The sequence below is a fragment of the Mytilus galloprovincialis genome, chromosome 5 (genome assembly GCF_965363235.1).
Source record: "Mytilus galloprovincialis chromosome 5, xbMytGall1.hap1.1, whole genome shotgun sequence".
In the NCBI taxonomy this organism is placed as follows: domain Eukaryota; kingdom Metazoa; phylum Mollusca; class Bivalvia; order Mytilida; family Mytilidae; genus Mytilus; species Mytilus galloprovincialis.
The window spans coordinates 72,898,917-73,043,095 of NC_134842.1; the positions used below are offsets into that span (position 1 = coordinate 72,898,917).

A 144,179-nucleotide genomic window follows, 5' to 3' on the forward strand; every position below is an offset into this window, starting at 1 on the left:
GCAACATTTTTGCTAAGTTTGGAGGACGTGTTTTTCAACAGACTGTCAGCATTCCAATGGGAACCAATTGTGCCCTCTTCTTGCCGACTTCAAAATTTGGTGATTATGTTGAACACACCAATCCTATCGAACTAGAGACGAAGAATACAACAGATACAGCGAAATCGGCTTTATAGCTTGACTTACAACTAGAAATTGACAATGAGGGTCGGTTGAAAACAAAACTTTATGGCAATAGAGATAATTTCAGCTTCCCAATTGTGAACTTTCCATTTCTATATAGCAACATTCCAACAGCGTCTGCATATGGAGTATATATCTCCGAATTGATACGATATTCCTGGGCTTGTATGTTCTATCATAATTTTCTTGATAGAGGGTTGCTGCTTACAAGGAAGCTATCACGCCATCGTGACTTGATAGACCGTTATTGAATAATAGTTTCACAGATGATATTGGATAGGTTCCTTATGTCCTAATTACAATCTTCTTTCTTTTTCACAAATACGACCTATCGAATTATACTATTTACCAAGTTTGTAATAACAGGAGCAACATGATGGGTGTCACATGTGGAGCAGGACCTGCGAACCCTTCTGGAGCACCTGAGATCACCATATTTTTTTTTTGGGGGGGGGGGTGGTTAGGCTTTAGTTTTGTATGTTGTGTATTGTGTTCTATTATTTGTCTCTGTCTTTTTCTTTTTTAGCCATTGTATTGTCAGTTTATTTTTTGATATACGAGTTTGACTGTCCCTCTGGTATCTTTCAACCCTCTTTTACATGTTCATAGATATTTAATTTCGTGGTTTGGCAAAAGTCTGCATTCAACCCTATATAAATGAGTTTTGCACTGTACATTTAATTTCATGGTTCAACTATACCAACAAAATCGATGAAAATTGGTATCCAACGAATAATAATGAATCCACAGTATTCAAACATTGGTAAGCTGCTGTTGCTTCATATTCCAGCTCACCACATGCTTTGTATGTTTAAAGCCAGGCTTCAAGACCTTTTATAGCTGACTATGCAGTATGGACTTTGCTCATTGTTGAAAGCTGTACAATGAACTATAGTTGTAAATTTCTGTGTCATTTTGGTCTCTTGTGGACAGTTGTCTCATTGGCAATCATACCACATCTTTTTTATATTATATGGACCATGCATTTTTTGTTATTTTCGTTACTGTTCTTGTTTGTATGTAGAATTTGGGAGTAGTTTGTTGTTATTATAGTGTTTTAAGGTGTGTTACACCATTCGATATTGTTGGTTATCCAATTTTCGTTTTTATGCATTATCATTTTCTATATAAATATCAGTGCAGTAAAATTTTAACATCAAGAAATATATAATTTATTTTTTTGATCACAATTAAATTGTATATAACAATATATATCAGAGTACAAGGATTATACAGACCTTTATTTTTTGTAATAAACAAATAAAATGCATGTAAACTTAGAAAGAAAAGGACAGAGGGATTATTAACCCTGATATGAAAGGGAGATAAATATGGTTAATGATTTGCTGACAAAAACTACAAAATGATAATGAAAGTATATATTTCACATAAGAAGGTAAATCTAAGCAAAGGGGTAAAACATAAAAAATCACTGATGTGTTTGTATAAACCATTTACTAAAATATATTCTAAGCTTCTAAGTAACTCATATAATTGAATTGTTTCATAAGAATGCTAAGAGATTAGTTAGAAATGGAAAATCCACTACTAATGAATTTAAGGGTTATTCCCCTTGTAGCTTTTACAAAACAATTGGCCCCACAACATACTTAAGTGTGAAAAATATATATAAATAAAACATGGTGGTCAAGGGGAGATAACAAAAATATATACTGTAGAACAGAATAAAGTGGCTTTCATGGCATACCATATTCTTTTTATGTTTTAAAGCAAGGTTTATAAGACATCTGAAGTAGTTTTCACAAAAATACTTTCCATTTAGGTTTATCGTAAATTTACTGATTTGTTCATGACTTACGATCAATCTTAATCGTAAGTTTTTTTTGTGAAACCGACTCCTGCTTTTTTCAGTAGATATATATATAAAAATATAAGATATAATTTTAAAAAATCCAAGACATCTAGTAAAAAGGAAAGGAAATTTCTTTTTAAGTGGAATAAATAAAAATACATGCTATAGGCTTGTTTATCCTTCATAAGATATAATATCAGAAAAATAATCAATGCAAATGTTGATAAAATAGTATAATATTTCAAATTTAGAATTTTTATCAAAGGGAGACAACTTTGTAGTATGACAGACTGTTTTCACTCCATGCAAACCTTACTTATGCCCATGTGTCCATCAGTTAAGTTGTTTCCATTTTCAAAATATTCTTGGTTATATTCAGAATTATTCTGAGTGCATCCACACACATATCGTAACACAGGTGTTTACAACTATTTAACGATTAACATGCATTCACATGTGTTCATAAATTTCTCAATATACAATAATTAACACATATATAAACAAATATTCAATAATTTTTATTCCCTATAGATTTCATGTCATGGAAAAAATTACTCAGATACCAGCTGACTTAAATTCTTAACAGACTTAAAGCTTGTACAAAATACTAAACTAATAAAAAATGTTCCAAGGTACAGTGTAACCTGTGTTATCCGACACACTGGGGGACCAGTTTTCATTAAGCAGGGTGTCAGAATACTCAGGTTTTTTTCCCCAAGGATAGCAATATTTTAGGACCATGAAAATGTGTTGGAATGTTGGAATACTTAGGTGTTGGATGAGGCATGTTACACTGTACTTGTAAATCAGTTTATTACTACACATCTTATGTCATGCAAAGCTTATGACTACAATCTCGATAATAATTTTAAGGACTGTTGCTCTCAGGAACATTACAACAATATTGGACTACCATTTTGATACTTAATTTAAACAATCTAATGAACACAATACTGTAGTTAAAAAGTAAATAGAGCATGACTGAAGTTATAGGGATGATTTTAATCTCATGTACTGCATGCATTTCAATGAATAAGTCCTTAGCATACTAAATATCTAGTGAAGAGTTGTCTTATTGTCAATCACACCACATCTTATTTCTGTAAATTCAGAAATTATTGCAGTTTCGTCATTTTAGACTATTATGCAATTTTAATTTTGGCGATATTCAGAAAAATCTAGTTTGATTCATGTAAAAAAAATGTGAGATTTAACTTTTGCGATTATAACCCTGTCGCATTTTTCACAATAATAAATATTCATCAGAATCATTTCCAAGTTTACAGGACCTTAAAACTATCTCTTTATTTAAGGTTTATGACCCCTTCTGTAGCCATTTTTATACGAACTTTTAAACTTCAATAGTATCAAAACTACAGATATAATGAATAATAAAGATAGGCCATTTTGTACATATACCAAGGGAAAACTTGATGCAAAGCAATATCATTGCATTTTTAAAACTGAAAAAGACTGTTGCAAATAAACCAAGATTTTTATAGAAAATCCACAGCCTTTAATACAGAGATTTTTGTTATAAAATTTGAATCATAGATTACTCACTTGCTTTTCTATGATGTGCTAGCGTTTATTTTTTACAAAAAGTTCTAAGCAACCTGTAATTTCGAAACAACTTGTGATGAGTCACTTAAGTCGAGCACACCCTAAAAGATGTACTTGATTTGGTCCATATTTATATTTGCTTTAACCAATAACGACATTAATAAACTTGTTTTAAGGAAATTAATGCTAGCACTGCATGCAATAATCCTATATCTATCAGTCCTCAAATTGCCAAATTTGAGAGTACAAGGGGAAAGGCTGTTTTCTATAAAATTTCCATATGTTTAGCATTGAATCAACACAAGGATACATTATCCTTAACTTTGATTCCACATGAGACAAAATTTCTGACTAGATCTCTTTTTGGCACAAAGCTTGAAATATCTCAAGGAGGTAGACCTAGATTAAGGGAAATAACTCTTAAAATCCTCAGTACGTTTGTGTCAACCATTTTCATAAATATGTTCTAAGCTTCTTGGATACATAGATTATTTCCTATCTGTTTCAGGTAAATGCTTAAAATTCATTGACGAAATTGACTTTTACAAACGCATAACTGATTTAAAGAGTTATCTCCCTGAACCAAGGTCTACCCCTTAAAGCAATTTCTACACTACTCTGGATTCATAATAAGTATTTTTACTACCATCTTTTGGTATGTATAGTGCACATTTGTGTTCAGTGCGCACCCCCTTTGTGGTCCAAGAAACGAGAGAACAAAATTTTATATTCATGAGTAGTAATTTTCATGGATTTAGTGGGTTATATACCACTAACCTTGCCATTCCATGAAATATAAATTTTCTATAGAGTACATATAATTTGTCAAAAACATGTATCTAACAAAATAGAATTCTAACTCAATCCATTGGTTGGTACTAAATATATGAATACTCAGTATACTTTCATCCTATTACACTACAAATTATACAAAAATAAGAAACTTTGTCTTGAGCAAACCTAAGCTGTCATCCATTTCTCATAAAATTAAATACAACCATGACTATATCAGATCTTGTTTTATAAGAAAATGAAAAGATGAATGAAGGAAATTATCACGTCATCCATTTCTATTAAAGTGTAATACAATCATTACTTCACCAGATCTTGTTTCATAAGAAAATGAAACGATGAATCTATGAAATTGATGTTATAAAAAAATATTATCCACATTGGATTGAAAAACAAACTATGTTATGATATTTTTATATTCAAAAAATTGTTTTGGTCTTAAAAAAAAAAATAACCTGAGAGAAGAAATAATTCTCAAATACATATCTGTGTTTGTTGAATGTAATTAAACAATATTTCAATGGCGGGGGATATAATTTATGATTGAAAATTGACCATCAGATGAAATGACCTTAGCTACCAATCATACATAAAAACAATAATAAACTTGAACAAAAAACAGATGATGAAAAATGATGATGATCAAGATAAATCACATCTCATTTCCACAATTTGTAAACACGCTGCCCTCACCAATGACAATTTGATTCAATTTTATCTTGGAACATGCATCTTGTATGAGCTTTGGCCTAATCCATGTCTTATAGAAAATATTGATGAACCATTAGAAACGTTTGAGAAGTTTTGTAGAACAATTTAAAAAAGAATGTGTCCATAGTACACGGATGCCCAACCTGCATTGGGGTCATAACTCTAATTTGGGATTAAAATTAGAAAATTAGAAAGATCATATCATGAAAACATGTGTTCTAAGTTTCAAGTTGATTGGACTTCAACTTCATAAAAAACTACCTTGACCAAAAACTTAAACCTGAAACGGGACAGACGAACGAATAATCAGACGCACAGACCCAAAAACATAATGCCCCTAAATGGGACTGAAAAGGTTGTTAAGTAAGAATTGAAGTAAGTATTGTAAGGTAAGTAATGTAATAAACAAACACTAACAATGGCAGGACTGAGTACAACAAAACAAGAGATAATTTCAATACAACTGATAATTTAAATTTAACAAAACCATGAACATTAAAACAATGGATGTGAAGACATATAAGCACCATCCAATAGAAATTAACCTTAGATAAGTGCATTTATACATGTTAACATGTTTAAGACTTTGATTAATCTTGTCCTTTTAAATTTTATAAGGTTCTCATACGAACTAAATTTTCAAACAGTTAGACTTTCTTTAGAGATTTTAAACCTAAAATAGGTTAATAACTGATTGATATTCATTAGCATAAGGTCAATTTCTATCCAATACAACTTATATTATTTGTCATTGACCACATGTCCCAGAGTTTAATGATGATCTAATGATTAAAGTAAATAATTGAATATAACTAAGTAATTCATCAATTTTAACAATCGCACAACATGTATTACGAGCTTCCTCTGGGCCTTATTGCACCTTGGTATAATGCTGATATTTTTAAACTGTGATGCTATCTGAATAGATTTTATATTAAAATCATTATAAATGTGGTGCAATAGCTTCATGGAAAAAAATCCCACCATTGAATTCATTTATTCCAACATTTTAATTGTTTTTTCTTGTTTTCATGAAATATTTACTAAAATTGTAGAATTTTCCACAATTTATACAGCTGAACACAACAACATTAATGAATTTTAAAATCTACTAAAATTCAAATAAAAATGTTTATTTTCTTTCTTTTTTTAAATCTTAAAATAAATAACTTTTGCAGAAGCTATTAATAATTTTGTTTTCTGACAGGTTAAACCAAATTTGTATTTAACTTTTGAAACTACATGTATATGTTTTTATATGGACAAAACAGATAACCCCACATGTTGTTCAATTCAAAGGACAATAATTTATCATAATTAGATATCAATCAAAATTTAGCTTAATATCATCAGAAATTTAAAATTCTGGTAGCTGTTGGATTTAGTTGGACAGATGGAATGACTGATTGATAGACTTTATAACACCCACTAGATTTAAACAAGGAGGTTATATTAGAAGGAGAGGGAACACTCTGCTTGATACAAAATTAGCATCCCCAGGATAGCAGTTCGATCAGAGAAAAATTATAAAAATATAAAGAAACCGACATGTTTATCACCCACTTGACATGGCCCTCTGATGTACCGGGCTGTTACCGCGAGCAGTTCGGGCTATTAGATAAATCGCATATGTCATATGATTGTTATCAGTGACTGGGTCATTAAAGTTCAGGTGTATTTTTGCTAACAATGCAGTGTATAGGTGTTTATGATATGGAAAAAGATTGGCAGCGCAATTTCAAAATCAATCGTCTGTCTACCGTGAAAAAAGATAAAGAAATGACAAAGTTATGAGGGTTTAAATGAAAGTTAGTGTTCAATTTTTATTCAATACTACAGTGCTTTAAACAAAGATTTTCGCTTCACCTGTCAATTCCTGTTGATGAGAATTGGCAGGTAATAATCATAGAAAATATACGAATATGCAAAGTACTTTAGTTACGGTGACCGGTAACGATCGGAAAGAATATTTGCAATTGAAACATAGAGAAATTTATCGGGAACAGTGTAAAAGTGCCTTCTGTTGGTATTAACATTGACGGCAATGAGACCGATATTCGTTTCATTTCTATTGGTTAGTTAACTTTTAACATAAAATTTAAATTTTTAATTACTTTAATAATAAAAAATATCAAACAAAATCGTATTAATATGTCAATAACTATATTTCCAGTCAGTTTATGACACCTCGGGTGTTTCCGTTCTTACTCGGGTATGTAATTAGGACAAAATCTCCCTCTGTGACAGAGTCGATCTCAAGTAATTAACACCCACTTACAGAAAAGTCGGTAACATTTTATGTGTAATTATCGTCTTTTGTCCTCTCTCCTTCTAATATAACCTCCTTGATTTAAACAAGTTGAAGATATTAAGCGAATAAGCCACATGTAAATTACCCTCACATATCATAATATTAGTTAATAAGTTTTACAAATACAAACAATATTTATTTAATAGTGATACAAAAACAATATTTTGTTCTTCAGCTCATCCTTCATAGAAAAAAGCCAAATATTTATTTATCACTGATACCAAAAGTTTGTTGTTGAACTCAACCTTAGAAAAAGTCTTGTTTTTGTATATATTAACAGTCGATTGCATTGAGTGTGTAGGTAAAGGTAATATCTTTTGTTAGCTTGTTTGCTAGCTGAACCGTGAAGTCCGACAGCTAACCAATATATCTGTAGTATACCTTACCTAGTAATGACTTCACAGTTCAGCTAGCAAACAAGCTAACCAAAAATATTACCTTTACCTACACACTCAATGTGATCGGCTGTAGATCTTATGAAAAAATAAGTAGTCTCTTATAATACCAGGTTCCAGGTATATGTTTAATTTGTACAGGTACATGGCTACATTAAATGTGTAATTAGGACAACGACATGTACATGCATTTTCAAGGTCATGAAGGTTTACAAATGGCTACCTTGGGGAGAGACTGTGTTAGTTTTTCTAGTAAGGTCCCTTTTTGATTATATTGCTCCACTTAATTTTATAGATTTAAAGTTCCAAGTACATGAAGTATTCTTTTTGAAGTGTGATCCAGATTCCCCGATTTCTTAGTAGGAGTTATTTGTAAAATTTTCCTTAGCCTTGTAATAACATTTGTTCTGACATAAACTATATGTCTCAGATACACTTCCATTTGTGGGTTTGGATGGCAAAGTATTGCATGTCTCATTTAATTGTAAAATATAATATTATTTTTGGTGATACATAATTTCAACAACAAAAATACCATAAAAGATCACATCCCCCTCATGTTACCAAAACATTAATGTCAAGGCTATTTTCTCACCAAATCACTTACAATATCTTACAATCAGAAACACAATATAGGTTACAGATATGATTAACTTAAAATTGTACTAATTTTCATCAACTTTTTTCTGTATGTCTTTTTCTTTGTTTTTGTTCAGATTTTAATAATTCTTCTTCTTTTTTCCTCCAAAACCCCTCATTTTGATGCATGTGCATTGTATTGTCTGCCACTCTAGGGTCTGGGGCTCCATAGTTTGGTGGATTGGACTCCGGATCATAACCAAGAATTCTCAACATTGGAGCAATGGTAGCCATGTCCTTGATAACGTCTGCTGGTAGATGTCCAACCCACTTGGCCATCGCATCAATATTTACTGGACGTATAACCTGGTCAGATGACTTTTCTGTCCTGAAATTAAAACGATTTTGCAATAATTCTACCATTAATAAAGCTACAGTAAATAAACAGTATAAAAGAACATAGTTTTAATATCTACTGCGTTGCATATATTTTATCTTTACAATAGCAAAATATATTTTTTTATTAAACTATTTACAAATATATTAAAGAAATATAAGTTTCAGAGTGCTTTTACTATTTCCACAGTGCATAACTCTTCATTTTCTCTTATAAAAAAAATAATCTATGAACAGTCTTGCTGACCGAGATTGGTTAATTGTATCATTTATAAGCATGATAAGTGGCTTAATTAATTATGTTAATATCTATAAGCATGACGAAAAAATAGCGGAAAACTGATTATTTAAGTTCATTGTCTGAGTCAAGGGACCATAACTCTGTCCAATATCATCAGACTGGAACAAAATTCAAATTCGATCTATAAGTTATCATGATAAAACTACATACCAAATATCAAATCAATATCTTCAAGCATGAAGAAAAAAAGTGTGGAAAACTTCTTATTTGAGCGAGTTCAATAGTACCATAACTCTGGACAAAATCCTCAGATTGAAACAAAATTCTACCTTGATCTGTAACTGATCTGTAACTTGTCATGATATAACAATATCAAATCTATATATGTAAGCATAAAGGAACAAATTGTGTAAAACTGACAGATGGAAAGATGGACAGACAGATGGACAAAAGGAAATGAGCGCAAACCTAGAACCCCCTTTTAAAATATAATATGCATACTAAAACATGGAGATGTCTATTTCCAATATAATTATACATACTTAGACAGTGAGATCTCTTTTCCAATATAATCTTCATGATGAAGAACTGTATCATTCCATGGAATTTCTAAAAATTTAAGAATTCTTTTCATCCACAATTCAGGGTGCAATGTCAACTGTTCATAATACACAGGTAAACAGTGTCTAGCACCTACATGTAAACATTGAGCATACATGGACTCCATGGCACGATTCCACTTCGACAGACAATTTCTATAACTTGTTAAATCAAACCCTGTAATGGTTATCCTACGTGAGATGATAGAATGTACTGTTGCCCGCCCATCGCGTATCATAAACAAGAACTTTGAATTTGGGAATATTTTTTTTAAGTAGACACTGGATTTCAGAGTAAATGGATCTTTATTACACAGCCTTGGAGCTGCTTCACCATGCTTCGCTATCACTTCTAACACAAAAGCTGAAATAGCAGAGTCAATTACAAAATCTGAAATTCCTGCTTCTTGCAATCGTCTTTTTTCAGTTTCTGATTTATACCATTGAGCTCGCATTCCCAATATCCTTGGAACAATGCGTGTTTCCTCTCCACAGCGTACGTCTGGATGTGCGTCAATCATTGCTCTCATTAGAGTTGTTCCACTTCTAGGCATCCCGCCAATAAAGATTAACGGACTTTCTCTGCCGTATTCTATTGCCTTTCCTTGTTGGGTATAGACAAATTTCTCGTGTTCTGACGGGACCATGATCATATTTGGCTTTTTATCACATTGTAGAAAATTATAACAAATCAGAAGAACACTGATAAAACAAACAACAACATAACACATGGATTTCTTCAACTTCATCCCCATCATACAGTCACAACATGTTTGTTCATCGCTGTCTGTATTGTACCTACAAAATAAGTGTGGACACATAGTAATACCTTCAGTCACAACATGTTTGTTCATCTCTGTCTGTATTGTACCTACAAAATAAGTGTGGACACATAGTAATACCTTCAGTCACAACATGTTTGTTCATCTCTGTCTGTATTGTACCTACAAAATAAGTGTGGACACATAGTAATACCTTCAGTCACAACATGTTTGTTCATCTCTATCTGTATTGTACCTACAAAATAAGTGTGGACACATAGTAATACCTTCAGTCACAACATGTTTGTTCATCTCTATCTGTATTGTACCTACAATGAGTGTGGACACATACAAATACCATCTTACTTTAACATTAAAATAACAACCAATAATAAATTCTTACAAACAGGATTCTCTTAGATTATCTAATTTTTACTCAAAAATCCTCCTTTTTTATTATTACTGTATTTGGTTATGTTAAATCTGCACTTTCAAACCAGTCTATGTAGTTGAAACCAGGGGCTTGTTTAATTCACAACTGTAGATGGTATGGTTTTCAATTTTTTTTTTTTTTAATAATAGACATTTCTTACGTCATGTATGCCATGTATGTTTCTTTTTTATTTCATTCATTTATTTTAAATTCTTTTATTACTTTTTTCTGTGAGGTTGGACAAGCTTTGGACAAATGTTTATGACTTTGAATATATTATTATTGTACTTTGACCTAAAATGGTTTACTTTTACAAATTGTGACTTGAATGGGGAGTTGTCTCATTGGCACACATACCACATCTTCTTATATCTATGATTAAAATAAAAAAAATGTTTAAAAAAAAGATTTGATTGAGAAAACAATCTTAGGTATCAGTTTATCTTACAACAGACATAAGGTGGTACCCAACACTTTAACTAAAATTAATTTGGTTTGTTTAATGTTCTTAAAATTTTGACAAAGTATTTACTTTTACTCTTTGACAAAAATATAAAAATTTCAAAAAATTTGAACTAACAGTTTTATCAGAAAAATTACACTGGTTATATAGCAGTTTGATGAACACTTATTTTGATCATTGAGAAGCTTGATATTCTCTTAACACCACAACGTAATCAAAACGTTTAGCTGATTTTACAGAGTTATCTCCCTGTAGTGTTAGGTACCACCTTAAATAAAAATTAACATGATTAATTAGTACATTATAAAATTGAGAATGGTAATGGGGAATGTGTGAAAGAGACAACAACACGACCATCGAGCAGACAACAGCAGAAAGTCACCAACAGGTCTTCAATGCAGCGAGAAATTCCCACACCCGGAGGCGTCCTTTAGCTGGCCCCTAAACAAATATATATACTAGTTCAGTGATGATGAACACCATACTAAACTCCAAATTGTACACAAGAAACTAAAAGTTAAAATAACACAAGACTAACAAAGGCCAGAGGCTCCTGACTTGGGATAGGCACAAAAATGCGGCAGGGTTAAACATGTATGTGAGATATCAACATTCCCTTTACCTCTAGCCAATGCAGAAAAGTAAACACATAACAATACATACATTAAAATTCAGTTCAAGAGAAGTCTGAGTCTAATGTCAGTCTAATTGTTTATTAGTTCCCAATTACAGGCTTTCTACAGTCAAATTTTCTGTACCTTTCAAGGAAAAAAAAGAAATCCCTGCATTTTACCCTTTATTTTATCCACACTTTTTATAATCAGTGTATTGTAAACTTATGTGACACAAGGCAGGGGCGGATCCAGCCATTTTAAAAGGGAAGGGGGGGTTTCCAACTATATGCTCCCATTCAAATGCATTGATCTGCCAAAAAAAAGGGGGGGGGGGTTTAAACCCCTGGAACCACCCCTGGATCCTCCAATGCAAGGTTCAAATGTATAAAATGGGTGTCATTGTATAAAGTATTTATTTATTTTCTAGTGCTACTTTTAGAATGTATACATATTTTTTTACAAATATTAATTACATGAACTATGTCACAACAAATGTTACAATGTGAACTGCCCTGTCATAAATGTCTGCATAAACAAATTATACAATTAATAATGTGATTTTATTTACTTTATTTTACATTTCCTTTTGAGTGTTTTTTTTACTTTAATAAGTTGATGAATATCAACCTTTAAGTATTAAAAAAAAAAGTTTTATTAGTTAGGTTTATAAATAACAATGAGGTTTCAAAGGACAGGATGAATATTTGACTTCTTTTAAAAATAGGTTAACATGTTTGAAATCCATTTACATTCTAACATAAAAAAGTTAATATATAACCAGAATTGTACCGGTTTTCATACAAAAAATATTTTGTTAACTGAGCAAAAAAATAAAGCAACAAATGTTATTAAGTTGGAATTAAATAAAATGCTTCAATGCACAGCCTGATATGAGCCGCAGAGGTTGAACCCGGAACAGTTGGGGCAAATATTAACACAATATTCAAGCTTGATACTGTCTGAATTTGAATTGTGAACTAATTTATGACATAATATAGGTTTCTGACACAAAAAAATGTCAAGATCTTACAAATCTATTGTGCAATACTGTGCAATTAAAGATTTCTTCTTGAAACTTTTAAAAAATTTTAAATTTTAAAAAAATTAAAAAAATTTTAAACCCCTTAAAAATATTGGAACCCCCAAACTTTGTGAATCCCCCCTCATCCCTGGGAGCAATCACCCCAACACTCAATCCCAGTCTTTCCTTTGAATTATGGAACCTTGTAGTACAGTTTCAGAAAGATCCACACACTTACACAAGTTATTGTCAGAAACTAGAACCAGTTACTCCGCAGGGCGCAGCTTTATACGACGGTAGAGTTCCAACCCTGAACAGTTGGGGCAAGTATGGACACAACATTAAGCTTGATACAGCTCTGAATTTGGATTGTGATTAAATAGTTGACACAACATAGGTTTCTGACACAGAATGTATGTGGTCTAAGAACTTAAACTTAAAAATTTTTAATTTTAAATTGGACATTTACCTATTATGGTCCAATATCCAAAATCTAAATACATGGTTAGATTCAGCATATCAAAGAACCCCAAGAACTCAATGTTTGATGAAATCAAATAAAGTTCAACTTTGGACCCTTTAGACCTCAATGTGGACCAATTTGATAACCAGGCCCAAATATCAAAAATCTAAATACATGGTTATATTCAGCATATATCAAAGAACCCCATATATTCAATTTTTGTTGAAAGCAAACAAAGTTCAATTTCAGACCAACTTGAAAACTGGGCTTATAATCAAAAATCTAAAAACATGTTTAGATTCAGCATATCAAAGAATCCCAAGAATTCAATTTTTGTTAAAATCAAGCTAATTTAAATTTTGGACCCTTTGGACCAATTTGAAAATGGGACCAAAAATCAAGAATCTATATACACAGTTAGATTTGGCATATCAAAGAACCCCAATTATTCATTTTTTTATGAAATCAAACAAAATTTAATTTTGGACCTTTTGGACCCCTAAACTGTTTGGACTAAAACTTCCAAAATCAATCCCAACCTTCCTTTTACGGTCATAAACCTTGTGTTTAAATTTCATATTTACTTATACTAAAGTTATGGTGCGAAAACCAAGAACAATGCTTGTTTGGGCTCTTTTTGGGCCCCTAATTGCTAAACTGATGGGACCAAAACTATCAAAATCAATCCTAACTTTCCTTTTGTATTCATGAAACTTGTGTTTAAATTTCATAGATTTCTATTTACTTATACTAAAGTTATTGTGTGAAAACCAAGAAAAATGCTTATTTGGGCCCTTTTTTGGGCCCTAATCCCTATATTGTTTGGACCAAAACTCCCAAAATCAATCCCAACCATCCTTTTGTGGTCATAAACCATGCGTTTAAATTTCATACATATCTATTTACTTAAACTAAAGTTATAGTGCGAAAACCAATGTGTCTTTGGATGATGAAAACAACAACGATGATGACGCCAACGTCATACAAATAAGAAAATTTTAGGTCATATAAAAATGCTTGTTTTTGGCCCCTAATTCCGGTATGAATGGGCCAATAACCCCAAACCTAATCTTCCTTTTGTGATATGGAACCTTGTGGTACAATGTCAGAGAGATCCATACACTTGCACATAAGTTATAGTTCAGAAACTACAAAATGCTTGTTTTTGGCCTCTTTTTGGCAGTGTTATTCCTAAAATGTTGGCACCATAACTTCCAAAATGAATGCAATCTTCTACTTGTGGAATTAAACATTGTGGTACAATTTCAGGGCAATTGAAATACTTATACACAAGTTAATATCCTAAAAGTAGAAAAATGCTTGTTTTGGGCCCCTTTTTGGCCAATAACTCCCAAACGGTTGGGACCATCATCCTCATAATCAATACCAACTTTTCTTTTGTGGTATAGAACCTTATGAAGTTTCAAAGAGATCCATTCATGTTTTCTAAAGTTATTGCCCAGAAACCAAATGTGTCTTCGGACGACGACGCAGACGACATCATACCATTATACGATCCCCCTAAAAAACTATACTTGACTTCTTAACATAGGCAATACATTAATTATTGTAATAAAAAGATAATAAAGTAAGAGGTACACATTTTAATCCACAAAATAATTCAAAAATTCATAATTGAAAGTTTTAAAATTAAAACATATGTAGCTGAACTGTTTTCTTAGTACATTTTTTACATTTAACTAATAATAGGGTATACTTGTAAAAGTGTTTTTTACTAACTTATAGTTATATCATTTTGGAGGTAGAGTTATATCCCTTGGACATTTAGATTTATTTTTCTTCTTCCATAAATAGAAGTAAAAAAGTCATATCTACTCCCTCTTCAAATTTTTCTGTTCCCTGGATTGCTATAATAGAGTGTTTATTGCCTGGATTGGCCTTAAAGGGTCTTGAAATCAGGGGGGTAGCTGAGTTGAAATAAAGTGCAAGCATATATAAAAAATAAATAAAAATTTTTTTGAGCCGAGCGAAGCGAGGCGAAAATTTTTTTGGACCATTTTATGATGAAAATGATAAATACCCTATCTGTTTCTTACTATACCATATTTCAAGAAACGATAGTAACATCCTAGTGGGTTTCGTAATTTGGAAACCCGGGAACAGATAAGACACAAAATGACAAGCAAAAACTTTCAACATTGAAAACTAACTACAGATGAAAAACACGGACCCTGTGCTAAAATAAAAATCTAGCTTCTTCATTTTTATTTTTATTTCTACCGGGGTTAAACTTTGTGTCGTGATTGTAGTTGCAAGTACAGACACCGCCAGACACGATAATCCGGAAAGACTAAAGACTATCCGAAATTCAATTTCAGGATTTTTTTTTATTTTTTTTTTTGTGAAAAACATGTGCAAGCAAATGATTTTTTGCGTAAAAGCAGCTACGCGCCTGGAAATGTTTCTCTTTAATAGTTATCTTTACTAATCATAAAATCATAGTTTCATGGACAAGAAGCTTGGCTGTTATCTTCAAAATTCTCCCTGATTTACAAGTTATTGTATCCAGAAGTTTTAAATGTGTCCAACAATATACAAGGATGCAGTTTTCCATGTGTTCCTAATGACAATAACCTTAATATCTGAATTTGATTCAAATTAGTTTTCTATGTTCCAATCACAAGCTGTGTCCATCTGATTTAAAATTACTACTGAATCTTACCTGAATTTATATCGATGGAGTGTGCCATCAGTTCCCCACTGTATTCCACTTTTGGTTTTCATTCAATTCTAAAATGAATTAAACATTGTTAAAATGGTCATTTATTTTGTATAGTTGAAGCATGTATGATAAATAGGATGTATTTACCTTTATGACAAGAGGTGTCCCTGTTCATACTGATCATTAATTTCAGATGTGCTTATATACTTGATTTTATATTTTAATTAAACTTTCTGTTTTTACCTAAGGCTTAAATTAACCTGTATTTTACATCTGTCATATGTAAATTTATTCATGTTTCTCAAATATTTGGAGCAAAAAAAATTAACAATTACAATTTTTTTTCTTCCGATCTATATCATGCATGTTAATTGACCAAATCTTTTATGTAATTGTATATATACTGAAGATCTCCAGGTAGACACATCTTTATTCTGTACAGTATTGTCATAGTTGCATGATACGTAAAAATTTCCTTGTGAAAAATATACCGAGGATTTATTATCATATTGTGAAGTTTTGTGGGTACAGGTGAACTGCAAATTTAAATTTTCATAGAAATGAAAATATTTATTTAGGTTTGTATGCAGACTTTTGTAAAACCATGAAATTAAATATCTATGAAATTTTTTTTTTGGTAAATTTAACCTTTTCGTACCTATGAAAATAAATGAATCCTCTGTAAGCATGATAGGAAAAACATTGGCAGTTTAAGGCTTGCTAAAAATACGAATAAAAACCCAACACAAAACAGATTTGAAAAAAACCCTCTCCTTAGCTAAAAACTATATTATACGCATGAAAAAGGAACCTATTCTATCACTACTTATCTCCTGAAGCATGCTAAGTATCCTGTGTAAAAAAAATCAAAATAAAATGAAATCATTGACCGTTAAAATTATCCTTGTTCTCTGTCGACATTCTAATTTTTGTTTGGCCAAAGAATTTCCTATAAAATTGAGAATGGAAATGGGAATGTGTCAAAGAGACAACAACCCGGCCATAGAGCAGACAACAGCTGAAGGCCACCTATGGGTCTTCAATGCAGCGAGAAATTCCCGCACCCAGAGGCGTCCTTCAGCTGGCCCCTAAACAAACATATATACTAGTTCAGTGATTATTGATGTCATATTAAACTCTGAATTATACACAAGAAACTAAATTTAAAAATCATTCAAAACTAACAAAGGCCAGAGGCTCCTGAATTGGGACAGGCGCAAAAATGCATTGGGGTTAAACATGTTTTTTTGAGATCTCAACCTTCCCCCTATAATTCATGTAATTAACCTTGTTCTAGGTCAACATTCTGATTTTTGTTTGGCCTAAGAATGTTCTACGTATGTAATATAATTATCTTTGTTCTAGGTCTACATTTTGATTTTTGTGTGGCCTCAGAATGTTCTACGTATGTAATATAATTATCTTTGTTCTAGGTCTACATTCTGATTTTTGTTTGGCCTCAGAATGTTCTACATATGTAATATAATTATCTTTGTTCTAGGACAACCTTCTGATTTTTGTTTGGCCTAAGAATTTTCTACGTATGTAACATAACCATTCTATGATGACAATCTGACTTATAATTACTATCATAACTTTTAGAACCTTTAAACTCATATTTCTAAGATGTGTTAAAAAAATATGATATACTATATGATCTTGTTTATACCTTGATATCTATAACTTTGTTGTAGTGTTCATTTACAACTACATGTTTATAATATGTCACAATTAGCCAAACTTCATATGAATAATAATAGAGGTGGGGTAAATGACAGCAACCCGACTTAAAAAAAAGACATCTAGAGGTCAACGTCTTTAACAATAAATAGGTGTCTATATTCCAATGTGTCAAGGTCTAAAAAGTGTAGAACATTTGTCAACTAGGCAGCTACCAACACTATGGCAGCATAATTCTTAAACAGAAACTGTAAACCAAATCAAGTTTATTACTTTTATCCAGAAACCAACAAAAACAGTAAACGACAACTATTCTTTTAACGATATTTTAGGGGCATAACCATGATGGCACTGAATCAAGAATTGTCAAATCTGTAAAATCAGAACTCCCTCAAAGTTAGTAATTTGTGGTCCATGACATCATGCATCTGTCAATTATTATCCAGAAACATAAAAATAAACCTATGTTTGAGATAGTTAAATAAGGAACATAACTCTTGAATAATTAAAAATATCACACATTCAAAATTGAACTTGATTTGTATTTTATCCATCATAAAAATGTGCTCAAATCTGAAAGGGTTTCTGACAAGTGATACTTAAAGTCATATGAAACCTCAAATTAAAAAAAAATATGCATATGTTTTTATAACTAAATGGATAGTTTTCTTTATACAACTTATGTACATATACTTTTTTCTGAGGAAAATTCTTTAATTTGTCCACATTTAGAAGTTTACCAATTTTTAATTGCTTGCTTCCAGGAAGCAATTCGCCAACATATTTTCCGTATGAAATCTATCATTAAATTAAACTATCTGATTGTACATGTTAAACACGTGCTCATTACCCATGCTTTTTGTTGATTGTTTACTATATGGTGACAATCAGTAAACTTCGGCTTCAAAACACGGCATTTAATGAGCAGCCATATTTGTTAATTCATAACAGACAAAAAATTGACGATTATACGATCTATTTGCGTAAAAAATGATAAAATCGTGCACAGAGGACTAAGTTTATGATATATACATGCATTGGTTCAAGAATTGGATAAACATTATTTTTCACCAGTCAATTGTTTCATGTTCATCTGGAAACCAAAATAATCTTATAATTCTAAAGATCAACATGCAAGGGGCATAACTCTTGAAAGGAACAGAAAAAAGAAATAAGAAAAACAGCAGGCAATTAATGAGCATAATATATACTTACAAGAAAAATAAACAAATAAATATCCATTTTTGTTTAAACAGAAGTTTATCCCATCAGTAACCATTTGGATTATAGATCTATCATTAGCACAGATTATTACATAGTGTATGCATTGTGTATCATCTGCAGCCAATCAATATAACTGTTTAACACAGAGTTATATCAAATTTGAAACTGTCAAACAAATCAATATCTATAAACACAATGTCACACTGCTACTTCATAGTCCAGGTGCTGTCTTTACTGTACTTTTTACCTGAAAGTTTACATAATCTTATAAATGATTTCCTGAATCATGTTAATGGCACATTGAGAGATCAACTTTTTATCATTTACACTAAATTTTGAGACAAACAAGAATGTGTCCAAAGTACATGGATGCCCAACTCGCACTATCCTTTTCCATGTTCCATGGACTGTGTAATTGGGTAATACTCTAAGTTGGTATTAAAATTAGAAAGATTATACTATAGGGATCATATGTACTAAGTTTCAAGTTGATTGGACTTCAATTTTATCAAAAACTACCTTGACTAAAAACTTTAACCTGAAACTCCCACTTTCATTTTCTATGTTTAGTGGACCGTGAAATTGGGGTCAAAAGTCTAATTTGGCTTCAAAATTAAAAAGATTATATCATAAGCAACAAGTTTACTAAGTTTCAAGTTGATTGGACTTCAGCTTTACCAAAAACTACCTTGACCAAAAACTTTAACCTGAAACTCCCACTTTCATTTTCTATGTTCAGTGGACCGTGAAATTGGGGTCAAAAGTCTAATTTGGCTTTAAAATTAGAAAGATCATATCATAAGCAACAAGTCTACTAAGTTTCAAGTTGATTGGACTTCAGCTTCATCAAAAACTACCTTGACCAAAAACTTTAACCTGAACGGACGGACGTACAGACGGACGCACAGAAGAACGGAGCCACAGACCAGAAAACATAATGCCCCTCTACTATTGTAGGTGGGGCATAAAAATCCTAATTTGAAAGCTTCATTAGGAATGTTTGATATTGGTTTAGTCGATCAACACTATTCTCTGATTATTTATACTTATGTACCCCACTATTCTCTATTCTTTAAATTTAGCTAGGTACCCCTAGATTCATTTTTATGCCCCACCTACGATAGTAGAGGGGCATTATGTTTTCTGGTCTGTGCATCCGTCCGTCCGTCCGTTCGTTCGTTCGTCCGTTCGTCCGTTCGTCCGTCTGTCCCGCTTCAGGTTAAAGTTTTTGGTCGAGGTAGTTTTTGATGAAGTTGAAGTCCAATCGACTTCAAACTTGGTACACATGTTCCCTATGATATGATCTTTCTAATTTTAATGCCAAATTAGAGATTTTACCCCAATTTCACGGTCCACTGAACATAGAAAATGATAGTGCGAGTGGGGCATTCGTGTACTGAGGACACATTCATTTTTTGGCCTATTATTCTCTAATATTTTTTTTTCTTTTTTCTTTTTTTAATTTATTAAGTTTAAATACAGAATAGCAAAGTGGTGTTAATAAAAAGCTATCAAAAATTCCAAATGACTATTCAAACTTAATCATTTTCTATCTTGACAAACATTTGGATATAAACATAAACATTATAAAACACCAACCTTTCTATTCTTTTTTACCTTCATTGTTCATCGTGCTCATATATTACATGTACTTTAAAGTATGTAAACTTGTATCAATGGCAATAAGTCATGTTATCCTGTAATTAATATCACCTGAAGTTTAGAACTTTTTTACATGTATTATAACTGCTTTTGAATTATTCAATAGGGAAAGAAGACAATCTTAATTTCAGGCCACATTAATTAGACACAGATTAATTGCAATTAATTATAATATGTTTAACAATATATAATATTTTATGTACATGTAATATACATAATATATAGGGGTCAGATTTGTTTTGGAATACAGAATAGAGGTTAGAATGAAAGTACAATGACCTTAGGGACAGGGCCTCAAAATAGTTGTCAAACAGTGTTGAGGACCATACTTTTACCTATTATGGTTTACTTTTACAAATTGTGACTTGAATGGAGAGTTGTCTCATTGGCACTCAAACCACATCTTCTTATATCTATCTATCTACTAATAGCTATGAACCCACTCAAACCACATCTTCTTATATCTATCTATGTACTAATAGCTATGAACCCACTCAAACCACATCTTCTTATATCTATTTATGTACTGATAGCTATGAACCCACTCATACCTCATCTTTGTATATCTATCTATGTACTTATAGCTGACTAAGCTATGAACCTATAGAGAATATCATTGATCTTTCACAAGAAGTTTCTATTAAACTAAAACTTCACATTCAAAATTGCTAATTACTTCTAAGTTGCTGAACCATGACATCGGGGCAGAGCCTCCAAATAGTCATACATTTAACATAATCAATGTTCTATGAAAACTAAGCACTGTGGATTCATTTATTTTCGTGGGTACCAATTTTTGTTGATTATAAAAGTTTCTTGTGTATAATTCGGAGTTTAGTATGACGTCCATTATCACTGAACTAGTATACATATTTTTTAAGGGGTCAGCTGAAGGACGCTTCGGGTGCGGGAGTTTCTCGCTACATTGAAGACCCATTGGTGGGCTTCGGCTGTTGTCTTCTCTATGGTCGGGTTGTTGTCGCTTTGACACATTCCCCATTTCCTTTCTCAATTTTATTACATGTTCATGGAGCTTTAATTTTGTGGTTTAGCAGAAGTTTGCATACAATCCTATGAAAAATCTGTTATTCGTTTAACATTTAATTTTGTGGTTCACCTATACCCACGAAAATTCGTATCCCAAGAATAATATCCCATCTTCTTATTTTTACAAACAACAGTTGAACCAAAGGCATGTACACCTTACAATAATTTCATACAACAAATAAAAGAGGTCCTAGAACTAACATAAAAAGTCTTAACATTTTCGATGAACCATGAAAATGATTTTGTTCTTTATAATCTTTTTTCAGTTTCTACAAAAAATACATTAACTAGTTATTCAGGGGCAATAACTCCTATTAGGAATCAGTTGACAATTTTTGCAATGTTGACCTATTTGTATTTATTATTGTGCTGAATATATTTGTTATCTAAATGTTCTCTCTATTCATTATGGTTCTGCCAAAAAAAACACCTTTCAAGGGCAATAACTCCTATAAGGGGTAAAAGGAAAATTTCAGCATAGCTGATTTAAATTCGAAGATTCTCTCAAAAGATTGTCTCTTGTGCCGAACATTTTTTATATTTACAATTTCTTTCCATCTATTATGGGTTCTGTACAAATGGGTAAAAATCATCTTGAAGGGCAATAACTCCTTCTAAAGTTCAGGTTTCATTTCATATTTAATACATGTTTTATTTCTGAATATGGTTTAATATTTAATCAATCCATTGCATAAATTTCCACTTAAAATTTCAGGATTTCTAAAATCAAATCTCCAAGATATCACTGAATAACACATAGAAATTGTATTTTTTCATCTTTAGATTTAATCAAAGTATGTTTTCACAGCTGCAACAAATTGTTATTTTCCAATAGTTCAAAAAGAAGCGTTCACTGTTTAGTAATCATTAAATGTATGTTGCCTTTTGTAATCTGAATCTTTAATGTTTGCTTTTAAAATGGAAAAATCAATTGTTTGCTTATATGTCAAGTAAATAGAAAATCCACTACTGTTAACGAAATATAATTTTCTAAAATGACAATTAAAAAGGTATTCATAATTAAGGGTTTCCTCCTTAAAAAAAGAAGATTTTTTGGTTGCTTTTTTCCAACCTTTAGTCTGTGAGGAGACCTGAAATTTTGTTCAATTTCAATATGAATAGGGCCAATAAAACTAAAAGGTAGACATAGTGGGGTATACTTGTGGTATGGGTAGGCAAGTACTGAAAATCAAAGTGATGGAAATCACTCTTGGAAAGAATGGAATAGTAGTTTCAATAATTTCATATTAATATTATTTGAGTATAGTGTGGACAAAAAAGAACATTAGTATAGAAGACAATTACAAATACTACAGGTCTTTAGCAGGAATTTGAAAAGCACTTTATCAATGTATCAGTTGAGTTAAATATTAATTAATGAGAGTGGGTCAACAATTTGTTTAAATTGCAACTAAATCTTAACTAAATACATGAAATAATGTTCCCTGTACATAACATGCTTCACCTTTCACATAATTATATTTAGAAACAAAACTCACCAAATAAAGATTCTTCAAATAAAAGTATCATTTATCCTTGTAGGACATAGGATCAACAGAAACTCAGATCTTTATTGTCTCCAAAAATTAATTTTCAAAGGTTGTTTTGGGGACATTTTGTAAATTGAAACATATCTAAAAAGGTTTTTTTGGGGACATATTGTAAGTTAAAATATAGGTATAATATTTTTTCTCCTTTAAAAATTGCATTAAAAGGGTGAAAAAACCTGATACATTTTTCAGAAAAATACAGTCTGCATGCACCATTTACTTTCTAACTACTAGCAAGGACAACCAATATTTCAAAATTTTACTTATTGGTCCAAACAAAATTTTGCAATAATTTACTAGTCTGAATATAATTTCACTAGTCTGGGGCATCGGACTAGTGGCCACCCGTGCAGACTAATAATACGAAAAAAAATGAAATTAAAAACATTTTAAAATTTTTCCCTAGATACTGTCGTTTGGTCATAAACAATCTCTTCTGTTCAATGCATCTGTTTAAAGAATCTCACTATATATATTTATATATGTATTGCATCATTTTACAAAATCAAGATCTCAAACATGTAAATTTATGTTTAACATGTTTAACACAAAAACATTGTAATTTATTTATCTTTTGATTTAATCAGAAATAAATTTTCACAGCTGCAACATATTTTTGTTTTTAGATTTTTAAGATAATGTTGCACAGTTAAATATTCTACAAGTTATGAAGTATCATTTGTCTTTGAAAATGTAGGTCTTTGATGTTTGCTTTCAAAAAAGAAAAATCAATTGTTTGCTAATAAAAAGCCTATAGATGTTGTTTCATGTGTTTGAAAACTGAATGTCACTTTTCTAAGGCCAAATAAAATAATATGTGCGTTTCCTTTTTCATCTTTGAACCAGATGCTCCGCTGGGCACAGCTTTATACGACCGCAGATGTCAAACCCTGAACAGTTGGGGCAAGTATGGACACAACATTCAAGCTTGATACAGCTCTGAATTTGGATTGTGATTAAATATTTGACACAGCATAGGTTTCTGACACAGAATGAATGTTGTCAAATTTTCTTTTAAGCAATACACTGCTGTTGAATATTAATCCCCTAAAAAATTATTTTAATTCATGAAATCTGAAATGGGAAATATTGTATTGGATTACCTCCCTTACACTGCTTTTAACTTGTCTAAATTGTCCTTTAACCAGAAAAAAACTTGTTTTTCCACCTCTATTGCCCCTAATTGCTAAAGGATTTAAACCATTAAATTAACCCCTCAAAACCATCCCTTTGTAGTATGGAAGCTTGTTGTATAATTTCAGAGAGATTTATACACTTGACACAAGTCATTGACTGTAAATTACAACAAGTTATTGTCTGGAAATTAGAAAAATGCTTGTTTTTGGCCCTTTTGTGGCCCCTAATTCCTGCATGAATGGGACAATAACCCCAAAACTCATTCATAGCCTTCTTTTTGTGATATGGAACTTTGTGGTACAATGTCAGAGAGATCCATACACTAACACATAAGTACAAATGTAATTGTACATAAACTATAAATCAAAGAGCTGAATAGCTCTGAGGGGAAAGACAGCCCTTGTTTCTATTTCATTTTTTTGGGGTGGGGGTTGGGGGGGTTGGGGGGGGGGTTTTCTTTTGATAGTCTTCATATAAAGAATGAAAAAAAGAACAGCTAGAACATGTGGAAGGTTGACACTATTGGAATCAATTGTTGTATAATGTAATTTCGTTTCTTTAGTTTAGGATTCAATTTAGACCAATGGAAGAGATCTGCATCTTCTAAATCTAAACATTCAATTAAAGTTGAATTCTGTCATTTAACAACAACTACAATTATTTTTGAAATCTTAATAGTGTACGACTGAACTGTAGGCTAGGGCCATTTTCCACTTTTTGTGACAGTACTCTTAAAATTTTTTAATTTTTTTCTTAAGAAAGTTAGGACTGAAAAATCTATTCAGTTTTAAATTTCCATTGATAAAGTTCCCAGTTATATCTCTCATCACAGGGATACAGGTACTAATAAAAATAACAATATGATTGATGTAAACTGTGTGAAGCTTGTTTCCAAATCCTACATTTTGAAATATTTGTAAAATTTCATGAATAAATAGGTTTAAACTACAAAATGCAACATTTGTAATTTTTTTGTAACTATTACAATGATTATGTTGGTACACAAAATTTAGTTTTAATGAAAGACTACTTATCATATACTAAATGTCACATTTTAAGTGTTTATTTTAGTGGATAATTAGCTCATAAATTGAGGTGCTCCTGAATTGGAGGAAGATTCTCAAAACAGAGTTTTACAGAAAAAAATGGAAAAGATCGTTTCTCTCCCCGATCTCATGTAGCCCATCGGACTTCCTGTTTACTTTGAAAGTTGTTGACCTACAAATTAAAGTATTGCATGTTGATGTTTAAATCATCTACAGCAAACATCATTATGTTTAAATTCAACAAATACTATTTTTTAATTAGTGCACGATCTCTGAGAATGATTTAAATAACCAGTGAAGGATATCCCTGCTTATGTGTAGTGTGGCATTCCAATAATGATGTCACTATAAAATACAATGTAGGTTGGATATATTTAGAATATCTCGTCATACTGATTTTTCTGGATTGTAAAAGAAACGTAAATAGTGTAAAGGAGAACTCGATATACGATAATTTCGAGAGAAACAGAAGGGAAATGTGTAAAAAAGTGTTTAAAGTCAATTTATTCATTTGTGTCTCCCCATCTCATCATTCTTAGTAAGATTTGTTGGGGGGTTTTCCACACTATAAAAACAAAATGAATGATGTGAGGGAATGTCACTCTGGTCCATTGGGGATTGACGGCTAGAAAAATGCTTGTTTTGGGCCCCTTTTGGGCCCCTAATTCCAAAACGGTTTGAACCATCACCCCAAAAATCAATCCCAACCTTCCTTTTGAGGTATTGAACCTCCTTATTAAATTTCAAAGAGATCCATTTACGTAAACGAAAGCTATTGTCCGGACACCAAATGTGTCTTTGGACATGCAGACAATGACATCATCAGTCAGGGGACTTACTTAAATAAGTGATTTTTTAAATCACTGATTTAAGTAACATTATTTCCATAAAGGTTGGAAGTTAGAGTTGTCTTTCTTTAATAATCACCTATTTAAGTAGTACAAATTAATCACTAGAAGAAGTGATTTAATTTTATTGTAGCTTTTAACATAGAATACTAATGATCCAGGGACTAATTATGTTTCTAAACTTATCAGAACCAACATCTGTGTTGTCTAGGATGACCAGGTCATTTCAGGTGATGACCTTGTACTGAATCTAGGATAATGACATAAAAATCACTTGTTTAAGTATCAGACCTCAATTTCCTTCCCAAAAATCACTTCTTTAAGTATCATTCTTTTAATAATCCCTACTAATTTCAACACCCCCAAACAGTGAGATTTTTATCGCGAACAGTAGAATTTTATTACATAATCTGAAAGATGAAACCTTGAACTTCACAGGAAAAATACTCCCACTGCTGGGAAAAATCTTTGAAGAAAGTATCAGTTCATTATGTAAAGCCATTATTATAGCATTTTTTCAACTAAAATAGAATTTTTAGCTAAATGATAGCATCATAGGCAGAAACCTTTCTACTTAAAAGAAGCAAAAAGTTTATTTTTTTTTAAATTTTACTAATTAAAAGATATTATTTAATCCTATGTGTTTAAAATTTGGAAAAAAATACAAAATTCCAATTTGTGACAAAACCACGATTTTGCTACTCAAATAAGTGATTTAAAAATCACCTATTTCAGTAAGTCCCCTGACTGATCATACCATTATACGACAGAAACATTTTTATGTGGTCGTATAAAAAACAGGGTAGGTAGGGATTTTTTCATTTTACTATTTTTTTAACATTGAGTCTATGGGAGAGAAATTCTGACTCTAACAGTACTTATTGAAAAATAACAAAAAAAACTTGAGATAGGCTATTTCTAAGCTTAAAATATAGGGTAGGTACTAGGTGGGGAAATAGGAAAAACACATATTTTTTTTTATTTGCCCTAATAAGACCAATGATAGGACCACAGAAAACAAATATGCTATTTGAATTAAAACTGTTAAAGGTTTCCTCATGTACCTCCTTAAGAAAAAGGGTAGGATGGTTGGTATTTTTTCAAAATTATAATCCTGTTTCCGCATGATCATATGTGAAGACCTGCTATTTTGTCATGATTCCTTACCAAAAAAGTCAATAACAAGAATGTGTCCCAAGTTCATGAATGCCCCATCCGCACTATCATTTTCTATGTTCAGCGGACTGTGAAACTGGGATAAAATTTCTAATTTGGCATTAAAATTAGAAAGATCATATCATAGGGAACATGTGTATTAAGTTTCAAGTTGATTGGACTTCAAATTCATCAAAAATACATCGACCAAAAACTTTAACCTGAAGCGGGACAGACAAATGGACAAACAGATGAACAGAAGGACGAACAGATGCACAGACCAGAAAACATAATGCCCATAAATGGGGCATAAAAATATCAGGGAGGCATTTTTGAAGTTTATAGTAGACACTAAGTGGTATCTTTTCTATCTTAATTTTAGTGGTACTTCACACCTTTACCACTATCACAATGGATTGACATCTTTAATTGTGTTGATTCAAAACAGATACACTCAGACATTCACTCAAAAACAAACTTACTGACAGATCCACTCAAAACATATACACTTATGTCACTAAGACATTCACTCAAAAACAGACTTACTGACAGATTACTGACATATCCACTCAAATCATATACACTTAGACATTCACTCAAAAACAGACTTACTGACAGACCCATTCAAACCATATACACTAAGACATTCACTCAAAGACAGACTAACTGACAGATCCACTCAAAACAGATACACTAAGACATAAAATTAAAAACAGAGTTACTTACAGATCTACTCAAAACAGATACACTGAGACATTTACTCAAAACCAGACTTACTGACAGATCCACTCAAATCATATACACTAAGACATTCACTCAAAAACAGACTTACTGACAGATCCACTCAAATCATATACACTAAGACATTCACTCAAAAACAGACTTACTGACAGATCCACTCAAAACATATACACTAAGACATTCACTCAAAAACAGACTTACTGACAGATCCACTCAAAACATACATGACATATACACTAAGACATTCACTCAAAAACAGACTTACTGACAGATCCACTCAAAACATACATGACATATACACTAAGACATTCACTCAAAAATAGACTTACCGACAGATCCACTCAAAACATACATGACATATACACTAAGACATTCACTCAAAAACAGACTTACTGACAGATCCACTCAAAACATACATGACATATACACTAAGACATTCACTCAAAAACAGACTTACTGACAGATCCACTCAAATCATATACACTAAGACATTCACTCAAAAACAGACTTACTGACAGATCCACTCAAATCATATACACTAAGACATTCACTCAAAAACAGACTTACTTGCAGATCCATTCAAAACAGATACACTAAGACAGTCACTCAAAAACAGAGTTACTTACAGATACACTGAGACATTTACTCAAAACCAGACTTACTGACAGATCCACTCAAAACATATATACACTAAGACATTCACTCAAAAACAGACTTACTGACAGATTCACTCAAAACAGATACACTAACTCTAAGACAGTTACTCAAACACAGACTTACTGACAGATCCACTCAAAACATATATACACTAAGACATTAAATTAAAAACAGAGTTACTTACAGATCTACTCAAACCAGATACACTGAGATTTTCACTCATGACTTACTGACAGATCCACTCAAAACAGATACACTGAGACATCAATCAAATCCAGATTTACTGACCCATCCAATGAAAGACAGTTTTACTGACACATTCAATCAAGGATAGGAGTAGTCAGCACTTCGGTGTTGACATGAATATCAATAATCTGATCATTTTTATAAATTTCCTGATACAAAACTTTGAATTTTTCGAAAAACTAAGGATTTTCTTGTCCCAGGAATAGATTACCTTAGCTGTATTTGGCACAACTTTTTGGAATTTTGGATCCTCTATGCTCTTCAACTTTGTATTGTTTGGCTTTATAACTATTTTGATATGAGCGTCACTGATGAGTCTTATGTAGACGAAACGCGTGTCTGGCGTACTAAATTATAATCCTGGTACTTTTGATAACTATTTTCTGACACATCCAATCAAAGACAGATTTATTGACACATCCAATCAAGGATAGGTTTACTGGCATATCCAATCAAAGACAGATTTACTGACACATCAATCAAAGACAGGTTTACTGACATATTCAATCAAAGACAGGTTTAGTGGCACATTCAATCAAAGACAGGTTTACTGGCACATTCAATCAAAGACAGACTTCCTGACATTCAATCACAGGCAGACTGACTGACACATTCAATCAAAGACAGACTTCCTGACATATTCAATCAAAGACAGGTTTACTGACACATCCAATCAAGGATAGGTTTAATGGCACATCCAATCAAAGACAGATTTACTGAATATTCAATCAAAGACAGGTTTACTGACATATTCAATCAAAGGCAGGTTTACTGGCACATCAATCAAACAGGTTTACTGGCACATCCAATCAAAGACATTTTTTCTGACACATCAATCAAACAGGTTTACTGACATATTCAATCAAAGACAGGTTTACTGACACATCAGTCAAACAGGTTTACACACATATTCAATCAAAGACAGGTTTACTAACACATTCAATCAAGGACAGGTTTACTGGCACATTCAATCAAAGACAGGTTTACTAACACATTCAATCAAGGACAGGTTTACAGGCACATTCAATCAAAGACAGACTTACTGACATTCAATCACAGGCAGACTGATAGACACATTCAATCAAAGACAGACTTGCTGACATTCAATCACAGTCAGACTGACTGACAAATTCAATCAAAGACAGACTTACTGACACATGCAATCAAAGACAGATTTACTGACACATGCAATCAAGGACAGAATTACTGACACATTCAATCAAAGACAGATTTACTGACATATTTGATCATAGACAGATTTACTGACACACTCAATCAAATTCATGTTTACTGACACATTCAATCACAGACAGATTTACTGGCACATTCAATCAAAGGTACACTTAGTGACACATTCAATCAAAAGTACACTTAGTGACACATTCAATCAAAGGTACACTTAGTGACACATTCAATCAAAGACAGGTTTACTTACACATTCAATCAAAGGTACACATAGTGACACATTCAATCAAAGGTACACTTAGTGACACATTCAATCAAAGACAGGTTTACTGACACATTTAATCGAAGGTACACTTAGTGACACATTCAATCAAAGAAAACTTATTGACATGTATATTTGACGACTTACTGAAACTCATATTCAAGTTTATACAGACTAAATGAAACATTCAATATTCGACAAGGACTGGTTGTTTGATTGTTTCCCATAATCTTACCCATGATTCAAAAATGTTTTGCCTTCCTACATTCTATTAATATATAGTCGCCGTCACGTAAAATTGGCACAATGATGTTATGTTTATCTTTTTAATACTGGTTAATGAAATCATTACAGTGTGTTCTGGCTGGTCATTATCGCGTATGATACGATTTTGACACGCCTACATAGCTAATGAATATGCATGACTTGATAGATAAGATCAGCACGTGTAGCCATAAACTGAGAGGTGTAGATTTGTAATGAAAAGATATAGATGTAGTTTTGAGAATAGAAGATAGTTACAAAAATATAGTTATCATTTATTAGTATCCGAGCAAGTAAAACACGGATCTATCATAGTGGAGGACTCAAATTGTATATATTAATATTGTGACTTTAATTTCGTGGTAGTTGTTTGAACAGTTCACAATGGCTTGTTTTTCTCCTGGATATAATATCTTTTTCTTTGGATTTATATAGATTTTTCGCTTATTATATAACATTTATGTGGATATTGGAGGTGGTGCTATGACTAGATATAGACCGGTGATTTAAAAAGTGAAAACATATCAGATAACTTAACTTTTAGGAACTATATACAGCAACGGAATTTTCCGATAGTATTGTGTACATGCATCTTTATTACTAGTATTTCTGAACATTACATTTATTTTAAAACGATGGATTTTCATTTTCATATTAGAGGTAGGCCAGTTTACGAAATTCTCTGGGATTTTGCATTATATCTTATCGGTTCCAAAATAATTTCTGAATGTGAAGAAGAAGACAATAACCGCAAAGCTGTTTTTAAAATATATTTATTAGTATAAGATCAACTTTGCATGTAACCGCCTTTTGCTCCGATGATACTGTGATTATATTTTTGTGTGTGAAAATGGTTTCGCCACCACCAACATTGTTTAATACGTTCCTTACTGATCTGTGTGTGAGAATTGCCTCGCCACAGATAGTCGTGATGAAGTTTATAATTAGTGTGTGAGAATTGCCTCGCCACAAGGTTCTGGAATTGAGTGTGTGAAAATTGTCTCGCCACTCACTATCGATGTAACAAAATACCACACCACGGATACCATAGATGTAGATGGAAGAATATGTGTGAAAATCTTTGACATTTTGATGATATGTTTTAAAATTGATTTACATTGATTTGTTAGTGACTAACTTTATTTGTTTGTTATATTGATTTTTTTTTATTACTTTGCATGCTTGTATATAGGGCTACACGTGACTGCATTTAGAAGTAGTATATTTGTTGTTGTGGATACTTAAATCGTGCTGATAAGGTTATTTGTAAAAGTTACTTTTGCTATTTGAGTGTCTAATTGTATTAGGATTGTTTAAGTGAAATCAAATGATTCGTGAGATATAAAGTTAAAAGTGGCCAAAAATTGGTGGCTGGGTAGATTAGAATCAAATGATTCAAGAGTAAAAGTGGCCAAAAATTGGTGGCCAGGTGGAATCAAATGATTCAAGAGGTATTAAGTGTTATAGTGGCCAAAAATTGGTGGCCAGGTGGAATCAAATGATTCAAGAGATATGATGTGTATTAGAGGGGTCAAAAATTGGTGGCCGGGATTTTGTAAAATGTTTAAACGTTGAACAACAGATGTAGTAGCGCAAAAGATGTTATGCTAGAAATTACCTATGTTTTCCTATATTAATATCTATTTTGATTGAATGTTGTAAGAATCTTTAATCTCAGTCGACAGTGATTAATGAATAATTGTGTGAGTGTGTGAAATAGTCTAGTTATTATTATTTGAAATATATTAAGAGTCACGGGTCTCTGCTAGTGTCATCACTTTGAAACATGTATGTTTATTTTTAAAGCTACATTTTTATGCATCGCAAGTGTTCACTTGAGCAAGTTTGACAGTTGTAATCTGTCGTGCTCTTGGAAGTATCCGTAAAATAAACAAGTAAGAGTTTAGTGGTCAAGATTTTACGACCTATGGTATCGAACATCTGTGTCTGGGATTTCACAGAGAGATATTTATGATGTTGTGGTTTTTACATAATGAGTTCTAATGAGATTTAATGGATAGATTAGTTGATTTGTAACTATAAAATTTATGCACACTTGTCATTTTGACAGATCTGATAAACAGAATTTTCGTTTCAAGACTGCACATTAATTACACTGGGAACTAAGTTTAAACTATGATCATTGATTTAAATTTTTTATTGTTTTCTGTTTTCATATACATTTCGACATAATATTTTTTTTTACTGTATATTTCAACGAAGAAAAAGAAACCTTTTATTATAGATATTTTAAAACTTTCTGTTTTTATTTTTATAGACTACAAATTTTGCAGTTATTTAATTTAACACATAGAATTATTATTTTATGAGAACTTTTTTTCAAGTTTTAAATGTGTGTATAGTAAAGTACAATTAGTATTTTCTGAGAGATTGTTTCAATTTATTTTTTATTTTTTATTATTATTATTTTATATAAATAGATTTCATTGACCAGTAAGAAATTTTTAGAAATTTCTAATTTGTGGGCGGGGATGTTATGTTTATCTTTTTAATACTGGTTAATGAAATCATTACAGTGTGTTCTGGCTGGTCATTATCGCGTATGATACGATTTTGACACGCCTACATAGCTAATGAATATGCATGACTTGATAGATAAGATCAGCACGTGTAGCCATAAACTGAGAGGTGTAGATTTGTAATGAAAAGATATAGATGTAGTTTTGAGAATAGAAGATAGTTACAAAAATATAGTTATCATTTATTAGTATCCGAGCAAGTAAAACACGGATCTATCAATGATTTTTGTCGAATTTTGTTTAAATATCAGTCACATTTACTCAAGACGATGGTTTTCAAATAGCGGAATAAAAATCCATTCCAAATATCCACTACTGTCCTACCTTTTATTGTGTTTGCACTGTATAATCCTGACCTTCACATTATCTAAGATCATTTTCTACTTGCCCTATGTCTAAGGATATCACCAGACATGAAAGAACAACAGAATAATTATGTGTAAGAATATGTATGCCCTGTCATGACATGAGTCTGACAAGTGTATTTTGCCATCCTGTTTTAATCCCCCTAACATTATTTACCTGTTCAATATATGCCCTAGAGAATGTTACTGTATGACCACCACATGTAAACCATTTTCAATAATGACATGTCTTGAGATGTGTGTGAGCTCTGATTTCAACATATGATTAATTAATGCCTTTTGTGGCCAATTACATACAAAGGTACACAACTCCCCACTAAAAATTTTAAAGTCTAAAATAGGTAAAGTATGACCCGAACTTCATATTTTTTCTTTCTGAAATACAGTTTTTGCCTTATCTTTCAACCCTAAAAAATAATAATTTTAAATCAATGGCTTTAATCTTTATTTTCATGTAAAAAAATGCTTATATACTGCTTTAAATTAAAAGGAATGAACTTTTTCCATTTGGAACATCTCAAGCATTTTCTTTACCTTTATGTAAAAACACGTGACCGACGCAGTATTTACGAAATCCGCCATTTGCCGAACACAGCACGTTGAGGTACTTTTCATTACAAGCTTCAAGTTTAAATGTGTGCATTTAGTGTTAACGTTGCATTCATATAACAAATACTCTATGTACTCTTATAAAGTACTTTTATCATGTTGTCTGCATCAGTGTTTTGAGAACGAACTGCGAGCAAACTTTGAAAATAAGTTCAATTCCCCCCCCAAGCTTTATTTAAGTCGGCATGTCCCAGAACAATAACATAAGCTCTTTGAGCTTTTATAACCGACAAATACATGAATTTACACAATAAACATATACAATACTAATGTTAAAACATACAGTACATAGACATATATTTCATGCACATGTAGATTTATACATGTAGTTGATATAGATTTTTGTTTTACCACAGGAGGTTGAAATCCTATCAATGAGGGTCTATAAATATGTCAACTCGACTATCACAGTAGAGCTTCTCTCGTAGAGAGAAGCGACAGGAATGCAACGCGTTTTTCAATTTTTTTTAACTTTTTTGAATCTGGGACTTTTTGATCGGAATAAACGCTATGCGTCAACTAATAAACATATTGTTACTTCAATTAACCACTTAAACTACTTTGCAGGTCACTAATTATTAATTTACAGCTTCTTTTTACGTCCTGACAGAATCCTTGTCATTCGTTTTGGCCATGGCAGGAAGTCGAGGAAATTCCAATCAGCAGTGAATATATGTAAATGAGGTATAGTATTTAATTAAACAAACAGTCGAAATAAATCATACAAATTTATCAAGTACTTTCTCATAATTATTCCTAAAGTATTATGATGTCAAACTATTAAAAAATCCGTCCCTTCATTAAATTTAATTGTTCGCTTGGAAGTTCAAGGGAAACAACTCTTCTGTGTAAAAAGTTTACATGCGGGAAATTTAAATTTCACAATAATCTGAAGAATTCTTCTTTCTATTACTGTTTCAAGTGATCATGTCAAAGCAAATAGATACAGTTATATGGTAATACACGTTTTCATCAGTACCTTAAACCTGTAACCTGCCCAATTATATCCTTAATTAGAATTTCTAAGTGAAAACAAAAAAGGGGGAGCACAGACCAAAATAAGAAATTTGTAATTTTTTATTTATGTTCAGTATCAGTTCCAGCAGTGGATAGCTTGATTTGCACTTTTAAAAAAATGGTCCGGGCCGAACAGTCTTTGGGTCTATAAGAACAACATTCTTACTTTAACGGTGCTTAATGAAAAATGACAGAAAAATCTGTAGGGTAGGCAATTAGTAATTTTAAGACTAAAAAGTATAGGGTAACTGAAAACTCACCCCATATATTTTTATTTGTCCTAACCAAAATGAATGATTATTATTGCACCATCTGTAATATGTATTTAATTAATTATTAATTATTTTTCTAAAACCATAAATCATTAGTTGTTGAAATCTTTTCAATTTTTTTTGACACATCCATTGATAAAATTTCAAGAACCTGGGCATATTTTTTTCCAAAGTACTAATATATTTTTCCAAATAATCATTTAGTTTACATCCCCTTTCTACAAATATTTCTAACATAAGGACCCCTTCATTTTTTTAAAAGTGCAAATCAAGCTATCCACTGCTGGAACTGATACTGAACATAAATAAAAAATTACAAATTTCTTATTTTGGTCTGTGCTCCCCCTTTTTTGTTTTCACTTAGAAATTCTAATTAAGGATATAATTGGGCAGGTTACAGGTTTAAGGTACTGATGAAAACGTGTATTACCATATAACTGTATCTATTTGCTTTGACATGATCACTTGAAACAGTAATAGAAAGAAGAATTCTTCAGATTATTGTGAAATTTAAATTTCCCGCATGTAAACTTTTTACACAGAAGAGTTGTTTCCCTTGAACTTCCAAGCGAACAATTAAATTTAATGAAGGGACGGATTTTTTAATAGTTTGACATCATAATACTTTAGGAATAATTATGAGAAAGTACTTGATAAATTTGTATGATTTATTTCGACTGTTTGTTTAATTAAATACTATACCTCATTTACATATATTCACTGCTGATTGGAATTTCCTCGACTTCCTGCCATGGCCAAAACGAATGACAAGGATTCTGTCAGGACGTAAAAAGAAGCTGTAAATTAATAATTAGTGACCTGCAAAGTAGTTTAAGTGGTTAATTGAAGTAACAATATGTTTATTAGTTGACGCATAGCGTTTATTCCGATCAAAAAGTCCCAGATTCAAAAAAGTTAAAAAAAATTGAAAAACGCGTTGCATTCCTGTCGCTTCTCTCTACGAGAGAAGCTCTACTGTGATAGTCGAGTTGACATATTTATAGACCCTCATTGATAGGATTTCAACCTCCTGTGGTTTTACTTTATAAAAATTTAATGTTTATATTATATCTAATTTTGTTTGTTAGTCTGCACTAACCAGATTGATTACACTGACAGTTTAAAGAAAGGGTCATATTCTAAAGTGTTTTTATTGTTAGATATGGGACATGGAAGTGAATATGAAAAGACAAAATGAATTGTTTTTTATTAAAAAAAAATCCATAGTGATACTAGTATTACAGCACTCAGTTCTAGAAATCACCGAACTCTGTAAGGTTAACGAATTCGGTAACAGTTACGGATTTCATTAACTGAACCATTTACGAATTCGGTAACTTCTCTGTTGGCTTTGGCATTTTGAAATCACTTATTTGAGTAGCAAATTCAAAATTTTGTCACAAATTGTGATTTTGTAGTTTTACCAGAATTTTAAACACATAGGTCTAAATAATATCTTTTCATTAGTAAAATAGAAAAAAATGAACTTTTTGCATCTTTTAAGTAGCAAGGTAATGAAGGTTTATGCCTTTAATGCTATCATTTAGCTGTAAATTGGATTTTAGTTGTTAAAATGCTATAATAATGGCTCTACATATCCCAGCAGTGGGAGTATTTTTCCTGTAAAGTTCAAGGTTTCATCTTTCAGATTATGTAATAAAATTCTACTGTTAGCGATAAAAATTCCACTGTTCAGGGGTGTTGAAATTAGTGGGGTTATTAAAATAATAATACTTCAAAGAAGTGATTTTTGGGAAGGAAATTGATGTATGATACTTAAACAAGTGATTTTTATGTCATTATCCTAGATTCAGTACAAGGTGATCACCTGAAATGACCTGGTCATCCTATCAACACAGATGTTGGTTCTGGTAATTTTAGAAAATATATTTACAATCCCACATGTTATACCATGAAAATATTATATTTATTACAATTATTTCAGGTGCTGTAAATAAACGTTTGGCAAGATGGCTTTCCCCTATATGATAGGGCCTGGTGGGCAGCCATTTATAATACAACAAGTTCCGTTGATGCCACAACCATTGATACAGCAAGTCCCCATACAACAACAGCAGCAACAACAGCAACAGCAGCCTCCAGTGCCACAACTTCAGAAGCTACCTGATTATATGTCTGAAGAAAGATTACAGGATAAGGGTAACTATATTAAAACATACACATTGTTAATGCTACATCAATACATCATAAGGCCAAATAAAAAAGTATGTGTGGTTCCAGTTACATCTGAAAAAAAGGTAGGGTAGGTAGGTAGGGATTTTTTTTTATTTTATGTTTTTTTTTACATTGAGTCTATGGGAGCAACATTCTGACTTTAACAGTGCTTAATGGAAAATGACAATAAAATCTTTAGGGTAGGCTATTTTTAAGCCCAGGGGTTTCACTTCATTTTGTTTGAAGGGGCCAATTAGAGATTTAAGCAGGCCCAAACCTAAAAGGGGGGGTTTAGGGGGGGCTTGCCCCCCCCACGATTTTTTTAAAAATTAGACGCAAAATCCCGCATTCTGGGCATTAAATTATAGTTCTGAAAATGTCACTTTTACCACTAGCCCCCTTGTTTTTTTAAACAAAAAGGCTTAAAAACCTGCATTCCTGGCATAAAACTATAGTTCTGAAAATGTCATTTCTACCCCTCAATGATTTAAAAAAAAAATTAGACACAAAATCCTGAATTCTGGCCATGGCATAAAATTATTATTGTTCTTAAAATGTCACTTTTACAGTACTACTGTTAATGTAGGCAACCTAAAGTTTTTCTAAGTCAATGAATGAATTATTATCTAACATCACCAAGTCAGAAAGTATAATATTGAAATATTTTCATTTTTATCACTTTAATAAGGGATTAATTATTATAATGATTGATGGATACAATTCAATGACACTTATGTATAACAACTTGTTATCCATGCCAAAATAGAGTTCACCAGCAACAATCGTCCTCAAAATCTGATTCATCCTCAGAATAAAAAAATACTACATTGAGCATCATAATTTATTTCTGGCTTTATATTGTTGATAAAAGGTTACATGTACATGTAGTAGCAAAAACTCTGAACCTGACAAGAGGTTAATTTTATTTAGATAGGGACTTGGGACAATAAGAAAATTATGGTGCTATTTACATTTAAAACCAGATTCTTGTCCTACCTTTGAGGACCCCTAAAAAATTTGGACAGCACTTCCCCTGCACGCAGCAGTTTTAAATATCCCCCTTCCCATTATCCCGGTGGTATGAAAAGATGTGTAAAGAAAGAAGAAGAAGAAGTGCTGGCCAGGCTCATTTATAAGAAAACATGAGCTTCCACTTCTTCTTAATTTCATTTGATAGCTTTTAAAAGGGTTACATACCTCACAACTGAAAGTATTATGACCAGAAATATATCTATGATTTGGAACGGGACCTGTCAATGCAACTTTTCATCGATGTACCCTGCCCCCCTTTCGGATGCTCTGTAGTTGCCGGCAGATCGACGGGGCCAGTTGTAGACATCAATTAAACAGTAAAACTATAACGTCATTCAAACTGTTCCAAATCTTGTCAAACTACATAGTAATCCAAACCTTTTCTACTCTTTGACGTGGTAGTTGTTAAAGTGAAAAAAATCATGTAGTGTTCTGGGTGCTCCGTAAACGGAGGGATCTACGTACATACATTATTCATACATAATGAAGACTCGAGAGCTGCGAGGGTACATACTATTCATTCAATCATAACAACGATAAACACGTGTGTCAAACAGGAAGTCTGAAATAACAGCCAATGAAAATCGTCGTTGCAACCGCATGTCGGTTTAAAAAATAAACACAAATCTTCGAACTCCCTCGAACTCCGTTGTCATGATTTTAATATAAAAAGATCTCATAAAAAAAAATAGGACTTTTTTTTTTTTTTATTCAGGACAACTGAACCGGCCAGAAATTGAATTGAACAGGTCAAAATGGCCGGCGGCCGGTTCTTAATGAAAACACTGTAAGCCGAAAAAGTAGGGACGGTAGGGTTACTGGAACCACAAATATATTTTTATTTGGCCTAAGTAAAATCAAAATATGTATAAAAAACAGTTGCAGGAAATATAAAATACACATAGAAATGAAAGGGTATACTACTGTTGCCTTTGTTTTCAAACACACATGTTTGGACAGAAATTAGATTTTGTAACAATTTGCCAAGCTGGCAATTATTTTACAATCTACATTTTATTTACACATTTATATGGGAATTCTTCCTTCGTGGCAGTAGCATGGCAGGAGGTTTTTCTAATTTATACATCTTTTTTATATTTATTTAGCAAGAAAATGGCAGCAATTACAGTCAAAAAGATATAGTGAGAAGAGAAAGTTTGGATTCATTGATGCACAGAAAGAAGAAACACCCGCAAGTCATGTACGGAAAATTGTGCGTGACCATGGAGACATGACAAATAGAAAGTTTAGACATGACAAGAGAGTTTATCTGGGGTAGGTTTAGTGAAAAAGATGTCTAAAAGATAGAACGTCTAATAAAACCAGTAGATTCTTCTGAAATATTTACTTCATAGATCTGTTCAGAAAAACTATTTGCGTAGTGACTTGAATCTGACATCATATTTTTCAATTTTGAGCAATGTAAATGAAACCCAGTCTCTATCTAAAAGTCTTAGAAGCATGAGATCAACTTATTATTCCTTTCATCGATAGCTGCCCAGACAGAAGCTACTCTGAGACAATGGCTTCCCTGGCTACTATTACTCAAGTGGGAGATCTTCATAATAAATATCAATAAAAACTTTTCTTTAGTTATTTGGGTCTTTATTTCATCATGTTCATTCACTAACACCATGTTCACAGTTTTGTTCATGTTTTGATAATTTTTTCTTCATAAAATATTCAAATTTTCAAATTTTCTGCATTATCTAGGTGAAAATTTCAAAATTCTTCTCTTTGACCCAAAATCGTAATTTTTTAACTCAAAACGGCAAAATTTTGAAAAATTTAATGAGGCTGTACAAATTCCTTACACTGAACAATGTCCATTCCAAGTGTTTTGTACATAAAACAACATTTTATGTCAAAAAAGAATACTAGTGTGGCTTCAAATTTTCAATATTCTTTCAAAAAAAATTTCCTCCATTTCAAATTCTTGTAAATTCCGTAATTTTTTTCTGATTTTGACACGGTTTTCAACAAACAGAAGCGCAATGTTTACACTTTCATCCGGGTATTCAACAAAGAAAGATAACTTGTGTTTGCACTGTTTTTAGCAGGAAATAGAAAAGAGGTTTTCCGATCCCTGTAAAACTGTGAGGCGTGAATCCTGGTAAACCAGTACTCATTGGCTAAGGGGTTAATCTTTGGTAATATTGCTAAAATCCTGTATTTACCAAAGGACTTTGAAGTAATTAAGAATAAGGTGCACATTTTTATGCCCCACCTAGTAGAGGGGCATTATATTTTCTGGTCTGTCTGTTTGTTTGTCCCTCTGTCTGTCCGGCTCCAGTTTGAATACAATGGACACATTCTTGTTAATTTAAAGTATCTTGTTAAACGATTTATACCTAGTTTTTTATATTATGACAAGTTGTGACAATAAGTGTCAAATTTAATGAAATATTTCTAGTTTACTACAGTACATGTACTTGTAGCTATGATGTATTGCATTGCAGAAGTCTAATCCGGCTTGAAATTTATTGATAATCTCCAGCGCAGAGTTCATATCCGTTCCATACATGCTCCGCAATACTGCACTTAATATGAGTGTAGTGTTGCAAAGTATTTAACAGAACTGATATGATCTCTGCGACAGAGATTGTTTATTGGTGCCTTTCAATTATAAATGTAACATTTGTATTTTTCAGAGCTTTGAAGTACATGCCTCATGCTGTTCTTAAACTACTGGAGAACATGCCCATGCCATGGGAGCAGATCAGAGATGTCAAAGTCCTGTATCACATCACAGGAGCCATTACATTCATCAATGAAATACCATGGGTTGTAGAACCCATATATGTAGCACAATGGGGGTATGTAGTTTATCAATGAAATACCCTGGTTTGTAGAACCCATATATGTAGCACAATCAGGGGTTGACACTAAGTTTTGTAGGCACTAGCCCGCAGGGCTAGTAAAAATTATATTCAACTAGCCCTGTTCTGTTTCAGGTAGCCCGGTGAGCGGGCCATAGGCCTGCAAACTTGCTAGGGGGGTCTGGGGCATGCCCCCCAGAATTTTTTTGAAATGTAGATGCAAAATCCTGCATTCTGAGGCTTTTAAAGAAGATGTTTTCAGTCTGAAAAATAACTAATTCATACTTGTTTATATCTTCATAAAAAAAAACAAAAAACATTAACACCACAGAAATCTAACGGCAGGAATTTGTTTGTCAGATGAATTGTGAAATATATTTCAAGAAGGCACAATTTCATGGGACACTTTTTTTGCTTACAAAAAACTTATCAACTAAAATAATCAAATTAAAAAAAACCAATGTTTTTGTTTAATTTTATTTACATGTATAAATAAGTTGACTTGTCCCCTATTTTACTTTTGGTTTCTGATGCTGAGTCTTCATGTTCCAACTGATTTGTCTCATGACGAGTTTTAACCCTGTTCTCGTTAAAGCATTATGACATGCATACATCCCGGTACGTGCAATGGACGCTTTCTGATACCAATGGCTTAGTCTTGTTATCATCAACACCCGCTCTCAAAATGAAGCTAATCACATTTTAATATTATTACCGGTAATTTACTGTCGTTTCAGTCCATTGCAACTGTAATGATGAATCCCGAGCAATACGAAAAGAATTATGACGACATGACAAACGCTAATTCGATAAAGACAGAGAAGATCGAAAAGTTTTCATCACCACGTGTACCTTTGGAGTAAAGGAAAAATTCAACAACGCTCTATTTTAAGAACGAAAGGACATTTCCAATTTAAACTATTTACGCGACGACTATGTAATAGATAAGGCTAAACTATGCACATGATTTATCAGGATCTCTGATGTGATTAATAATAAAATATAATAAAACCAAAATGTATATGCAGTATAATTAATGTTTATTTCAAAACTGGTTATCTTCAAACGTGGTGCATTCTTACTTTATGGGTCGAGTGATCTTAGATAGAGTTGACTGTGTATAGCGACTGGTTTACGGTAGAAATTTTACCCTCCAGTATCTGTATCTGTATGTAAATAAAGAGGTCGTGGAACCAGTGCAGACAATATTCGACGAAGTTGTCTTATATGACCAGCGTTTGGACTGTACTTTGCTGAAAGTACAACAGATTGATGTTCAATGACAAATAAATTTACTAGTCCCTCGGGCTACCGCGCTACGGACATTTACTAGCCTGACACAAAAGTTACTTGTCTCTGGCTAGCGGGCTAGCGTTAGTGTCGAACCCTGGCAATGGGGGTATGTAGTTTATCAATGAAATACCCTTGGTTGTAGAACCCATCTATGTAGCACATAGGGATATGTAGTTTATCAATGAAATCCCCTGGGTTGTAGAACCTATATATATGTAGCACAGTGGGGGTATGTAGTTTATCAATCACTTTCACTTTGTTTTAAGTTTGAAATTTTATTTCACTTAATTATCATTCAGCTTTTTCTTTTGTTTTCTGGTTACATTTATAAATATACAAAATATGCCTAAAGTAGAATATATATAAAACAAGTAAAAGTGTAAGGTTTTAATGAAGCAAAAGATTATCAATATCATTTTTGATATGTTCCCTTTCAATTTTTAAGAACCATGTGGATCATGATGAGAAGAGAAAAGAGAGATCGACGTCACTTCAAAAGAATGAGATTCCCTCCCTTTGATGATGAGGAGCCTCCACTTGATTATGCTGACAATATCCTAGATGTTGAACCCCTGGAACCCATACAGATGGAAGTTGACATGGAAGAAGACAAAGCTGTTTATGGATGGCTGTATGATCATAAACCATTGGCTGACACAAAGTAAGTAGAAAAGGGGGAAGAGCCAATGACAAACTAACACTTGCTGACACAAAGTAAGTAGAAAAGGGGAGGAGCCAATGAAAAATTAACATTGGTTGACACAAAATTAGTAGAAAAAAGGGGAGGAACCAATGACAAATTAACACTTGCTGACACAAAGTAAGTAGAAAAGGGGAGGAGCCAATGACAAATTAACACTTGCTGACACAAAGTAAGTAGAAAAGGGAAGGAGCCAATGAAAAATTAACACTGGCTGACACAAAATATATAGAGAAAGAGGTTGATTCTCACAAACTACTGACTGACAGAAATAAGATTGAAATAAATAAGTTAATCTTAGGTTAGCACCAAATGTAATATAACAATTGAAAAACTGATAATCATACAACTGTTTGCATGGATGATTTTATTTTATTTGATGTTTATAAGCAGATTATATATATTGATCATATAATATTTAATTGCAACAATTTCTACATAATAGCTAGCTTTTTGAATTTGTCATTTCCTCAGCAAAAATAAAATTGGTATAGGATTACAAATTACCTTTCATGGATAAGAGAATAAAATTAAACTTTGCCAATTGTATTTCTTTTAATTACTGTCCTTGCTGATGATGCACAGATTAAATTAAAGATGTTTTATCATTGCAGATACGTTAATGGTCAAACATACAGAAAGTGGAACCTCTCCCTACCGATGATGTCAGTCCTGTACCGAATGGCTAATCAGCTGATTACAGATTTAGTAGATGAGAACTATTTTTATCTGTTTGATTTGAAATCTTTCTTCACAGCCAAAGCTCTGAACATGGCAATACCAGGTGGACCCAAGTTTGAACCACTTGTCAAAGATAAAGAATCACAGTAGGAATTAAATTATTACATACTGTGGAGTCATTTATTTTTTCGTGGGTACCAGTTTTCATGGATAAAGAAAAACTTACATGATCGTGGATATTTAATTTCGTGATTTTTCTGACTTATGCAATCAAGCCTATTGAAAATGTGTTATTAGTTGAACATTTGATTGCGTTATTTCGTCTGTACTTGCGAAATCTAAAAAAATTAGTATCCAAGGAATAATAATGAATCCACAGTATATCACAGAAAATTTTAGTTTTATGGGGTATTTATCTATGCATGATGAACAAATATGAATTTCTACCTCATGAATAATTGTTTTTACAATACAAACTTACAGTGGTTGTCGTTTGTTTATGTGTTACATATTTGTTTTTAGTTCATTTTTTGTTGAGCCTGCAACTTTTGTTGCAGAAAGCTCGACATAGGGATAGTGATCCGGCGGCGGCGGCGGCGTTAGCTAACTTCTTAAAAGCTTTATATTTTAGAAGGTGGAAGACCTGGATGCTTCATACTTTGTATATAGATGCCTCATGTTACGAAGTTTCTGTCAGTCACATGTCCAATGTCCTTGACCTCATTTTCATGGTTCAGTGACCACTTGAAAAAAAAGTTCAGAATTTTTGTAATGTTGAATCCTCTCTTATTATAAGTAATAGGATAACTATATTTGGTATGTGCGTACCTTGCAAGGTCCTCATGCCCGTCAGACAGTTTTCACTTGACCTCGACCTCATTTCATGGATCAGTGAACAAGGTTAAGTTTTGGTGGTCAAGTCCATATCTCAGATACTATAAGCAATAGGGCTAGTATATTCAGTGTATGGAAGGACTGTTAGGTGTACATGTCCAACTGGCAGGTGTCATCTGACCTTGACCTCATTTTCATGGTTCAGTGGTTATAGTTAGGTTTTTGTGTTTTGGTCTATTTTTCCCATACTTTGTGCAATAAGTCTACTATATTTGTTGTATGGAATGATTGTAAGGTGTACATGTCTAGCGGGCAGATGTCATCTGACCTTGACCTTATTTTCATGGTTCAGTGGTCAAAGTTAAAGTTTTGAGTTTTGGTCTTTTTATCTAATATTATATGCCAAAGGTCAACTATATTTGGTGTATGGAAATATTTTATGATCTATATGTAAGTCCCGCAGGTTTTATTTGACCATGACCTCAATTTCACGGTTCATTGCACAGTGTTAAGTTTTTGTGTTTTGGTCTGTTTTTCTTAAACTATAAGTAATAGGTCAACTATATTTATTGTATGGAAGCATTGTTAGCTGTACATGTCTGCCTGGCATGGTTCATCTGACCTTGACCTCATTTTCATGGTTCAGTGGTTATAGTTAAGTTTTTGTGTTTTGGTCTATTTTTCCCATATTTTGTGCAATAAGTATACTATATTTGTTGTATGGAATGATTGTAAGGTGTACATGTCTAGCGGGCAGATGTCATCTGACCTTGACCTTATTTTCATGGTTCAGTGGTCAAAGTTAAGTTTTTGAGTTTTGGTCTTTTTATCTAATATTATATGCCAAAGGTCAACTATATTTGGTGTATGGAAATATTTTATGATCTATATGTAAGTCCCGCAGGTTTTATTTGACCATGACTTCAATTTCACGGTTCATTGCACAGTGTTAAGTTTTTGTGTTTTGGTCTGTTTTTCGTAAACTATAAGTAATAGGACAACTATATTTATTGTATGGAAGCATTGTTAGCTGTACATTTCTGCCTGGCATGGTTCATCTGACCTTGACCTCATTTTCATGGTTCATTTGTCTTTATTTAGCTATCTTGGTTTATGTTAAGTTTATGTGGCAATTGTTAAAGCTTTATACTTAGGACTATCAACATAATATCAATGATTAGTAAAGAAGGCGAGACATTTCAGTGTGTGCACTCTTGTTTATACAAATAAGGCCGTTAGTTTTCCTCGTTTGAATTGTTTTACATTGTCATTTCGGGGCCTTTTATAGCTGAATATGCGGTATGGGCTTTGCTCATTGTTGAAGGCCGTACGGTGACCTATAGTTGTTAATGTCTATGACATTTTGGTCTCTTGTGGACAGCTGTCTCATTGGCAATCATACCACATCTTTTTTATATTTACAATTTACTTTTTGTCATAAATTTCCAAAAAAAAGTTGGTCTTAGTTTCTTCAAAAAATTTCAGTTAGTAGCAACACTACTGATTGTTGAAGAGTAAAAATGTAAATTGCATGAATCCAAATAGATCAACTACAGCTTGCAATGATGAAAGTGTGATGCTATTTTCTTTGCTATCATACTACTGTAAATTCAGAAATTATTGCGTGCATTTATTATTGCGATTTTGTCAATTTAGACTTAAATGCGATTTAAGGAAGCACAATACAAAGATTTTTCATCCCCAATCAAACATCTTTAAACTGATGTAATTCCACTCATCTTTCATTAAATTTTATAAATGAGGTACCAAAAGAAAGAAGAAGGATTAATCTTTCAAATTGTGATAATTTCATTATGACATAATTATTACATACTTAGCATAATTGTTATGTAATTAGTTGCCATTCTGTGATGTCCATACTTGAATGAATTTAGCTTCTTTGTTCTTCATAGCATTCTAAAAAAAATTATAGATTCTTGCACAACACAGTTTGACCTCCAAAACTGTGTCTCAGATTTTTCCTATTGTATTCTCTCATAAATCTTCAATGAAGTTTGTAACATCAATTCATTAGAGACCACTAAATTCAATTGGGTATAAAATTTGTTCTATTGATGTTTTTGGAAATCTGAGACACAGTTTTGGAGGTCAAGCTGTGTTGTACAAGAATCTAAAATATTTTGGGATGCTATGAAGAACAAAGACGCTAAATTCATTCAAGTGTGGACATCACAATATAGCGACTAATTACATAATAATTAATTATGTAATAATTATGTCATAATGAAATTATCAGAATTTGAAAGATTAATCTTTCTTCTTTCTTTTGGTACCTCATTTATAAAATATAAAGAAGGATGAAATGAATTACATCAGTTTAAAGTTTTCTGATTGGGAGTGAAAAATCTTTGTATTGTGCTACCTTAATTATTACAATTTTGAGATGTTGTAATTCATATAAAACATTTCAAAATGCGAGTTTAATTTATTGCGTTTACAAGTGTCGCATTTTTCGCAATAATAAAAACCTTGCAATAATTTCTGAATTTACAGTAATTAAGGTTGCAAAATACAGAGCTACAGTAAGAATTAAATTGTAACATATGTCACAGAATAAATAGTGGGGTATTAATCTTCACCTATTTTCTTAAAATTGAGAATGAAAAGGGGAATGTGTCAAAGAGAAAACAACTTGACCAAAGAGCAGAAAACAGCCCTAAACTTTATACAAAGTTGCACAACATAAGTAAATAACCATGACTTGAAGAATTTCCATCCTTTATACAACCAATGTGTATTGTAAGACTATGACAACCATCTGATTTTTTGTGTGACTTTTTTGTAATGCACAAAAATCAGATGAACTATACATGCTATACACACTTCTAGGTGCAGTAGATCTTATTCACTTTTATTGTGTATTCAACATCTGTACAAAATCCTTGCTAACTATTTTGGTTTTATAAGTATGTAACAGGAGCCATTTCTATTTGCCAGGGACGAAGACTGGAACGAGTTTAATGACATCAATAAGATCATAATACGTCAGCCAATCAGAACAGAGTATAGGATTGCCTTCCCGTACTTGTATAACAGTATGCCTTTTAAAGTTCAGTTATCATGGTATGTATACTTTTTGTTAGTCTTTTGACACTGAACACTTATATGATATATTTCTGTTGTCTTGTAGTAGCATGCTCAACTTTAATGTACGATCTAAAAACTGGGTCAAGATGCATATTTTATTTCCCCGAGGCGGTAATGGTATCATTTCCCTCTCTCTGGTGTATAAATGTTTAAATGACAATCATACCACATCTTATATTTATATTGTTTTTTTTTAACTTCTAGGTATCACACACCAAACGTGGTTTACATTAAGACAGAAGATCCTGATCTACCGGCCTTCTACTTTGATCCTTTGATTAATCCAATCTCACACAGACACACAAACAAGGTAAGACAGTAACACACCTGATCATTCAAACAAAATACAGACACACAAACAAGGAGAGGTCAATAATGATGCTCAAACAAGACATCAACACTGATGAATTTAAATCCATTTTACAGACAAAGATACCTGATCCATAAACTCACTGACATGCTTATTGACATACAAACACATTAGGTGGTGTTACATCTTACAAAGTCTCCAAATTATTTATGCAAAGAAATCTGCTCAAGACAGTGCTATGGGCTGTTGTAAACTTGCATTGAGGTGAGAGTTTGGTTTTTTTTTTTGCTCCGTGTTAAAGGCCTCACTGTGACTTTGAGATGAAGAACAGCAATAAAAGCTCTGTTCCTTTGCTTTTTGTGTGTTTTTTTTGTTGTTGTGCATGTACTTATTACGTATCATGGATAGATACCCCATATACAATGTTTACACACAATTTTATAGTCTCATTATCACAAAAAGGGAAAGATACAGTTTTATCCAGGTAAAAACCTGACAATCAGTATGGATGATGCTTACGCATTTCTAAAAATGATGTTTTCAGTATTCTATTATTTTTTATTGGAAAAAAAATGAATGCTATCAGAATGTCACATTAACTTAAACATCTTATTTAAACATTTTATCTATACAGGGAGGAGAGATATTACCAGAAGATGATGAGGAATTTGAGCTACCAGAATTCGTTCAGCCATTTATGAAGGACACACCTCTTTATACAGATAATACAGCTAACGGTATAGCACTGCTGTGGGCCCCTCGTCCATTCAACATGAGATCAGGACGCACTCGCAGAGCAATAGATATTCCACTAGTCAAAACATGGTCAGTTTTTAAAAAAAATCTTCTGGTCAAGAGGGGGAGAATAATTAAAAAAAATTGTTTTAAGTTTGACAATGCTTCTTATTATTAAATATTGTATGTTGTATTGATTAGATTAAGATAGAAGTTAAATTTGATATTACCATGTGATGAAAAAATTTGTACAGTTTGAATCAATAGGGAGTATAAGAACATAAAGTTCAAATTGAGCATACTGTGTTCAGCAGCGGCAGGATCATAAGCTACTGTTGAAGTTTGTATATATCTGTAACAGAAACAGGACATATTCTTTTAGATCAGTCCAAATTGCTGCTAGTTCAATATTGTACCGTGTATTGAGAAGTCTTGTATGTGGCTAATTTTCTCTTTGTTCATGACTTCGCTGTCCATTTTTTAAGAATTTTACAAGATCATAATTTCGCAAATCATAAACTTGCCAAAAGATTTCCAAACACAAAACAAACCCTATGCAAAAACAACAATATGAAAGTTTTTTGTTCCAATTGTAATACCGGTACAGAGAGCACTGTCAAGCCAACATGCCAGTCAAGGTCACAATATTAATTTTTTTTCCCAATTGTAATTCAGGTACAGAGAGCACTGTCCAGCCAACATGCCAGTCAAGGTCACAATATTAAAGTTTTTTTTCCAATTGTAATACAGGTACAGAGAGCACTGTCCAGCTAACATGCCGGTCAAGGTTAGAGTGTCCTATCAGAAGCTTCTCAAGTATTATGTACTGAATGCCCTCAAAAGTAGACCACCAAAGGCTCAGAAGAAAAGGTAGGTCCTAAGTCTAAAAATGTTTCTGGAGATTAAAGTCTTATGTATGTAGACAGGATATAAAGTTTGATATGTTTATGGCAAAACTGCATAATGAAAAATTGGACATTTAAAAAATTTCTTTAGTTACTGTGGATTCATTTGATTTCGTGGGTACCAATTTTAGTGGTTTGAAGAAAAGTTGCAGTTCCGTGGATATTTTCATTGTTTTGGCAAAGACAGCATACAAATTTTAGAATATTTGTAATTCGTTGAACATTTGATTTAGTGGTTCCACTGTACCCAAAGAATCCACTAAAATGGTATCCAACTAATATTAATGAATTTATTAATACAGAAAGCATCCAGAATTACAGACAAATCTTTCTATAGCCAGAAAATAATTGTAATTCAAAACATTTCTGCTTTGTTATGAAATGCTGTATAAACCAAATGTTGAATGAGACACCTATCAGCTGTTGAAATTTCAAGTTGTTTATTATTTCATTATTATTTTCCAGATACCTGTTTAGATCTTTTAAAGCAACCAAGTTTTTCCAGTTGACACAGTTAGATTGGGTTGAGGTTGGATTACAAGTCTGTCGTCAAGGTTACAACATGTTAAATCTGTTGATTCACAGAAAAAACTTGAACTACCTTCATTTGGATTACAACTTTAACTTGAAACCAGTCAAAACACTAACAACAAAGGTAATTTATTTAATTGAAAAATTGTAGATAAAATTGGGAATATATCAGAGATAACTCCCTGACTAAAGAGCAGAAAACAGCCACCCTGGGTCACGATAAAGTCCAGCACCCCCAGACGGGCCTAAGCTGGCCCCTAAATAAAATGTGTACTAGTTCAGTGAAAATGGACATCATACTAAACTCCAAAAGATAAATGAACAAGAAATTAAAAAACATACAAGACTAACAAAGGTCAGAGGCTCCTCTCTTGTGACAGGTGCTAAAATGTGGCTGGGTTGAAAATGTTTTGTGAGATCTCAACCCTCTCCCTATACCTCATAGCCAATGTAGAATAAAGAAACACACCAATATATTTCTATATTGAACAATCAAAATTATCCATGTAAATTTCATGATCTTGTATTTATTCATCTCTATTGATTTTATTTTTTCAGGAAAGAAAAAAATCCAGATTTGGTAATGCTTTCCATTTGTGTCGTGAAATCTTGAGATTATCCAAGTTAGTGATAGACAGTCATGTACAGTATAGACTGGGAAATGTCGATGCTTTTCAGGTTTGTTTAAAATCTAAAGATAGATGCCAAGTGATTGAGGACAAAACGTTTGGGAGATGGGAGAATGTAACCCTCATTTAAATAGGACATGTACAATATAGACAGGAATGTGTTCATGACTTCCAAGATTGATACAAATATGTAACAAGAGAGAAAAGTCGAGCAAATTGGGTACAAACCATATTTAAAGAAGGGAAAATAACTTCTTTATGTTAAATATTCTGTGTAAGAAATTTTGATACTTTCCATGGTTTGTATAAAAACATTTAGCATGGTGTCAAAGTTATTTTACTACCAATTGATAAATTTAAGCAGTCTCTACCATTCAGTGATTACAAGCACTTTGATTACCATTCTAGGGTTATGCCCCTTTACAAATGGAAAAATTGAAAAGGGGGGGGGGGTCAATTTTTCTCATTTCAGATTTCAGAAATTAAAAAGAAAATTTCTTCAAATAATTTTTTATGCAGAGGATTAATATTCAATAGCATCGTGAATTGCTCAAAAGCAAAAAATTTTTAAGTTCATTAGACCACATTCATTCTGTGTCATAAACCTATGCTGTGTCAACTATTTAATCACAATCCAAATTCAGAGCTGTATCCAGCTTGAATGTTGTGTCCATACTAGCCCCAACCGTTCAGGGTTCGACCTCTGAGGTCCTATAAAGCTGCACCCTGCGGAGCATCTGGTTACTGTTTGTTTTTAATATGTTTTACATTTATCTGATTTTTACTTTACAGTTTGTGTTTTTATGTTTTACAGTTATCTGATGGTATACAGTATATCTTTGCCCACGTAGGACAGTTAACAGGAATGTACAGATATAAATATAAGTTGATGAGACAGATCAGGATGTGTAAAGACATCAAACATTTAATCTACTACAGATTTAACACAGTATGTATCATTAACTATCAAACATTTGATTTGCTACAGATTTAACACAGTATGTATTATTAACTACTGGCCATTCTTTTATTTTCATGGGAACCAATTTTTATGCCCCATTTATTATGCCTCATTTATGGGCATTATGTTTTCTGGTCTGTGCGTCCGTCTGTTCATCCATTCATCTTTCCGTTCGACCCGCTTCAGGTTAAAGTTTTTGGTCAAGGTAGTTTTTGATGAAATTGAAGTCCAATCAACTTAAAACTTAGTAAACATGTTCCCTATGATATGATCCTTCTAATTTTAATGCCAAATTAGAGATTTTATCCCATTTTCACGGTCCACTGAACATAGAAAATGATAGTGCAAAGTTCAGGTTAAAGTTTTTGGTCAAGGTAGTTTTTGATGAAGTTGAAGTCCAATCAACTTGAAACTTAGTAAACATGTTCCCTATGATATGATTGTTCTAATTTTAATGCCAAATTAGAGGTTTTCCCCATTTTTATGGTCCATTGAACATAGAAAATGATAGTGCTGATGGGGCATCTGTGTACTTGGGACACATTCTTGTGGAATAAAAAAAATATTGTATTTTTAGGATATACTACTTCATGCCAATCATGGTTTGACCAAATTCTGCAAACAACCCTATAAAAAAGATTGTGCTTTGTCCAACATTGAATTTTGTGAAAATGAATACTCGGAATATAGATTTGTAGCAATTTAAAGGGAAACTTCGCAAAAAAATCAAAAATTGATATTATGTCCATTCTGTATAGAAATGCTCAAATTTATAGATATTAAAGTTTTATTCCGCTAGATAAGAGATCACCATCGATTTTAAATTTAGAGTATCAATTCTCTGCGTTCCGCCATTTTGTCGTCTTCCCCGATTAAAAATCACGATATGTCTCTAAACCACAAAGGACCAAAACTACAGTAACCGATGTAGTAGTAATTGCGTGTCGATATCTTGTCAATCGTACGGTTGTTTTTATCTGACAACATAACTTGATACGGAAAATGTTCTTATTTTTTTTAAATAACCATAGTCTGTTATTTTTGAACTGTTAATATTGGAATTAGTTAAAAAGTCAAAGTTTAAATCATAAATAAGTGTTCCGTGAAAACTGTTTTCGTAAATCTAATTCGTTTATAATTCTTTAAAGTAATAAATTTTATTCAAATAAATTCGGATCTTCCCTCATCTGATCACCAGCATGACTAAAGGTATTACTCCCAAAGGTATTGTGAGGGGTGTGAGGTGACACATCCAGGTATTCAAGCGATTTCCTGTCGGGCTTGCAAGTTCATGCATCGTTTCACTTCTGTAGGTATTGATCAGTGTACACGGCCGATAACTTATAACTCTCCATTTTGAACTAGCAGGTGTATAATATACATCTCTGTCTTGCGTGTCCGAAAGTGATATACATGTAATATACCAGTCATTACTAAACTCATACGCTTGTTTATAAATAACATTACTGGTGTAAAGAATATTATTTATAAAAATATAAATAATACAAAAAAAAAAAGATTTGATGAAATAAAAATCTATTTACATTTTTTTTCCAAGGTTTAATTTTGGAAAATGTAATATATACTCGTTGTCAATAGTAAAGGACAGATTGGAAAATTACCAGAAATATTGATTTAAAAAAATGTACGCACTTGTCGACGATTCATTTCTACGCCTGGATAGAAAGTTACGGAGCTATATCGCAATTTAAAATCTATACATGTATACATTGAACATAAGAAAGAAACATACATTTTGTGTAAATTGGGGTAACAGTTTTGTAAATAGACTAGTCCACGTATGCCAACAGTATGTAATCATCGAATTCGATAGACTATTGTATACCAAAAGAAGAAGAAGAGGACCAATTTGATTTAAATACAGGTCGATATAATAACTTGCTTCAGTTCATCGAAGTTATGAACATAGTAAAATCACAAATGTATATATCAATTAGATCGTTCTCCAATAAAGGAAAAATTCGACATCATCACAATTGTTCCGACATTCATGTAAAACATATGCAACTGGACGTACACTAATAAACCCCAAGGGATGTGAATATTTTCTAGGAAAACTATTGAGTATTAAAGTTTCAAATTGATTTCGGGATTTATTTTCTCTCTTGATATTCAATGACAGCAATTTAAAGAATAAACTGCTTGTCCGCTTTAGGGGTATTCTTGCCAGTTGAACAGACTTATAATTACATTCAAAAATAGGGAAATTAAGATGACATTAAATTCGTTGTCTTTTTTTTTTTAAACATCGTTGGTCAAATAGCTAAAGTATTATTCGTTGTGAGAAGAAGACTATTTTAATAAGGACGCTCCCAATTATGAATAAATTTGGTTGACGTTTTTCACACTTGAAAAGAATATCTATTCGTAATTTTTCGATTCCATTCCAAGAGGATCCTTAAATTTCCTGTCAATTTTTTAAAACATCTTTTTTTTCAAATAGCTGAAGTATTCATGCGTTTTGAGATTTAAAATATTTTGATGAGAACATTACTTCCTAAATAGGTAAATAAAGATCGCTTTGGATGGACTAAATTATATAATTGCAATCTGTTTGAAATATTAAAGGTTGCCGATTCTAATTTAAAAAAGTACAATTTTTAGTTCATACACTCGTGTTTAGAAGGCTATTTTTATTTATAAATTTATTCAATTAAAATAATTCAGTATTTTATCGTTACAAAAGTAATCAGAAGTCATAATTCATTTAAAAGTGAGCTTATGCAAAATATATAAAAAATATACAACAGCTATCCAGTTATTGTGCGACCTTATTTCTCCCGTAAATTCATTTTAATTCTTTTTCTTACATTTCTGTGTCTAAAAGTATAAGTGACTCCCGTATATTATTCATACGAAATGTTGTTCACACCTGAAATGGTGAACCGTGACGCCTAGGTGTCACTGAATGAAGATCAAAAGATTAGAATTACATAATGCTAATCTTTTAATTACCTTGAGTTTAACTACGCATTCAACATTCACTAAGTGTCACAAATAAATACACATTTAATTTCCACAGTACAAGTGAAACTGTTTTCTGGAATGAAGCAAAAAGTTCAGAATACAAACATGTATTTTTTAATACACTATCGATCGTGTCAGTTTCATATGTTTGTTTAAAGTATTTAAAGAAAAAAAATCATAAAAATGTTCTATTGTATTATGTACTTTAATTACTAGAATTCGTATAGAAAATCCACACATGAATCCTACAATCTAATTTTAAAAGTTGCATGGCTATCACTTACTTTTCGTTGGTTAATAGCTACATCAAAAGTCGTCGATGCGCTTAAATAGGGTTATTAGATGGTTAACGAACAAGACTTAAATGAGATTAATTTCACTCCCGGCATGCTCAAAGACTTAAACTACGTCACATAAGTCAGGAAGTTTGATAAAATAAAATTAATAATTCCCAATTTTCTTCTTTATTACTTTTCATATCGAAATAAAACTTGGTGAATATGTTTTTTATGGTATTATGAACATAATTAGATGAAAAGTGAAAAATCGCGAATTATCCCTTTAACAAAGAAAAAAATGTTTTAAAGCTAGCTGTTGTCAGGTTGTTATACTGTACATATTCTGACCAACCTAGATTTATCATCACATGTATCATTATTATGTCCCATTTATTATGTCCCATTTATGGGCATTATGTTTTCTGGTCTGCTCGTTCATTTGTCTGTTAGTCTGTCCCGCTTCAGGTTAAAGTTTTTGGTCAGGGTAGTTTTTGATGAAGTTGAAGTCCAATCAACTTGAAACTTGGTACACATGTTCCTTATGATATGATCTTTCTAATTTTAATGCCATATTAGATTTTTTAACCCATTTTCACGGTCCATTGAACATAGGAAATGATTGTGTGGGTGCGGCATTCGTGTACTATGGACACATTCTTCTTGTATTAAAGTTAAGTGAATAAATATAGGCCAGACAATATTGATTAACTTAATGTCTCCCCTTGTATAATGGCTTAGTCAGTAACCTGATATTATATTTCAGGGTGCTGTTGGTAAAGGACCAGGTTGTGGGTTCTGGGCTGCTGGTTGGAGGGTTTGGCTGTTCTTTATGAGAGGGATTACCCCTCTCCTAGAGAGATGGTTAGGAAACTTGTTATCCAGACAGTTTGAGGGACGTCACTCCAAGGGTGTTGCCAAGACCGTTACAAAACAGAGAGTTGAGAGTCACTTTGATCTGGAGTTAAGAGCAGCTGTGAGTATGATTTAAGGATATTTATAGAAGATGTCATAAAATTGAAAACAATTTACGATAAAAAGTTTAATGTAGCTTGACAGACATATGAATTGTATGAGCTTTTATATAAAGAGGAAGGGGGTTGCCATGCTTTTCTCTTTTTTGGTAGCAAGAACAAATAGATTGTATATTACCCGAGAACGACATTTTTTTTTAATTCTTCAATGCAATCTTGACACTGGAATATTTCACCCTACCATGCATAAAAATTAAATTGATTAATTCCTATAATTGTTAATATTATCTTTCTTTAAAACTCATAAAATTAAACAGAATTGCTATCCTATATAACTTTGTCCTATAATGGTTTACTTTTACAAATTATGACTTGGATGGAGAGTTGTATCATTGGCTCTCATACCACATCTTCTTATATTTATTGTAGCTGTATCGTAAATGCAATGTATAGCCTTTTCCTGTATATTAAATTGTATAATTGCAGAATATTGTAAAGTAAATGTTATATTTTAAATTATAAATATAATATTTTAGGTAATGCATGACATCCTAGACATGATGCCAGAAGGTATTAAACAGAACAAGGCAAGAACTATCTTACAACATTTGAGTGAGGCTTGGAGATGTTGGAAAGCTAATATCCCATGGAAGGTAGGTTAACATAACGTAACAATTTTTAGCTGAGTTGGACCAAGTATGGTGCTTTAGCTTGTGCATTTTTCATTATGGATTTAAAGATTTTAACAAATTTTTATTTTATATTACCCAAACTATTCACAAATGTAAATTATAGACTATGGTCAATTGTTTATGCAACCTGGCCATTTTTATGCTAATAATTATTTCAAATATGAATAAATGAAAAAAGGCTATCTGGTGAGGCCATAAAAAAGAATAGGTTTGTTTGCCCAAACGCTACCTACCCAGAAAAAAGCTGCCTACTCAAATTCTTTTATTGTTCTGATTTGAAGAAGTTTTTTTTTAATCAGATAGGCATGAAGACTAATAAACACCCGATACTTCAATTTCTCTTTTTGAAAAAAGAAAAAAGAAAATGCCTACAAAAAAAATGTACCTACCTACCCACTGTCTCAACCTTTGGGTAGGGTTTGGGCAAACCAAAATATTTTTAATTGTGGCCTGATTAGATATAGATGTTGATAGTGGCATTCAATGGTAGAAAACCATCTGATAACTATTCTATAAAAAGTCGTAGATTATAATGTTAAAACTTTGTGAAATCTTTATGCCTTGTTTGTAATTATCTTTATGCCTTGTTTGTAATTATCTTTATGCCTTGTTTGTAATTATCTTTATGGGTTATGTATTATTTTAAGGTTCCTGGTTTACCTATTCCTATAGAGAACATGATATTGAGATATGTCAAAGCCAAAGCTGACTGGTGGACAAACACAGCTCATTATAACAGAGAGAGAATTAGAAGAGGAGCCACTGTATGTTATATAAACACAAACTTCCTTTAACGTTTCTTTAGTAGTGATATACATTTTTTTGTAATATTTACAATGTATAAGGATCAAATCAGTGTGTTTTAATCTTTAAGAACAGGTCAGAAATCAATAGAATTCATAGTTATGAACAAATTATGTAAACCAACTTAAAAACAAAGTGTTTAAGCCATATTCTAGACATGAAAAACAAAGTGTTTAAGCCATATTGCAGACAAGAAAAACAAAGTGTTTAAGCCATATTGCAGACAAGAAAAACAAAGTGTTTAAGCCATATTGCAGACAAGAAAAACAAAGTGTTTAAGGTAACAGGTACGTAAATGGCTTGTCCTGCGATTTTTAAAAGAAATTGTATGCACGTAGAAAAATCGAAAATTTAAGTTGGTCACCGATCTAATTTCCGAGTTCCAGGCATTTGAAAATGGTAATGAAACTACATAAAGTACATAGACATAACGTCAAATTTGAACCAAAAATAAAAAAGAATCAAGCTTTATTCATTCTGCAATTTAAACCAATCCTACGATTTTTCTATAAAAATCAAATGTTTTTAAGGTATTATTTTCCTTTCTTTTGATATATAATTTTCATGGGGTTACCGAACTCCTCTTTCATATAACAGCGTTGAAAGGGTGTTGTTGACGGGAAAAGAGAGAAAAATCATGACGTCGCCGAAAGGATTACGCAACGTCAAGGCTATTTCAGCAGAATTGTAAAGACAACGACTGCCTCATTATAATTTGTTTGGTTATTCAAAAGCGCTATAGAGAATATTATCCTGCCTGGAAAAAGGATTGTTTAGGCCACACCAATTTGATTCCTTGTTCGACGGACCCGCCCGCACCTATTTTTTTCAAAACAGAATTTTTTTATATTTTTTATATTCCCGCTTCCCGCATCCGGAAATGTAATCATGTCCATTTCCCGCACCGTTTTTTTTGTAAATATTATAAAAAGAACAAAAAATTGGTTACTTTCCCCCTTACTTATATTTCCTATTAAAAAATGTTCGTTTTTAGAATAAAGTACAAAGAACTTCTGAAGGATTTGCCTTCAACTGCAGTTATATTGTATGCTGGCGAAACAAAACTATCCATAGCCGCTGCATGTTTATGCACCTGTCCTGATTGATTCAGGGGCCTGTCGTTCAGCAGAAATATCGTTTGTTGATGTTGTTCATTGGTATTTTCCCGTTTGGATATACATGATATATAAATTAGATCGTTGGTTTTCCTCTTCGAATTGTGTACGCTAATAATTTTGGGGTCCTTTATAGCCTGCTGTTTGGTCTGTATCAAAGCCCTGTGTAAAAGGCCGTACTTTGACCTGTGTTTGTTATTATCAGGTTGAGAACAACCCTCCCTCAGACAAGGGGTCATTTTACTGATGTAGAAAAGAAAATAGAAATACCAAGGATTTGCATAGTTCTTCTATACAAAACCTTTTAAACTTAGAATTTTGTACTCATAAAGAGGAGAGTTACATCATATTTTAAACAACTTTTCTAAAAGAGGTCCACTTATTTTGAATAATATTAAACTGTTAAAGTAAATGTGTTAACATGGTTAAAGTCCAGGAATATTACAAAATTCTTAGACATGTTTTGACCATTTAATACCAGATAGATATATAGTTCTTTGAGAAAATATGAGCCTTTTGTACAAACAAATATATTATAACTTATATTGATCCCTCATAAAACATGTAAAAGGGATATTTATAACATTAAGGGGTTGTCCCCAAACTGATTATGACTTGGAAGGAGAATTGTCTCATTGTCAGTCACACATACATAACCCAGATTTAATTATTTCTTGGTGAACAGGGAAAAAATACTTCAGAAATTAAAGAAATGTCAAAGTACAAGTGATAAATCAAGCTTTAATATTGTCAAAACCTACTATTTTATGTTTACAAAAAAAATTATAATCGCTCGCCTTTACTTTTCAAGCTTCGCCTCAAAAATTTGCAAATTAAATTTTTTTTTATTAAAATTTTCAAATCGCTCGCTCGCCCCAAATTTTGGAGTCCAAAAATCCGTAGAACAAGAAATTAAATTGGTGTGGCCTTACCTATTATTGTTTTTTCAGTGATTATACAAGGTCCTAATTATTTATAACGTATTTCTTGGAATGATTAAAAACACAATGTTTAAGGACATATATTTATAAACTTATTGAACAGAAACAATAAAAGATCTATCATTAAAATGGATTCTCCGAATGATGAGATACATTCAATGTTCACATATTCGCGCTGCTTCACAATTTTGGAGGTGAAATATACCGCGCAACGGGAAATAGAAACTTATAAGCTGAAAACATCATGACAATGTCATGTTAAAAAACGAAAAACGGCCAAAAGACAAACAATGGTAAATAAATGGGGAAATGTGTTAATGGTACACAGATAATGGGTCCGCTTGCATATGATGTTATTAAGTGATATTACTAAAGAACTTTAAAAGTGACGCCACCAAAATTTTAACTAGATCTGTGATTTGTGCTGGTAATCAGCATTGTGTATAAGTCTTCTAACATTTGTTTGAGGCAAACTAAAGTTAGAGAACAAAAACCAATTTTGGACGGTACGATGGACGGACAGACGGACAAGTGTTAAAAGTAATGCCCCCTCCGCTACGGCCTGTGCATAAAACATCACTACATTTATCTTTTAATCCTCCTATAGTCATGATAGTTGCAGGAGGTCATGCATATAAAATATATAAAGTTATGGTTCAATGACATGAGAACATAACATAAACATGAACTCATACTTCGATCAATAGTACTGGTCATTTGCAAACTTAAGTAGTGTGTTTAATATGACACGAAAGGAGATGTGGGATCAATGTAGATTATAGGCAAAAAACCAACAAAAAGAATATTTCTAAGTTTGTTGCATATTATCCTTAATTTTTTCTCCATCGTTGGTTTTGTTTCGTTATTATAGTGCGGACAGTGCATAGATGTGAATATCTAAAAACAAATGTATATAAATTCCAACTTATTTATCTTTTTTTTTGTTTTTTTGTTATTCGGCTTCGCCGCGGTTGACAATGTTTTCTCGGGATACCAATCTGCTCTATCCCCGACTCAGCTATGTGTTGTTATAAATTGTTCAACATAGACTTTGAACACACTTTATATGACGTTCAGATAAATGTATCCAGTCTAGATTTTGTGAACTGTAATGATCAGGCTAACAATATACTGCGTTTGATTTTGAAGAACTATCTTCGAGGGATTTTAACGTATGTATTAGATGTTGCAGAGATTGGAAATCGCCAACAGCATTATGGACCTCGTAATTTATGCCAACAATATTCCTGTTTGTACTTAAAAATTTTTGCAAGTTTTGCGAAAATTGAGAAGAAATACGTAAAGCAAAAATAAAAACTATAATTCTAAATTTTTATAGCAGCATTTGCACATATATAAACAGTATCAACTGAAATCGAAATAACTGTTATTCCGAAATTTTGCGCAATTAAAAATGAATTGATTGATACAAGCAGAAATTTCTATATCTTCAGTGTAATATATATACTTTGCTAATTGTTTTATTTTTGAAGTGGCGGTAAAGCCGTAATTTTCAATCAGCGGATCTATATTTTCCTTTGCCGCTTTTTCATACTGGAAGCTTGTGTTCCATTCAATTCAAATTGACTGAAAAGCAACGTGTAATTATTTCTTTTAAATTTTCGTTCATTTTGAAAGATAGTTTTACTTCGGAGTTCCCGTTTGTTCATGCGGAAGGTCCCATCACTATATAGTCATTACGATTCTCGTTCAAGTTTATTGTCACTTTCTCTTGCTTACCCGTCTGAAGTTATTTCCGACATTACATTTTACAAATTAATGTCACACAGAAAGCAATTAAACTCTTTTGCTTTTCAATATTTATTTTTACTAAATATAAATTATTTGTCACTAGTACTTTTATTTTCAAATTCTATTTATAGACCATATCGCGGACGTGAAAGAAAGCACTGTAAAGAAAGATTTATGTTCATATTTATATGAGAAATATAAGATCATATAACAGTTACAACAGGAATATCAAATTAAAAAATATAAGTATTAACCTCTTTTTTGTGTCAAGGATTGAATATATCCTAGCCGTTTTCACTCACGTTGACATTTGTTTTGGCAAAATTTATTTCTGTGAATGCAAATGACTGAATGTAAGTCCGTGACAAAGTTTGCTTTGGAATTTCAATAAATAAAATGACAATATAGTGTAAGCTTTAATTTGTTATTGTGGGAGTTTACATGTGTAATGCATGTACGTGTTTATGATATTCTTATCAATATACTACATTTCGTTTACTTTTTACGTCACATATCAACATTCCCGATTTTTTACGTGAGTCTCTGATCTTTGCCGATTACCGGCGTATAGTAAGTTCATGTATGGACAGTTACCCCAAGGTATAAACAAAATAGTTCCGAGACCCATTCTTTGTACTTTAAACAGTTTTGTAGAAACATAATTTATATGCAAGCTTTAAGTTGGTCAGCTAGTATTAGTAAACCCAACTCAGTCGCTCTTCGGTCATCACGACATGCCAAGTTTCTTTCATTTTCATGGGAGGAAAGCACTGTTTAACTGTTACAAGATATTTCATTTTACATTCTTCAATTGTAGCTATATTTTTGATGAGATGCATTCAATACTCTTCCACCAAATTGACCATTATTCCGACGAAGCGAAATATATTCCGACATCTTGAAAATATTTTTTATGGTGTATGGGAGATAACTCCCATAGCAACAAACGACTATTTTCCCGTTTTCCGCTAGAGGCGTTCATTTACGTACCTCTCACCTTAAGCCATATTGCAGACAAGAAAAACAAGCTTAATTTTAAACAGTACAGTCAATAACAAGTTGTTAAAAAGGATAGAATTAACAATTGCCATTAGTGTAATGTCTGGTAGCTGTCTCATTAACATAAATCCAATTTCCACTAATTACAAAATATTTGTTATTTTAGGTTATTAAGACAGTTTGTCAGATTAACATCAATACCATTTCCCCTATTGTCAACAATATTTGTTATTTTAGGTTGATAAAACTGTTTGTAAGAAGAATCTTGGTCGACTGACACGTCTGTATCTAAAGGCTGAGCAAGAGAGACAACATAACTATCTAAAGGATGGACCCTACATTACAGCCGAGGAAGCTGTGGCTATCTACACTACCACTGTCCATTGGCTGGAGTCCAGGAGATTCTCACCCATTCCATTCCCTCCATTGTCCTACAAACATGACACTAAACTGCTCATTTTGGCTTTGGAGAGATTAAAAGAGGCTTACAGGTAAGGTCTATATACTCGGTAGTCCATTGGCTGGAGTCCAGTAGATTCTCACCCATTCCATTACCTCCATTGTCCTACAAACATGACACTAAACTGCTCATTTTGGCTTTGGAGAGATTAAAAGAGGCTTACAGGTAAGGTCTATATACCCGGTAGTCCATTGGCTGGAGTCCAGTAGATTCTCACCCATTCCATTCTCTCCATTGTCCTACAAACATGACACTAAACTGCTCATTCTGGCTTTAGAGATTAAAAGAGGCTTACCACAATTTTCGTGGTTTTCATGGATATCAAATTCAAATGTTCAACAATTATAAATTTACTATCAGGTTGTATGCAGAATTTGGCAAAACAACTAAATCTCATATCCACAAAAATTCAAGTTTTCCTCAATCCACAAAAATTGGTACCCACGAAAATAATTGAATCCACAGTATACATCCAGCATATTCATTTTTTTCCCGTGGGATAAGTGATGATCAATGTATTTGAATGGGGACATATAGTTGGAACCCCCTCTTTGTCCTGGGTTTGGAACCCCTCCCTTTTAAAATGACTGGATCCGCCCCTGTGCATATTCATTGCATTTTGCCCATCCAATTGATTTTGAACAGAAGAACTATTCTTATAAATACACATTATTTGTACTGTATTGTGAACATGTGAACAAATATCTTTTACAAAGAAGCAACATTACTGATTCTTTTGTCCAATATTTTGCAGTGTTAAAAGTCGACTGAATCAGTCCCAGAGAGAAGAATTAGGACTTATAGAACAGGCCTATGACAATCCTCACGAAGCTCTGTCACGTATCAAACGTCATCTTCTCACACAGAGAGCATTCAAGGAAGTGGGTATAGAGTTTATGGACTTGTATAGTCATTTGATCCCTGTTTACGATGTGGAACCACTGGAGAAAATCACTGATGCATATCTCGATCAGTATCTGTGGTACGAGGCTGACAAAAGACGTTTGTTCCCACCGTGGATAAAACCAGCTGATTCTGAACCTCCACCATTACTTGTATACAAATGGTGTCAAGGTAAGTGATTAAACAGCTATAGTTGTTTACTTATGTCTTACAAGGGGATGCATTGGATAGAATAGAAGTTGTTGACATCCCCATATTTCAAGACAATGTTGAAAAATTCAGGGTAGGATTTCTACCATACCAAGTGCATAAGTGTTCGATTCTTACTAAATGGTGTAAAAAAAATGATTTAAAACAGTATTTTACATTATTAGATATACCAGTTTGAAGGAGGGAGGGAAAGAATCACCTATTTGATCTGACAGTATTAATAAGTAATTAACATTTATCCCAAATTAATAACCTTTTTAAAAGACATTAATGATAACCTCTCCAAAGCAGGGAGAATTTTGGGTTAACTGTCTGTAGATCCATCCATCTGTTTTACAAATATCAATAATCTTCATATTGCATTTAAAGAAAATATAAACTACAGTATTAGTATGTAATGACCAGAAATGAAGATTCTTTGTTTATTTAACAGGTATTAACAATCTACAAGATGTGTGGGACACAGGTGAAGGGGAATGTAATGTCATGATGGAATCGTCGTTTGAAAAGATGTACGAAAAGATAGATTTGACTTTACTCAACAGATTGTTACGTTTAATTGTGGATCATAACATCGCTGATTACATGACAGCTAAGAACAACGTCGTCATTAATTATAAGGTAATTATTGTTTACAGTTGAAATTGATCGATTCCTTTATTTCTTTAATTTCCACCACCACAAAGGAAAGCTTACTTCAGCAATATTTTAGAGTAAGCCATGATAGTTTATGCTTTGAGAAGTTTTGGCCCTTAGAAATGTAAATTACTGGTAATCTGCTTTGTAAGTACTCTATTATCAATATTTTTCATTAGATTTTAATTACTGTTAAATTCAGAAATTATTGTGGTTTCGAGAAAATCTGCATGTAAATGTAGATATAAATCTATCATTGTCAGTTCTTATTGTTGCAGTATTCACCAAGTCTCATTATCACATTAGTAAAAACCAATAATTTCTGAATTAACAGTATGTCAGACATATACAGCAGCAAAATCTTCTAAAAATCAGGGCAGAGATTTTTTGGGAGCTTAAATCCTTGGAAAGTTTAGTGATATGAAATATTCCATTATAGTGGAGGGGCAAATTGACTTGATCATTGACAGATTGTCTTTCTGAAGAAATTATCTGGCTTCAAAATTATCTATCTTAATAAATTATCTAGCTAAACAAGTTATCTTGCTAAGCCAATTGTTTCTAGGTAAACAACATGAACCATTTATGAATTGTTTTACAGGATATGAACCACACCAATTCCTATGGTATCATCCGAGGTCTACAGTTTGCTTCCTTCATAGTCCAGTATTATGGGTTGGTTTTAGATCTGTTGGTCCTTGGTCTTCACAGGGCCAGTGAGATGGCTGGTCCACCTCAGATGCCCAATGACTTTCTAACATTTCAGGTAAAATTACACATTTATACAAGTTTAGAAGTTTGTTGTCAATCATTGTGACCTAAATAATTTTGGGTTGCCGCAGAATGCATTGAGTGTGTAGGTAAAAGTAATATCTTTAGTTAGTTTGCTTGCTAGCTGAACTTAGATGTCATTATTAGGTTAGGTATACTACCCTCCTTTAAAAGTAGACAAGTCCAACAAAAAAAACAATCTATCTGTCTGTAGGACTAGACTACTCGAAAGGAGGGTACCTTACCTAATAATGACTTCATAGTTCTGCTAACAAGCAAGCTAACCAAAGATTCTACCTTAACCTACACACTCTAAGCATTTTGCTGTAAAAAATAATTCTGGCTAACATTGAGTTACAGATATTTTATCTTCATAATGATTTTCTATGACTGTATTTCAACATCTAAGAAAATGAGAAAAAAATCTGGTGTTTATGGTCACTTTCCTGACACCTTTACCAAAACAGGATATTTTTCAAAGTAGAAAAATAGGATCTTTCTTGGTGTGATGTAGATAAACAAAGATTTCAATTACAACAAATGTTACAAATATTCTAGATATATTGCAACCAGAATCGATGGAAATCAGAGATCATTATAAATTTATAACACATTTGCCCTGTTGCTTATTACTATTTCTTATGGTACACAGTAATTGGCTTCTGGTACAACCATCCCTCTTTTATTTTTGTAAAATCACCTCTGAGAAAGGCATTTATATACATTTTTCTCTTCTTTGCTTTACACATAGGAATATGAAAATTATATTAATGGTATTAAAACAAAATGCAAGGCGGAATAAGAAATGATATCAATCAGTGAATTTCCTTGACAAAAGAATGGCCTGAAATTGAGAGATTTTATACAAATATATCATGCTTACAAGGGGTATTTGCCAAAAATACCGGTTGAGAGGTACAAATTTCCAGAGCCATTAGGCGAGGGAAATTTGATTACCTCGAAACCGGTATTTTTGGCAAATACCCCTTGTAAGCATGATATAATTGTTTAATTCCACCGAATGTTGCACCTCAGAAAGTTTATTATAATCAGGTATCATATGAAATTTCGACTTGAATGTACAATTTTTGTATACACTGTAGCTGTGCTCTTTGCGCAGTCAAATTGTATTGACCCTATAATCATTTCTTATCATTTTTTTTATGTACAGTCACTGACTGTATATATATCTCCCTTTTTATGATAATAAGCTGGTTCTCGGCTGACTACTACACTTTGTTCATCAGTTTCAGTGAAGCGTAATACAAGTGGATTCCAGTTTTATGTGACTGGTTGACAATTCGTTTCAGTTCAGTTTTATTTATGACGTCATTCCCGGAATTTTTACGTCATTCGGTTGAAATTCAATAATGATGCTTTTTATCTTAAATATTTCATCTGGAACCATATATTTAGAATGACCATGAATTTGTCATATTAGATTAGAAATAAGTCATTAGTTAATTTTAGACAAGGTATTCCCCATCTGCCATGGTATTTGCTAGCAAATACCCCGGCACATGGAATTCCCTAATGGCAAATACCCCGGCAGAGAAAAGAAAATCTCAATATATAGAAATTGGTTAAAAATACCATGTTTCTCATCCAATCAAAATACAGCATTATTACATAAGGTGGAATTAATATTAAAACCAAACAACTCCAGGCAAGTGAAAATATTATTAAAACAAATTAAGAACTTAATTTATTTATGTAGTAATATTTACTTTTGTAATTCTAGGATGTTGGAACAGAAAGCAGCCATCCAATTAGATTATATTCAAGATATGTAGATAAGATTCATCTCTTCTTCAGGTAAATACTAATCTTAATGCAACATCGTTTGTAATGTTCTGTTTGATTGGATAACGTCACCAATTCTCAAGGCATCAATTCACAATTGATGACAAGAAAACTGACAATGTATGACAGATTTTAAATGTATGATTTGAAGTTATTTTCCTTTTGTTTCATTAGAATGGAGATAACAATATTGTATTTTAAAGGCATACGATACAGTTACAGGGAAGGTAATGACGTTGCTAACGTAAAATGTTATTTTCGCGACGTCAAACTCGGACATATCGGGAAAAGATGCATTTTTCGACTGATTTTTACCATTCAAACTGATTTAATTTGAAAACGAGTGCATGGACCCCTATTTTTTAAAACAGCAATTTGTTTCATTTTGCAAGGAGATTATGTGACTCAAATTTTATAAAACTGTAAATAGTGCATTTTTTTTAATTTTGATAAACATGCCGCAAAAATTGATGTTTTTCCTCTATTCATAAACATTTGATAAATATAGAGTTATTTCGGAATAAAAATTGCATAATTTTTAATGATACTTATAAAATACAGAAATTGCCGATTATTTAACAAAAACCATTTTGTGTTTATCTTTTAAAACAAAAAAGTTATGTCTTTCTTTCGAAAAAGAAAATACGGACACAAATCTGAATTTTGAGCAAATATACAAAATTTGGACCTTATTTTACTCAAAAAGTAGCACATGAAGGTATATTTTTTATTACATATTTGATTTGATCACGTAGCCTATATGCAAATTTTCATCAACTTGTAAATACAAGTTCAAAACTGTATCGTATGCCCTTAACATGTTGCCAGTAAACTCAATTTTGCGACCATTAAATCACCAATTGATGCTGTCGGAGCTTAAAATACATTAGTTATCTCCTGAATGAATAAAAGGGGAAAGGCAGTATCTATGATCTGTGTATTATTCTTATTTTAAATGAATCTGTTCTTCATGTGAATATTTAATTGTAAAATGAAAGGGGGTATCTGATTTAATTAGAACCTTTTTCTGCAGGTGAATATACGATGTATAAAGAAATGGGAGAGAAATACAGTATTTTTGTCGAGCCTGCAACTTTTGTTGCAGAAAGCTCGACATAGGGATAGTGTCAGATCTGGCGGCGGCGGCGGTGTTAGCTCACTTCTTAAAAGCTATATATTTTAGAAGGTGGAAGACCTGGATGCTTCATATTTTGTATATAGATGCCTCATGTTACGAAGTTTCCGTCAGTCACATGTCCATTGTCCTTGACCTCATTTTCATGGTTCAGTGACCACTTGAAAAAAAAGTTCAGATTTTTTGCAATGTTAAATTCTCTCTTACTGAAAGTAATAGGATAACTATATTTAGTATGTGCGTACCTTGCAAGGTCCTCATGCCCGTCAGACAGTTTTCACTTGACCTCAACCTCATTTCATGGATCAGTGAACAAGGTTAAGTTTTGGTGGTCAAGTCCATATCTCAGATACTATAAGCAATAGGTCTAGTATATTCGGTGTATGGAAGGACTGTAAGGTGTACATGTCCAACTGGCAGGTGTCATCTGACCTTGACCTCATTTTCATGGTTCAGTGGTTATAGTTAAGTTTTTGTGTTTTGGTCTGTTTCTCTCATACTTTATGCAATAGGTCTACTATATTTGTTGTATGGAATGATTGTAAGATGTACATGTCTAGCGTGCAGATGTCATCTGACCTTGACCTCATTTTCATGGTTCAGTTGTTATAGTTAAGTTTTTGTGTTTTGGTCTGTTTTTCTCATACTTTATGCAATAGGTTTACTATGTTTGTTGCATGGAATGATTGTAAGGTGTACATGTTTAGCGGAAAGATGTCATCTGACCTTGACCTCATTTTCATGGTTCAGTGGTCAAAGTTAAGTTTTTGAGTTTTGGTCTTTTTATCTAATACTATATGTCATAGGTCAACTATATTTTGTGTATGGAAATATTTTATGATCTATATGTCAGTTGTGCAGGTTTTATTTGACCTTGACCTGGTTTTCAAGGTTCATTGCTCAGTGTTAAGTTTTTGTGTTTTGGTCTATTTTTTAAACTATAAGCAATAGGTCAACTATATTTGTTGTATGGAAGCATTGTTAGCTGTACATGTCTGCCTGGCATATGGTTCAACTGACCTTGACCTCATTTTCATGATTCATGTTAAGTCTATGTGACAGTCGTAATAAAGCTTTAGATTTAGGAGTATCAACATAATATCAATGATTAGTAAAGAAGGCGAGACATTTCTGTGTGTGCACTCTTGTTTAGATGCATGTAACTAGTTAGTCACATGGTTAAAAGGAGTTCAATAATCTGCAAGGTTGTAATACAGAATTTTCTAAGAGTATGTTGACCTTGTGATCATGAGATGTTTTGACATTTTTTGTTGTGGGCTTGCTGTCTTATATGTACCAAAATTCTCTTTAAGGACTTTATTTACAAGATTCTCAATGAAAAAAAAGGTTCTCCAACATGATTTATATTTAAATAAACGTCTCATTTCAGATTTTCAGCTGATGACGCTAGAGACTTGATCCAGAGATATCTAACAGAACATCCTGATCCTAACAATGAGAATATAGTGGGCTATAACAACAAAAAATGTTGGCCCAGAGATTCCAGAATGAGGCTAATGAAACACGATGTCAATTTGTAAGTATACCTGGTAACACTCAGTGATATGTTCGAGTGGCAATTAGTTGACATATATAGACAACTTTCTATAATTTTGTATCCTAAATTAATCCCTTCTGTTTCACTGTCACAATTTTGTTAACAACTTTGAATTCACTATATGGAATTAAACCAAAACTGTCAAACCCTTTAGCTTAAGTTTGTGTTGCCTGAAAATATGAAAAAAGAAGATGTGGTATGTTTGCCAATGAGACAACTCTCCACAAGAGACCAAAAATGACACAAAAATTAACAACTATAAGTCACCATACGGCAGCCTTCAACAATGAGCAAAGCCCATACCGCAAAGTATACTATGTTTAAACATCTTGACTGATTTGAACAAAATTTAACAGCTTCTTTATCAGGACATGAAGTTGTGTATCTGTTATGTTATGATTAGAGTGAATTTTTATTTCCTATATAAACAAAATACAGATTCAGTGCTTATTTTATTTGGAGATGACAGTCAACACATGTCCTTTGAATATTCAAATACTTTCATTTTTGATTACCAGAAATTTTATCATCACATTTCATGGAACATTCTGTTATTTTTTTTAAATTAACTGTATATTCATATCAACTCTCTTTTATTTCAGGGGTCGTGCTGTGTTTTGGGACATTAAGAACAGGTTACCGAGATCAGTGACAACCATCCAATGGGATGGAAGCTTTGTGTCTGTGTACAGTAAAGACAATCCTAATTTATTATTTAACATGAGTGGCTTTGAATGTCGTATCTTACCCAAATGTCGTACAACAGCTGGTGAAAATAAACAAAAAGACGGTATCTGGAATCTCCAGAATGAGGTCACAAAAGAAAGAACTGCTCAGTGTTTCCTACGAGTGGATGATGAGTCCATGTCACGATTCCATAACCGAGTCCGTCAGATTCTCATGGCTTCAGGATCTACTACGTTCACAAAGGTGAGACAAATGTTTATTATTCGGAAAACATTTCAGAATTTTTAGAAAACACTTTAGAGAAAAACACATGATTTTAGAACCAGTTTTTCTGGAAAGGGTTTTAGAGGTTTGCATGCAGAATATGTCAAAATCACAAAATCAAGAATTTTATCCATAAAAATTTGTACTACTGAAATAAAAATTAGAACACACATTGAAACCTCATAATTCAATTTGAAACACACAAATTCCAACAATTAACAGAATCTGAAAGAAATTGTAACGAAAAACAAGCAATGAAATTGTATACCACATCTTATTTATATATAAAAAAAGAAATACATGTAACAGATAAATTAACATCTAGTTGACATTTTGGTGTTGGGTTTCATCTAGTTAAACTTAACCCAGTACTGGGGGTACAAAATTTGTGATTGAAACACCAAATCCAGTATTTTGATTGGGTGATTTCTGAATCTTGAGTAGGTACCAGTCTTGTATTACAACTCCAGTTTCCGGTGCATGTCAAAACATGGAGGGTAACAAAATAGTGCATTTTTTTCTGAATTTTTTTCTGAACTCAATTTTTTCTGTTTGATTATATGTTTATGCTAAATTGAAACATATATATAGACTTTTAAAAAATCTTGCATCTTTTGGAGCATATCAATTCAGGAAAGTGAAAGGATATCATGTTTACTGGAAGTGGTGCGGCCTAGTAAAAACAGCAAACAGAAAGTAGAAAAAAAATGTTTTGTCTTCAGGATTACGTAACTTTTTATTCTTCGTGGCATAACCCACTTTTTTTTCTCGATTAAATCACAATTTCACAGTAGTACATACATGATATGAACATGTAGCATTTTTAATTTTTTTATTTTCAAAGACCAGCTGTTTTGCATGTAAACCTACGAAGCAGTCAATTACAAGACTGCAACCAGTACAATAATCTCTTCAAACTTTTATATCTGCATCTGTTAATGACTATTATTAATTATTACGTTTATCATTACAGATTGTTAACAAATGGAACACAGCATTGATTGGATTAATGACATATTTCCGTGAAGCTGTTGTCAATACACAAGAGTTATTGGACTTGCTAGTCAAATGTGAAAACAAAATCCAAACTCGTATTAAAATTGGACTGAATTCCAAAATGCCTAGCCGATTTCCTCCTGTTGTGTTTTACACACCTAAAGAGTTGGGAGGATTGGGAATGTTGTCTATGGGCCATGTATTGATACCACAGTCAGATTTACGATGGTCTAAACAGACAGATGTGGGGATCACACATTTCAGATCAGGGATGAGTCATGACGAAGATCAGCTCATTCCTAACTTATACAGGTATGGCTTGGAAAAACATTAGTAATGGCCTAGGAGTCAGTTTCCCCAAAAATAGTGAATAAGATTGATTGATTATAATGAATTGTATATTACTAACGATCAATCTAATTCATAATTTTTTTGTAAAACAAACTCTACTTAATTGTATGGTATGGCTTGGAAAAAAATATAGGCAAATGAATAGTTGTCCAGGAAACTAAACTGGGTCATTGAACTTAAACTGAAAATGTCCATAGTGCTTATGTTAATCATTCATGTTGTGGCAGGTAAATCTGTTTCTATTGGATGGAAGATTTTCAAAAGTTTTGGTACAACAGCCTGCATTTATCTATCTAACCTTTAATTTACAGGTTTGGATTGGAAAAACATTAGCAAAGGCCTAGAAGTCAGGGCTACTTTTAAAATAGTAGGCTGTGTCTTTGAATTTAAGCTGAAATGTCCATTGTGCTCACGTTAATATTTAATATTGTGTCCTAGTTGGAAAACGTTAGTCCTTTTCGTCTGAATGGGAGATTCATAAAAGTTTCAGTACAACAGCCTGCATATATCTAACCTGTAATTTAAAGAGAATTTCTTTAATGTTTGTATTTATTAACCAGCTTATTTCCATCGTAAGTTATTGTTTAGAATAACATATTTACTGTGTTTTAATGAATGAATCAAGTACAATGCATAATTTTATATTAATTCATTGAAGAAAAAAACAGTTCCTTTGAAAGAAAGAAGTATTAAAGCAAACTTTTAATTAGTAAGAATCCCCTCCTTCCCAAAGAATGAACATAGCAAACTTACTTGTATTTATTGATAGGTATTTAAGTTAAATCTTTATATATTGTAGATACATAATGCCATGGGAAAGTGAATTTATAGACTCACAGAGAGTATGGGCTGAGTATGCATTGAAGAGACAAGAAGCTAATGCACAGAACAGGTTAGTGTCTTACCACATTCCAGTTTTGTGTTCAAATTGATCTTAGATCCTGTTCAGAAATAAATGTCGAGGACATTGTATGCAAAATGCATGCTAATTAGTCAAGGAAAAAACATTGTTGACTCAAAATAATCTGTAGTCACTTGTGTGATTTGATTGTTTTCTGATTGATGTATACCCTACATACCCTTTTATCCATAATGGATGAAATTAATTGCAATATCTGGTCTGATTGTAATTTATCAATCCTTCGACTATTCATTTTAGAACCCCATTAATGATATAACTGTTTACCATGGTGCTGTCTCAAGATTTTGTAATATAATATATTACAGTGCTATAACTTAATGGAAAGACAGCTATTTAAAATCCCATTTGAAAATAATAGAGAGAACATTGTGCAAACAGACATTTTTTTCACAGAAACATTTTTTTGTTATCTTTTTTAAATTTGTAAAGATTATTGTTGAATGATAGATATTTGACTACCCTTATTTAAGACATATCTAATTGGTGTCATTCAAATCAAATTCAAAAAGGGAATTCTTCCCTAGAACATGTAAAAGTGATTGTCAGTTGGATAGTGAGTGGTATTATTTCATGTGGGGTTTTCATTGCAATTTTATTTTTAAAAGTGTGAACAATATATTTTCATTAATTTTGTAGACGTCTGACTTTAGAAGATTTAGAGGACAGTTGGGATAGAGGTATTCCGAGAATCAACACACTCTTCCAGAAGGACAGACATACACTGGCCTATGATAAAGGATGGAGAGTCCGAACAGAATTTAAAGCATTCCAGGTAATTTAATATAAGGTGTAAATTTGTGTGAGAAAAGTGAACTGTGTTTGGTATAGTAATGTCCTGAAGCAGGTATTTCTGGGAGCATGTAAAGTAATTATTAAAATACATTACTGGTAAACACTTCTTAGAGTTTCATTTTAATCAAGGCCCTCTGAATGATAACAGAATTTAGATTTTTTTTTTAAATAAGTTTTTTTTTGGATCATTCTTGATTGGTGATCTTTCTGAACACAGAATTTGAGTAAGCACTATTGAATTTCCCTTTATTTGGAAACAATACAAAATTCTAAAGTCCTCCGATTACCACGATTACACAGTGAGTCCAAAAGATATGTTGTTACCCGAATTACCCAATATTGCCCAGTAGAAATACATTTTCATCAATTTATGAAAATGATATCAGATTCAGATAATTATCTGATAATGTTTTATACAGCTTGCTTTCATCATATGTTATATTAAATTATCATTTTTTTTGTGCTGCAGGTATTGAAACAGAATCCATTCTGGTGGACTCATCAGCGACACGACGGGAAATTATGGAACTTAAACAACTATAGGACTGATATGATCCAAGCATTAGGAGGTGTCGAGGGAATCCTGGAACACACACTGTTTAAAGGCACATACTTTCCTACATGGGAAGGTCTGTTCTGGGAGAAAGCCAGTGGATTTGAGGAGTCTATGAAATACAAAAAATTGACAAATGCACAGAGATCTGGTCTGAATCAAATTCCAAACCGACGATTTACTTTGTGGTGGTCACCAACCATAAACAGAGCTAATGTAAGATTTTACACAAAGTACAACTGCTCTTGTTTTGTTTTTTTGGGGGGAAGGGGGGGGGGGGGGGCGGGGGAATTAGAATAAGTGTTTTTATTGTCAATTATGATGCCAAAAATGAGCTACATAACTCATTAAATTTCAAACCACTACAAAATGTGTGTATATGTATATATAAATGGACAAAATATGGGTGACTTCACTCTTTTACTTATTCTACTGAGTAGGAAGATTCTAAAAGAAAATATGACAACCAACCCATAATTAATCTAATATGAGGGTGTTTTATTATTTGTATTCATCAACATTCAAATAAAATTCAGAATGGAAATGGGGAATGTGTAAAAAAGACAACAACCAACCCAACCAAAGAACAGAAAATATGAGTTTTTGAAAAATATTCCTTAAGTAATGAACATTGATAATTTCTGGCTCGAACACACACTCCATAATCTAGTATATTATAAAAACATAAACCTGAATCACATGGAGGCACTCTACTGTCTCCACACAGCACTAAAGACAAACTCTGTTTTCAAATAGTGAGGCAATAAATGATTATTTTCTCTAGGATTGCTCTCTGTATAGTTTCTGTCTGAGAAATATATATATATAAACAAAAAGGCATAGTTCTTTTGGGCATTGTATTTGAGATAATTGACAGATGTATAACATTATGATTTCAGGTGTACGTAGGTTTCCAGTTGCAGCTGGACTTGACTGGTATTTTTATGCACAGTAAAATCCCTACACTAAAGATTTCACTAACATGTATGACATTATGATTTCAGGTATACGTAGGTTTCCAGGTGCAGCTGGACTTGACTGGTATTTTTATGCACGGTAAAATCCCTACACTGAAGATTTCACTGATCCAGATATTCAGAGCTCATTTGTGGCAGAAAATTCATGAAAGTGTTGTCATGGATTTGTGTCAGGTTTGTTACTGTTTTACAACATTTTAATTATTTACAGCTGATTTCCTAATGCATGTAGAACAAAACTTTGGTTGGCTTGCTTGCTTTGTTTGTATAACTGTTTATTCAAGCTTTGTAAATTAGATTGACATCTTTTAAACAATTTATATAGGAATAGTTTAACCTGTATATATCTTATTTGAATTTAATTGGGTGTTATTCTAATGATTGTACAATATACAAACAAAGCAAGCAAGCTAGCTAACCAAAGTTTTGTTTTACATGCAGTAGGAAATTAGCTGTAAATATTTGTATGTAATGCCCTCTGTATGAACTAAAGGTAGATTTTAAACAACCACAACCGCAAACGTTGTAAGATTAGATTGATTGTTGTTTGTTTAATATCAAGTTACACAAAATAAACAACCTAGTGAATGAGTTTGGCCCAAGAATTCTCTTATATTAGAGCTCCACAAAAATAAACAACTTCACAGTTCAGACATTTAGCTGAATTAAGTTTAGAGTCAAATATTTACATCATGAACTTATTCCAGTCCTGGCTTGTTGCTTTATATTTTTATACGACCGCAAAAATTTAAATTTTTTGGTCGTATATTGCTATCACGTTGGCGTCGTCGTCGTCCGAATACTTTTAGTTTTCGCACTCTAACTTTAGTGAAAGTGAATAGAAATCAATGAAATTTTAACACAAGGTTTATGACCACAAAAGGAAGGTTGGGATTGATTTTGGGAGTTTTGGTCCCAACATTTTTGGAAGTAGGGGCCAAAAAGGGCCCAAATAAGCATTTTCTTGGTTTTCACACTATAACTTTAGTTTAAGTGAATAGAAATCTATGAAATTTTGACACAAGGTTGATGACCACAAAAGGAAGGTTGGGATTGATTTTGGGAGTTTGAATAATTGGGGTTCTTTGATATGCCGAATCTAACTATGTATGTAGATTCTTAATTTTTGGTCCCGTTTTCAAATTGGTCTACATTAAGGTCCAAAGGGTCCAAAATTAAACTTAGTTTGATTGTAACAAAAATTGAATCCTTGGTGTTCTTTGATATGCTGAATTTAAAAATGTACTTAGATTTTTAATTATTGGCCTAGTTTTCAAGTTGGTCCAAATGGGGGTCCAAAATTAAACTTTGTTTGATTTCATCAAAAATTGAATAAATGGGTTCTTTGATATGCCAAATCTAACTGTGTATGTAGATTCTTAATTTTTGGTCCAGTTTTCAAATTGGTCTACATTAAGGTCCAAAGGGTCCAAAATTAAACTAAGTTTGATTTTAACAAAAATTAAATTCTTGGGCTTATTTGATATGCTTTATCTAAATATGTACTTTGATTTTTGATTATGGGCCCAGTTTTCAAGTTGGTCCAAATAAGGATTCCATATCAAGTATTGTGCAATAGTAAGAAATTTTCAATTGCACAGTATTGCACAATAGCAAGAAATATCTAATTGCACAATATTGTGCAATAGCAATTAATTTTCAATTGGAGTTATCTTTCTTTGTATAGAATAGTAGTTGATAATATATGTTGGACATTTGCCAGACATGACTATGATGTCATTTTCTATTTTTATTTGCCAATAACTTTATGTACATGTAAGTAACTTCATTGGAAATTTGCCAATATAAAATGTTGCTGATGAAGTTTTTTTTATTGTTTTATACAATAAACAATGTATATTCACTTTTACTACCAACCAATCTTTACCATTCAGTGATAACAAGCAATTTATTTTACATTTTAATATTTTATGATGTATTTAAAAGAGTAGTTATTGTTGCAAACTCCATAAGAAATTTGACTTGATATCAGTTTTGGAAAAAGGGAAACGGGGATGTGAAAAAAAAGGGGGGGGGGGTTTAAATTTTTCTCATTTCAGATTTCATAAATAAAAAGAAAATTTCTTCAAACATTTTTTTGAGAGGATTAATATTCAACAGCATAGTGAATTGCTCAAAGGCAAAAAAAAACTTTTAAGGTCATTAGACTACATTCATTCTGTGTCAGAAACCTATGCTGTGTCAACTATTTAATTTTAGATTTAAAAAGTTTGAAGAAGAAATCTTTAATTGATTTGTAAAATCTTGACATTTGTTTTGTGTAAAAAAAACACCATGTAATGTCAAAAATTTGATCACAATCCAAATTCATTCGTATAAAGCTGCGCCCTGCGGAGCACCTGGTTGTCTATTGAGGTGGTTGTTTTTATGAATGACTATTTTTGTTTTATAAGAACTCTCTTTATGACAGGTATTTAATTTTGTTTTTATAAATGACTATTTTTGTTTCATTAGATCTCTTTATGACAGATTTTTATGAATGACTATTTTTGTTTCACTAGAACTCTCTTTATTACAGGTTTTTGATCAAGAATTGGATGCTTTAGAGATAGAAACTGTTCAGAAAGAAACAATCCATCCCAGGAAGTCATACAAAATGAACAGTTCATGTGCTGATATACTCCTGTTTGCTGCTTATAAGTGGAACGTCTCAAAACCATCACTGTTGGCAGATTCTAAGTAAGTGTAAAAGGGGAACAGCTCAAGACCATCACTGTTAGCAGATTTTAAGTTTAAGTTAAAATGTAAATACATAAATGGGGTTTCCAAAGGGCTAGAGGGGAATGGATGAGAAAAATTAGATGTAGTGTTAATATTATTTGAAATTTAGTGTAATATGAGTATCTGTTTTCACCATCATTTTTATAGGGGAGGGCTGTAAATATAGGAACATAACTTCTTTTTAAACTAACTTGATATATTTTGTCTTTTATAGAGATGTAATGGATAACACAACTACCCAGAAATACTGGATTGATATACAGCTAAGATGGGGTGATTACGATTCTCATGATGTGGAACGTTACGCACGTGCCAAGTTCCTCGACTATACCACAGACAATATGAGTATTTATCCTTCACCTACGGGAGCTCTGGTTGCCATTGACTTAGCCTACAATCTACACAGTGCCTACGGTAACTGGTTCCCAGGGGCCAAACCACTGATCCAGCAGGCTATGGCTAAGATCATGAAGGCTAATCCAGCTCTGTATGTACTGAGGGAGAGAATACGTAAAGGTCTACAATTGTACTCCTCTGAGCCGACTGAACCTTACCTGTCATCACAGAATTATGGAGAACTGTTCTCCAACCAGATCATCTGGTTTGTGGATGATACTAATGTATACAGAGTTACAATACACAAGGTATGTCATGTATATGACTGTAAGCCCTTGGCTTTGTATTGTTCCAGCTTGCTAAGTCTCATACTGAATAGTGAGATATTTATTTACAGATTTTCAAGATTGCGTTCTGCCAAGTCTCATTCTATATATAATACATGTTTCTTTTTTAAGTTATTAAAGATTAACTGAGTCTCATTCTGAAAAACATTCTAATTGGGGTCATTTGAGATGAGCTTAAGTTCAGATTGCTATACATCTTAAATTTATAGTTGGTATTGTTACAAGTTAGATGAATTGTTCATTTTCTATTGATATTGAAAAAGTGGCTTATAAAAAAAATATTGTTATTTTGAGTATCAGCAAAGAAAATTTTAAAGTTTCAAGTAATGTTGTTGAAAAATCTGGCTTATAGAAAATATTTACTTTAAGAATTTATTGCAATTAAAGCAATATTGCATCCACTTTTTATGTTCATATTTTTGTTTCCTTTTCAGACATTTGAAGGCAATTTAACAACCAAGCCAATTAATGGAGCTATTTTTATATTCAATCCACGAACTGGACAGTTGTTCTTAAAGATCATTCATACATCTGTATGGGCTGGACAGAAACGTCTTGGACAGGTAATTGGATAAAAAAAAAATAACATTAAGAGGTCCACATACTAACTTCACAGTTCTATAAATAGTCCTCAGTCTAGGAAAAAAGGCTCATACATAGAATTATATGTCGACTATATTAATGTGCTGTATATCCAGAAATTTTTGTGGTATTTTATTAAAGCAAAAATTGTGACAACATAGGATTTGCAAAAAATAAGAATTCACAGCTGAAATTTTAATAGCATTTATTGTATGTTGCATTTTATGAAATTCCATAATAAATCTGACATTTGTATCCTTTGTTCAACCATGCTTGCAAAAATTACTAGCTCTATATTACTGTCCAAAACTATCTACACTGATTGATATCTCTGACATTTTCCTGTTGTAGTTGGCCAAATGGAAGACTGCAGAAGAAGTAGCTGCCTTGATTAGATCCCTTCCTGTGGAGGAACAACCTAAACAGATCATTGTCACTAGGAAAGGCATGTTGGATCCGTTAGAAGTACATTTGTTAGATTTCCCTAATATTGTCATCAAGGGGAGTGAACTCCAGCTTCCTTTCCAGGCCTGTCTCAAGGTATGTTATATAGTACCAGTCTGGTGATACAACATTTTATTGCTCTCAGGTCAATTCTTGTTTTCATGAATGTTAAAGACCTGATGATAACCATGCAGTCAATAATATATGTAAAAGTAGATATAGGGTATACATTATTGTTACAAAAGCACATCTAGGTTTATTGATTGATGTTTTAACGCCACTTTTAAGGACCTATTATGGGCTATTTCTTGGTATCTAATAGGTGGATGAATCTGAGGCCCAAGAGAAAACCTCTGACCTTCGGTAGGAAAACTACTGAAGGCCAGTGGTTTTCTCAGGGGACTCCTTTTCATTAAGATTAAGATTGGAGTCAAGTGCTCCCTTACAAACGGCGTATAAACTCACTACCACAATGTTGACTGGCTAGTGATTACAGTAGAACTACTTAGACCACTTTGCCGCTGAGACCCCAGCACAACAAAGGAGAAGACATACTGTTTGAAGGAATAGACAAGTGTTTACATTGTGCCTATCTCCAAATTGCTCTGAGGTTAAAATTGTGAAGAAAAAACAAAACAATAAATAAAGAGGAATATTATTATTAAAATAACAAAAAAACATTTTTTTTTTACATTACACTCGAGAACCGATAATGAGTATTTGAATGGGCTAACAAAATATAGCCAGAATGACAGAAAAGGAAAAAAAAAACTTTCTAGTCTCTAATGTTTGTATTTTTATGTTTTTACAGGTAGAAAAGTTTGGTGATCTGATTCTTGAAGCTAAAGAACCACAGATGGTACTATTTAATCTGTATGATGATTGGTTGAAAACTATTTCATCTTATACAGTAAGTACTGGTTAATTTGTAGCATGATTTGTAAAAATAAACAGTCACAGCTCCAAGTCCAAAGTTTTGACTTAAAATTGATAGGTAAACTAAATCAAAATCAACCATGATCTGCTTTGAATGAAAATTTCAATACTTACTAAAGATAATAAAATTAGAACTAAGCTGTTTAATATTTTGTAATTTCTGATATAATTATTTTTTTTCTCAACTACTAAGCATCACACTCTAGACTAAGAATCCATTGGCTATTTCCTTAATCTGACCTAATAAATTTACTCTTTTTGTAGGCATTCTCCCGATTAATTTTGATTCTGCGAGCCTTACACGTCAACAATGATCGTACTAAGATCGTATTGAAGCCAGACAAGACGACGATTACTGAACAACATCACATCTGGCCTACTCTGTCTGACGAGGAATGGATGAAGATTGAAATGCAGCTTAAAGATCTCATTCTTGCTGATTACGGAAAGAAAAACAAGTAAGGACTGTGCAATTAAGATATGAAAATTACACTTTATTAGTTTATTGGGTCCAGCAGAAACTTTTCTGAATACAGTTTCTCACTGCTAAAATATGCCTATTATAATAACAGTCATGGAAATACTTTTAAACAGCAAACATTAGACCAAGTGGAAATTTATCTTACCTTTTATTGAGCAAAATGCAAACAAAAGTTTACATGAAAACTTTCCAATACACAGTTTCTGCATATATTCAAATATAAACAGGTTGTAAAAAAAAAAATTCTATTTCAGAATCAGAAGAATTTAAGAGTTTTTTTATGAAAGAAAACAATCGATTGGTTACCATTCTTCGAAACATTAAATTTTTTGTTAATATAACATATAGTCATTTAGATTCTAAATTGGAGAATTGACATAAATTCATTCTTTTTTCAGTGTGAACGTAGTTTCTTTGACCCAATCAGAAATAAGGGACATAATCCTTGGTATGGAGATTTCAGCGCCCTCAGCTCAGCGTGTACAAATTGCTGAAATTGAAAAACAGACGAAAGAACAATCACAACTTACAGCAACAACAACACGAACTGTTAACAAACATGGAGATGAAATTATTACGTCCACAACCAGTAACTATGAGACCTCCACATTCTCGTCTAAAACTGAATGGCGTGTTAGAGCAATCTCTGCCACCAACCTCCATCTGAGAACTAATCATATTTATGTCTCCTCTGACGATATCAAAGAGACAGGATATACTTATATATTACCAAAGAATGTTCTGAAGAAGTTTATTATTATCTCTGATCTAAGAGCACAGGTGAGACATCAAACTTAAAATTTATTATCAGTGCATTGGTGGGAGCTAAGTCTCTGTGTTGAAGGCAGCATTTTACTTATAATGATTTACTTTTACAAATTGTGACATGAGTGGAGAGTTGTCTCATTTGCACTCATACCACATATTTTTATATCTATGTATATTCAAAAGGGGTAAAATTTCTTCCACCCATTGATTGGGCTTAATAAATTACTTGCATGAATGTTTTAGGAATTTGCCAGATTTTAGAATTTTTACCTGTTTTGTCTTGTATGTTCCTTCATATGATATGTATAATTGGTACATTTTGTACATTCACCCATAATAGCGTTCATATTGATCCATGGATTCTGGTTTTTGTACTATCTTTTCAATATCTTGGTATAATACGCTGTTCATGACAAAACAGCAAAAATAAACCAGCTATAAATATTACAGTAGTGATTCTATTTAGATTCACACATTTACCACTATTGTTAAAATGGACTCTCATCTGTTAAACTACTCAGTACTCAGGCTCAATACACCAAATCCAGCATTTTGATTGGTTGAACTCTGAGACTGAGTACTATAATTGTACTCCAAATTAAATAACCACAAGGTCTGGAGTTTAAAATGAGGATTTCTTTATTACATTTTATTTTGGCCTTCTGGTTTGATATTTAATGAGTTAAATCATCTTTAAAATATTAAATTCTGTATATATTAAAATATAAATTATATCTGAGTATATTAAGAATGTCTCTTCTGCTTTTTAGATTGCTGGATTTTTATACGGAGTTAGTCCCCCTGATAATCCCCAGGTCAAGGAGATTAGGTGTATAGTGTTACCACCACAATGGGGAACTCATCAGACCGTTCATCTACCAAACATTCTACCTGAACATGAATGTCTTAAAGTAAGTATGGATATAATAGTTATCAAAGGTGCCAGGATCATAATTTAGTACGCCAGACGCGCGTTTCGTCTACATAAGACTCATCAGTGAGGCTCATATCAAAATATTTATAAAGCCAAACAAGTACAAAGTTGAAGAGCATTGAGGATCCAAAAATAAATAAATAATCCATCAAAAAGAATTGATTGTATGACAGGGTTAGACTTCAGTGCTATTAACAAAAATAAAAAATTCAACTGGAGCTTGAAAATCCTACTAAAATGATGAATGAAGTTTTCCCCTTGCTTAAACTTTCAGATGGGAAATCCTCTTGTTTTGTAGAGAACAAACACTTTTTTTTATGGAATATTTGGTTTAGAAAACACACTTTTACATTAATAGTTTAGATGTGTACCTTTTTTCAATTAGAGCAATACAAAATCTTTTCAAAACATGATTTAAAAAAAGAATAAATTAGCTGATCATCTTATTTACCTCAGATTGTTTGGTTTTGTTTTTTTCATGAAAAATTAAACACTAAGCAGCCTACTGTATTTAATCTGGACTAATGATGTGATTAAATCTTCTTGAATTGTATAGTAATGTGATTTGTGATGGATTTTTTGTAGGAGATGGAGCCATTAGGATGGATTCATACACAACCTAATGAATTACCACAGCTGTCTCCGCAGGACATCACCACTCATGCTAAAGTCATGGCTGACAATCCGTCCTGGGATGGAGAAAAGACTGTCGTAATTACATGCAGGTAAAATATACGTCCTGACAATGTGTCTCTCCAGAATTTCAATCCCCAAACAATCTATATGTTTTTGAGATCAACCTGAACCAAGCAAATCAACCTTATACTGTTGCAGGAGCTTACTTGCATTTAATGCCCTCACCGTAGCGGAGGGGCAATAAAGTTTTACCCATGTCTGTTTATGTCTGTAAGTCTGGAAATTGGTTTCTGCTCTCTGTTTGCATGAACTGCATGTTTTAAAACTAATACACAATGCTTATTACCACAAAAAAAAGATCAGCTTTGAATTTTACCTTTCTAGAGTTTTGCCCCTTTACAAATGGAAAAATTGGTGAATTTTTCATTTCTGTTCTATAACTTATGTTTGCCTGAACTAAATTTTATGAACAATATACACATACACAATGTTTAATTACCACAAAACTCAGATCAGGTAGGAATATGTGAAGCGTCGCTTTACTGTGTTTGAGTTATGTCTTTTTATAACATTATATGCAAGCGGGGAGTATCATCTGTGTCCCATGGACACATTCGACTTTTAAAAGTAAACATTAATTTGGCAGCTTATGTCCCTTTAACAGTTTTAACCACTGGAGAGTTGCAACAAAAGTATATATTAATGTGATTTTCCTATCCGTATTCCAGCTTCACACCAGGATCTTGTTCACTGACAGCCTACAAGTTGACCCCCACAGGATATGAGTGGGGCAGACAGAACACGGACACTGGTAACAATCCTAAGGGTTATCTCCCCTCACATTATGAACGTGTACAGATGTTATTGTCAGATCGTTTCCTTGGATTCTTCATGACTCCTGCTCAGTGGTCGTGGAATTACAACTTTATGGGTATGTATTACTGATAACGCAGTTGATCACAGGTTATGATAATAATGAGGAGAATCGGTATTAATTACTTTTCATTCTATTTTCACATTTCTCGATCTGTGTGAGAAAATGTGAGAAAAATATTTTTATCTCTTAAAAAAATTTTGTTCGCAGGAAATGATTGGTCAAAATTAAAATAGGACGACACATTTTCCTGATTTCTGCTGACTTTCCTATTGTGATGTCATAAAAAAAATGCTACGATGCCTGATGACATCACATTTAAAGAACATAACTTTCTGCAAATCTTTGTTGAGGAATGACAAACTTTGTTTCGATATCATCTTAAATGCATAAGACAAACAGATTTCTGTAACTCGTGTATTATTTCTCCACTTTCAAAAGTTAAAATTTTAAATATTCAAAGCTCAGCAATCCTTAGACTTTAAATTATAAAATTTAACGTGAGTGTAGAAATACCAAAACACATAATGCAGTGCTGAAATTGCCTTTTAACAGTGTTGATAACGGGTTGTGATATGCTGAAGTAATTTATTTGAGTATACTTTGCCTTTCATATCAATTTATTTGTTATACAAAATGTAATTATATTTTTACACACATTTTATGTCATCATCCTGAAAAAGGGAAAAATAGAAAAACCTATTACTGACATTTTACACATATAATTTTATTTTATTCAGGTGTTCGTCATGATGCTAACATGAAGTATGAATTACAGCTGGCAAACCCCAAGGAATTCTACCATGAAATACATCGACCATCTCATTTTCTTAACTTTAGTTCAATGGAGGAGTCAGAATTGATCGGGGCTGATAGAGAAGACATGTTTAATTAGATGTTCATTTGTAAAAAACATGAGTCTAAACAGACTTGCTGACTTATTTTAGTAGGAAATCTGGACTGCGGAATGTAGAAAGTAATGTGAAAAAAATAACTTGATTATTTTTAGTGCTTTTGAAAAAATAAGATATCAGTTGTAAAGTATGATAAAGAAGAAACAAGTGTGAATAGTAATGATTTATTTTTAAATGTATTTAATGATATTTGATGATGAATATTGATAGAAATACACAATGTAAATATTTAATTTAAATGTATTAACTGTGTTTAATTGTAATCTTTCAAATGTTTTTTTTTTTTTTTTGAATGAAAATATTTTCTTAAGCTATTGAAAAGGCTATCCCCAACAAAATAATAACTGTTATGGTACATTGTACATCTAGGTCTATCAGATTTTCATTGCAGATTTTCTGCTCCCATACATATTTTTATTTCACTTTATAAACAGAACCTTTTTTTTTAAAAGTCTTTATTTGTGTATGTTGTTATCTCTATATTAAAGGTGTTTGCTAAAAACAATAAAACAATTTAAAAAAAATATATATTTTTTAGATACATAACAGATAATAAATTTAAATGATAGTAAAGAAAAATAGGTTCATCAGCTTTATTTTATGGAAAATTTGAAGAAGAAAAAAGTTTGGCAGGAAAACATTGCCTCTATTGGAAATGTATGAAAATGTGTAAAGATTATTTGAAAGTATTTTGTTGAACAGGTTTTGTATTAAATACATAAATAGCTGGAGAAATTCTCTGCGCAAAAGGTGTAAAAGTCATTAAGTTTGAAATGGCAAAATGTCCTCTAATTTTTTTACAATAATATGAAATGTATGGGGACATTTTTTATTTTTATTATTATTTGCATAATTTCATTTAAATGTTTGCATCACATACAAATAAATTTAAAATCTATCAAACTTTTCTAGACTGTTCGATGACATTACATTTCCTGATTTAAATCATTTACGACTGCTGTCTTTTTCACCCTTAACCTTTAAAATCATTCTTTCATAAGTCACTCAATCTGTTGAAATGAAGGCATTTTTCAAAATGATTGTAAATTGATGAATTTCATGAAGAACATATATTTATACTTTTGAAAGGAATACAGGCGATTGCATTGGGTGTGTAGGTAAGGTAATATCTTTGGTAATCTAGAGTCAGGCAAACTACCCTTCTTTAAGTGTAGACTAGTTTGCCAGATAACCAACTTATATGTCTGAAGGACTAGACTACTTCGAGAGGAGGGTAGTATACCTTATCTAATAATGACTTCACTGTTCCGCTAGCAAGCAAGGTTACCAAAGATATTACCTTTACCTACACATTCAATGGAATCACCTGTAATAATATCAATGAGATCAGTTTTATCATGTTAAATATTGAACACTGGTCTAATGATGATTTTTATATGTTTCATTAACATTTTGTCATTCATATAGATTATCATATTTGGATTCCTAAGTCCTTATCGCATCATGTTTTTGAAATGGATATTTTCTGTATGTTCAATGTATATAGAATAAAATTCTGTTTCACTTATTTGTTAAGTTTCATTAATAAATTAAAAAGAAATGTGGGATTTATGAAGGGGGTATGCATTAGTGAAACAGCAAACAAACACAAAAAATAGTCTGAAGATATTTAGAGGTAAACAACTTGTGGGTATTTGTTATTATTTTGTTTGACACTAATATGTGGGTAAATCATAGTGTGTAGTGTATACTACTTTTTGAACCTAGGATAGTCACAGTAGCCCCTAACTTTGACTTGGAGATTAATACATTTATCTCTCTCTATTCCCATGGAAGAACTCAGTGGTCCTCTTTGATTACTACAGCTTCCTCCACCATAATAACACTTCCTTGATGTTGTGTAAATTAGGCTATATAAAAAAAATGTTTATAAATTGTATGTAAGTTAGTGACAAGTCACCATTAATCCTTATAGGGATCATATGAACCCTACTTTACAAACATGTACACCTTAAAATCTTTCCATGTATCAAATATAGTTGACCTATTGCACACAGTATTAGAAAAACAGACCAAAGCACACAAACTTAACATTGAGTAATGAACCACAAAAATGAGTTCAAGGTCAAATAAAAGCTGCCAGAAGACATATACATCGTAAAATATTTCAATACACCAAATAAAGGTGACATACTGCATACAGTATAAGAAAAACAGACAAAAACTTTTATCACTGAAACATGAAAATGAGGTCAAGGTCAGATGACATTAGTTAGTTTGAAATGTACACCTTACAATCATCACACCTAATATAGTTACCCTTTAACTTATAGTATCTGAGAAATGGATGGACTTGACCACAAAAACTTCTTCACTAATCCATGAAATGAGGTTGAGGTCAAGTGAAAACTGTCTAACAGGTATCATCGTTATCATCGTCATCATCCTCATCATCATTATCGTCATTGTCATCATCATGTCTTTACCCTAAATCCATTGAATGTTGGATGTGCACTGATGGATAATTTAGTCTTAGATGCATGATGTCGCCTGCATCATCATCTGAAGACACATTTGGTGTCCGGACAATAACTTTAGTTTGATCGAATGGATCTCTATGAAATTTTATAAAAAGATACCTGAAGAGGAAGGGAACAAGCTATTTTCTACTTTCAGGATATCAACTTGTGTATAAGCATTTCAATTGCTCTAAAATTGCACCATCAATGTTGAATACCACAGGTAAAAGATTAGGATTGATTTTGGGGGTTATGGTACCAAATGTGTAGGAATTTGGGGCCGAAATAAGATTTATTTTAGTTTTCAGTCAATAACTTGTGTTTAAGTGTATAAATCTCTCTAAATCATACCACAAGTTTCCATACTTAAAAGGGATGGTTATGGTTTGGAGGGGGGTATGGTTCAAATATCAAGCTATTAAGTACAAAAAAAGGGGGAAAACAAGGGTTTTTCTGTTTAAGGGGAAATAATCCAATTGAAATTTAAAGAACACTGTTTTATATATATATATATATATATATATATATATAGCTTGTTGTTCGGTGTGAGCTAAGGCTCCGTGTTGAAGGCCGTACTTTAACCTATAATGGTTTACTTTTTAAATTGTTATTTGTATGGAGAGTTGTCTCATTGGCACTCACACCACATCTTCCTATATCTATGTTTGATTACTTGATTACCTCCCTTACACTGATTGAAATTTATGTATTAAGAAATGGTGATTGTCTTGAGATGTGTAGCTGTAAATTTATTTTTAGAAGTTACTGTTTGTTAATATTAATTTTTATCATGACTGTTTGTCATTTCATATTTGAACAGATTATGATGTATTTTAATGAGCGGTATTTGTTGCGACCTCCATCAGAAATTTGAATTGAGGAAACGGGGGTGGTAAGAAAAATGTAGGAGAGGGTGGAGGCAAGGTGTAAAAATTTTCGTATTTCAGATTTCAGAAATTAAAAAGAATTTTTCTACAAATATTTTTTTTTTACTAAGGGGATTAATATTCAACAGCAAAGTGTATTGCTCAACAGCAAAAATAATAATTTTTAAGTTCATTAGACCACATTCATTCTGTGTCAGAAACCTATGATGTGTCAACTACTTAATCACAATCCAAATTCAGAGCTGACCGTATCAAGCTTGAATGTTGTGTCCATACTTGCCCCAACTGTTCAAGTTCGAACACTGCGGTCGTATGAAGCTGCACCCTGCGGAGCATCTGGTTTTCTTAGTTGTTAGTGGCTTTGAACTAGCTGTCAGTAACTGCGAGTACTCTTAGATCTGTACTTTTGCTGTTGGGATGTACAAGTACCCGGCCACATCCACATGTACAGTATTTGTAGTATTTTTATCCATCGGATGAGCTAAGTCTTTTTCAACTGATTTTTAAAGTTAGTTCTTATGTTGTACTGTTTCACCACTATCACAGGTTAGGGAAGGGTTGGGATCCCGCTAACATGTTTAACCCAGCCACATTCTGTATGATTGTGCCTGTTCCAAGTCAGGAGTCTGTAATAGAAGCCTGTTATTCAGTGGTTGTCGTTTGTTTATATGTTACACATCTGTTTTTCGTTCATTTTTTTGTACATAAATTAGGTCGTTAGTTTTCTCGTTTGAATTGTTTTACATTGTCAATTCGGGGCCTTGTGTAGCTGACTATACGGTATGGGGTTTAGTTTAAACAGTCTTTATTAATGAAAAATTACAAGATAAAATATTACAATGTTACATAAAGTTCAAATATGGGATTTAGAAACAAGTTTCGAAAAACTTGTATAAATCCGTCTCCCTATTTGCTTTGGTAATTGTTGAAGGCCGTACAGTGATCTATAGTTGTTAATTCCTGTGTCACTTTGGTCTCTTGTGGATAGTTGTCTCATTGGCAATCATACGGCCACATCTTCTTTTTTTTTATATAAACTACAATAGTCTTATATGGTAGAATATATGCATTATAGAAAAGTTGTCTTGTGTATATTGGCAAATATACTTTAAATTTATATAAAAGTGATATTTTAGATGAGATAATTAATATACATATACGATCAACATGATCTCTCCAGCTTAAATTTTCATTGCTATGGTTTTTTTTTTGAAAAAAAAGTTTGTTTCCAGTTTGTGATGAAAAAAATAATTTGTTTTGGACCTTGAGAAAAAAATGTGTTGTTTTCGCCATCAGCTGCCACTATATGTAATGCTAAAATTGAAAGAAAAAAATTGTTTTTGGTTTGTCGCTAAATAGATTGTTCTTCGCCGAAGGCGAAAAAAAAAGTTTGCACCAAAAAACCCAACATAGCCCCCCCGCCCCCCCCCCCGAAAATCAAATGGTTGCTGCCTTAATGTATATATGAATATATAAAAGGGAAAAAAACTGAGACAAGTGCCTGTGTTTTGAGGTGTAAAAACTTCAAAGGATGGGTGAAATGGAAGAGATATGTCGGTAAATTATATCATTTTAACAAAAAATATTATTTTTTAAACTTAGACAAAATTTCGGCACTTACCGCAAAGGACCGAAAAAACAGACAACGTTTTTCAGCCAATTTTCTGAACGAAAAAATGATTTTAAAGAAGTATTTCTTTGTAATTCTTTGAGTGATTGCCCTTAGTTTCAGTCCTTTACACCTTCGAAATGTGTGGTATTCATCTATAATGAAATTGATTTAATAAAATCTGCAGTTATTTAAATAGATTTGTCAAAACGGTGAATATGTGTCCCCATTTTCAGATGATAATTTTTTTTCCAAAGAAACATATTTTCAAGCTACGAATATTATGTTTTTGATGTTATCTTCACATAGAAATATCAGTATACTTAAAAAAAATAAAGACCTGAAAATAATCTGCAAAAAACATGGAAATTTATGGCGAAAATAAGCACATCTCTCCGTAGCATTTAAATCATTTTGCAATATGCTGGTTATTTTTTCAATGATTTTATTATAAAAATGCCATGTTGAATCAATCATCAGGATGTAACTCCATGTCGGATTGTTTAACATGATTGAAGGGGTAAATCATTTTTATAAATTAAAAATAACAGAGGACCTGAAATAGAACCTTAAGGCACTCCAAATTTTACAATCCATTTGTCAAATTTTAATGTAACGTTTGTAGCCTATATATATTAACTAAGAGACAAGCCATGTGTACTGATTAACATACTTTAATATAATGCTAGAGCTAAGTAATCAACACAAATACATAAAGCAATACGACGCGACCTTATCTGCTATGTCCATCAACACAACACGTGGGTGAACTCTGAACTGTATAGATATTTATGAATGAATGAAAGTTACAATATTACATCTCTTCTTTTCTCAGATTAAACTTCTACTTTAATTAATTATATTACTGTCTGTGTAGTCATAAAATCTTTAACTGTCTGTGTAAACAAATTAAGTGATAAGATGCATAAAATTGTATCAATAGAAAATTAGAACTTTATAGTCTGTGATAAATGTAAATTATCTGGTACGCGTACTGTAATGTCAATATAATTAGTGGATCGTCTGATCAATCTGATAAGGCTATCATTACGAGTGTGAATAGTAAATTCCACAAAATTGATTTGTATCATAAATTCACAAACATATAAATCAACATCAAACCTAACTGATACATCAGAAAGAGCACAGGATTATTATGCCTGTAACACAGCCCTTTAACGCACATAATCATCGAGATGTTTCGGTGTTTGTTTTTCTCGTGATGATCTTCTTAATGGTGTGTTTGGTATAATGTCATCATCAATGATTTCTCCTATTTCCTCATCAGTCATTATCTTAGATTTCCCAACCTTTTTGAAGTGTGACGAATTTCGAGTTATATCTTTTTGTTGTTCATTCGTTGCCGTAATCATACTACCCTTTTTATTCTTGATTGTTAATGGTTGAGGATTGTACGGGGTAGATAGTTTATCTTTCTTTTCCTGTTTAACTAGTACGGTATCTCCTACTGTAAAATCAGGTACTTTTACTGAATGTTTTTTCTCGAAGTATAATTTCATTTTACTTTTGTTCTTGTGGTCTTCATTTCGAACTTCACTGTCGGCTTGGTCATTTGTTGAAATGTTCGGCATTTTGGTATTAATTTTTCTTCCAAATAAAAGTTCTGCCGGGGACACGTTAGTTGTTGAGTGCGGTGTTGCTCTATAATTGCGAAGAAATGTGTGTATTTCTTGTCTCCAACTACGATGTTCCGTTTGAGCTGCACGAATTGCTTTTCCTATAGTTCTCATGAATCTTTCACTTTCCGCGTTAGCGCGAGGCCATAACGGAGTTATTTTGCGGTGCTTAAAACCCATGTTATCTGCAAAATTTCGGAACTCTCCTGAATTAAACGGCGGTCCGTTGTCTGTTTTCAGTTCTTTCGGTATTCCAAAAATTGAGAAAGTTTTGTCTAATAGCGGTATGACGGATTCTGCGGTTAAACTGGTTAAGGTTTCTATTACAGGATACCTTGAGTATTCATCAATTATAACCATATAACGTAATATCCATTCGGAAATGGTCCACAAAAGTCCATGCTGAGATTCTCCCATACATTATTCGGTATCTCAGACATTTGTAACGGTTCGAAAACATTTTTCGGGGTTGACGCTAAACATGGTATACATGATTTACACGTTTGTTCTACAAGTTTGTCTATTCCAGGGAAGTATACCTTTTCACGTAACAACTGCTTTGTACGTACTATGCCCTGGTGCCCTTCATGTGCAAGGTCAATTACACGCATCTGTAAATCTTTCGGAATGACAATTCTATTATCATGAAGTATGATCTCCATATCATTAACGGGAACGATTGTTAATTCGTATCGTAATCTTGAGAATGTATCTAGCGTATTACTCTCATACTTGTCCCACCTGTTTGATTTTAATGCAGTAATAACAGTTTGTAGATCTTTATCTTTTTGTGTACTGTCAGCTATTTCATTTAGGGTCATTGCCTTCGGCACAGCGTTGTCAGTTAAGTATCGGACATATTCTTCAGCTAATTGAGAATGTTTACATGCGATTGATGTATTCGGGGTCGGATGTCTTGATAAATAATCAGCTGCGTTCACCTTTCCTGGCTTGTACTGTACTTTGAAATTATATCCCTGTAATCTTAATCTCCATCTTTCAATGCGTGCTGGTGTTTTTGCCTTTGGACTGTTGAATATAGTTTCAAGCGGTTGGTGATCGGATACCAATGTAAATGATTGTCCGTACAAGTAAAGGTGAAAATGTTCAATTGCCCATACAATTGCTAATGCTTCCTTTTCTGTTTGCGAATAGCGTGTTTCAACGTCTGTCAATGATCGGCTTGCGTATGCGATTATTTTTCCGTTTTGTGTTAATAATCCAGCTAATCCAACGGGACTTGCATCTACTATCAACATTGTTTCTTTGTTAGGGTCAAAGTATGACATCACACGGTCAGCAACAAGTTCATTCTTTAGCTTGTCAAATGATTCCTGTTGTTCAGATGTCCATTCCCACTTGGAATCCTGCTTTGTTAATCTGCGGAGCGGTTCAGTTATAGTTGAGTAATTTGGAATAAAACGTCCAACATAATTAGTCATTGCTAAGAAACTACGAATTTCACCTACGTCTTTCGGTATTGTCGTGTTCCTGATAGCGCTTATTTTTCTTGGATCGGCTGATATGCCATCTTCACTAAAAATATGACCATAGAATTCAAGTTTGTTCTTATTAAATTCACATTTTGCCTTATTTAATGTCAAGTTCTTTTCTTTAAGACGTGAAAATAGTTTTTCCAATCGTTTATCATGTTCGTCCTGGTTCCTTCCAAATACGATTATATCGTCGGATATATTTCGGACTCCATCTAATCCTTCCAGTGCATTACTCAGTGTGTTTTGGAATAACTCTGCGGCTGATGAAACACCAAAACTGAGTCGTTTGTATCTACGTAATCCTACGTGTGTCGTGAAGGTTGTGATGTTCCGGGATTCTTCGTTTAACTCCAATTGATGATATCCACTTCGAAGGTCCATTTTCGAGAATACTTTAGATCCGTTTAAATCCAAGATCATGTCATCAAGTGTTGGTGTAATATGACGTGAACGCAAAATAGCTTTGTTCGGTTCCCTCATATCCACGCATAATCGAATTTCGTTCTTGTTTTTCGGTTTAGGGGCCACAACTATCGGGGACACCCAAGGTGTTGGTCCATCCACCTTTTCAATTATATCCTGTTTTTCGAGTTTCTCGAGTTCTGCTTCTACTTGCTTGCGAATGTGAAACGGAATACGCCTATGTGGTTGTATTACTGGTTTTACATTTCCATCAATATGAATTTTCACTTTTTCATCTTTTAATTTTCCAATTCCATTGAACACATCGCTATATTTATTGCATAATATTTCATGTTTATCTGCTACTGAAGAAATGACTGGCACTATGTTTAAGTCAACAGATGTATCGTAGCACAATAAATTCCCGTATCTTCCTTTCATCACATACACCGGTGCGGTTGTTATTTTATGGTCAGTCTCTATTGTAGCGTGAAATTTTCCCATTAATTTCAAGTTTTTATCTGAACCATATGCGAAGACTTTAGTGTCGGCGTGAGAAAGTTTGGGTTTACACTTGATGTTCTCGAATGTGCTTTCATCAATAACATTAATACTTGATCCTGTGTCAATTAAAATATCCACATTAGAATTATTGATTTTCACGTTGATTTTCGGTTGTCCTTTCTGTACTTTATTCACAGTATTTTCTCGTAATCCAAAAACGTAACCATCGTCAGAACTGCTATCACGATCATCATCATGTTCGTATTTGTCAACTTTGTTTACTTTTCTTTTGAAAGTGCTAGTTCCATCTATACGTTTGGATCTACATACAGAAGCGAAATGATTCAACTTTTTACATGAGTTGCAACTTTTTCCAAATGCCGGACACTTGTTTGCATGTGGAAAATCACCTCCACAGTTTCTGCAAGTATTCTTTTTCTTTACGTTGTGGTCAGTTTGTGTCTTTAGAAATTGTGGTCCGTTTCGACGTTTTCCAACTCCTTTTCTCACAGCATTTGCGGATTGTTTGTCTGATTGTTCAATTTCCGTTGCCTGTTTTTCGGAAAGTTCTAACGCTCTAGCTGATGAAATTAATCCTTCAAGGGTCGTGTCTTCCCGAAGAGCCTTTCGTCTTAGTCTAGTTGAATGACAACCTTGGATTATTTGCGATTTTACTTCTTTAGATGTTTCCGTAAATTCACAGTTTACAGCTAGCTGGCGTAATCTCGTGTGAAAACTGTCGATAGTTTCATCAGATGTTTGTTTGGCTTGCCTAAATTTGTAGATTTCATATTCCGTATTCTTTTTCGGAGCAAAGTAAGCAGTTAACTTGTGTTTAGCGGCAGCAAAGTCTTCTCCTGTATTGTCAAGGGTATCAAAGACTTCGTTGACATCTTCTCCAGCGTAATGCAACAAGAGTGCTCTTTGTCTTTTGCTGTCCTTTATGTTTAAACCGATGAATAAATTTTCAAGTCTACTTATCCATTTACGCCACCTTATTTCAGCATTATTCTCATGTACCGGAAAACTCGGAAAAATTGGTAAAGATGCAGCCATGGTTTGATTATCAGTGTCACTAATTATTAAATCCATTGAAATACATTTTTAACATTTCCAACTTTTGTTTTTATCCTCGTCGCCAATGTAACGTTTGTAGCCTATATATATTAACTAAGAGACAAGCCATGTGTACTGATTAACATACTTTAATATAATGCTAGAGCTAAGTAATCAACACAAATACATAAAGTAATACGACGCGACCTTATCTGCTATGTCCATCAACACAACACGTGCGTGAACTCTGAACTGTATAGATATTTATGAATGAATGAAAGTTACAATATTACAGTTAGCGTATTGGAAATTCTTCTTGTCTTTCAGACAAATATAATTTTATCCAATCTATCATATGTTCTCCGATAGTATATTTTTTTTTACCTTTCTAAAAGCATGGCATAGGTAATAAGGTCAAAAGCCTTATTGAAATCTTAAAACGAGCTTAAACAAACACAGTACAAACTATTTCTCCATTTTCTAAATATTTTAACCATTCAACAATCATCATCGACATCATTATTTTTATGGTTGTGATTATTATGATTATGATTATGATGGGGGTCTCTATGATTATTATTATTATTTATTATTTACGGAGATTTATACGTGTCCATCAGAATAGTTACCGTTAACAAAATAGTCAAGGACAAGTCGTTTCATTCCCCAACCGTAATGCTATCTTTGACCTTGCCGGTGGCTAATAAAACATAAATAAGGACACATCACAGCGGACGCTAACCCCAAAACCGTGCAATATGGACTCGTTACACTCTGCATATTTATCAGCCAAACCAATTTTGGTGCCACATTATATCACGAACATAATATTAAGCATTTCTTACATATTACTGAAGACTCTTCCTCCTGTATGCGAATTGTTATTTGAAGATTGCAGTTTAGATTTGGTAAGTTTATAACCGATTCAATATGGATTTGTTTCAATTTAAAGAACGAATAATTATACTACAATGCCTGCCTCTTAACTGTTTTTAAAATGAGTAAAGAGCTTTAGGAAACAACATGATCATGATGATTAGTCAAGCCCAAGGAAAAAAAGATTTGACAAAGCAGATGCAATTTCAGTTCTACAGTCTTGAGGGGGTAGGACCTTTATTGGGAATGTGAGATCGTTTTTTTTTTAAGCTCTTGATTTTTGGATTGATCCTTCAGGATCTGGGCATTTTTTTCTTTGAATTTTGGGATGTACATGATGTAAGGATTTAATTTTTGTAAAATTCATGACCTCAGAATTCCATGTTTTAAGACTAGAATTTCGTCATTTTAAACTAAAATGCGATTTTTATCTTCGCGATATCGAGATAAATGTGTTTAATTCATATAAAAAATTTCAAACTGCGAGTTTAAACTATTGCGATTATAACTCTGTCACATTTTTCACAATAATAAAAGCATCACATTGAATAATTTCTGAGTTTACATAAAAAAAGAAGATATGGTATGATTGCCAATGAGACAACTCTCCACAAGAGACCAAAATGACACAGAAATCAACAACTATAGTTAACTGTACGGCCTTCAACAATGAGCAAGGCCATACCACATAGTCAGCTATTAACCCCTTCCCATTCACACCGGTACAGTTTACCGGTGAAGCCAATTTCAAGATTTTTTGGGGGCATTTAGACTTGTTCCATAGCCATTTGCTGACGTACAGATGTGGTTAAGGGCTCAAATTAATCCTCAGATAACCAGCAATGCGATTTAATGTGCAGCAAACCTCTATCATTATTAGTTGATAAATAAGTCGCCTCTTACTGATGTGTAATTCTTCTGTAAAAACCATTTATTTTTCTTCTAATTTTGAGAAAAAATCTCAAAAAGAAGGGCAAAGGAAACTGCTCTTTTAAGAGGATTTAAGACTTTTCTCAATAACTGTGCAGTGAGTTTTTGAAGAATAGTATTAAACTTATAGTTCTAACTTGTACACTAGTTGCAAATGTAATTTTTCGAGTAGAAGCGCACTCACAAACTTGAAATGCGCTAAAATCTGAGGTAATTTCTTAGAGATATTATGAGAAAAGAGACAAAAACCACTTAAATATTCTATTTTTTTTTTGAAAAGTTGAAATAGATGTAACAAAACATGGTTTCGTAAGTGTTGCGGTATGACAAAGTTGAAAACACTTTTGTTTGAATAAAGGAACATGTATATTTCAATGAAAAAATGACATTGTAAAGAGTGGATTCCTTCTAGATTTGCGTAAAAATCATGCATTTGGCAACAAAAAATCATCATCTGAACACAATTCCAAAAGGGAAACAAACTGGGTGAAGATCTTTATATTATTTTTTTTTTTTTTAAATTTCTTCCGTAGTAGTAGACTTAAGTACTTAAATTTCAATAAATTCAATACAATGCCAGTGGCGCAGGGGTACGATGATCTTTCCCAAGGCGCTAAGATTGAGGGTTCGAATCTCACTGCTGGAGTTGGAAAAATAATTTCCTATATCAAATGTAACTTAACTTAACTTTACTTTCAATTTCAAAAAGAAAACCTACGAATTTTTTTTCAAAGAATGTGTGTTCCAAATTGCCCCCCCCCCTTTTTTACCCCCTTGGCTCCATCGGGCTCGGTCAAGGGTGTCCCACATCAAGCTAGCATTGGTAATTCAATGAATTTTCACTTGTAAAAACAAAGTTTAAGTTGCTGATTGATTGAAAACGAATTAGACCAATAACTAGGGTCCAAGTTTGAAATCGGACAAAAATGGTGTCTAAAATCAGTTATTTTGAATGTTACGGACATCTATATTTCAAGGTCTATAGCACATTATGCGTCTATTTATTCCACTATGATATATTTTATGGCTTCAACAGACTCGAGGCATTGTGTTTCCACCAAAACCTGACCCTATTAGCCGACCAATATGTCTCTGCATGACTTTTTGTCCAAGGATTTCGTATTTTTTCACTTTTTCGCCAACAGTCACATGACTTTTGGAAATAAACCATGTGACCAAAAAATGATGAATTATCTCCAAACTTAAATTTCTGAAATATTTTACAAATTATCTTTCATTTGAGCCTAACATGACATGTGTATGACCATTGATGTGAATGCAGTATTCATTTAAACTTCGATAGTGTCTTTTCGATAAGTAAAGGTCTAAAATGCCTGAATGGGAAGGTGTTAAAGGCCTGGAATTGACAATGCAAAACAATTCAAACAAGAAAACTAACTGCCTTATATATAAAAAAATTAATGAAAAACAAATATGTAACACATAAACATGATGAATAATTACAGTATATTAATAAACTTCTCTTGTTCAAAAGTTCCATTTTGAAGGCAGCCTGTTGACTTATAATCATTGACTTTTACAAATTATGACTAAGAAGGAGAGTTGTCTCATTTGCACTCATACCACATCTTCTTATTTCTATTGAAAGAAGTTTTGTGTTTTTCAGAAAGAATGGGAAATGTTAACATTCCTTGGTTGTATAATTGTAATGAAGAACAGAAAACAAGGTAAATACATGTAACCCAACAACAACAGTAGACTAGGGTCTTTTCGATGTGTTGCAGCTAATTTCCTAATGCATGTAAAACAAAACTTTGGTTAGCTTGCTTGCTTTGTTTGTATATTGTACAATCATTAGAATAACAGCCAATTAAATTCAAATATGATATATACAGGTAAAACCATGCCTATATAAATTTTTTAAAGATGTCAATCTTATTTACAAAGCTTGAATAAACAGTTATACAAACAAAGCAAGCAAGCCAACCAAAGTTTTGTTCTACATGCATTAGGAAATAAGCTGTAATGAATAACTCCAATTTGGGAGTAAATTTAAGAGACACATTCTTGATTCAAAATTTGTAATAGTGTTTAGAAAGTTACAATGTACATGTACATTAGGTAGGGGTAAAACAATAAGCCAAATTAAAGAAGCTTAGATAATAAAATTGAATGAAATACAATGCTAATTTGTTGATTTGTTAATACTATGATACCTTGTACATTCAAACCTCGTCATTTTAAATAATTATCCTATGTCATTATGTGGCATGATTTGCTTGAATGTATATCATCTTTGTTTTGGACGTCAATAAAGAAGTAATTTTTCTCCCTTGAATTTTCTAACATTTTTCATGTCAAGGCCTTTTATAGGTGGCTATGCTGTTTAGGTTCTGCTCATTGTTGAAGGCCATGCAATGAACTATATTTTCTAACATGTACTTCATTTGGTCTCTTGTACATAGTTGTCTCTTTGGCAATCATACTGCATCAATTGATATATACCAAAATATATGTAGTTTGCATCAATATTGCAAAATTCTCCGTCTTTTATCAATAGAATAGAAATTTATAGAAATATTAAGGAAATGAAGACAACACAATATTTATTGAAAAAATGGTCAGAAAAAAATGTCAGACTAGCTACAAAATTCGTTGAATCACAAAGTCCCTTGGTAGCTAAAAATCATGAGAACAATAACAATTTGACTGTATTATTTATTTCAGCGCCATCCACTTTGTAGCTATAAGTCAAGAGAACAATAACAATTTGACTGTATTATTTATTTCAGCGCCATCCACTTTGAAGCTATAAGTCAAGAGAACAATAACAATTTGACTGTATTATTTATTTTAGCGCCATCCACTTTGTAGCTATAAGTCAAGAGAACAATAACAATTTGACTGTATTATTTATTTTAGCGCCATCCACTTTGTAGCTATAAGTCAAGAGAACAATAACTATTTGACTGTTCAAACATATTATTTATTTCAGCGGCAGCAAGACAGTACATCAGCACTGTGTGTTTATTTGCTAAAGTATTAGCTGGTTATATGTTCTTCAAGACCAACTCGGCCTATGGTATCATATTTGCAGTTTTTTGTTTAGGTAAGGCAACTTCAAAAATTTATTTGGGAAAAGGGGGGGGGGAGTGAGCAGTTTAAAAACCCAAGGTGTAACAGTATGGTGATGTTATGATCTCCAAGAAGCGATTGGAGGAAATATGATTTTAACACAATTTTGAATGCAATAATATATATTTGATTGTTGCTCATTGTTGAAGGTCATGCCTAACCTTTTTTTTTGATAATACAAGGCCAGAAAAAATAATACATGTTTTTCTCTGCTAACATGCTGAAAAAAATAGGGTAGGTAGGTAAGCAATATCTTTTTATTTGACAAACATTTTTTAGCTGGTCACTACTACAAATGTAAAAGGGAATTAGCCTGACTTCAACAGTACTTGATCCAAAATGGCATTAAAAGTGTTAGGGTAGGTAGCAGAAACACATGTTTCATTTTTTTTGGCCTAACCGTGAATAAACATATATATCTTTTTGGCCTTAATATTTGCTGAATAGAAATAAATCATAGACATGATAGATAGAGAGATCATGCATAATATTATTTTCAAATAGATAAATTTTTTATGTTCAAAGTTTGGGATATTTTTAAAAGGAATTTTGAATTCAATTTTAAAAATATTTTGTAATAATGATTTTAAAATATTTCGACTTATTCAGTATATGTTTTTAATAATATTGAGAAACAAATATTAAAAGTTAATTTGTATAACAATTGACATATATCCTGGTTTCCTGTTTTTCAGAGACTTTATGATAAATAACTCAAAACACTTATGTCTAGTCATGAGATTTTGTCAATTTCCTTGTACAATCCTATTTGTGATATTTTGAATAGATTACATTTGACAAATATTCTAGTTTCCTGTTTACCCAGATTTTATGATCAAAATCTTAGTTATTGCCTCAAAATACTAATATCTAGTCATGAAATATTTTGTCAATTTTCTTATATTACACAGTGTTGGATCCAGAACTTTTCTTAAGGGTGGGCCTACTGACTGACCAGTCATGCTTCAGTGATTCCCTATATAATCAACCAAATTTTTCCCACAAAAAGGGGGGGGGGCTGGATCAGCCTATGTTACAATCATCATTGTAATTGTGACATTTCACATTGTGTTACAATTAATGAAAATTTTGCTCAATTCACATGCATGACATGAATAACAAAAATTTTCAGTTTTCATTGAATTTTATTAATTAAAAAAGGCAAAGTCATTGATTTCTCACATTATTGTCTAGGAACTTTTATTATATAACCAATATTATGTACATAAAACACTTGAGTAGTTTCGGTTGTAATTTTATTGATGGTTATTCATTTTCTACATAAATAACTGAGTTATTAAAACATTTAGCCAGAGTCTAAATAGGATATATTTAAATGTATTGAAACAATCCATAAACTACTATTTTACCAGATTGGCATGATTCTTTTTACCAGAGTTTTACTAACAAGCGAACAACACTGATAAATAAAATTAAGTTCAAACAGAATACAAAGAGAAACTAATTTCAGTAATCATTTTTGTACAAATATGTCAAGAAGTCACTTACAAGTTTGTTTGCCATCATACTAGTTCCTCTTCAACTTATGAACAATGGATATCCCCTTGATATCCTTACTTTTTTGTCGAGCCTGCAACTTTTGTTGCAGAAAGCTTGACATAGGGATAGTGATCTGGCGGCGGCGGCGGCGTTAGCTTACTTCTTAAAAGCTTTATATTTTAGAAGGTAGAAGACCTGGATGCTTCATACTTTGTATATAGATGCCTCATGTTACGAACTTTCCGTCAGTCACATGTCCAATGTCCTTGACCTCATTTTCATGGTTCAGTGACTACTTGAAAAAAAAGTTAAAATTTTTTGTAATGTTAAATTCTCTCTTATTATAAGTAATTGGATAACTATATTTGGATGTGCGTACCTTGCAAGGTCCTCATGCCCGTCAGACAGTTTTCACTTGACCTCGACCTCATTTCATGGATCAGTGAACAAGGTTAAGTTTTGGTGGTCAAGTCCATATCTCAGATACTATAAGCAATAGGTTTAGTATATTGGGTGTATGGAAGGACTGTAAGGTGTACATGTCCAACTGGCAGGTGTCATCTGATCTTGACCTCATTTTCATGGTTCAGTGGTTATAGTTAAGTTTTTTTGTTTTGGTCTGTTTTTCTTATACTATATGCAATAGGTCTACTATATTTGGTGTAAGGAATGATTGTAAGGTGTTCATGTCTAGCTGACAGGTGTCATCTGACCTTGACCTCATTTTCATGGTTCAGTTGTCAAAGTTAAGTTTTTAAGTTTTGGTCTATTTTTCTAATACGTTATGCATTAGTCAACTATATTTGGTGTATGGAAATATTTTATGATTTATATGTCTGTTACGCAGGTTTTATTTGACCTTGACCTCATTTTCACGGTCCATTGCTAAGTGTTAAGTGTTTGTGTTTTGGTCTGTTTTTCTTAATTTATAAGCAATAAGTCAACTATATTTCATTTGTATTTGTTGTATTGAAGAATTGTTAGCTGTACATGTCTGCCTGGCATGGTTCATCTGACCTTGACCTCATTTCATGGTTCATTGATCAATGTTTCGTTTTCTTTGGTTAATGTTGAGTTTATATGACAGTTGTAATAAAGCTTTATATTTAGGTCTATCAACATAATATCAATGATTAGTAAAGAAGGCGAGACATTTCAGCGTGTGCACTCTTGTTTCTATTTTGCTTCATTTAGAATAATAAACATTTTCATATTTGTTATAGAAAAGAATGAACAAAAGTAAGAGACTGTCTGACCATGTTGCATATATCCGTTTTACACTTTGAATACTGTAGATTCTATTATTTTTGTGGGTTCCAATTTTCATGGATAAGGGAAAAATTGTATGTTCCTGGATATTTAATTTCGTGGTTTTGCCGATGTCTGCATACAAGCCTATAGAAAATTTGGCATTCCTTGAACGTTTAATTTCATGGTTCACATGTACACACAAAATCCATGAAAATTGGTATCCAACGAATAATAATGAATCTACAGTAGTGCATTTGTAAAATGATGATTGATGTAATAAAATCACTTACCCGGAAATGGGCCTCAGCTGGCTCCTGAATAAATAGTGTACTAGTTCAGTGAAAATGGACGTCATACTAAACTCTTAAACATATAAATGAACTAAAATTAGAAGACATACAAGACTAACAAAGGCCAGAGGCTCCTGACTTGGGGCAGGCCCAAAAATGAGTCTAGGTTAAACTTATTTTGTGAGATCTAAACCCTCCCCCTTTATGTCTAGCCAATGTAGAATGTAGAATTAAGAAACACGCAGCAATACGCACAGTACATTCAGTAATGAATACATGAATCGATAATCAACTTTTTATGATCAAGTCAGATTAGCTGACTGACAGCACTTAAAGTGCAATGATTATTTCTCTTGACATTTCAGTGCAGATGATTTTCTTCCCAGAACCTGTATACAGAGGGCCTGAACAGATTACATACTTTAGAGGACCTCATCTAGAGGTAAAGTTTTGATACCATAGTCATTAGATTTATGAAAAGTAAATTTAAAAACAGAAGCAAATTTATTAAAGAAGATTAAAACAGGTTCTATTTAAAAAAAAAAAAAATGTTTGAAATTATGGAAAGCAATTTTTATACGACCGCAAAAATTGAAAATTTTTTGGTCGTATATTGGTATCACGTTGGCGTCGTCGTCGTTGTCGTCGTCGTCCTCCTTTTAGTTTTTGCACTCTAACTTTAGTAAAAGAGAATAGAAATCTATGAAATTTTAAAGCAAGGTTTATGACCACTAAAGGAAGGTTGGGATTGATTTTGGGAGTTTTGGTCCCAAGATTTTAGGAATTAGGGGCCAAAAAGGGCCCAAATAATCATTTTCTTGGTTTTTGCACTATAACTTTAGTTTAAGTAAATAGAAATCTATGAAATTTTGACACAAGGTTAATGACCACAAAAGGAAGGTCGGGATTGATTTTGGGAGTTTTGGTTTCAACAGTTTAGGAATTAGGGGCCAAAAAAGGGCCCAAATAAGCATTATTCTTGGTTTTACGCACAATAACTTTAGTATAAGTAAATAGAAATCAATGAAATTTAAACAGAAGGTTTATAACCACAAAAGGAAGTTGGGATTGATTTTGGGAGTTGAGGTCCCAACAGTTTAGGAATTAGGGGCCAAAAAGGGGCCCAAATAAGCATTTTTCTTGGTTTTCGCACCATAACTTTAGTATAAGTAAATAGAAATCTATGAAATTTAAACACAAGGTTTATGACCATAAAAGGAAGGTTGGTATTGATTTTGAAAGTTTTGGTCCCAACAGTTTAGGAATAAGGTGCCCAAAGGGTCCAAAAACTTTGTTTGATTTCATCAAAAATTGAATAATTGGGGTTCTTTGATATGCCGAATCTAACTGTGTATGTAGATTCTTAATTTTTGGTCCTGTTTTCAAATTGGTCTACATTAAGGTCCAAAGGGTCCAAAATTACACTTAGTTTGATTTTAACAAAAATTGAATCCTTGGGGTTCTTTGATATATGCTGAATCTAAAAATGTACTTAGATTTTTGATTATTGGCCAAGTTTTCAAGTTGGTCCAAATCGGGGTCCAAAATAAAACTTTATTTGATTTCATCAAAAATTGAATAATTGGGGTTCTTTGATATGCCAAATCTAACTGTGTATGTAGATTCTTAATTTTTGGTCCCGTTTTCAAATTGGTCTACATTAAAGTCCAAAGGGTCCAAAATTAAACTAAGTTTGATTTTAACAAAAATTGAATTCTTGGGCTTCTTTGATATGCTGAATCTAAACATGTACTTAAATTTTTGATTATGGGCCCAGTTTTCAAGTTGGTCCAAATCAGGATCCAAAATTATTATATTAAGTATTGTGCAATAGCTAGAAATTTTCAATTGCACAGTATTCAGCAATAGCAAGAAATCTTCAAGTGCACAGTATTGTGCAATAGCAAGAAATTTTCCATTGCACAGTATTGCGCAATAGCAAGAAATCTTCAATTGCACAGTATTGTGCAATAGCAAGTATTTTCAATTGCACAGTATTGCGCAATAGCAAGAAATACTGTAAATTCAGAAATTATTGCGTGCATTTATTATTGCGATTTTGTCATTTTACACTTGAATGCGATTTTAATTTTTACGATTTTGAGAAAAGTCATGCCTAAGTCAGTTCAAATATTACAAAATGCGAGTTTTAATTATTGCGTTTACAACTCAGTCGCATTATTCGCAATAATAAAAACCTCGCAATAATTTCTGAATTTACAGTATATAATTGCACAATATTGTGTAATAGCAAGAAATTTTCAATTTTTTTTTGAGTTAACTTTCTTTATCCAGAATAGTAGTTGAATCAACTTAAATCATTGTTTTATACAATATACAATGTATATTCACTTTTACTACCAACTGATAAATTAAAACAATCTTTACCATTCAGTGATAACAAGCACTTTTTTTACATTTTAATATTTTATGATGTATTTAAATTAGTAGTTATTGTTGCAAACTCCATTAGAATTCGAATTGAGATCAGTTTTGGAATAAGGGAAAGGGGGATGTGAAAAAAAAAATTGGGTGGGGAGGGGGGGGTCAATTTTTCTCATTTCAGATTTCATTAATGAAAAGATAATTTCTTCAAACATATTTTTGAGAGGATTAATATTCAACAGCATAGTGAATTGCTCAAAGGCAAAACAAAAATTTTAAGGTCATTAGACCACATTCATTCTGTGTCAGAAACCTATGCTGTGTCAACTGTTTAATCACAATCCAAATTTAAAGCTGAATCCAGCTTGAATGTTGTGTCCATACTTGCCCCAACAGTTCAGGGTTCAACCTCTGTGGTCGTATAAAGCTGTGCCCTGCGGAGCATCTGGTTACCTAATCTATCCATGACATATGCCTGATATGACCATAATTGGCTAATTTTGCACATTGGGTCATGTTAGTTTTTGCCATCATTGGCTTACTTTGCACATTTGGACATGTTAGTTTTAGCCATCATTAGCTTACTTTGCACTTTGGGTCATGTTAGTTTTTGCCATCATTGGCTTACTTTGCACTTTGGGTCATGTTAGTTTTTGCCATCATTGGCTTACTTTGCACATTTGGACATGTTAGTTTTAGTCATCATTAGCTTACTTTGCACTTTGGGTCATGTTAGTTTTAGCCATCATTAGCTTACTTTGCACATTTGGACATGTTAGTTTTAGCCATCATTAGCTTACTTTGCGCTTTGAACCATGTTAGTTTTAGCCATCATTGGCTAACTTTGCACTTTGGACATGTTAGTTTTAGCCATCATTAGCTTACTTTGCACATTGAACCATGTTAGTTTTTGCCATCATTGGCTTACTTTGCACATTGAACCATGTTAGTTTTTGCCATCATTGGCTTACTTTGCACATTGAACCATGTTAGTTTTAGCCATCATTGGCTTACTTTACACATTGAACCATGTTAGTTTTAGCCATCATTGGCTTACTTTACACATAGGGCCATGTTAGTTTTAGCCATCATTGGCTTACTTTACACATTGAACCATGTTAGTTTTAGCCATCATTGGCTTACTTTACACATAGGGCCGTGTTAGTTTTTTCCATCATTGGCTTACTTTCCACATTGGGCCGTATTAGTTTTAGCCATTATTGGCTTATTTTGTCCATTGAGCCATTTAAATGGGAAAACCAACGGTCTAATCTATATAAGAAACGAAAAACACTTAAGTACCAACCTTCATCCTTATCTGAATTAATAGTGTAACATCACAACATAGGTTGACACATGAAATATGCATGGAAATGGCTAGACTCAATCAAAAGACATAATAACACAAGTGAACATGCACTGAACGGATAAATTTGATTTATGACACAATGCACTTACAAAATAAATAAAATAAGGGGTGAGATGTTAAACAATTTCAGAAAGACATCCATAAGACCTGATTATACGAATTTTGACTATTGAACAGTGGTTTACCACCATTACCTTTAATTATATCTGACAAAATAAAAATGCTATAGTTATTATATGATAAATAAAAATGTTTCAGGAAGAATTAGAGAGAGACAAGAGAGTTACTTGGGTTATAACATTTTTTGCCGCCTGGTCTCCTCCATGTGTATCTTTTTCTTCTGTTTTTGCTGAATTATCAAATGAGTAAGTATAAAACTGACTAATTTGGCTGTTATTATGCTATGGTGCGGATTAAGAGGGGGGCCTTTTGTTGTAAACAAATGTTTGATTATATAGGAAATCACTGAAACATGACTGGAGCTAGCCCTTTTAGGCAGTCAGTGGACCCCCATTTATGAAAAATTCCAGATCTGCACCTGATGCTTACTTTTGTTGTTTATTATATAAAAATGATTAAGATCAACTGTAGAGCATAAAGACAGACACTAATGAACAGTTTCTGTGTAAAAAATGGTGTCAACACAAACTTTCCCTATTTCCATAATTGTGATCACACTGATAGGAGATAAAAGTTTATTGTTTTTTTTCTTAAATTTTGCATTGATCTTTTTGTGTGATAATTTTCCAACTGAATCCACTGGACTGTGAATGATTTACTATATTTTGTTCAGTGGCAGCACTTTGAGACATTTTACAGGTACACATGTACTATTGGGTTTGGTGGCAATATTGGAAGAAATTTAACAGATAATAGATATAGGAAGATGTGGTATGAGTGCGAATGAGACAACTCTCCATCCAAATAACAATTTATAAAAGTAAACCATTATAGGTCAAGGTACGGCCTTCAACAGGGAGCCTTGGCACACAACGAACAGCAAGCTATAAAGGGCCCCAAAAATTAGTAATGTAAAACCATTCAAACGGGAAAACCAACAGTCTAATCTATATAAAAAAAGGGAAACTACATAAGATTCCTGACTTAGGACAGGTGCACCATTGCTTTCAGAATTAGTTTCCCAAGTATGTTACAAAAGCATTATTTGTTTTTCAGCTACAGTTTAGAAAATTTGAAATTTGGTAAAATAGATGTGGCAAAGTTTCCAGATGTTGGACAAAGGTAAGTTTATATAGGTTTCTACTAAAGGTTTCATTCAATGATTGTATGGAGGTTTTCAGGGTTAAAAAAAAGGATTTTTGTAATTCAAATCAGTAGGAAGCACTTGTACCTGAGATTACAGTACCGTCAGGTACCGACAGTCCACCATGAGTTGTATATACCTACTGCTAGTCAAAGAAAATAACACTTCATAAAAAATGTGTATAAAATAGATAAAAGTTTGCTACCAAAAGGGACGTGTAAAAATAACCAATTTCATCTAAGATCAACTTTGCCCCTTTTTATTAAAAATATGTGTTTTAATGTTATAAACCACAGTTATTATTAAATTAATCATTCAAATCTTTTGCAATTTACCAAAGAATTATTGAATTCTAACTTTAAAAATATTGCCGACAGTATGAACATACTTAAATAGTTATTCAATGTGTGATATTGATAGTGGATTGTTTCCAAAAGAATTACTGACTGTTTATACAGTTATATGTATATCAAACATAGAACTGATAATGGATCTCTAAACAATAGTGTATTCAATATGTAATATTTATAACAGATTATTTCCCTAATAATGACTGACTGTTTTCTACATAAGAAAATGCTTGTACCAAGTCACGAATATGACATTTGTTATCCACTCATTTGATGTGTTTGAGATTTTGCGTAAAGACTTTTCTTTGGAGTTGGGCATGTTTCTTTTTTTTTTTTATGTATTTCAATGGTTTTGCATATTTTAGGTTTAATATTGATAGTGGATCATTCTCTAAACAATTACCAACGCTCATATTGTTCAGAGATGGTAAAGAAGAAATGAGGAAGCCATTTATTTCACCGAAGGGAACTGTTGTAAGGTACAGTTTTGTTAAGGTAAGCCATCTTTGTTAATTCACACCAAAGGGAACTGTTGTTAGGTACAGTTTTGTTAAGGTAAGCCATCTTTGTTAATTCACACCAAAGGGAACTGTTGTTAGGTACAGTTTTGTTAAGGTTAGCCATCTTTGTTAATTCACACCGAAGGGAACTGTTGTTAGGTACAGTTGAGTCATGTTTTTTTATTATTCACATAAGGTAGATAATACATGACAAGGATAACAATTGAGTCAGTGATTTGAATGGTATAATTACCTTAATAAGCAGTTTATAATCAGAGTTTTTAAACATCTTTCAGAAACATAAAATACCCATATATAAGCAGATTTTTTCCTATGAGGCAAACAAAAAACCTAACCCTAACTACCCTGCCTGCAACTGAAATTGGATCACTGATCTTTAATGTCAAGATTGTATTGCTTCTCGAAAAAAAAATTAATCAAGAAAAAGCATTTTGTGCCTATTAAGTAGACAGCAAATCATTTATCTGCTGACTTATTTGAACAACAGACAACCAAAAGGAAAGAGAAACCTCACAAGACAAGCAACAGTTATTTACATTTGTTAGGGCTTTATATTCTGATGAGAACCTTGAATCTTTTTTGTCTGTCAAAATTTAAAATGAGCTTTTATGAAAGAGGAACAAAAGATATCAAGGCAGATTTAAACTCATCAATCAAAAATAGACAACACCATAGCTAAAAAATCAAAAATCAAACACAAATACAAACAAGAGAAAACTTAAGACTAGTGAGTAATGCTGTTTTAATTTGTTTCAGTTATCTGTTGTTAATTTATCTGTGCTGTGGCTAAACAAGGAAAATAAATATACACAAATGTCTTAAAAATACCAACAGATAGCCATATTAATTTTGTGTATGTTTGAAAATACAAACGAAATGAAAATGGAGGGAAATGCATGCATTTATATGTAAACAATTCGTAAGCCTCTCTTGCTATGCATTCATCACTTTTATAATTTTTTAAAATTTATTTATGCTCGTTTGTTGTTGCTAGATTTGAAAGAAGTTGTACTTTGCTTTTATTATTAATAATGCTTTATAAGATTATAAGAAGAAAAAAAAACAAGAGATCATTGACAAAATTGGCAACATTTTTATAATAATTTATACCATAAGATACTAGAAATTCTTCATGTTTATGTTCATCTTTGCAGGAAAGCATCATCAGAGATTTTGAATTGCCCACAGTTTACAAGAAATGTAAAGATAATCCACTGAGGTCCAGAAAACTTAAAGAGAAGAAAGAAGATTGATGAAGATCTGATTATTACATTGAATCTTGGAAAACGATGATTGCAATATACATACCATTTGTCTGAATTCGAAATATCTGTTGATACTTGGTTAAATAAGGAATACATTACAATGAACATCACAGGAGAATTTGAGAACAGAACAATACAAATACTATGGATTCATTTATTTTCGTGGGTACCAATTTTCGTGGTTTCAGGAAAACTTGCATACTCGTTGATATTTAAATTCATGATTTGGGCAAAATATGCATTCATTCCTTTAAGTAAACTTGTTATTCATTAAATATTTAAATTTGTGGTTCTCCTGTACCCATGAAATCCACGAAAAATTGGTATCCAATGAATATTAATGAATCCACAATATAGCCTTCTATGTGGCTTAAAACACATTGGACATTGTTTTTCTTATATTTTTGCCCTAGATATAAGTTATGAACTTTTTTATTCATGTATCAAAACAAGTCATTTTGAATATACATTTTTGATCCACATCATTGAATTTTTTGTCTCTTGCTTTCTTTAGGAGACAATGTATTGAAAATATATAAATTTGTTTCAAATGCCGGATTATACAGGTGTTGAACCCTTACAGGGCCAAACATATAGCTTCAAAAATTAATTTAAACTTTATTGAATAGTTGTCTCATTGGCAATCATACCTCTTCTCGATTATCTTTATATTGGTATATTTTGCTCATCTGCTAAACATGCTGGATTAAGGAGAAAGAGCAAATACTGGTCGGTTCAGAGGACTATGTGAACTAGCAAATTAATATTAAACAGCCTGTGTCAGTCTGCTACAAAACTTATACATATCTATATCACATCAACATTTTCCATCCTGAAATGCATGTACTATTTGTCACTGGACATTGAGCACAAATGCGTCATCATCATCATCATTATCATACTACAATGTATAAGCAAAAGGTCAACTATATTAATTGAATGGAAAGATTGAATGTGTGCATACCTTTTTTAATTGCCTTGAATTCATTTGGACAATTCATTTGTCAATATTAAACTTTGTGTAAGGTCTACCTCTCAGATTCTATAGCAAAAGGTCATCTACTTGTATATTTTGTGTATTGAATGATTGTAAGGTGTACAAGTCGAACTGGTAGGTTTCATTTTAGCCTTTCTGACTTTATTTTTTGGAGCCTGCAACTTTTGTCGCAAAGGTGAGACATTGCAATCCTTCATTTCGTCGTTGTCTGCGTCCACAAATATTCACTCTGTGGTTAAAGTTTTTTGAAATTTTGATAACTTTCTTAACCTATCCTTTATTTCTACCAAACCAGGACAGAAGCTTGTTTATGATCATAAGATAGTATCAAAAATAAATTTTGGTAAAAAGAAATCAGGTTATCTGAATTTTTACATATAGTTACACCTTATTTAAGAATCCTGGGTTTTGACTGGTTGATAGTCAGTGTATTTTTCACCAATTTACTGTTAACAAATGAATATTGTTCAATTTTTAACACCAACAGGGTATATGCAAAAAGGATATGCCTTTTTTACACTCTCTGCCGTGGTATTTGTAAAAAAATACTCTACCCAACTGGACGCTTGTAACGTCACGATCATCAATGCGTTTTTTGAACATTAACACTCAGTGTAATTAAACAGATATACCATGTTTTTGAGGGGTATTTGCGAAAAATACCAGTCTTGAGAATGAATTTCCCTCGCCTAACGGCTTGTGGAATTTAACATTCTCTCAACTGGTATTTTTCGCAAATACCCCTCCTTTACATGATATATCTGTTTTAATTACACCTTATGTAAGAATCCGGGTTTTTGATTGGTTAATTGCCAGTGTATTTTTTACCAATTTACTGTTATCAAATGAATATCGTTCATTTTTAACGCCGCTGGGGTATTTGCTAAAAGGATATGCCTTTTTTACCCTCTCTGCCGTGGTATTTGCCAAAAAATACTCTATCCGACTGGACGCTTGTAACGTCACGATCATCAATGCGTTTTAGTACATTAACATTCAGTGTAATTAAACAGATATATCATGTTATTGAGGGGTATTTGTGAAAAATACCAGTCTTGAGAATGAATTTCCCTCGCCTTATGGCTCGTGAAATTTAACATTCTCTCGACTGGTATTTTTCGCAAATACACCTCCTTAACATGATATATCTGTTCAAAAAACATAACAATCACTATGTTGTTAAAAAAAATAATCCTAAACTATCCTGGATTTGTACTATATTTGGACTGAAGCTTGTTTATGATCTAAAGCTAATATCTGAAGGAAATTTTGATTGACCAATATAGATTAGACTGTTAGTTTTCCCCATTTGAAAGTTTTTTCCGACTAGTAATTTTTGGGGCCCTTTAATAGCTTGCTGTTCGATATGAGCCAGGGCTAAGTGTTGAAGACTTTACTTTGACCTATAATGGTTTACTTTTACAAATAGTAACTTGGATGGAGAGTTGGCACTCATACCACATCTTCTTATATCTATCTTCTGAAACATTAACGTTGGTAAATGAACCATGAAAGACTAGTCAGGGTTATGCAGAACCCAGTGTCTTGCCTACTTTTGCTATTAGTCGCAGGCTAATTAAAAATTGGGATTTATTTTTTTATCTAGATACTATCCTCTGATTGTAAGAAGCTTCTGTCCAAGTTTGATAAAAATTTTGTTCATTGGCCAACGTTAGTGTTTCAGAAGATAGATATAAGAAGATGTGGTATGAGTGCCAACTCTCCATCAAGTTACAATTTGTAAAATTAAACCATTATAGGTCAAAGTACGGCCTTCAACACTGAGCCTTGACTCACATCGAACAGGTTTGTTTATCAGATATTGTAAACAATAGTTCAACTTTATTTGGTGCAGGGAATGATTTTCATGTGAAGCTTTTGCATTATGAATCAGTTATGTATTTATAGTCCTGTAAGAGTTGAAAAATTGTAAGTCTGGTCAAAACAAACTGACATTATAGTCTGGTAAAAACAAACACATTATAGTCTGGTCAAAACAAACTGACAATATAGTATGGTTAAAACAAATGGAAAACATAATATGGTCAAAACAAACTGAAAACATAGTATGGTCAAAACAAACTGAAAACATAGTATGGTCAAAACAAACTGACAACAAAGTATGGCCAAACCAATAAGACAATATAATACGGTCAAATCAAAATGACAATATAATACGGTCAAATCAAAATGACAATGTAGTATGGTCAAACAAATATGACAGTCAAAGCAAACTGACAATACAGTACGGTTAAACCAATATGACAATATAGTATGGCCAAACCAATAAAACAATGGTACGATTAAACCAATATGACAATATAGTATGGCCAAACCAATAAAACAATGGTACGGTTAAACCAATATGACAATATAGTATGGCCAAACCAATAAAACAATGGTACGGTTAAACCAATATGACAATATAGTATGGTCACATCAAACTGACAATAAAGTATGATCAAACCAATATGACAATGTAGTATGGTCAAACCAATATGACTGTATAGTTTGGTCAAAACAAACTGACAATATAGTATGGTCAAACCAATATGACAATATAGTATGGTCAAAACAAACTGACAATATAGTATGGTGAAAACAAACTGACAATATAGCATATTCAAATCAAAACTGACAATATAGAATATAATCAAACCAATAAGACAATATAGTACGGTCAACACAAACTGACAATATAGTATGGTCAAACCAATATGACAATAAAGTACGTCAACACATACTGACAATATAGAATGGTCAGAACAAACTGACAATGAAGTATGGTCAAACCAATATGACAATAAAGTATAGTGAAAACAAACTGACAATATAGTATATTCAAATCAAAACTGACAATATAGTATGGTCAAACAAATATGACAACATGGTATGGTCAAAACAAACTGACAATATAGTATGATCAAAACAATATGACATTATAGTATGGTCAAAACAAAATGACATTATAGTATGGTCAAATCTAACCGACAATTTAGTATGATCAAACCAATATGACAATGTAGTATGGTCAAACAAATATGACAATATAGTTTGATCAAAACAAACTGACAATATAGTATGGTCAAACCAATATGACAATTTAGTACGCTAAAAACAAACTGCCAATACAGTATGATCAAACCAATAAAACAATAAAGTACGTCAAAACAAACTGACAATTTAGTATGGTCAAACCAATATGACAATATAGTATGGTCAAAACAAACTGACAATATAGTATGTTCAAACTAATATGACAATATAGTATGGTCAAACCAATATGACAATATAGTATGGTCAAATCAAACTGAAAATATAGCATGGTCTAACCAATATGACAATATAGTATGGTCAAAACAAACTGACAATATAGCATATTCAAATCAAAACTGACAATATAGTATGGTCAAACCAATATGACAACATAGTATGGTCAAAACAAACTGACATTAAAGTATGGTCAAACCAATATGATAATATATTATGGTCAAATCAATCTGACAATATAGTATGGTCAAACCAATAAGACAAATCAATATGACGACTACTAATCCTACCAATCATTCCAAGTCTTTGATCATTGGTGTATTTCAGATGAGCGAACGAACAAACGAATAGACGGACGGTTTTGGGCAGTAAACATAGTTTTCATTTTCTCCTTCATCTTTCTGATCTTCGGTGGATTTTCTTTTATTATCTATAAATGAAAATAACACCATATAAATTGCGTGCGTATTAAGCGCTTTTCTAAATTAACCTGTATCAGGGACGTGCAAACCAAACCATTTGAAAACCAAGAATGGATAGAACTGAAACAAGTGAATAGATATACATGTAGGACCAAAGTGACCACAACAAATAGTTTTATAAAAGATAATAATTGATTGAGGGAGTCGAGATATTATTTTCTTTACAAAGTCTTAATCTATCGACGGAGAATTTATAGCTGTATTCAAATCAACATCTATATACTTTTTGAAAACCCACATATACATAAATAGGTTTATAAAAAGTAAAATCACAAAAATACTGAACTTTAAAGAAAGTCCCCAATCAAATGGCAAAATCAAAAGTTCAAACACATCAAACGAATGGATAACAACATATTCCTGACTTGGTACAGGCATTTTCTTATGTAGAAACCACCATTTTCTACATAAGGATATGCCTATACCAGCATTTGCAAGTCAGGAATATGACAGTTGTTTGCCATTCGTTAAATTAGTTTGAGCTTTTGATTTTGCCATTTTATGAATGACTTTCCGTTTTGAATTTCCCTTGGAGTTCGGTATTTTTGTTATTTTAGTTTATACATAGAGGATTTTTTAGCATCTTATTGTAACTATTAAAAAATTGTCTTTTTTATTTATATTTGCTTTTCTGAAATGTATATAGCATAGTCCACATTTAATATAACTTCTCTCAATTTTATAAACAACAAACGAGTATACACGTAATAAAGGAGTTTGAAATATGCACTAATTAATGCAGATAAGGAGAGACTTTATACCCGACGACACACTCGGTCTCGTTTTTTTTTGTTCTTTATGTGATTACCTCAGTTTTTAATTGATTTGGATATTTAAAATAAATTTACAAAAATTAGAACATCGGTTAACCACTGTTGTTCTTTATCTAATATGGCTATCAGCTAATTTGTTAAGGGATTTCCCCCAGTTTTTTTTCTCTATTTATTAAGGTTTTTAAGATAAATTTATAAGAGAGGATGATTCCAGGGCAAACAAAAATCATTTTATCAAATTCAAACATCGGTTAACAACGGCCGTTCCTTATATATTAGCTCATTTGTGAAGGGATTATTCTTCCTTTCCTTTTTTTTTCCTGTTTAAAAAAAATCTTTATTTATTGAGGTGTTTAAGATATTAGACAACTAAAAAAGAAGCGATAATACCAAGGGAAAATCGAAAACATTATGAAAGAAGACAAAAAAATTCACAAAACACTACATAGAAAACTAAAGACGGAGCAAAAAGAACCAAACCAAAAACTAGTCGTGATTCCAGGTGCACTGTATTCTAATCATCAATGGCATCCGTTGTATTACTTATGATCACTTCTGGTAAGCACACATTCCGGTATTATCAAAATAGAAAAAGAGCGTAGATGTTTGTGGTTACGACATTTTGAACATATTTGTGAGGTCAGGAATATGATAAAATTTTACATATCCATACCTGCAAGTGAATGACACAGGCTTCTTGGAAATGTTGAGTGGGCTAATATAAAAATATTCAAAGACCAAACTGCGTCACATGAGAGATGTTTAACAGTTTGGAAAATAAACTAATCATATGAGCTATACAGAAAAAGAGGAGGGAATGAAACCAAAGGGATATGCAAACTAAAAGGTCGGGAACAAACTGAAAACGCCATGACAAAAAAAGAAATCCGATCAACTAATGTAAAAGAACATGTTTGATTTTTGGTTACAAATACAGTATTTCTGAAAATTGGCTGTTAACACTTTTGCCTGAGGTTAAAGATTATTATCTAGGTTTTCATATTTTACCTTTTTACTTGATTTGTCTTCCCGAGTATATATTATGCGCCACTCTCTACCTTCATCATACATCTAGTACATTTGATGAGTTTTTACAACCAATGGGTGGATTTCGCTATTGACAGACGTATCATACCTTTGGTGTCAGAAGCCCAGGAGTCAACACTTCTGTGGTGACGTAAAATACGCTTGATATAGTAATTTTATTAATTCACTGTTTATAAGATGTTGAATTATTCGAATACTAAACGACTTTCTCCCCAACGGCAAATATGACCTCAGTCGTATTTGGAAAAATGCCATCATTTTGTTATACTCTCCAACTTGACACTTAATTTCGCATTCCATCTATTTTAATTCAAACACATCTGACAAACTTTATATAAAAAAAACCGAGCGTATGACATACGCAATTATAAGTTAAGTTTCTTTAAACGTAGCCATAGCTTGTAAAACCAGCCTAGTAGTCATCACCAGTGTCATTAAAACAGTCATTCAACTTGAGTTGGCCTTCCAACTTTTTTTTTATTCGAGCGTCATTCTCAATTTTATTTTTTACAGAGTTTGTCTTTAGTGCCGTGTGGAGGCAGTAGAGTGCCTCCCCGTGCTTCAGGTTTATGCTCTTATAATATACTAGATTATAGAGTGTGTGTCCGAGCGAGAACTGCTCTAGTTCATTATTTTAGGAATATTTATCAAAAAGTAGTATTTCAATATTCAGCCCCATTCTACTATTTAGTCAGCCATCAGTCCTACCCTGATATACCCTATCTTTTTCGGGTAATTAATACTGATAGCGTTTGACATTTTTAGCCAAACAGATTTATCAATTTTACATAACTTAAATTATTGTATGCTGGTTCATATTCTGGACGCCAGTCTTTGCTCCTTTATAATATAATTCACTAACAAAAAACAATTATGAAGCTTAGAAATGGAAAAATATTAAATACTAAACTTGTTCAAAGGGTATCTACACGTCTCAATCTTCAAAATCGGTTCTCTAAAAATACTACCATCGCTAACATTTTTAACAATAAAAATCGTGGTTACCCTTCTATCGATAAGTGTCATGCCAAAAATGACTTACATGTCCCCGTCTTTCCACTAACAATACGGTTAGGTCCACGTTTAATGGTCGCACATTTTCTTTGAATTTTGAAACTGATATAACTTGAAAAACAAACAGTATTATTTATTTACTCACATGAAACATACCGAGATGTGGTATTCAGTACGTAGGAGAAACTGGACGATATTTATCTAAACGCACTCAAGAACATCTGTATCGTTTTAAAAGACCCAATAAATTCAAAAGTATCATTTACCAACACCTTAAGAAGCACAACCATCCTTTTAAATATTTAGCAGTTCAACCTTTAGAAGTAGTAAATAAGCAGCCTGGTGAATCTCATTCAAAGTTTGTGCGATCACGGAAAATAATTGAATTAAATTGGATTAAAAAATTACAGACAGTCTACCCTCTCGGTCTTAATGATAATATCATGGGAATTGGTAATATATCTAGAACCGATTCCGTTAACATTTTGGATATAGTTTCTAAAACTGTTCGCAAAAACCGTTTTCACGGTCGTAGGACAAATCGCAATCAAAGAAAATTTCGGACCAATCATACCAATATTTCGGACCTAATTTCTATTTCAAAAAACAACGGCAGACATTATCTGTTAACAAAACTCTGTTCATTACCGGTTAATAAGTTAAATAAAATTTTGGAGGATTGCAACACAATTTCATATAGCAGTCCTAAGTATGAAATTGTTCAAATTATTATGGCATATTGTTATTCTAAACTATTTCCCAAAATTGATCGCCCTGAAGATCATAAAAACATTTTATTAAAATAAAGTATGTCAATAAAGGTTTTGATTTTGTAAATATTGCCGGTATATTTAACGACCATTCTGTTAAAGAACAAATTCCTGGATATTTTGACAATACTGAGCTACCTCTTATTTGTTATATTTACAAGAAATCTACCCGGAAATTTGTGTTTAATTATAGTCAACTGTGTAAAGATGTTAATATCAGTGAAAATACACCTACTTCATGTAATTGTAGTACCTCCGAATATATTTATGGACCCATTTCCCATGTTATAACAGGAGATCTTAACATCGTTCAAGACCGAGAGTTAAAATCATTCCTCAGTAAAGGACCTACATATCGTCCCCCGTCAATTATTAATTGGAATGAGTGTCGTAATATCATCCACGACTCACTCCATACTTACTGTATGAAATGGATTAAACGGGAAAAAGCTGACAAAAAATCTTTGGACTCTTTTTTTAATTCAGTAATGAAGATAGTTGATATACGTATTCAACATTTTAAAGAACATTTTACTATTAACAATAACCACAAAAAACCTATTTCTCGTATCAAACATAAACTAAAAGAACTAGCCAAGAAATTTGTTTTTGTCCCGGCCGATAAAGCTGCTAATAATATTATTATTGTTTGACGTAAATTTTACATTGAGGTTCTTAAAAAAGAAATCACCAATTCACCAACATTCCAACTGACCCCATTTTCAGAAAACGACATCTGTAACAAACATAAACTTTTAGCTACCGCTTTACAAGCAGAGCCAAATACAATGAGTCCCAACTATGTACTGGCTTCCGAAGCTACACAAAACACCTTACAAATATAGATTTATTTCGTCTTCAAGCCATTGTTCCACTACTAAATTGTCTATTCTTCTTACCAGCACACTTGGTACAATTAAAAACCTGATAATAAATTGTTCAAATAAGGCCTTCGAAAATAGTGGAATTAATTACTTTTGGAGTGTCAAAAACTCGTTTGCAGTACTTGATAAATTGCATGCTTATATTGGTGATTTTAAATCTGTTCAAAGTTTTGATTTTTCTACCCTGTATACCACATTGCCTCACATTCTCATTAAGAAAAAATTCACACACCTAATTAAATGGGCATTTAAAAAGTTAGAATGTGAATATATATGTTCAAACTCTTTTAGGTCATTTTTTAGTAGCAATAAACAAAAAAACTATGTCAATTGGACATGCTTTGATACTATATATGCCCTTGAATTTTTACTAGATAACATTTTTGTTCGCTTTGGGGATTCCGTATATCGTCAGATTATCGGAATTCCAATGGGGACTAACTGTGCACCACTTATTGCGGACCTGTTTTAGCATTGCTATGAGTTACAATTTATGACAAAAATAAGCAAAGACCCATCGAAACAACATCTGATAAACAAATTTAATAATACTTTTAGATATTTGGATATTTTGGCTCTCAATAATGACGACTTCAGTATGTATATTAAAGAAATTTATCCTGTTGAACTTACTTTAAATAAAGCTAATACTAACAATGACCACTGCCCTTTCCTCGATCTTGATATCTATATCACTAACGGAGAGCTGAATACTAAAATTTATGATAAAAGAGATGATTTTTCATTTCCTATCATTAATTATCCATTTTTAGATGGTGACGTTCCCTTGTCACCATCTTACGGTGTTTATATATCTCAACTTGTACGATTCGCTCGTGTATGTAACAATGTTTTAGATTTTAACGAGAGAAATTTATGTATTACTGAAAAAGTATTACACCAGGGTTTTCGATATCACAAACTAGTCAAAACATTTACTAAATTTTATCATCGGTATAAGGACATCATTCGTAAATATAGCTCAACATGCAGACTTCTTATACGTTCAGGTATTTCACATCCAATTTTTTATGGAAATATTCTTTATAAAGCACAAAGGTGTCAGTATTCACCTCAAAAACTAACAAAACCTTTGAATAGACTTATTAAGAAGGGATATAGTTACGATACTGTTGTCAGGTCATTAAAGATTGCTTATTTTGGCGTTAATATTGATTCACTTATAGGGTCTTTACATCGGAACTAAACACATTTATTCAAAAACCAGTTGTTGGCATGACACGGGTTATGTTCTTCTCATATATGTTTTGATGGTATGATACTAAACCCCTAACGGGAAGGATTGTGCCTGATGTTCATATGATGAAATCATAATCTTTCAGTCATTTTAATTGAAGTCTGGAGCTGGCATGTCAGTTAACTGCTAGTAGTCTGTTGTTATTTATGTATTATTGTCATTTTGTTTATTTTCTTTGGTTACATCTTCTGACATCAGACTCGGACTTCTCTTGAACTGAATTTTAATGTGCGTATTGTTATGCGTTTACTTTTCTACATTGGCTAGAGGTATAGGGGGAGGGTTGAGATCTCACAAACATGTTTAACCCCGCCGCATTTTTGTGCCTGTCCCAAGTCAGGAGCCTCTGGCCTTTGTTAGTCTTGTATTATTTTAATTTTAGTTTCTTGTGTACAATTTGGAAATTAGTATGGCGTTCATTATCACTGAACTAGTATATATTTGTTTAGGGGCCAGTTGAAGGACGCCTCCGGGTGCGGGAATTTCTCGCTACATTGACGACCTGTTGGTGACCTTCTGCTGTTGTTTTTTCTATGGTCGGGTTGTTGTCTCTTTGGCACATTCCCCATTTCCATTCTCAATTTTATTGATAAGTCTTATGTAAACAACATTCGCGTTTGGCGTACCGAACCATAAGCCTTGTATCTTTAATGAATTATTTATTAGAAATTGGAACATACACATCAACTTTTAATATTATGAATGCAAATTTGTAATGAGGATATTTGGATTCAAACTTCATATTGTTTGGTAAATTTTCTAGAAGCTATAAATGTAGGAAAAGTATTGAACAATCCTCTTTATTTAGATGAACAAGATCAAAAGAAATGACAAAGACATGCATGTAGTTTAGACTTATATTATTATTACTGACAACCATTAAATGCAAACCATATGATTATAAGAAGAACGCCAACTGTTCAATTTAAGAATTGATATTAATATAAAATGAAAAGATAATGTCAAAAAGCTTCATAAAAAACTCTTGGACAGTTCACGAACAGGTATCAAACAGCCACATACACACGCAGTTATATTTTAAACATTTTGATGTAAAATACTTGTAAATTCTTGATATCTTTTACCCAGCTAACATACTAATTGCAATACATGTTATGCTAGAATTTTGTATCATGATTTCCGTAAAACTAAATTCATCTTAATAAAATTTCAAGAAGATATTTTTGTTTTGTTATAACAGATATATATATAAAGTGTATAACAAGGTGTATTCTAAAATGATCAAGCAACCAAAATTAAATTTTTTTTTTATAATATTCTAATTTTTTATCAAACGCTTAGCATGACAGAAAACACACGCATTTGATTATGAATCCATAAAATGTTTAATCAATCCACGCATTTGATAGAACAGGAATTGATAAAACGAACAACTTAACAAACTTTTATTAAGGTCTCTGTTGGGTTTACAGAGAAGAGAACTGTGGACAAAAAAATAAATACAGATAGACCAAACAATATGGAATAATTAATGGAGTGGTTAAAAAAAGTATAGATGATAAAAGTAAAACCTTTTAAAAGATAAGAAATAATGGCTTTAACAAAAATGAATACAAAAATCACGACCCCTTTTCTGACCCCCCACAAGGTTGTTATCATTTTCTGTACAATTTGATATAATTATGTAAACAATGACAATGAAATTAAACAACACATATCAAAGTACACATATAAGTTTTCAGGATGGGTTAGAAAATCATAAGTGCAAGGTAGGTTTAATTTCTGTCTTGTTTAGATCATGTTATGAATTTAGATATTTCGAAGAAACTAAGATTCTGGCAATATTGAACTTAGCTTATATATGAAGGAAAACCGATTCACATCGTTTTTGTAATTGCGTTGACAAAATCAAAAAGTTAAACTTAGGTATGCTGTTTCTGGCTGTGGCTGCAGCCGTGGCGTCAACAATCTGTCGTTTAATTAAGAAATAATTCATTGCAGCCGTAGATTTGTTTTCATTTAACCATGGGTTGGGCATTTATATTCGATTATTTTACCCTGAGCGTTAGCGAGGGTTAAATGAAAACAAATCTTTCGGTAATTGTGTTAACCGTGAGAGCCCTATACATACGAAACTGTTTTGGCTGTTCCGTTTTACCCAATTTTGATAATATTAGTAAAATTATCTAATTCAATTATTTTTTTTTTCAATCGCTTTTTTCACTTATATATTTACTTTCAATGTAACTTTCGTTCTGATGAGTACAAAAAGCTTTAAAACGCCCGGTATTTACATTTGATTTTTTGTTTACGGATCATACTTGTGACGTCACCTTGTTTCGTTAATTTGCCATGCCAAGACAATAACATCTTTTCGCGGAATTTTGGTTTAATGACATTTTACCATGAAAAATAATTGAAAGGGACTGATTTGTTTATTTTGCTGTAGAATAGAGATAATATATTGTATTTGAATCTTGGCCTCGTAAACAGTGGGTTTTGATATAGGTAGTATACATAAGTTGGTCGTAACGCGGAACAGCCGCTTTTGTGTATAATTGCGTTTGCGCTTAAGGTAGATATATTGCGATTATACTGGTTGACGATAGTAGGTCGTCATATTAGAATCAGGAATATGTCGGCATCGTCCTAATAATCAGTTTACGGTCCGTAATCATCAGAGCTTATTCTAGGAGATGGGAATTCAAAACCATGTGATCGTCCGGTGGAAAAAAATCATCAAATGGCATAGCCGTCTATACAAATTTTTTTCGTGGCTTTAGGCAGTTCAATGTCAATGACGGGAACCGTTGGAAATAAATCAGCGATTTCCAATTAGCAGTCTGTTTCTACAGTATTCAACCCGTTCACCTCGCAAGAGCCTGCCCGCTTAAAGGAGTCCAAACTGCAACCGTCCTCTCACATAAAGAACATATTCCAAAATCAACATGAGGTGAATTCTTCAAAGTCATCAATTATTAATGAAGTTGAGTATAGTTTTGATATTATTAACAATTTTGAAACAAAAACGAGAAAAACACCTATTAATGTCAAAGGCAATTTAAGAAAAAATGTTGAGTTCTGGAAAAATGTTTAATGTATAAATGATTTTATTACCAATATTATAAATTTAGAATACAGAATAACATTTGTAAGTGAACCAAATTTGACATTTTTACGAAATAATATATATAGAATAACCATACATTGTCTCGAAATATCAATGTTATTTGTACAAGGCTAAGAAACAGATAGAAAGCGATTATTTATATACTGCAACTCTTAAAACTGTTCTAAATGAACTATTTAGGGTAAAAACCATCGATTTTTAATTTGGAGCGGACGACGTTATATTTCCGCGAACCTGTATGTTTTATTGACATTATAAATAAAACTCTACGGAAACCGATTGTCAACGTCATAAACAAGGTGATATACGGTCAGTGACTGTATATCACATATGAATATACAGTCAGTGCAATTTGACTTTTCAAATAGCACAGCTGCTGTATATATCTGCAATTAAATATTCAGATTATGTCGAAAAATCCATATCGGAGTTACTTGATATACGTTGTATTAAAATAGTCACATGTCCACCGTTTGTTGTAAATCCTTTAACGATATCTGTACAAAGTTCAGGTAAAATGAGATAAGTACTCGATTTACGCCATGATAATCAATATGTTGACACACAAAAGGTGAAATTTGAGGGTGTTTATTACGATTTTAATCATACAGTTAAATTGAGTTAATGCTGAATAGGGGTATACATTCAATTTAAAGTCGGTTTATCATCATATTGATATACATGAAGATCACCAAAAACATTTTGACGTGGTGTTTGTTTTGGTAACATTAATTTGATATTATTTTTCATGCATTGTATAAATAACATCGTACTTATTACATTTCGTGCAGCTCACAACATAATGTTGAGCGATGTGCTTGACTTGTTACGTATAGAACTGAAAAGCAAAAAAAGCACATATTTCGTAAAGAGCAGTTAAATTAAATCAGATAATTAATATTTCAGATATTTAATATTTCAGATAATTAATATTTATTAATATAGTATGCCTTTGGAGCAAAGATATTTTCACTTTCTTTTGATTGTAACAGGAAATTTTCATTGTTTTTTTTTATAAACTTCTATCTTTTCTGCTGCTTTCTTTTAGCCACTTTGATAGTTTCTGGATAAGAATATTATTAAGTTGAAGCGTTTATTCCAATACCTGTGTTGGTTGAGTATCAATTGTTGAAAGCAAATTCAAAATTTACAACAACAAAAATGATTTAATCTAATTTGCCAACTGCGTACACAAAGGGAGATGTATATGAACAAGTAAACCGATACAGTTATTAATCATAATTAGTTTGGATGAAAATATGTTGAGAAATTGTATAAAAAAGATTCATTAAAACAAGTTATGGTTTTGCATGAGATATTTGACCTACATGTCAAATTATAGAGAACGTAACGTCTAAACGATTAAAAAAAGCATGGTGTGACATTATGACTAGAAAAAAGTAACAGCTGACTGTGTCATGTATACATTCTACATATAGTAGAGAATGGGTTCAAATAAATCCCTGAAATGTATTTTTTAAAGTTATACAGTTCGTAAATTTAGTTCGACTCAACCGAAATTTCGACTCATCCAATTTCGACTCGTCAGGAGTCGAATTACATACTTTTGTATGGAATAAAGTTCGGGACCACGTGAAAACTTCGACTCATCCGAAATTTCGAGTCAACCGAGTTCGAGACAACGAGAGTTAACGGTATAGTATTTTTTGTGCTACTTTAATTTCAAAAATTTTCCTTACCAAAAACTGTAGCATATGACTATATACTGCAGCTGTGCTATTTGAGCAGTTAAATTGCATTGACCGTATATTCATATGTGATATACAGTCACTGATCGTATATCACCTTGTTTATGAGGTTGACAATGTGTTTCCGTAGAGTTTTATTTGTGACGACAATAAAACATACAGGTTCGCGGAAAATTTACTTCTTCCGCTCAAAATTAGGAAATGATGGTTTTTACCTTAAATGTTTCATTTAGAACATTTTGACGTCGCGTACGGTGTTGGTGTTAGTTTTGGTAACATTAATTTGACGTTATTTTTCATGCATTGTATAAATAACGTCGTACTTATTTCATTTCACAGCCTCGCTTTCTACCCGTTTCAAAGCACGGTACAAATAATATTGATATTTCGAGACAATGTATGGTTATTCTATATATCTATATTTGTAACAAAAATGTAAAAAAACTTCGTAAATAACGTCGTACTTATTTCATGGCACAGCCTCGCTTTCTACCTGTTTCTAAGCCTTGTACAAATAACATTGATATTTCGAGACAATGTATGGTTATTCTATATATCTATATTTGTAACAAACATGTAAAAAAACGGCGTTTTGAGACATTTTGACTAGACACAAACAAAAAGATCACGTTTATTTTCTTTCTAATATTTTCCCTTGAAATTCTACATATTTTATTTTCATTCACTTGAAAAACATCTTTACACGTTTAAATAAAATTTCAGATCGTAGAAAAGACCGCAAATGCTTATTGTTTTTCATAAGACACTTAAGAAATACGCCGAAACGTCAAAAACGGCAAGTTTGACATTTAAACGGACTTAATAAAATATCAATTTAGGACATCATTTAAACAATATTTACTAAAAGAAGACATAGAATATTTTATATGTATTGTTTAATTTTGACAGAGAAAGGGTGGAAAGGTAAATTGTGATTTGGGTCTGCAACATTCATTCGAATTTTTAAGAACTCTTTATATAATGAGAGATTAGGGTTTTGTGACAGAAATACAAATTTCCAATAATTATAAATTCTGCCACGATACTTTTAAATATATTGTAACAAACTTTTTATTTTGTTAACTTCTTATATACGGAATGAAATGATATACTATTTTCGGAATAATCTATTTTGATTATCACTCTTAACTTCTCCCGTATCCATATTTTTTTTTTTACTATTTTCGGCTTGCCCACAAAACAAAGTGAACTCTTCGTCCTCGTCAAACATGTCTATATAACGGTTACGTCATAAATAAAACATACGCCATTAACATCAAAGACTACTCTTTTTATGGATATAAATTTTTTTTATGTAAATTTAAACAATGACAAGACTAGCTTCAATGTTTCTTAAGATACAGTGACTTAGGTGCTATCAATATTATTATTTCTAAAATGGGCGGAAATCTTTATCCCGTTCAGTGGTTGTTAAAATATTTACAGTGAATTAATATTGAGCTAGATTATGATCAGTACATTTTCCGCGCATTGTGTTATTTAAAAACACGAGGTATTCATACATAAAGGCAACAGTAGTATACCGCTGTTCAAAATTCATAAATCGATTGAGAAAAAAACAACAAATCCGGGTTACAAACTAAAACTGAGGGAAAGACATCAAATATGAGAGGAGAACAACAACACAACAGAAACACAACAAGACACAGACACGAAATATAATATAACAATGGTTATTTTCCTGACTTGGTACAGGACATTCTAATAAAAAAAAGGTGGGTTGAACATGGTTTTGTGGCATGCCAAACCTCCCACATTAAAATGACAACATTACATGATAGAACTACAATACAAATAAATTGGAGAAAATATAGGACAGAGTCACACGAATAATAGCTAACAAAAGGTGTCAGGTTTAAAATTTAAGGACCGGTCTATGTAAAAATCATGCAGAAGGTGATTCATGACATGTCACAGAAGTAATTGTTTTTGCCCTATATCATAAGAACTTTGGTAGATGAGTAAAATTCTGTTTTTATTTTTCCTGTATTATGCCCGTTGCCATGGTAACCATCAAATCAACATTTTGCCTGAATATGTGAAAAAAGACCCTTTTGAAAATATAAAATAGGGGTATTTAAAGTCCCATAGAAATAAAGTCAATCAATTCAAACAATATAAATATTTACAGTATTGACAAACAAAACCCCAAACTATACAAAAACGTTAAAATTTTGAATTTACTAAATAGTTTGTTTCCATAGCAACCATTTAAAAAATGTGTTAAAATTCGAAAATGAAAAATTTCAAAAACACATAAATTTTAAATCTGTTTATCTCCCGAGACCAACAATATTATGACATGTCATTGACAAATTTTGAAAAGCCACATTCTATATAATAATAAAATAAAAAGAAAGTCGTGTGTTTTTTTTCTTCTTTAAAAAAATAATTTTAGTCAAAAATGGTCAATTTTCACCAAAATTTAGATTACCAAACAGATGAATACTGAAACATTTTAAACTAAAACTAAAACTAAAGCTTAAACTTTCCATTTATACGTGAATTTCTGACACAAATTTGGTAATTTTAAACGAGAATATTTGAAAAATGAAGATATACTTGAGCAAAATGAAAAATCATCACTCTGGGTATGGTGCACCCCCCTTTTTTCATTTTTTTCTTCTTCAAAATTATAAAATTTGTTGAAAAAATGTGGTATCTCATTGTGTTTACTTGTGAACTAAGTATTTTAAGAATTTAAGCATAACACAACTTCTAAAGTTGAGGGCAGCATATGTACCCTCCCTTCAATCTTATATATGTCAGATCTGTCATAAGTTTTTTAAAAATGGTAATACACAAAACCCGTTGTCGTGCCTTAGACTGATGCTGTCAGTGAAAAAGAATAATGTTGAATCCAAATCTTAATTACTGGTAAGTCTATGTATAAAAATAAGAGGAGACAATTAACTCTCCTCCAGAGAGCAAAGACATAGAAATAAGCAACCACAGGTCACCGTATAGCTTTCAACAATGAGCATAACATGATAATCTATAAAACAAATCTTAATGAACATTTTGAAAAAAATAGCTCAGGATACTTTCTCTTTCAAAATGGTTATAAAGAAGTTACAGTAACAATTTAATGCAACTCATTGTTGGTTTTTGAAACAGATTGATTCTTTAAAAACTTTGACCCTAGGCTAAGATCTGCTAAACAAGAAGGCTCACCCTGAAATGTCTGGTTGGTTTTACTTATCATTGAATTACTTTTGCAACTCTGTAAGTGTTATGTAAAGATTATAATACAAGTATCATAATAACTTAACATTATCAATGTTCTAAGAAAATGAGGTCAGGGTAAGATTGACAGATGAAAAAGAGAGAACGGAAACAGAAAATTCAGCACCTTTTCCATTTATCAAGGGGCATAACTTATTGACAGTACAAGTACCACCAATAACATTCTGACTTTTCTGTATTTTATGGATACAAGCATTGTCTATAAGTTTCAAAACATTTGGTTGTGGCAAACTTTAGTTAGAGAACGGAAATAAACAAATCAGGATTTTTTTCCATTTGTATAAGGGTATAACTCTGGAACGGACATACTTACGGACAAAGGTATAACGTAATGCCCCCTTTGCTACGGTGGGGGCATACACATTCTTTATGTTCTATCTGAGGAAATATATAACAAAAATTTACATTAAATTGTACAAGAATTTGTCAATGTTTCTATTGTATATGGTGGAAAAGGACAGCTTGTCCATTATTTTTTTTAAAAACCTATCTGAATTATTATTGGTATACGGCAGAATAATCGCATCTTTTATGGTCCTAACTATTATATACTGTTTTGATTCTATAACCTTCAGGACAACCATGTGCAATGACAATTCATTGAATTTTGCCTAATTTAATCAATTGTTATATTTACACATTTGTATACCCCCGCCGTGGCGGAGGGGGTATTAAGGTTTATCCTTGTCCGTCCGTCAGTATGTCCCAAAGTTGGTTTATGTTCTCTATCTTTTTAAAAAAGAAGATGTGGTATGATTGCCAATGAGACAACTGACACAGACATTAACAACTATAGGTCACCGTGCCTCAACCAAATGTTATGAAACTTAATCACATTGCTTATTACCATAAAACACAGACTAAGTTTGAATTTTGATAGTGTCACTTAAACAGTCCAAGAGTTATGCCCCTTTACAAATGGAAATATTGCTGAATTTCCCGTTTCTGTTCTCTAACTTTAGTTTGTCTTTACCAAATGCTATTAAAATTATACACAATGCTTCAAACCACCAAATACAGATCAAGTTTGAATTTTGATGGTGTCACTTTTACTGTTCTATGCCATGCCTCTTTATAAAGGGAAAAAGTTGCTGAATTTCTTGTTTTGCATTTATTTCTTTAGTTTGCCTCAACCAAATGTTAAGAAACTTTTATACAATACTTATCACCATAAAAGTTAGTACACAATTGGTAAGTGTAACTTTTACCGTTCTTCAGTTATGTCCGTTTATAACTTTTATGATATGCAAGCGGGAGCACTATCTGTGTCCAATTAACACATTCCGCATTTATTTCAAATCTTTTGAATAAGTTAAATTGTTATATATTATAATGGAAAGAAAGGTTCTGTAGTTCTTCTTCAATTTCTATTTCAACACAGTTAAATCGACATAGTGACAAATAAGTGTTTGCATAAAAGTTTCGATACATGGGAGGTAAATAGTAACAGCCATTATGGGTACATAATCTGACTCTGCGGAATAGTAAGGATCTCACAAACATGTTTAACTCCGCCGCATTTTTGCGCCTGTCCCAAGTCAGGAGCCTCTGGCCTTTGTTAGTCTTGTATTATTTTAATTTTAGTTTCTTGTGTACAATTTGGAAATTAGTATGGCGTTCATTATCACTGGACTAGTATATATTTGTTTAGGGGCCAGCTGAAGGACGCCTCCGGGATCGGGAATTTCTCGCTACATTGACGACCTGTTGGTGACCTTCTGCTGTTGTTTTTTATTTGGTCGGGTTGTTGTCTCTTTGACACATTCCCCATTTCCATTCTCAATTTTAGTCAACATAAGAAATGATACAAGGCAATGCATTTTCCATAGATAATGAAATTGGATACACTGTACCAAACTTAAACTGTCCCATTGGTCTAATCTTTACAGAGTGTTATTTTCTTAATAAAACCACTGATTTAACGAAACTAATACTGTAGGTATAAGCAATATCTCAAACAAGTTATATATTGGTGGCCAATCGACTTTTATAAAAACAGTTATAACCCTTGAAAATATTAAATTTATGGAAAATAGCCCCGTTAGCGCTCCAACATGTACAATTCTTGCCAGATTTTTAATAAAACTTGTAACGTGTACACAGGGTAAGCGTTTCTATTTCTATTTAGAATGTGTTCGTTACCAGTTTGATACTGGATCCAAAATTGTTCTATTTACAAAATATATAACAAACAATCTTTATTTATAAATTAACGTCAATGAACCAAAATATGCTCAACTGCTCTTTGTAATCTTTAATAAACTAGCTATAAACAATTCTACTTTAATATATATATACAACTGGTACAAATTTGTACTATTACAAATCTGTCCTTGGGTCAGGAACAAACTTGTCCTCCTGGTACAATAATATACCCTACAAGTTTACACATTTGTCTTTGTTCCGTTGGTACAATTATGTACAATGTACTTTACAAGGTGGTCACACAGACTCACACTTGTCCTATACGGTACAATACGGTTCAGCTTGTTAACGTACACGTCCGTATTTCTAACAGGAACCAACCTGTTCTTTATTACACTTAGTAATATTATCTAATAAATCTAATATAAACGAGACTGCGATCTCGAATATCCGCGTACCGTACCTTGGTCTTGTGTCTCCGAAGACTTATGACAATCGACCCTGAGCACAACAAATGGAAGTTTTTAACGACCTTGACTGAGCTAGGAATCTCTCCTGCTTTTATACCCCAATGGTAGTCGTACCATTATTATAGGAGGGATGTTCTTCCAAAGTGTCTCATTACTCGTATTGACAGTTTCCTTTAGAACACCCTTTCACGTTTGACCTGACCCAAAGTTTACCCGCGAAACATCCAATTCTTTACTATGTTTTATTAAAGTATATATACAATGAATAAAATAAGGCTTCTACCGAACTGTAACCAACGTAAACAATCTAACCGTAGATTCAAAATCATCACAAACTTATAAACTAGTTTAACATCAACAATATCTCGGATAAGATCTATAATGATGGACAATGGACTTTTTTAAAAGAGTTATGATCCTTAAAAATATTTAAATTTATGGAAAGTTGCCTTGTTAGCGCTCTCAATGGTACAAGTTTTTTATTTTCTATTTTCAGTTTATTTCTGATAGAACGGACGTAGTTTTGTTTAGCTCACCGTTTCAAAACAACTGTGAATTTTGCCATTACTTGGCGTCCGTTGTCGTCTGTACGGTGTTAAATATTTGAAACATCTCCCCTGAAATCACTGAACCAATTCCAATAAAACTTAAACTGAATGATCCTTAGGATATTTAGAATAAAGTGTGTGTTTTATTTTCTATTTTGTAAAAAAAACATGGCCGCCATGGGTAAAAATAGAACATAGGGGTAAAATGATGTGTGTGGCTTATATCTCAAACACTAAAGCCTTAAGAGCAAATTTTCAGATGAATCTAACAACCTATTGTTGGGTTGCTGTCATTAAATTGTTAATTGTACGGAAATTTAGCAGTTTTTGGTTATTATCTTGAATATTATTAATGACAAAGATAAACTGTAAACAGCAAAAAAATCATTCTCTGACATTAAAGCGGGAGGTTTGGCATGCCACAAAACCAGATTCAAACCACTATTTTTTTCACAAAATGCCCTGTACCAAGTCAGGATAATGGCCATTGTTACATTATTGTTCGTGTTTGTGTGTGTTACATTTCGGTATTGTGTCTCTGTTATATCGTAGTTCTCTTATATTTGATATGCTTCCCTCAGTTTTAGTTTGTAACCCGGATTTGTTTTTTCTCTATCAATTTATGAATTTTGAACAGCGGTATACTACTGTTGCCTTTATTATTCAGCAAAGTAAATAGTTATCAAAGGTACCAGGATTATAATTTAGTACGCCAGACGCACATTTCGTCTACATAAGACTCATCAGTGACGCTTATATCAAAATATTCATAAAGCCAAACAAGTACAAAGTTGAGGATCCAAAATTCCAAAAATTTGTGACGAATACGTGTCATAGTAATATCTACAAATAAGTTTATATGACCAAAATTGTCAATTGAATCCATAGGGAGTTATTGCCCTTTAAAGACATTTTTCACAATTTGTTCATCTAGTTTGCTTACTTTAAAAAAAAAATATATTCTTAATCTGAATATGCTAAATCAATTTCAGCCCAACTTGGGAGTATCTTGTATAAATTTTGTATTTTATTTCCTTGTACTTCAAGAAACTTAGCCACTATGGATAAAATGGAACATCAGGGTTAAATGCTTTTTTTGCTTTTGAAGAAAAAACAACAGATACACAGAACATTTAAATGGAATTTTTAAGCCACTCATTGATATATATTGAAAAGCACAGATAATCATTGATGCAAGATTTAACCAGAAAATTACAGGTGATCGATTCAGGCTCTTTAGAGCCTGTTGTTTAGGATTAAAATTTAAAGACAGTCTGAGACTTAGTTTTTTTTTTTACATAGATTGAAATGAAACTTGGACAGAGTCTTATTTTAAAAACCATGAAATAGCATCTAAAGGTTTTTAATTTCAATTTGCACAAAACAAGTGTATTTCGGGACGCAGCTATCCTTCATTCAGTCATCAGCTTTTCAGCTATTTTCTGTTGTTTGTTTGGGTTGTTGTCTCTTTGACACATTCCCAATTTCTAAAAAAAAATCTTAATATATAAAAATGGTGTAGGGGGTTCTATTGTTGCCCTCACCTTTTGAAGAAATTTCATGTTTCAATGCTCAAAATGTTCACAATTGAATTCCATCTTTTAAATTTTTAATAAAAAATGATTTTTTTTCAAAAAAAAGGGGGGGGGGCAACATGCCCAGAGAGAAAATTTTTCCTTCTCTACCAAAATATCTATATCAATCATATATTTTCATATATTTATTACCAAATTTGTGTCAGATATGCACGTATAAATGGAATGATTTAGCTTTTTAAGTTCAAAATGTTTCAGTATTCATCTGTTTGGTAATCTGAATTTTGGTGAAAATTGACAATTTTTGACTAAAATTATTTTTTTAAAGAAAAAAAAAAAAAAAAAACACACGACTTTCTTTTTATTTTATTAATATATAGAATGTGGTCTTTCAAAATTTGTCAATGACATGTCATAGTATTGTTGGTCTTGGGAGATAAACAGATTTAAAATTTAAGAGTTTTTAAAAATTTTCATTTTCGAATTTTAACACATTTTTAAATGGTTGCTATGGAAACAAACTATTTAGTAAATTCAAAATTTTAACGTTTTTGTATAGTTAGGGGTTTTGTTTGTCAATACTGTAAATATACATATTGTTTGTATTGATTCACTTTATTTCTATGGTTCTTTAAAATCCCTTATATTTCATTTTTCAAAGGCTTCTTATTTACGTATTTAGGCAAAATTTTGTAAGAATGGTTTCCATGGCAAATAAGGTTAAAAAAAAAAAAAATAATACATAAAACTTGTTTTCATACCTTACCTTCTTCATAAACAAAACATAAAGGCATTTGAAGAGGGGTCATGAATCGCCTATCAACAGGAACCTGCATGATTCTTACAAAGACCGGTACTTAATACGCAAGACGCACGTTACTTTATGCAGTAAAAATTCTCCACTTTCATATATTGCAGGTTCTTCCAAGTGTTCCACTAAACCCCTTTCTAAAGTTCCTACTGGCATACTTACTGCAGTCAAAGAAGGACTTCAGAAATATTCCGAAATGGCATATTCAAGAAGTGGTGTTAATCAGATGTGGATACTGAAAAATTCAAAAGAGTTATTGGTGGATTTACAATCTCAATCATTAAAACATTGTACCAACATTAAAACCTTTGATTTTTCAACTCTTTATACCACTAGTCCACATACTAAACTTAAATCTCGACTGAAAGAACTCGTCAGCTTATGTTTCTTTAACAAAAAGGGCACTAGACGTTTTAAATATCTAGTTTTGGGCAGAAATTCAGCTTACTTTGTGAAAATTATACAGAGTCAAGGAAAAAATACACCAAAGAGGATATCATTGCCATGCTGGACTTTTTAGTTGAAAACATATTTGTTGAATTTGGATGTTTGGTCTTCCAACACCCACAAAGTGGAAAGTGTTTGATATAAGTTGCAAAACTTGTTTCCCAATCCACTATAAATAGATATGTTTAAACTAACAGACTATTGGAATCCCAATGGGTACCAATTACGCTCCTCTTCTTGCAGATTTGTTTTTGTATTCCTATGAAGCAAATTTTATCAAAGGGCTTGTACAGAAAGGAGGAAAGAAATTAGCCCAGTCTTTTAATTTCACCTTTCGGTATATTGATGCTGTACTGTCTCTTCATGATAATAGATTCAGTGATCACTTACATTTAATATATCCAAGTAAACTTGAAATTAAAGATAAATCTGCTTCATATTTAGACCTTTTTCTCGAAATGACTACTGATGGTAGGTTGACTACCAGAATTTATGACAAACGCCATGATTTTAATTTTCCTATAGTCATCTTTCCATTTCTGTGTAGCAACATCCCAGCGGCACCAGCATATGGAGTAAATGTGTCTCAATTGAAACGTTACTCTAGAGATAGCTCAAAGTACGTTGATTTTGTTGAACGAGGAATACTGCTTTCTCAAAAGTTGCTAAGACAGGGCCATGCATCAATCAAATTAAGGTCATCACTCAAGAAATTTTACGGTCGCCATCATAAGCTGATTGGCCATTATGACAAAAGTGTGTCAGAAATCATATCTGATACTCTTCCTCAGTCATAATAACCTTCCACCATTACCGAACTGAACAAATGAATAACACGACGGGTGGCTCATACGGTGCAGGAAATACTTACCATTCCGGAGTACCTGATTTCACTCCCGGTTTTTAGTTGAGTTCGTGTTTTGTTTCTTATTTACCATTTATAACTGTTGATGTAAAAGTCCTTTGGTTTTTTGAGTCTTTGTTTACTCCTTGGTTTTGATTGTTATTGTCTTCATATACAGGGGCACACAAGATTTAGCTTGAAGCTTTTGAATCTGTAGGATTAGATAAAAGCAAATTTGTTTTGCATAGTTGAAGAAGTGGTGGATCTTCTGCGGCAGCTAATTGTGGTATTTCAGGTAGATTACTGAAAGCTCACGGTCGTTTGGAATCCGATAGATCTAAAGATGGTTTCATTAAAGATAACATTCAATCACCAATGGCAGTTTCTTTGAATCTTGGCATTTAATTCGTATTTAATTTATTCCTTTGACATGTTTGATATGTCGAAGTTATTGCGAGCAACTAACAGTAATTACGACAGTTTGTTTGTAATACTGTATGAGTACAACATAAAGTTTGATTTCAAGTTATTTAAATGTATTGGACAAGTGTGTTATACCTTGAATATTGTTGAAAAATATGTTGGTTTATAATGTTATTAAACATTGCTTGCCAGAAAAGAGAAAAGTTACTGCGAGCAACTAAACCTATACCTAGAGTTTTGTTTTATTTATTATACTAAAGATTTTAGTAAAGAAATGTTTTAAATTCGGACGAGCATGGCGAGGGATCATTCAATGTATTTCATTTGCTGTTGCATCCGCGCTTATAACTATTTCCACTGAGATGTTTTTACCATGCCCCTTATGTCATAGTCTACTGACTTATATAAATACTTTTTGGTATGCAGTTATATTGGCAATTTGTACATTTTCCCGTTGATTTTATTCATCAAAATTTATAAGATCCTTTAAAGGACATGAAACTCCAAAATATTAAGTAATGACTCCTGGAACATCAGTGTTGCAACGTTACGTATTCATGTTTATTCGCAGCTATTCATCAATGGCATGCACGCATGTTATTGTTTTAATAATCTTTTCGTGAAGTAGAAGGAAATCAACATTCTAACAGCTCTATTTCAACGGTTAATTCTGAACATTTCAGAAAGATTATCTCCTAAAATCGCCTCCATTAAGATATTCAATTTCAAAATAGCAACTCATAGACTGAATACATATCAGTGTAAACAATGTGTAGATCAAGGTAAAATTGAGAATGGAAATGAGGAATATCTCAAAAAGAAACAGCAACCAAAGAGTCCACTAATGTGTCTTCAAATCAGCGAGAGAATACCACAACCAGAGGTCGTCCTCAGCTGACCCCTAAGTAAAAATTGTGTACTGGTTCAGTGAAATTAAAAGTCACACTAAACTCCTAAAGATATAAATGAACTTAAATTGAAAAAAACCATACAAGACTAACAGGCCAGAGACTCCTTATTTGGGACAGGCGCAAAAATGCGGCGGGGTTAAAACATGTTTTGTGATATCTCAACCATCCCCTTATACCTCTAGCCAATGTAGAATGAAGAAACACATAGCAGTACACACAATAAAACTCAGTTAAAAAGAAGTCCGAGTCCGATTTCAGAATAGGTAACAAAAGAAACTAAGCAAAGTGAGAATGATCCATAAATTAACAAAGGACTACTATCAGTTACTGACCTGACAGCTCCATACCTCAATTAAACTGGTTGACAGATTGTCTTTATCATATGAAATTCAAGTACAATCCCTCCCGTTAGGGATTTCGCATTATACCATCATAAAATATATGAGAAGAACATAACCCAGTATCATAAAATTGAGAATGGAAATGGGGAATGTGTCAAAGCAACAACAACCCGATCATAGAGCAGAAAACAGCCGAAGGCCACCAATGGGTCTTCAAAGCAGCGAGAAACTCCTACACCCGGAGGCGTCCTTCAGCTGGCCCCAAAACAAAAATGCATACTAGTTAAGTGATATTGGACGTCATCCTAAACTCCGAATTATACACAAGAAACTAAAATTAAAAATCATACCAGACTAACAAAGGCCAGAGGCTCCTGACTTGGGACAGGCGCAAAATTGCGGCGGGGTTAAACATGTTTTTTGAGATCTCAACCCTCCCCCTATACCTCTAGCCAATGTAGAAAAACAATAAGCACAATAAAACTCAGTTCAAGAGAAGTCCGAGTCCTATGTCAGATTATGAAACAAAAGAAAATAACAATAATACATAAATAACAACAGACTACTAGCCGTTACTGACATGCCAGCTCCAGACCTCAATTAAACTGATTGAAAGATTATGTCTTCATTATATAAATATCAGACACAACCCTTTCGATTTAGTATTATTCCATCATGTAATATATGAGAAGAACATGACTCGTGTCATGTCAACAACTGGTTTTAGAATAAATGTGTTTATTTCCGATGCAAAGACCCTATAAGTGAATAAATACTAAGGCCAAAATATGCAATCTTTAATGATCTGACAACAGTATCGTAATTATATTCATTCTTAATAAGCCTGTTTAATGGTTTTGTAAGCTTTTGATGTGAATACTGACATTTTTGTGCTTTGTAAAGAATATTACCATAAAAGATTGGATGTGAAATACATAAACGTAAATGGTCGTGTTCACATTGCTCTAATCTCGGTGTTGTGTTAGTGTAACTCACACATAAAATAAACATAATTACGTTCCCATTGATAAAACTCAATGTTAACATGTAGTTTAAATCATGTTTTGTCTACGTGCAGTCGATAGTCGATGTAGGCCTTGTGTAGGTTAAGTGTACACAAAAATAGGCATTCAGAACATTAATAAAATTAACGGTACAATTTTTTTTGCATCAGATGCGCATTTCGACAATACATGTCTCTTCAGTGATGGTCGTGGCCAAAATATTTGAAATCCAAATCTGATATAAAAGATGATGAGCTATAATCCAAAAGTTCAAAAAGGTAAAGCCAAATCCATGAAAGGAATCAGAGCTTTGCATGAGGGAGAAACATTCCTTAATTTATAATAATTTCTATCATTTTGTATCAGCAAATTTTAATAACACAAAAAATCCGTATTTTCATGCCAGTACCGAAGTACTGGCTATTGGGCTGGTGATACCCTCGGGGACTTATAGTCCACCAGCAGAGGCATCTACCCAGTGGTAGTAATAAAATTAACGGTACCAATTTTCTTGCACCAGATGCGCATTTCGACAATACATGTCTCTTTAGTGATACTCGTGGCCAAAATATTTGAAATCCAAATCTGATATAAAAGATGAAGAGCTATAATCCAAAAGTTCCAAAAAGTAAAGCCAAATCCATGAAAGGAATCAGAGCTTTGCATGAGGGAGATACATTCCTTAATTTATAATAATTTCTATCATTTTGTAACAGCAAATTTTAATTACACAAAAAATCCGTATTTTTATGCCAGTACCGAAGTACTGACTACTGGGCTGGTGATACCCTCGGGGACTTATAGTCCACCAGCAGAGGCATCTACCCAGTGGTAGTAATAAAATTAACGGTACCAATTTTCTTGCACCAGATGCGCATTTCGACAATACATGTCTCTTCAGTGATGCTCGTGGCCAAAATATTTGAAATCCAAATCTGATATAAAAGATGAAGAGCTATAATCCAAAAGTTCCAAAAAGTAAAGCCAAATCCATGAAAGGAATCAGAGCTTTGCATGAGGGAGATACATTCCTTAACTTATAATAATTTCTATCATTTTGTAACAGCAAATTTTAATTACACAAAAAATCCGTATTTTCATGCCAGTACCGAAGTACTGGCTACTGGGCTGGTGATACCCTCGGGGACTTATAGTCCACCAGCAGAGGCATCTACCCAGTGGTAGTAATAAAATAAACGGTACCAATTTCTTTGCACCAGATGCGCATTTCGACAATACATGTCTCTTCAGTGATGCTCGTGGCCAAAATATTTGAAATCCAAATCTGATATAAAAGATGAAGAGCTATAATCCAAAAGTTCCAAAAAGTAAAGCCAAATCCATGAAAGGAATCAGAGCTTTGCATGAGGGAGATACATTCCTTAATTTATAATAATTTCTATCATTTTGTAACAGCAAATTTTAATAACACAAAAAAATCCGTATTTTCATGCCAGTACCGAAGTACTGGCTACTGGGCTGGTGATACCCTCGGGGACTTATAGTCCACCAGCAGAGGCATCTACCCAGTGGTAGTAATAAAATTAACGGTACCAATTTTCTTGCACCAGATGCGTATTTCGACAATACATGTCTCTTCAGTGATGCTCGTAGCCAAAATATTTGAAATCCAAATCTGATATAAAAGATGAAGAGCTATAATCCAAAAGTTCCAAAAAGTAAAGCCAAATCCATGAAAGGAATCAGAGCTTTGCATGAGGGAGATACATTCCTTAATTTATAATAATTTCTATCATTTATAACAGCAAATTTTAATAACACAAAAAAATCCGTATTTTCATGCCAGTACCGAAGTACTGGCTACTGGGCTGGTGATACCCTCGGGGACTTATAGTCCACCAGCAGAGGCATCTACCCAGTGTTAGTAATAAAATTAACGGTACCAATTTTCTTGCACCAGATGCGTATTTCGACAATACATGTCTCTTCAGTGATGCTCGTAGCCAAAATATTTGAAATCCAAATCTGATATAAAAGATGAAGAGCTATAATCCAAAAGTTCCAAAAAGTAAAGCCAAATCCATGAAAGGAATCAGAGCTTTGCATGAGGGAGATACATTCCTTAATTTATAATAATTTCTATCATTTTGTAACAGCAAATTTTAATTACACAAAAAATCCGTATTTTCATGCCAGTACCGAAGTACTGGCTACTGGGCTGGTGATACCCTCGGGGACTTATAATCCACCAGCAGAGGCATCTACCCAGTGGTAGTAATAAAATTAACGGTACCAATTTTCTTGCACTAGATGCGCATTTCGACAATACATGTCTCTTCAGTGATGCTCGTGGCCAAAATATTTGAAATCCTAATCAGATATAAAAGATGAAGAGCTATAATCCACAAGTTCCAAATAGTAAAGCCAAATCCATGAAAGGAATCAGAGCTTTGCATGAGGGAGATACATTCCTTAATTTATAACAATTTCTATCATTTTGTAACAGCAAATTTTAATTACACAAAAAATCCGTATTTTCAAGCCAGTACCGAATTATGGCTACTGGGCTGGTGATACCCTCGGGGACTTATAATCCACCAGCAGAGGCATCTACCCAGTGGTAGTAATAAAATTAACGGTACCAATTTTCTTGCACTAGATGCGCATTTCGACAATACATGTCTCTTCAGTGATGCTCGTGGCCAAAATATTTGAAATCCTAATCTGATATAAAAGATGAAGAGCTATAATCCACAAGTTCCAAATAGTAAAGCCAAATCCATGAAAGGAATCAGAGCTTTGCATGAGGGAGATACATTCCTTAATTTATAACAATTTCTATCATTTTGTAACAGCAAATTTTAATAACTAAAAAAATCCGTATTTTCATGCCAATTTTCCCATGAATATTTAAAAAAGAAACAATTTTTATATAAAATTGATACTTATAACACTTATTAATAAAGTTCTTTACAGAAATATTTGTCTCAACTTGATATATTTATTTGTTATAAAAACACTTTACGTAGCCCTATTTACCCCTAATCAAGATTCATCAATCATCATTGCCGAACACATAATTCATTTGAAAAGGTCTTCCCGAATCGATTGGACGTACACACTGACAGAAATATTAGCCACTGGTCTTTATACTCAAACAACGATTCATTCATAAATGTATTACTGAAAAAAGGGTGCGGTTAATTGTTTGTTTGTGTAGTACCTCAGATCCGTTAAAATACAATTAGAAATAAACAAAAAATTACCCCTCCCTTGGAGAAAAAAATCCATTTGAAATAAACAGAAAAGATAGAAATGTAGTGATCCTAAACATCGCAATTCGTTTTCTTCGTCTGTTAGCACGCTGATGGCGAGCCTTCGTTTTAAATGTGTAATTGAGACATCTTTAAACTACTACAAATCATCCAAAATGACTTACTTAAAGGAGTAACCACCTTGCTTCAAAAACATGGGGTCTGAGTCAGTATTTTACTCGTGCGAAAGTTTATAATTAGATTTTTTGTTTTGGTATCAATTCAATATTTAACACTATAATGTATGGGGAAAGTTTGGATTCAGAATATTTGTTAATTCTTATCATCTGAATGACCCTATTTTCTTTTAATCAAATTGTGGAAAAATCAATCGCCCTTTTTTTTTAAAGTCAAATGATCGTTCCTTAACTGATAGAAAAGTTGTTCGAAAATTTGAATTCAGTTCTACGTAATGAACATTCAAATGACATATAGTTTACAAGTGTGAACAAATCTTATGTACAGGTAGCAAAACAAGGTGTATAGATGTGAACAAATTTAATATGAAACTAGTGTAAATTACATTAAACCAAATGTAAACATGTTTACTGTACACGGCGTTGGGTGTGAACACGGCCTAAGATGTCTGCATGTTGAGTTATATTTACGAATTATTTCCTTATACCGATGATCAAATTTAGTAAATGTTTTGACTAGTTTGTGATATCGAAATCCCTGGTTATATTTTTTCAGTAATACATAAATTTCTCTCGCTAGAATCTAATACGTTGTTACATACACGAGCGAATCGTACAAGTTGAGATATATAAACACCATAAGATGGTGACAAGGGAACGTCACCATCTAAAAATGGATAATTAACGATACGAAATGAAAAATCATCTCTTTTAACATAAATTTTTGTATTAAACTTCCCGTTAATGATATAGTTATCAAGATCGAGGAAAGGGCAGTGGTCATTGTTAGTATTAGCTTTATTTAAAGTAAGTTCAACCGGATAATTTTCTTCTGTGTCGTTGTTCTTCTCATATATTTAATGCGTTTCCCTCAGTTTTAGTTTGTTACCCCGATTTTGTTTTTTTCCATGGATTTACGATTTTTGAACAGCGGTATACTACTGTTGCCTTTATTTACATACTGAAGTCGTCATTATTGAGAGCCAATATATCTTTCAAATATCTAAAAGTATTGTTTAATTTTTGTATCCAATGTTGTTTCGGAGGGCCTTTGCTGATTTTAGTCATAAGTTGTAACTCATAACAATACAAAAACAGGTCCGCAATAAGTGGTGCACAGTCAGTCCCCATTGGAATTCCAATAACTGGTTTTAGAATAAATTTGTTTATTAAGGTAGTTCATTTTCAAAGTCATACGCGATAATGTTGTAGAATAAAGGATGATTGGAAAATTGCGTTTGTTAACGTTTTGAAAATACCGAATAATTCATTTAAACATATGTTTAAACCCAATTTCATCACAAAATGATTTTTAAATGAACAACAACTTCCAAATGAGTGTTAATAATTCGATAGAATCTAGAAAATGGGTTATTGAAGATCTATTTCACAGATCTGTTTATATATAAATGAGCATCACGACGGTTGCCAAATTTGAAGCAAGGTGGCTGATTACCTGATATCCTGTCAAAGTATTTAATTTTGCACAAAAGCGATTTTAATGAGAAAAAAAACTGTCATGTCCTGATGTCTACAGCATTCAAATCTGAGATAGACTGGAGCATCTGAGATCACCCCAGTTTTTGGTGGGGTTCATGTTGCTTAGTCTTTAGTTTTCTATGTGGTGTCATCTGTGCTATTCTTTTTCTGTTTGTCCTTTTTTTTGGCCTTGCCGTTGTCAGTTTACTTTCAATCTATGACTACCCCTCTGGTATCTTTCGTCCCTCTTTTACTTACATAAAACAGTAAAATATCCGAAAATTAA

At 32.5% G+C, this 144,179-nt stretch overlaps 3 protein-coding genes across 5 annotated transcripts; 2 read left to right on the top strand and 1 right to left on the bottom strand.

Moving 5' to 3' along the window:
- Positions 1-1,339: 1,339 nt before the first annotated feature.
- On the bottom strand, positions 1,340-33,953 carry LOC143076376 (protein-tyrosine sulfotransferase 1-like). 3 transcript variants are annotated; one of them, XM_076252113.1, is made up of 6 exons: positions 33,788-33,953; positions 21,836-21,903; positions 18,917-19,172; positions 16,022-16,089; positions 9,527-10,381; positions 1,340-8,735 (listed from the first exon to the last, which is right to left on the bottom strand). In XM_076252113.1, the coding sequence occupies exons 4-6, from the start codon at positions 16,081-16,083 to the stop codon at positions 8,444-8,446; spliced, it is 1,209 nt and encodes a 402-aa protein (XP_076108228.1). In that variant the 5' UTR covers positions 16,084-16,089; positions 18,917-19,172; positions 21,836-21,903; positions 33,788-33,953; the 3' UTR covers positions 1,340-8,443. The 3 variants fall into 3 exon arrangements, with proteins under 3 accessions (XP_076108228.1, XP_076108227.1, XP_076108229.1); XM_076252112.1 differs by lacking the exon at positions 21,836-21,903; XM_076252114.1 differs by lacking the exons at positions 18,917-19,172; positions 21,836-21,903.
- Positions 33,954-34,157: 204 nt separating this feature from the next.
- On the top strand, positions 34,158-87,321 carry LOC143076375 (pre-mRNA-processing-splicing factor 8-like). The gene is made up of 39 exons (XM_076252111.1): positions 34,158-34,234; positions 37,474-37,688; positions 39,842-40,010; positions 41,387-41,551; positions 43,293-43,508; positions 44,162-44,374; positions 48,021-48,146; positions 48,375-48,480; positions 49,115-49,305; positions 49,966-50,085; positions 50,586-50,775; positions 51,210-51,329; positions 52,095-52,229; positions 56,271-56,480; positions 57,015-57,131; positions 57,818-57,934; positions 63,019-63,272; positions 63,996-64,315; positions 64,788-64,975; positions 65,592-65,756; positions 67,503-67,576; positions 70,090-70,236; positions 70,860-71,187; positions 72,182-72,516; positions 73,355-73,447; positions 74,114-74,249; positions 74,739-75,038; positions 75,827-75,973; positions 78,339-78,499; positions 78,756-79,185; positions 79,659-79,787; positions 80,158-80,346; positions 81,062-81,160; positions 81,451-81,644; positions 82,066-82,447; positions 83,206-83,346; positions 83,955-84,094; positions 84,734-84,936; positions 85,620-87,321. The coding sequence occupies exons 2-39, from the start codon at positions 37,499-37,501 to the stop codon at positions 85,772-85,774; spliced, it is 7,095 nt and encodes a 2,364-aa protein (XP_076108226.1). The 5' UTR covers positions 34,158-34,234; positions 37,474-37,498; the 3' UTR covers positions 85,775-87,321.
- A 9,211-nt stretch (positions 87,322-96,532) lies between these two features.
- Positions 96,533-111,096, top strand: LOC143076377 (thioredoxin-related transmembrane protein 2-B-like). Its single transcript, XM_076252116.1, has 8 exons — positions 96,533-96,772; positions 99,298-99,358; positions 100,627-100,740; positions 104,173-104,249; positions 107,820-107,926; positions 108,738-108,803; positions 109,541-109,670; positions 110,851-111,096. Exons 1-8 carry the CDS (start codon positions 96,623-96,625, stop codon positions 110,947-110,949), a joined length of 804 nt encoding a protein of 267 aa, XP_076108231.1. The 5' UTR covers positions 96,533-96,622; the 3' UTR covers positions 110,950-111,096.
- The last annotated feature ends 33,083 nt before the right edge of the window (positions 111,097-144,179 follow it).

Excerpts from the sequence above, each read along its gene's own strand:
- LOC143076375 (XM_076252111.1), top strand. The coding sequence starts at position 37,499 with ATGGCTTTCCCCTATATGATAGGGCCTGGTGGGCAGCCATTTATAATA. Across the intron at positions 49,306-49,965 it reads ATTCCACTAGTCAAAACATG|GTACAGAGAGCACTGTCCAG; the intron begins GTCAGTTTTTAA and ends ATTGTAATACAG. Across the intron at positions 57,935-63,018 it reads GAATTAGAAGAGGAGCCACT|GTTGATAAAACTGTTTGTAA; the intron begins GTATGTTATATA and ends TTGTTATTTTAG.
- LOC143076377 (XM_076252116.1), top strand. The coding sequence starts at position 96,623 with ATGGACTCGTTACACTCTGCATATTTATCAGCCAAACCAATTTTGGTG. Across the intron at positions 99,359-100,626 it reads AATGAAGAACAGAAAACAAG|CGGCAGCAAGACAGTACATC; the intron begins GTAAATACATGT and ends TATTTATTTCAG. Across the intron at positions 107,927-108,737 it reads TTTGCTGAATTATCAAATGA|CTACAGTTTAGAAAATTTGA; the intron begins GTAAGTATAAAA and ends TTTGTTTTTCAG.
- LOC143076376 (XM_076252114.1), bottom strand. The coding sequence starts at position 16,083 with ATGAAAACCAAAAGTGGAATACAGTGGGGAACTGATGGCACACTCCAT. Across the intron at positions 10,382-16,021 it reads CTCCATCGATATAAATTCAG|GTACAATACAGACAGCGATG; the intron begins GTAAGATTCAGT and ends CTTATTTTGTAG. Across the intron at positions 8,736-9,526 it reads AAAGAGATCTCACTGTCTAA|GACAGAAAAGTCATCTGACC; the intron begins GTATGTATAATT and ends TTTTAATTTCAG.